The sequence below is a fragment of the Bos indicus x Bos taurus genome, chromosome 4 (assembly GCF_003369695.1).
Source record: "Bos indicus x Bos taurus breed Angus x Brahman F1 hybrid chromosome 4, Bos_hybrid_MaternalHap_v2.0, whole genome shotgun sequence".
Classification (NCBI taxonomy): Eukaryota; Metazoa; Chordata; class Mammalia; order Artiodactyla; family Bovidae; genus Bos; species Bos indicus x Bos taurus.
The window spans coordinates 88,144,087-88,288,265 of record NC_040079.1 but is presented as its reverse complement, the minus strand read 5'-3'; the positions used below and the strand labels follow the sequence as shown (position 1 = coordinate 88,288,265).

Below are 144,179 nucleotides of genomic sequence, written 5' to 3'. Positions count from 1 at the left end.
TACATGAAAATAACTACATGCTCAGCTGCAAATATCAACCGTAAAAGAAAATAATTTTGGTGTCATATGGAAAGAGAAGTCAGAAAGGAGTTTTGAAATTATTCAAGGATTCAAGCATGTAGAGAAAAAAAATGTATCACAGAGGAAGAAGCCAGGATAGAAGTGATATAAGAAGCTGTTAGATTAGGAATCTGCTATCTCTGCATATCCATAAGGGATGGAAGATGAAATGATCCTAGCTAAATGAAGCAAGAACTTTCTGACTTATAGGAGGGTTTGATTCTCACATAGTCTTCTGAGGATGGTCATAGAGCCTTCCCTCCCTGAGCGATGTTTAAGAGCAGGAGGATGCAAAAAGTTTGGGGTGGCTGAGGAGAAACACCCTAGTGACAAAGACATGTACTTTCTGACATTACCTGGGGCTTTTGGTTCTGTATGGAGAGAACCAAAAATAAGAAAAATAAGTGGAGGGAATTCCCTGGTGGTCCAGTGGTTAAGACTCCCTGCTTCTACTGCAGGGGGCACAGATTGGATCCCCAGTTGGGGAACAAAGATCCCACATGCTGCACAGCATGGCCAAAATAAATAAAAAATTTTAAAAGATACCTACATTAAAAAAAACAAGTGGAGAGACAATTATTTTTAGACTTTAAGCTAATAACTCTCTGTGTTGAGTCACACCTTACATACATCTATCACATACCTCTCCACCCTCAATACATTTTTCTTCTTCATTTTTATGCAAATAGTTTACTATTAAATTGGGGGAAAGAGAAGTTATTTAGTTAGATTACCACTAGTTGCTGCTATATCAGAAACAACTGTTTCTCCTGGCAGAATAATGACTATTAACCTGTGTGCGTGCTTCTAATGGAATTCAATAGACCATGCATATCTCCAAGGGTTGGAACTCTGTCTTCATAGCAGCCTGTGCTCTTGAGGGCTGTCTTCTGGAGAGCAAAGGGTTAGAATAATATGGAGGGAGAAAACCATTTCATAGTTTGTTTTTTTAAACAGAGTATGTATGTGTAAATATTCAGACTGAATGATAATACTTTTATATGGGTAGGGTTGAGAAAAAATTATGGAAACACAGAACTCAAGTTAAATAAATAAAGCAGAAAAGAGGTAGCACAGATCAAAAAAAAAATCTATCTTATTCTTACCACAAAATTACTTTCTCCCTCAAAACAATCTTTTATTACCCTAATAATTTTAGCAAAGTTGGTTGGTTGTTTTTGTTTCTGGGATACATGTGGTTCTATTATTTAAATGGCTGTTTGTGGGTTTTTTTTGCCAAATATGAAATGTCATCAACAGAGACATTCTCACCTGTCCCTCATCAGATACTTGTGGATTGGTTCTTCTTTTAGGGGGACAAACATCTTTCCCATGTACAATAGCCCTCAGAATCCATTTAGAAAGGCTCTATCCACTCTTACAGATCATGTAGAAAAAGACACAACCCCAAACAAAAATGAGCAAAGAACATCAGAGTGAAAACACACACATGATGCTCAACATCACAAATAATAAAAAGAGAACAAGGTCTAAGAAACTGGATAATTTCCATTTTGATCAAAGTGTGGGGATGCTGGTATTGTTAGTGGAAGTATACGCTAGTATAAATTCTCAGAAAAGAAATTTGATGCCTATCAAAACTTTAAAGTGCACATTCCCTTTGCCCAAGAAGCCCACTTCTGGATATTCATCTTGCAGATATAATATGACAAAGATCTACATTTAGAATATTCACTAAAGTGATGTCTGAAATAGCAAAAAACCAAACTCTAGTAACAACTTAAGTCTGTAAAAAAAAAAAAAAAAAGACTAATTATAGCAATTACTGTAACTTCTTATAGTGGACTATTATGCAATTCCTAAAAGATCAGATAAACAAATATTTAAAAAGGAAACTAGCCAAATAGTTTAGTTAAATTGTATTTAACAGTCATATATGCACTCATTTTAAAAGCCAAATTACAATAAAAAGCTTAAAACCAAAAACAGTAATTTCATATTCCACACCTCCCCAGTTTCCCAAGTTCCTTCCCCAGAGACAATCACTTCTCACTGTCTTAGCTGGTTCTTCTGACATTTACACATTATCTTATTTCTAAACCAGTGCTCCCCACCAGAAATACAATGCAAGTCACATGTGTCATCTTAAATTCCTGTAGCTGGGGGAACACGTGTACGCCCGTGGTGGATTCATGTTGATGTGTGGCAGAACCAATACAATATTGTAAAGTAATTAGCCTCTAATTAAAATAAATAAATTTAAATTAAAAAAATAAATAAATAAAGTGAAATAGAAACACTAAAAAAAATAAAATAAATTCCTGTAGCCACACTTTTTAAAAAGTTAATAAAAAATAAATGAAATTAATTTTAACAACATCATTTAACTCAATATATTCAAATTATATAGCTGAGCTATTTCAAATCCTAAAAGGTGGTGCTGTTAAAGTGTTACACTCAATATGTCAGCAAATTTGGAAAATTCAGCAGTGGCCACAGGACTGGAAGAGATCAGTTTTCATTCCAATCCCAAAGAAAGGCAATGCCAAAGAATGTTCAAACTACCACACAATTGCACTCATTTCACAGGCTAGCAAAATAATGCTCAAAATTCTCCAAGCTGCTTCAACAGTATGTGAACCGAGAACTTCCAGATGTTCAAGCTGGATTTAGAAAATGCAGAGGAGCCAGAGATTAAATTATCAACATCCGTTGGATCATAGAAAAAGCAAAAGAATATCAGAAAAATACCTACTTCTGCTTCATTGACTACACCAAAGCCCGTTTGACTGTGTGGATCACAACAAACTGTGGCAAATTCTTAAACAGATGGGAATACCAGACAACAATACCTGCTTCCCAAGAAACCCATACACGTCAAGAAGCAACAGTTAGAACTGGGCATGGAACAACGGACTGGTTCAAAATTGGGAAAGGAGTACATCAAGGCTGTATATTGTTACCCTGCTCATTTAACTGATTTGCAGTGTACATCATGCAAAATCCCAGGCTGGATGAAGCATAAGCTGGAATCAAGATTGCCAGGAGAAATATCAACAACCTCAGATATGCAGATGACATCACCTTAATGGCAGAAAGTGAAGAACTAAAGAGCCTCTTGATGAAAGTGAAAGAGGAGAGTGAAAAAGTTGGCTTAAAACTCAATATTCAAAAAATGAAGATCACGGCATCCAGTCCCATCACTTCATGGCAAACAGATGGGGAAACAATGGCAACAGTGACAGCCTTTATTTTCTTGAGTCCCAAAATCACTGCAGATGATGATTGCAGCCAAGAAATTAAAAGACGCTTGCTCCTTGAAAGAAAAGCTATGACAAACCTAGACAGCGAATTAAAAAGCAGAGATACCACTTTGCCGACAAAGGTCCGTCTAGTCAAAGCTATGGTTTTTCCAGTAGTCATGTACAGATGTGAGAGTTGGACCATTAAGGAGGCTGAGTGTCAAAGAATTGTTGCTTTTGGACTGTGGTGTTGGAGAAGACTCTTGAGAGTCCCTTGGACTGCAAGGAGATTAAACCAGTCAATCCTACAGGTAAACAATCCTGAATAGTCACTGGAAGGACTGACGGGGAAGTTGAAGCTCCAATATTTTGGCCACCTGATGCGAAGAGTTGACTCATTAGAAGAGACTCTGATGCTGGGAAAGATTGAGGGCAGGAGGAGAAGGGGACAACAGAGGATAAGATGGTTGGATGCCATCACCAACTCAATGGACATGAGTTTGAGCAAGCTCCAGGAGATGGTAAAGGACAGGGAGGCCTGATGTGCTGCAGTCCATGGGGTTACAAAGAGTTGAATACAACTGAGCAACTGAACAGCAACAACAGCAATTCAAAATATTATCATTGCAACATGTAATCAATATAAAAATTCTTAATGAGATATTTTACATTCCTTTTTTGTACTAAGTCTTCAGAATTCAGCCTGTAGCTCACACTAACAGTATATCTCAATTTGGATAAGTCACATTTCCAGTGCTTAATAGCCACATGTGGCTAGTGATCATCATATCAGATAGCATGGCTCTATACAATCAAAGACACTGGTGTATTTTGATCCATTAATGACTTCCTATTACGGGCAGATAAAGGTCTACATCTTCTATTACTGTGCTTTCTCTCTCACAACTTCACTCACATCATACTTTTTGACTGACTAAATATTCAATATTAATATTATATACCTATGAAAACATTAATCACAGTCAAGCACTATAATGTGCTGTGATAATGCTTCCTATCTTTTTTTTTAATCTTTTTCCTTAATAATCACCTTTTTTCTTATTATCTTGATTATCTTTATAATTACTAGACTAACTCTTCCACACTGTCCAAAAGCCTTTCAGTACAATGTTCTACTGGTCAGTCCCAGCAGGGAATCTATCAGTTCACAATGGTCTCCCATAAAGCTTTTACTTTCTCACTTTATAGTTCATTTTAGTAACTCATCTTCTCGTAGTTTTATACAGTTTAAAAAAAAAAAACTAGTACAATGTTCAGACTACCCAAAGCAATCTTCAGATTTAGTGCAATCCCTATAAAATCCCAATAGCATTTTTTGAAAAATGCAAAAATTTATCCTTAAATTCATATGGAATCTCAAGGGACCCTGAATAGCCAAAATAATGTTTTTTAAAAACAACAAATTCAGAAGACTCACACATTCTGATTTCAAAACATTATAAAGCTACAGTAAACAAAACAACATGGTGCTGACATAGATATACAGATTAATGAAATAGAACAGAGAGCCCAAAAACAAACTTCAAATGATCTTTATAATAGTACCAAGACCACTAAATGAGGAAAGGACAATTGCTTCTGCAAATGGTGCTGGGAACACTGAATATCCACATTCAAAAGAGTGAAGTTGGATCCTTATATATACACTATATGGCAAGGGACGTGAATAGACATTTTACAAAGATGATATACAAATGGTCCAGATGAAAAGATGCTCAACATCACTAATCACCAGAGAAATGTAAATAAAAAACACAATGAGATATCACTTCATACCCATTAGGATGGCTACTAGAAAGAAAAAAGAGAGAGAGAAAGGAGGGAGGGAGAAAGAAAGAGAAAAAAAGAAAAGGAGAAAGAAGGAAGGAAATAACAAGAGTCAGCAAGGATATGGAGAAATTAGAGCCTTGTGCACTCTTTGGGGCTATAAAATGGGATGGAAAGTAATATGGCACTTCCTCAAAAAATTAAAAATCTAGAACTATTATATGATCCAGAAGTCCCACTTCTAAGCATATATCACAAAGAATTGAAAGCACAGTCTCAAAGAAATATTTGTATTTCAATGTTCATAGCAAACGATTCACATTAATCAAGAAATGGAAGCCACTCAAATGTGGATCAATGAATGAATGAATAAACCAAATATGGTATAAACATACAATAGAATATTATTCAGTCTTAAGGAAGGAAATCTTGTCACATGCTACAACATGGATGAACTTTGAGAGCATTAAGCTAAATAATCAAAGCCAGGCACAGAAGAAAAATACTCCTTGGTTTCACTTACATGAGGTCCCAAAAGTAGTTGAATTAGCAGAAACAGAAAGTAGAATAGTGGGGGAAGGTGGGTAGAGGAGTTGTTGTTTAACGAGTATGGACTTTCAGTTTTGTAAGATGAAAACATTGTGGAGCTCTACTTCACAACAGTGTGAGATACTTAACATTACTGAACTGTACACTTTAAAATGGCCAAGATGGTAAATTTTGTTACATGACTTTTACCATGATAATATATATGTGTGTGTAAATATATATATTAATTATATATAATTAATATATATATTATAATATATATATATACCTATAACTTTTTTTTAAGGACTGATACAAAAGCAAAAGACTTGGTAATGGCAGCTCTCAAGCCATCTCCTGCGTCATGCTATTCCAATCTTTACTGATTGCCCTCTACATCTCATGCATAATTGTAATCCTGAGATCTCCCTTCACCACTTTCCAGGAGATTCCCTTCCCTTCTCCACAGTGATTGATCGTCTGTATCCCATATCTTCCTCTTTCTTGGCTTATTTACTAATTAATATGGAGTGATCCTTGAGAAGCTTCCTGAGAAGGGAGACTTTTTGCAGCTTTTTAACATTTGCTTCTCTGAAAGTATCTTTTTTTCACCTTTTCACTTGACTCATAGTTTGACTTGCTATAGAAACCTAGGTTGAAAACAAATGTTCTTCATATTATCACAAGTACTGTCCATGGCTTTCTAGCTTCTAGTGTTTCTGTTGAGAAGTTCAAAGCCCTTTGATTGCTGATCATTTGTATGTGACCTGATTTTTTTCTCTCTGGGAGCTTGCAGAATCTTCCAAATTCGCAAGGTAATGAAATTTCATAATTATCTTGAAGGTATTTTTTCATCCATTGCACTGGGCAATCAGTGGGTCTTTTTAATCTCAAAAATCATGTCCTTTAGTTGTGAAAACTTTTCTCCCCTCCATGGTCTCTGCTATCTCTTTCTGGAACTTTTATTGGGTTGTTGGATCTCCTGGACTCATCCTCTAGTTTTCTTCTCTTTATTTTCAACTCTTTGCTTTTTACTCTACTTTCTAGGAGTTCCCTCAACATTTTATCCACCCCTTTTTTTGAGTTTTTCATTCCTGATATGTTTCCAACATCCAGGGATATTTTCGTTTCCAAGCATTACCATCCTGTTCTTCTTTTACAGAAGGAATGTTTCCCTGAGGATATTAATGTCAGGTTTTCTTTTAACTGCACAACCTGTTTCTTACAAGTTGCTTTTCTGTTTATTTTGAACTTCTCATGTTAAATACTGTCCTCACAAGGCTGCTTGTCTGCTTATATTTAAAAGCACGTGGAGAAAGGACTGATCAAAAGCTTTAAGCTTGAGCATGGGCTTACTCAAGGACTTTGAGCTTCACTGCAAAATGATCTGGGCAATACAGTGTCTGTATCTTTAAGTCTTTCTGCTTTGCATAGATATGATTCCCATCAGTATACATATGTATTATTCTGTGTTTCATTATTATGTGTTTAATTCCAATTTTCAGTACAGCATCCAAGCCCTCACCTGTGCCTTGTGTTTCCAGCCCAAATAACCTGATCCTTACATCTCTTACTCCCCTCTTCTCATCACCCTAATACTCTTGGTTCCAGTTGTCAGATGCTGAGCCTTTTAGCACCCCAGGTTAGAATAGGTGGCTCTCAGTTTTCTCCATGGTGAGTATAACGTTCAGCTTTCCTGGGTCTCTGCATCAGTTGCCACTGTTCCACCTGTACTTCTCCCAAAATGTTGAGTTTTTGATTCCTCTTCTATTTGCTCCATCTTTATAAATTTTGCCTTAAAAGAAAATCCCTTTCCATAGTTTTAGCAGAGTTTTGGAAGGCAGAAAAATTATGTGTTCAATCTACCATACTAATTCTGATGTCTCCAAAACAAATCTACCTTTAAAAAGAAAAGGAATTTAAAACATACAGTACATCCCCATTTATATGCGAGGGGAAAAGGGTTAAGACGATATGCAGGCTGAGAGATACAGAAAAGACTTCTGAATGAGGGCACTCTTCTTTCCTCTTTATGCCCTATGCACTAGGTCCTATGCATGCAGACAGAAGTCATCAAAATAGAGATTCCTGCTCGGAGCACCACAGAAGCCTAGTAGAAATGACAGAAGTCAGCTTAAAAACAAACAAACAAAAGATACCAAAAAAACCCACAAATAATAACACATGTGATAAGGTGCATAAGGAAAAGTGTGGTAAAAGTTGCAATAGGAGACCTGTTTCATGACTAATTCTCAGCTGGGGCCAGAATTCAGTGGTTATACAACAAAAGGTACTCAGAAAAAGCTTCCTCTTTGTCAACACTTGAAAGTGTGTCATAGATACTTCTATTAGGATCGCATTTTTTTAAGTATGACAGACCATTGGAGTTTCTTAATAAACAAGTAGACAGATTCCAAAGGACCTGTCCCTTAGGGAAAAGAAGAGCTATGCATGTTATTTCTTCCCTCAAATAAAATGTAAGTGTCTATTTGTTCTCTACAAGAATGAAAGAATGGCTAACATTTACTAAAGCACTAAGTGCAGAGTGCTTATCTCAAATAATTTCAAATAATCCCTAGCTTCACAATGTCAACTTTGGCTCTTGGGGAAACTCCCAGATGCCCCAGGGAAGATCTCAGAATCGATAAGTCTCTGCCTCAAGCCAATACTTTGTTTGACCTGATGAACATATACTTGGTGAAGTGTCCTACACTCCAGAGCCCAACCATATACAAATTTTAGATCTTCTCTGGGTGTAAATAATAGTCTAAAGCAACTTGCAATCATGATTTGTAATAGTATAAGACCCTTACCCATCTGAATGCAGAGTTCCAAAGAATAGCAAAGGGAGATAAGAAAGCCTTCCTAAGTGAACAATACAAAGAAATAGAGGAAAATAATAGAATTTTTGGCATAAACGAACTAGAATAGAGGAAAAAATAAAGTGGGAAAGACTAGAGATCACTTCAAGAAAATTAAAGATATCAAGGGAACATTTCATGCAAAGATGGGCATCCTAAAGGACAGAAATGGTATGGATCTAACAGAAGCAGAAGCTATTAAGAAGAGGTGGCAAGAATACACAGAACTACACAAAAAGATCTCAATGACCCAGATAACCACAATGGTGTGACCACTCACCTAGAACCAGATATCCTGAAGTGCAAAGTCAAGTGGGCCTTAAGAAGCATCACTATGAACAAAGCAAGTGGAGGTGATAGAATTCCAGCTGAGCTATTTCAAATGCTAAAAGAGGATGCTGTTAAAGTGTTGCACTCAATATGCCAGCAAATTTGAAAAATTCAGCAGTGGCCACAGGACTAGAAAAGGTCAGTTTTCATTCCAATACCAAAGAAGGGCAATGCCAAAGAGTGTTCAAACTACCACACAATTGTACTCATATCAACGTGCTAGCAAGGTAATTCTCAAAATCCTCCAAGCTAGGCTTCAACAGTATGCGAACCAAGATGAACAGCTGGATTTAGAAAAGGCAGAGGAACCAGAGATTAAATTGCCAACATCCATAGAATCATAGAAAAAGCAAGAGAATTCCAGAAAAACATCTGCTTCATTGACTATGCAAAAGCCTCTGACTATGTGGATCACAACAAACTGCAGAAAATTCTTAGAGATAGGAATACCAAACCACCTTATCTGCCTCCCAAAAAACTTGTATACAGGTCAAGAAGCAACAGTTAGAACCAAACATGGACAACAGACTGGTTCAAAATTGGGACAGGAGTACATCAAGGCTGTATATTGTCACCCTGCTTGTTAACTTATATGTAGAGTACATCATGCAAAATGCCAGGCTGGATGAAGCACAAGCTGAAATCAAGATTGCCAGAAAAAATATAAATAACCTCAGATATGCAGATGACACTACCCTTACGACAGAAAGGAAAGAGGAATTAAAGAGCCTCTTGATGAAAGTGAAAGAGCAGAGGGAAAAAGCGGGCTTAAAACCTAACATTCAAAAAACTTAGATTGTGGCATTGGGTCCCATCACTTCATGGCAAATAGATGAGGAAACAAAGTAAACATTGACAGACTTTATCTTTCTTGGGCTCCAAAATCACTGAGAACAGTTACAGCATCCATGAAATCAAAAGAGGCTTTCTCCTTGGAAGAAAAGCTATGACAAACCTAGACAGCATATTAAAAAACAGAGACATTACTTTGTTGACAAAGTTCCATATAGTCAAAGATATGTTTTTTCCAGTTGTCATGTATGGATGTGAGAGTTGGGCAACAAAGAAGGCTGAGAGTTGAAGAATTGATGCTTTCAAACTGTGGTGTTGGAGAAGACTCTTGAGAGTCCACTGGACAGCAAGGAGGTCAAACCAGTCAATCATAAAGGACGTCAACCCTGAATATTCATTGGAAGTGTCATGCGAGTGTATGTTCCTCGGTTCTTTGTCTCCTCACAACAAAGATTTGGAGTGACAGACATTAAAGCCCCCTCAGCATGTCACAGCTCTCAGGTCTTGGATAGACCGTGTTATAGCTCTCAGGTCTCGAAAGGACCATGTTATAGCTCTTAGACAGATCAGTGTTACAGCTCAGTGTTACAGCTCTATTTTATTTAGAAGATAGCAGGAAAATTCACCTTCAAGGCGTGAGGGCACGTAGACCCAAAGACACGAGGAGAAGAGCACCCCAGCGCACGCGAGAGAGAGAGAGAGAGAGAGAGAGAGAGAGAAGGAGAGAGAGCGCGCTAGCCTTGGCTCCTCTTTTTATATGTTTATCTTTCCCTGGGCCTGTCCTATGTAAATTGGGCCAGCCAGGAGTGTTGTTTGTTTTACCTGAGGTCCTCACTCCGGTCCTCGGACCTTCTTTTGTTCTATTTTTGCGGGCTTTTCCCTTCTTTGTCTTTTAGCCATCACCATTTTGGACTCCTTTTCCCTATTCTACCTACATAACAGAAGGACTGATGCTGAAGCTGAAGCCCCAATACTTTGGCCACCTGATACACAGAGCCAACTCATTGGAAAAGACACTGATGCTGGGAAAGATTGAAGGCAGGAGGAGAAGGGTATGACAGAAGACGAGATGGTTGGATGGCATTACCAACTCAATGAACATGAGTTTGAGCAAACTCTAGGAGTTTGGTGAAGGGCAGGAAGCATAACATGCTGCAGTCCGTGGGGTTGCAGAGTCGGACATGGCTGAGGGATTGAACGACAATAAGACCCTTGATATGATCAACCAAAAAGTCTCAGAGAGCAGCTTAATATCATTATTCCCACAGGTAAAGTAATTCAGTGGACTATGAATGGTCATAGATCTCCATCTTATTTTTCTTGAGTTACCTAGGGCTCAAGCTTTAAGGCAAACCATGATAGTCTGTGGCCTCCAGTCTGATTCTGTCCCTAGCTTTCATGGTCAAAGGGACTTCCCCAGAAGCTCAGTAAAAGAAAGAGAGGAAGGGTAATTTACAAAGTACTTCCCTTCCCTACAGTCACAAGGTCCCTGTCATTTAATATTTGAGACAGATTATAAAGTATCAGTGAAGATGGCTGAGATTGAATGTATAGGCTACCTTACATTCAAGAGAACATAAAAGATACACATGTGTATATACATGTGCCCAACCTAATGTAAGTACATGAAAGATAGGCCTTTGATGACTTGAGCCAGATGAGACAAATCCAGAGGAAATTTAAGGAAAAGCTGCCTATAAGTTTCATTCACTCATTGTTGTTTAGTCACTACGTTGTGTCCTACTCTTTTGAGACCCCATGGACTGTCTCCTTGGTCCATGAGATTTCCCAGACAAGAATACTGGAGTGAGTTGCTGTGTCCTCCTCCAGGGGATCTTCCCGACCTAGGGATTGAACCCATATCTCCTGCATTGCAGGGGGATTCTTTACTGCTGAGCCATCATTCATCAAACAGATTTTTATTGAGGACCTGTTGTGCACCAGGTAATGTGCTAGACACTGGGGGAAGAATAGTGAACAAAATCAGTCGTTTTATCTTCTCACATAGACTATATAATAAGGGGGGGATTGAAATTACTCGAGCAATTCTACCAAGGAGTAGATGAATTACAGACTGATAAACATACATGGGGCGGGGGAGAAGGGAGGTGGAGGCAAGGGATGTGGAGAGGAATGGTTCAGGAGTGCCTGTAACTGGAAGTAGTTTGGAAAGGTTTTCTTGGGAAAGGGAGCCTTGAGCTAAGATCTAAAAGTTGAGTAGGAACTGACTGAACAGGAAAAGAAGAAGAAATTAAAATTATATATAATCTCTTCCAGGCAAAAGAGCAGCATGTGAAAAGGCCCTGTGGTAGGGAGGAGCTGATACATTCAGGAAACTGGAAGGAGCACAGAGAGGAGAATGGTATAAGGTAATCCTGAATAGCCAGAGCTTGCAGGGCATTGGAGGTCATGTCATGTTGTACCTCCAACCTAATAGCCCTGGAGAGTCACTGAAGGTTTTTAATGAAGTGGTAGAGAGAGAACAGAATCACATTGTGAAAAGTTGTCTGAGACCAAACAGAAAGTTATGGTCCAGGTGAATGATGGTGGAAATTTGGACTAGGGTGGTAGCAGTAGAGAAAGAGACAGTAGTAAATAAATCTGGAATTTATTTACAAAGGGAAACTGACAGGACCTCCAAAAGATTATATATGTGGGATGATGTGAAAAAGGTACCTCCATTGAACCCCAGATTTTACCTGGAGCTTGAAGAAGGGAGCAACACTGGCAAGAACTGGGAGGAAAGAGAAGCAGGTAAGGAGGTACACTTTGGAGCCAAATGGGTGGGTCTGTATTTCTGAAGAGTATCGTTTGAGTTGATTTATGACAGGAGACAACAGGAGAGGAGACCTCTCCTATCCCCTCACCCCCCATTTTATAGGCAAAATGCTAGACCAGCAGTCAGGAAACTCTGGGTCCATTTTTTACTTTGCCACCGGTTAGTCGTGTGATCTTAGGCAACTTACTCCACCTCTCCAGATTTCAGTTCCCTGGAAAGTCCTCAACCTTTCCTCCTATATCAGAATCTCTGGAAATGCTTATTAAAATGCTCATTTGTAGACACTGTTCTCTGTTGGACTATGAGCAAGCACAGAATGAAAGAGTACCCTAAGGTCCTACGGGTAGTGAGAGCCCAAATGAAAGCTAACATCAGGTCTGACTCACTCTTAAACTAAGAGATGAGTAATGAAAGAGAGAGGGAAGAAGGTCCCAAACAACAGTATCACCAGTGAAAGGGCCTAATGTAATAGGGTGAGGTTTGGGGGAAAGCTGTAACTATTCTTCCATTCCCTAGTAGGACAGTGCTGCAGTTAAGTTTCATTATTGCATCATTTCCTCTATTGACCCAGGGCAGGTACCACCGCACCCTCAACTGGAGACACACATAAGACTATGACATTTTACAAAATAATCCTTTAAAAAAGCCTAAAATTTCCCTTTGAAACCCACTGGAAGAACCAAATCTACCTCAGCTCCACCCTGAAGCAAATCTTCAACCCAGATACCAATGATAATTTTTAAAGAATTTCAGAATATTGACGCTACAAAAACCATGACAAACATATAGTTGAACTTCTGAAAAAAAAAGCTTGACATAGGATGCTGTCATATGACTTATGAGATGCTTTTAAGAGAGTCATGTGAAATTAAAGCAAATTCTTCAAAAGCATCAAACTCCCAGAAAGAAATTATTTCATTAGAACTGATTTTTTTAAAGTATCCATGTAGGACTTCTCTGGTGACCCAGTGGTTAAGAATCTGCCTGCCAGTGCAGAGGACCCAGGTTCAACTCCTGGTCCAGGAAGACCCCATACACTGTGGAGCAACTAAGTCCATGTGCCACAACTACTGAGTCTGAGCTCTAGAGCCCATGAGCTGCAACTACTGAAGCCCACATCTGTAGAGCCCATGCTCTGCTACAAAAAAAGCTACCTTTCTGAGAAGCCTCAGCTTTGCAACAAAGAGTAGCCCCCACTTGCCGCAACTAGAGAACATCACCGCAGCAACAAAGACTCAGTGTAGCCAAAAATAAATAAATAAAATTGTAAAAAATATATATATATATATTTATATATATATATATATATATATATATATATATATATATATATCTCCATGTAAATTATCCACATAAATAATTTCTAAAGTAGATCTGAGTTTCTCCAAAATCCTCTTGGAGATTTTGAAGGTCTTCATTGCTTCCTAATGGCTTCCAGGGGGCTTATTGTGCTTTGCCAACTAGTCTGGAATAAAATCTAGTGCTTTCTTTTGCATTTCCTTCAGTGCCTAGTACACGCTAAACGTTTAGCATCATGCCATTGTACCATATTCTGTGTACCATAGTTAATAAATGGCACAGCTGAAATTCCCACCAAGGGCTCTTTGATCCCCTACTTCCATAAGCCTATCCCCAATAGTGTGCTTTTCACTTAACAAATGATTCATCTCTTCCCTTCCTGTTTCTTCCTTTCTTTCTTCCAAATGTATCTCATCCTCTCTTAATCACCAACACAGTTATAGTTATAAGAGCTATAATCTAAAGAGAAAACTATGAATTTGCTATCAGTGGATAAAACTACAAAGTGCTAGATCTTTTGTAGACAATCTTATAAGCACACAGCAGTTTGTATAGCAATTCCATTGCTAGAAATATAGCCAAAGGATATACTCACACAAATATGCAAGAGAACCAAAACCATAGTGTAATGTTCACGACAGCATTATTTATATAGAAAAGACTGAAAATGACTTAAACATCCTTCAGTAAGAGACTGATTAAATAAACAGAGTTAGTTTTTTATGGAGTATTATGTAACTTTTAAAAAAGAGTAAGGTAGATGTGTGTCTGCGAATATGGAAAAGATCTTCAAGAAATATTAAATTAAAACAAAAGAAACAGCATTATATGTACTATTACCTCAACTTTGATTAAACCAAATCAAAGATGTACACGTATAACACAGTGTTGTTTTTGAAGTACTTCCCAGTGTATGCATGTTCCCTCATGGGCAAACATTTTTCTCCCTGAACTCTGTGCTGAGGCGTTTAGACTAAGGCATAGCACTGGAATTAGGACAGAGGACATGCCATGGGAGGTGTCCCCAGCAGACAGGAAGGAGACATAAAATAAAAGCCCAACCTCCGGGCTCAGTGGGCTGTGGGAAGAAGACAGTCAGGGAGGAGAGGCAGAGGGTTACACGTGTGTTATGGAAATCCTGCCTCCCAAGCCAAAATCCCATATGGTGGGATGGTGGGAATCACTTCTGGTGATAGAAAATGAAATACTCCTGTTTCCATTACATACTTCATTTCTGCACAAAAAAATTAAAGTAATACTTTGCTAGAAACCCATAATTTCTTCAATTTTATCAATCATTGATGAGGTCTCTAGTTCCACATCCAAATAAAAAAGGACTCAAACCCCTTAAGAGTTTAAATCCCATTGAAACAGTGGTATCAGATTAACTTTTACATTGTACACATCAGAAACAATTCCCTAAATAAGAGGATTATAGTTATAAAAGATTTGTCTGATTCATTCATTCAATAACAGTTGATCATATACTAAGTTCTTTTACAGGGACTGTGATACAGTGATTAATAAAAGTCCCCACCTTCCAGAAGCTTCCATTCTAGTGGGAGAGATGGTCAACAAACATGAATCAAATTGATAAACTATATTAGCTAGTGCTAAATGTTAAATTTATAAATTTTTTTTTACATGATAAAAATAAATCAGGCATTAACCATCAACCCATGAAAAGACATAGAGGAGCCTTAAGTGCGTATTACTAAGTGAAAGGAGACCACCTAAAAAGGCTACATACTATATGATTCCAATGACATGACATTCTGGAAAAAACAAATCTGTGGGAACAGTAAAAAGGATCAGTGGTTGCCAGGGGCTGAAGGAAGAAAGGGATGAACAAGTGGAATACAGAAGATTTTTAGGGCAATGAAACTGTTCTGTATACTGTAATGGCAAGTACATGTCATACATCTCAAAAACAATAGAATACATAATACCAAGAGTGAACCCTAATGTAAACTATGGATTCAGGGTGATAATAATTTGTCTCTGTAGGTTCACTGATTGTAAAAATGTATCACACTGGTGCAGGATGTTGCTAATGGGAGAGGTTGTGGGGTGGGGGGTAGGGATTATGGGAAAAGTCTGTAACTTTCACAGATTCTACTGTGACCCTACAACTGCTCTGAAAACCAAAGTCTATTTTTTTTTAAGTTTAAAAAATAATCAGGTAAGGTGAAACAGTGTAAAGGGGTGGGGATTATTTTGAATTGATTTTTCATTGGACTCTTAGCATATAATTTTAAAATGTTTTCAGAAGGTAAAAGCACTCCACTTCCACAAAATTAAAGTTCTTTGTCTTTTAACGTTTTTTTAACACCAAATATAGAAGGAATGTGAACAAAGGAGTCTTGTAGAAGATTAACAAATAGTACAAATTATCGGAGTGTCAGGAAAGGCAGGTATGATGGTTAATTTTGTGTCAACTTGATTAGGCCACAGGGTGCCCAGATATTTGGTTAAACATTATTTTGGGTGTGTCTGTGAGTTTTTCTGAATAAGACTAACATTTGAATTGGTAGACTTAATGAAGCAGATTGTCCTCCCCAATGTGGCAAGCCTCATCCAATGCATGGAAGGCCTGAATACAACAAAAAGGCTGAGTAAAGCAGAATTCACTCTCCCTTTCTGTCTGAATGCTTTAGCTGGAACACTGGTCTTCTCCTGCCCTCAGATTAGAATTTAGAACCTTTTTTAAAAGCATGAGTTCTGGAATCTGACAGACTTAGATTTGAATCAAGCTTTGCTACCTCCTGGGCTTCCCTCGTGGCTCAGTGGTAAAGACTATGCCTGTCAATGCAGGAGATGCAGGTTTGATACCTGGGTCGGGAATATCCCCTGGAAAAGGAAATGGCAACCCACTCCAGTATTGTTGTCTGGAAAATCCCACAGACAGAGGAGGCTGGAGGGCTATAGTCCATGGGGTCGAAAAGAGTCAGACATAACTTAGCAGTTGAAACAACAACAATTGCTAACTCCTAGCTGTGATCATAAGTGAGTTAACTGACCTCTCTGAACTTTACTGTCCCAGGGATATAAATATAGGTTATTGATTTATATGAATGGACTTGCCAACACATGTTTCTTGACCATTTCCTATGTGCCAGACACTGTGCCACATGCCACAGTCAGATGAACAAGATAAAATCCTCTACTCTACAGAAGTGCCCACTCTAGTGGGGAGACACACATAAACCATCATCCTATCATTCTAATACTATATAATATTTCAGACAGACATATAGAGAGTGGTGGCATCTCACTTGTAGTAGAGGCTTAGGCTTCTAGTGCTCACTTATGTTCAATTCTCCTTCCTTCCAGCCCCAGGAAAGCATTACACTCTCACCCCCTTGCACCTCACCACCTAGGTAGGGCTGTGTAACAGGGTTCACCAGTGGGCTGAGAATGGGAATAAGGTGGTTACCTCTGGGCCAATACATTTAACTGCCAATAAGATGCTCTTGGTATTCTCGTCTCCTGCTACATCAACCGGAGAAGCAAAGTGCTCTGGATGGTACAGTTATAGGATGGTGTATTCCTGATGACCTGATCACCAAAGGGAGCTCCAAAGAGAATGTTACCCAGACCTAAAGCATACTTTGACTGACCAAACACTAAACTTGTGTTAAGCCACTGAGATTGTGTGTTATAAGTCACTGTGGCATGATCTAACCTCACCAATTCATAAACCAACCTGCAAAAGGCATTCTGAGAGACCCAGAGACTGACTTGAGTGCTAACTAATGAGTGAGAGAAGAGCCAGGGGAAGAGGTGAGAAAGAATCAGCAGAACAGAGAGGAAGGCAGAGCAAAGCCTTGGACGGCTGCAGTGGCATAGGGAAGTAGGTGATAGCAAACAGTCCTGGGGTGCTAGAATGCAAAGCAAGAAGGAGAGGGCAAGAGAGAGACAGAAGAGGTAGGTAAGACCAAATTGTGGAGGGCCTCATAGGCCATGTTATTAGCTTGGCCTTAACCTGTAGGAGATGAGAGCTATGCAGGGCTTCTAAGCAAAGGAGTGACATGCTCGTCTGTGGTTATGTAGAGGAGGGATCGGGGAAGGACTATCGCCCAGAGACCAAGATGAAACTAAACAACTTATGGAAAGTACCACTGTAGTACCTGCCAGACAAAAGTACAGCACTTCCCTTTTCCCTTCCTCTGCTCATATATTAACATAGTTGTAGAAATTAATCAAGCCTGGAGCTTAGCAATCTTACTTTCAGGACATTTTAGAAATAAAGTTTCATTCTGTAAGAATACATATATAAGGATGTCTCCTGCAGCTTTGCCTGTAAAGTGTTCATCAAAATGTTCATCAAGAAGAAACTAGTTGAACCTTAGAGACTATCAGTACTGAGAAGTAAGTCAGAAAGATAAAGACAAACACCATATGATATCCCTTAAATGTAGAATCTAATATATGATACAAATCAACATATCTACAAAACAAAAACAGACTCAGATACAGAGAAAAGACTTGTGGTTGCCAAGGGGGACAGTGAGGGGGAAGGAAGGAATGCAAGTTTGGGATTAGCAGAAACAAACTATTATATTTATATAGAATGGATAAACAACAAGACTCTACTGTACAGCACAGGGAACTATATCCGGTATCCCGTGACAAACCATAATGGAAAAGAATATGAAAAAGATACATATAAATGTAACTGAGTCTCTTTGCTATACAGAAGAAATTAACATAATGTTGTTAATCAACTATACTTCAATAAAGTTTTTAAAAAGAAAAAGAAATTGGTTGAATAAATCATGAAACATTCAATAATACCTATTATTAAAAAGAATAAGAGCTATGTTAAGTGACCTGGATGTGGTATTCATGCCATAGAGCTTAGTGAAAAAAACAAGTTGCATGGTAAACATGCAATGTATGATTTCATCACTTAAAAAAAAAAAAAAAAAGAATAGGTAACCCAATTCTGTACATGTAACTTGGGTGCCTTTTGTATGCATTCATGGGAGTCTGTGGCAGGGAAGGTGACGTGGAAGGTGACACCGTGGTGAACAGCGGTCATCTCAAGAGGCGGGCAGTCTTGCTGTAGTTACAATTAATGTTTGTTACTTTCATAATTTATTTTTAACTAACAAAGAAATTAAAAGAAAGAGACTATCTCAGAGAAGTGGAACTGGTAGTGTTCTTCCTGTAGTACTACCAGTTCTGATAGTTAGCAATCGCAAAGACAGAAAAAACAATTTTTCAGCCAGAAAACCAAGCCAATCTCCTCCAGTTGAAGTTTCCTCTTCCCACTGGATGTACTGCAATTGTTTTTAAATCGAATGCCATAACTTGAGTTGTCTGTGATTACTAATTCCAATGGATTGGACCTAGACTCTCAGGGGATTTAGACGGATCCAGACCTTCAATGTTAATTACTCCATGAGAGGAAGCCCTGTTCACTAGTAGGAAATGAATGAGGCTTCCCATCAGGATAAGCAAATTACTTTGGTCTGTGGGGAAAAGGCAACCAACCTTCCAAAAGATTCACTGGCCTTAAAAAACCAATAACATGCAAATCAAGCTGAATAATTGAAAGTTCTTTGAGGGCTGAGGCTAAGGCCCTGGTAGGAGCTGATAAACCAAAGCTAAATTAAAGCAAAGCTCTAACCTCAGATATAGTATATGTGCATTCAAATGAGAAATTCTCCATGTTCTCATTTGTTAGCCTTTTCCACTGGGCACTGTGAAAAATAACATCCCCTATCTTTCCAGATACACAGTGTTAGGAGATAATGACATGCTGAAGTTAAGGTGTTTGTGGGAGATCTAAGTGGAAATGTCCACTGAACACTGAATATGTCTACCTTGTCTAGAATGCAGGAAATCCAAGTCATGGACATAAACTTGGGCATCATCTATGTACAACAGAAAGAAAGGGTCAGTAAAGCCACACAAGGAGGAAAGCGTGAGGAACAGGAGAGAGAGAAGGCACTAAGGCCAAGCAGGAAAGCAAGGAAAAGCAGGAAAGCTCCAGGAGCTTCAGCATACCAGTGGGAAAGTCAGGTTAGGACTAAAATGCTTCCACTGGATTTGGCAACAAGGAAGTCTCTAGGGGCTAAAACCGTTCAGGGTGGAAGCCAAAAGACCGTTTCTAAAGCAAAGTAGACAGCATTACAAGCATTCTCAAAGATCCAGGAAGCAAATCTTAAATGAAGTTTAAGTGAGGTAAAAGTAAATTTCATTTAGTTAATATATTTCTGAGTATCAAAGTAGTACATGATCAATGCAGAAAACCTGGAAAACAAAGTACAAAGAGGGAAAAAATACCACTCACTCCACTTTCTAGAGAGACTGACATTTTCTCTGTGTATTTATATTTATGTAAAAGGTGTGGAAAAGAATACTGCATCTTGTCATATGACAAGCATTGCCTGTATTGGCTCAATACTTTGAAAACCTATTACTTAAAGATACTAGAGAAAAATTTAGAAGGATATTCTTATGAAATTGGAGTATACTAAACCTTTTCATATATGTCATGAAATATAGACACTATAAAAGAAAAGATAAAAGTCTACTTTATATAAATCTAAATTCTCTGCATGGTGGAAAAAAAAACCCACTATAAATTAATATAAAGATGAGTGATAAAATAAAAAGACACATGAAGAACAAAAGTTTACCTTTTGAAGTGTATCAAGAGTTCCTTCAGATTGTCAACCTACATGAAGAGGTTTGATGTTTATTCCCTAGGAATCCGCCAGGGTGGGATCACAGAAAGTGGTTTCTATGCACCAACATCAGCTTTGCTGTTTTGACGAAGAGGGGTAGTTTGTAATTTCATTTAACTTTCGGCTGGCAGTATTGCACTAATGAAGCCCTGAATCTGTACTTTTCTAGCTGGTGTCTGGTATTCACAGACATTGATGGCTATTGATGGCCATCACAGCTATTGATGGCTCTAAAAAGTTGTGGGGGGAGGGCTGATTTCATAGATAACTTATGGATTAAAACCTGATCAAAGACTTTATTAAATTTGTACTTCAGCACACGCACACACACACACACACACACACACACACACACACAGAGTTCCTTCAAAGCAATATGAAAAGGATCAAAAACCATCAGAAAATAAAACAAGGACATGAACGGAGAGTTTGTGGAAAATCACATAAAAATGGTTCCGTGGTCCACCTTACTTATAATAAGAGGGATGCAAATTAAAACTACACCGAGATATGTTTTCCCCTCATCAGTCTGGTGAAGATCAAGACTGATAGCATCATGTGCTGACCAGAGTATGAGAAACAGGTGTTCCTACACCTTGCTGGAAGGAGAGTAACTGGATATAAACTCTGTCTCTAGTAGAACTGCCTGTATCCTTTGAGGAACTACCTCCATTTCTAGGAAACTATCCCACTGCTACACTCACATGTGTGAAATCACACATGAACAAAATTATTCACTGCAGTTGTATCTGTAATAACCAAAGATTGGAAACAACCTAAAATTCCATCAGTGGGGAACTGGTTAATAAATGGAATACAAGGGCTAAGAGGAAGGAGGCAGCCTGTGTCTCCCGCAAAGGAATGACTGCTAAAGCATTCAGTAAAGAAAGCAAGGTGCAGAACACTGTCATCTGTGCACCACCACTTACGTAGAAGAATAAAATTAAATTGTGGGAAATACTGGGACTTCCCTGGTGGTCCAGTGGTTAAGACTCCACCCTTCCACTGCAGGGGGTGGTGAGTCCAATCCCTGGTCTGGGAACTAAGATCCTACATACCTCAAAGTGCGGCCGAAAAAAATCATGGGAAATATAAACATACTGTTTATCAGTGTATGTTTGGAGTATTTCTAGAAGGAATCACTAGAAAAAGATGGTTGAAGTAGTTACATAATGAGGTAACAGTTTGGCTCAAGTGGCCTGAAAATAATTTCTTTTATACTGAGTGTGCCTTGGAAACTTCTGAATTTCATGCCATGGCTATATATAATGCATGCAAAAAAAATTTATATATATATATATATAATTTTTAAAAACAAGAAGAAATCTATAAGCCATTTTATTTGTATTTTCTGGTGGCCATTCCTGTTTTCTTCATTCCTGTGTTTTTATTTTGTGCTGTGTCTACCTTGACCCTTTTCTGTTCCCTTTCTCTTGCCTTCTTTCTCTTGCCCCACCTCTGCTAAATACAACTAAAAAAAAAAAAAAAAAATTAGCATCTGCTGACAATTTAGTATATACCAATAAGTCTGCTTTATGGGTGTGGTTTCATTTAATTTTCACAACCACCATGAGGAGGAAAGTTGTCTTTGCCACAATTTACAAATGAGGAAACTCAGGCACAGGGGACTGTCGCGCTTTTCCCAAAGCTACTCAAACAGTAAATGATGGGGTTGGGGTTTAAACCAAGTCTGTCTGTGAAATCCATGCTTCTTTTAGTAAACTGTACTGCCAGGAATATGGAACAAATATCCATTCGTATATATTTTTTAATTGTTGGATAAAACAGAGTACATCATGAGAAACTCTGGGCTGGAAGAAGCACAAGCTGGAATCAAGATTGCCGGGAGAATTATCAAGAACCTCAGATATGCAGATGACACCATCCTTATGGCAGAAAGTGAAGAGGAACTAAAAAGCTTCTTGATGAAAGTGAAAGAAGAGAGTGAAAAAGTTGGCTTAAAGTTCAATATTCAGAAAACTAAGATCATGGCATCTGGTCCCATCACTTTATGGGAAATAGATGGGGAAACAATGGAAACAGTGTCAGATTTTATTTTGGGGGGCTCCAAAATCACTGCAGATGGTGACTGCAGCCATGAAATTAAATGATGCTTACTCCTTGGAAGGAAAGTTATGACCAACCTAGATAGCATATTCAAAAGCAGAGACGTTACTTTGCCAACAAAGGTCCGTCTAGTCAAGGCTATGGTTTTTCCTGTGGTCACGTATGGATGTGAGAGTTGGACTGTGAAGAAAGCTGAGCACCGAAGAATTGATGCTTTTGAACTATGGTGTTGGAGAAGACTCTTGAGAGTCCCTTGGACTGCAAGGAGGTCCAACCAGTCCATCCTAAAGGAGATCAGTCCTGGGTGTTCTTTGGAAGGACTGATGCTGAAGCTGAAACTCCAATACTTTGGCCACCTCATGCAAAGAGCTGGCTCATTGGAAAAGACCCTGAGGCTGGGAGGGATTTGGGGGCAAGAGGAGAAGGGGACAACAGAGGATGAAATGGCTGGTTGGCATCACTGACTCAATGGACATGAGTTTGGGTAAACTTCGGGAGTTGGTGACGGACAGGGAGGCCTGGCGTGCTGCAGTTCATGGGGTCGCAAAGAGTAGGACACGACTGAGTGACTGAACTGAACTAAATTGAAAGTATTATAATCTTTGATTTAAAAATCAAGCAAGCATAATATTTTATATGACTTTTTAAAAGCACACATACAAAAAATTTTTCATAAATTAAGGTATTTTTTATTTTTAAACTCTTGATGACTATTTCTGACAAGTCAATTGAAAGGAGAACTCACCTTTCATTCACTTACGAGCCCTGAGCGCCTAGTGCCTAAAACCATACTATTCATTGACATAGAAAGATGGACCCCTCAAGAAATTCTCAGTCATCTCTGGTCAGGGAACTAAGATCCTGCAAGCCACACAGCATAGCCCCCCAAAAAAGAAAAAAAGAAAGAAATTCTCAGTCAGTTGCAGCGAAAGCAATAGTAATATTATTGGGTCCTTCCAATGTGGCAGGCAGGATGCTAAGCTCCTTACATAGATTCCAACAACTACATGAGAGAAGGTACAACTGATACCCCCTATTTTGTAAATGAGAAGAATGAAGACTAGATGGTCAATAACTTCCCAGTTGACCACACCTGTAGAATGCAGAATGGTAATTTGAATTGAGGCAGTCTGGCTCCAGAGCCTGTGCCATCATGACATTGTCTGGAAACTGATTAGTACAGCACACGACACTGCAGGAGAACCCAGAAGATGACCCTCACTATTCCTGGAAATGGGTCAGCAAAAGCTTCCCGGAGGATCAAGTCACGGTCTGAGTCCTAATGGAAGTTCAGAACAGAGAGACGTCATGGCATCCGCAAGATGTCATTCTACCCTGTGCTGAAACTGTTATGAAAAGACTTACATCCTTTGGACAGCAGGAGGAAATTGTAGCCTAGAGCCTAATGTGATCTGCCTGGGAGCTGTGCCATGTAGTGGAACCAAGTTTCTGTCAGGGAATTTTATGTTTTACTCAATATTCTGAAGTTTGATTATGACACAGTCAAATATCAACACATTCCTGTCATCAGGAGGGTACTATTAGGAGGCAGGGTTGAATTTAATGGCACTTAAATGTTTGTTTTCCTAATGCAATGTCCTAGAAATATGCAACAGAACTGTAACAGAGATGAATCAAAAACAAAAGGATGTAGTACAATAAGACACAATGCCAAGAATAACAGTAGAAGTGATTTTTTTGTGATTTTAGTAGTTAAGAGCAAAACTTATGACATAAGCAGCAATCTTTGGGGACCCTAAGAATGCTTCGGGGCTTTCTTCATCCTGTCCACTAAATGCCCCAAAGCTGGACTCTTGACTCATCTGTTCTGGTTGTGACAGAACGGTGACAAAGCGGAAACCCACAAGCCCATGGGCTGCTGCCTTGTTGTGTCTAATTCTCTCACCGTGACCAGTCTTATTCTCTCACCGTGACCAGTCTTCAGTCCCTGACATGGCCATAGCTCAAGAGCTGGGCTCAGTCTCTGCCCTGATCCACTAAGGCATGAGCCAGCACCTGGCTGGGGAAACTCAAGGACAGCTAACTCTGTAGAACAAAAATTCTACGCTGTGCATATCCTTACTCCCCTAAACTCAGTGTGCAGTCTGTGTCAATTTATTTATAAAAACAGCAGCCTTCATTTGGGGACATAGGAGCAGTATGTTTTGACCAGAACAATTTGTTTAAGGAAACAAACTTTTCCTTAAAAAGTTTTATGACCAATTGCCTTTGAAAAGTAAGCTTAAATAACCTTTGATTGCATGCTTTCTCTATACTCCCTAAACCACAGCTATTTAATAACCAATCTCTAGATTGCATTGATTTGGCCCTTCAAAATATCCTTCCATCTCTGTAGGCCCACAGATATGGGGGAAGACATATAATAACTAGCCTTCTGGGGGCCCTGATTCCTAGCTTTTGCCAATTTCCACCTACCCTGTCTAATATAAAGCTACAACCAGGAACCACGGAGGGCAGAGCCGGGAGGAGATGAACACAGTTGGCTCCTCTGAACGTGAACCAGCCAGCCCCAACGTACATCTGCCTGGGCTCCATCCTGTTCTCACGCTGAGATGGTTCTTCAATAGCCTCCAAACCCACCTCCTTCTCCATCCCCTGGGGACTTCTTTCTGTTCATTCAGATTAAACACTTTCATCAAACCACGCCCTCCTCAAACCATCTTCCTTGGCTCCCTATTTGCTTCACTTCCACCTAGCTTTCTAACTCACCCTCCATAGTTTTGTCTACCTAACAAAAATTGTTAGCTTTAATCAATAAAAATACAAGATGCCTAGTTAAATCTGAATTTCAAATGAACAAGGAATACATTTACAGCATAAGTACATTCCATGCAATATTTGGAAAATACTTTCCCTTAAAAATTATTTGTTGTATACCTGAAATTTAGCTGGGCATCCTATATTTTACCTGGCAACCCTACACCTAACCTATCCACCACATCTTACCTCTCCTCCCAAACACCAGCAAGCTTCTTCACAGTTACAGAAGCCTGTGTGATCTCAGGTAAGTCATCTAATGTCTCTGAGCTTCAGTTTCCTAATGCATAAAATAAAGCTAATAACTGCCACTCTATAGAGTGGAATGTAAATGAACTAATGTGTGTAAAGCATCTAGTCTAGCACTTAGCATTCAAAAAATACCTGACTGACCCTCATATCCCACATCAATCCTCAATTACTTAAAATACCTTAGCAGGAAAACTACTGTGGTTATGGAATCCAAGGGCCAGGAGTCCTAGAACATCATTCTGTATGTCCAAAGTCTCTTAAATAGGTGCTTATTGTTAAGCACTTATTTTTAAACAGATCAGCAGCAGAGGTTGGGATTAGGGGATGCTGACATATCCAGCAGTAGCCCATTCTAGCAACTCAGAGTCCTTGATCAAGAGAGGCCAGGGCTGTCTACCTCTTACCCAAACATATCTCCCAACCAACATCAAGGCCTGCAGGCATCTGCTTTGTGACAGGTCTACCTTCAGCTCCCACAGGAAATGCGGTTTTCTTGCACAAGCAACACAATCCCAACAGGTGGAAACACAACCAGAACTGGAGTTGGAAAGGAGAGAAATGTTGCAAGACTACAAACTCCTTATCAAAATGTACAATTTTTTTTCCTCTCTCTGTAGAACAGACTCCTGCAAGGAACCTCAAAGTACTAGGGGAAATGAGCTAGATGAGAAGAGGTGATGACACCATCACCTGTGGCAACTCCCCAGGCATCCTGAAACCCAGGGCAACGAGCTACAGATCGATGCCCTGCACAAGAGCCAATCGGAGCTCGGCTATGTTAAATTACCAGAACCACCTGAGAAGCAAGTATCGGTTGAACTGCAAATTTCACTTTCATGATTGTCAAACCATCAGCACGACTTACTGATTTAGAGATTATGCTGTTCCACAAACAAGTGATTAGTTATCCCCCTGGGAAACTCACTGAATGTTTTAAATGCATCTTATCCCCATTCAGATATGCCCTCTTTCTCCAGGGAACAGTGAACAGTGTGCATCTGCAACAGTAATCAATAAACCTCACTCGATGTTTCCCTTCTCAGCTCTGATGGGTTTGGCTACAGCCATTGTTTACATCATCTCTACTCAGAAAATTACCCAGAATGTTACAGATACAAAGCAGTATAAAAAAAGAAAAGCAGGTTATAATACACTATGGATGGTATTTTTCTATTTCCCATATCCTGACAGATGTGTAGCTACAGAGAAAAATGACAAGAACAATAATTACAGCATAAGCAATGATTACCACTGGGTGATAAAATTATTATGCAGTGTTTTGGCCTATCTCTATTTTCTCAATTTCTACAATACACTGAACATGTATTACTTATGTAGTTATTTCTTTAAGCTAAAAACAATTAAATTTTAAAATATTGATCAGATAACTAAGAAATCTGCTATCACCTTGCAGTGATATGTCTGGGCTTTGGCATCTTCCAAATCAGTCAGTCTGCCTGAGGCCACCAATGTCCAGAGCATGTCCAAATGGGTGACACCCTGACTAGCCACAAGAGGTCTCTTGGTGTAAACCAAGACATCAGACTTTTGGACTTTGAAGAGCTATTTCTTAATTTAGAGTCCCTTACTCTATTAAGAGTAGACTCTGGGTTATTAAGCATAACTAATGAAGATCCACAGAATGCTGGGGCAAGAAGGGAATTTAGAGAAATCTCTCTAATGGAGCCCTGAGATCACAGAGTACTTTGCCCCCAATCCTCCAGTTGGCCAAAGTATTTTTTTGGTAGCAAAAAGCCCCAAGCTCCTTCTGAATCTTGAAATCTAAGACAGGCCATGAAGGCCAGGGAGTTTTTACACGCCTGACGAACAGCATGGCCACACATATCAGATGGGAAAAGCCCAGAACCTGAATCTCTTCTGACACCTAACCTGCCTTAATGGAGTCTGGGGCCTCAGTGAACAAACTGAACACAGAGGAAGGAATATGTATTACAGCCTCTGTGTTGATTGTCCCAGGACAAGAGAATCTGAGGTAGTTAGCAGCAATTGCTTCAGTACTAAGGCTCCAAACACACCTCTGGGGATGCTATCTCTCCTTGTAAAAGTTCATCACCTCCCAGAAAAGGTATCACCAAAGACAATTCCAAATGCCAGGGAAGAAGACACCATTTCCATGCATCCTGATCACTTGCCAAGCAAACAGGCATAGTAGGGCAGGCCTTTCCTCCTGTCATGACTCTTGCCCACAGGAAAGCAGCACATGAGAAACACAGCCTCCAGAGTGAAAGTTCCAGGCCCATCATTCCACGGAGCCCTCAAGAAACTCAGACCACTGTGGAGGCCCCACAGCACAGGAGAAGCCGCAGGCCTGGCAGACCAAAGGGCCAGCAGACCACCAGCCCTGCTGCCTGGGTGCCCAGGCCTTGAAGGCCACAGTGAGGACAGCACCACCTGGAGCTGTGGCAATAGGTCTGTAAGTCAAGGATTGTGCACTACGTATCTCACACCCAGAACTCAATAGCTTGAAGAAATTACCCATGGCTCTTTGACCTGCTTACCTGGTTACCTTACCTGCTTACCTTACTACCTGCTTACCTACTTACCTTATTACTTCTTTGACCTGCTTACCTGGTTACCTTACCTGCTTACCTTATTACCTGCTTACCTACTTACCTTATTACTTCTTTGACCTGCTTACCTGATTACCTTACCTGCTTACCTTATTACCTGCTTACCTTATTACTTCTGTGATATTTTTGATCAATCCAGGTGGATCTTGCTTCGAGGAATAATAAAGAAATTACCTATGGCTCTTTGACCTGCTTACCTGGTTACCTTACCTGCTTACCTTATTACTTCTGTGATATTTTTGATCAATCCAGGTGGATCTTGCTTCGAGGAATAATAAAGAAATTACCTATGGCTCTTTGACCTGCTTACCTGGTTACCTTACCTGCTTACCTGCTTACCTTATTACTTCTGTGATATTTTTGATCAATCCAGGTGGATCTTGCTTCGAGGAATAATAAAGAAATTACCTATGGCTCTTTGACCTGCTTACCTGGTTACCTTACCTGCTTACCTTATTACTTCTGTGATATTTTTGATCAATCCAGGTGGATCTTGCTTCGAGGAATAATAAAGAAATTACCTATGGCTCTTTGACCTGCTTACCTGGTTACCTTACCTGCTTAACTTATTACCTGCTTACCTTATTACTTCAGTGATATTTTTGATCACTCAAGGTGGATCTTGCTTTGAGAAGTAATAAACCCCAATGGCTCAGTTACAGAGCATTCAACATGTCCAAAGAATATCATGGAAATTATTCCATCAAGAAGATTAGAGAGACTTTCCCTACTTTCATGGATTCAGCTTGCTAAGAAGAACACATATTAAGGTATAATTTAAAGAGACAAAGAGAGTCTCTTTTTTGCAAATAAGTAGCCAAAAGGGCAGGGAAGAGAGGTAAAATACATCATAGCAGAATCCCCTAGTCTTAACCATCACATGTGATGCTTTCAAATGGGTTACTAGTACCTTAATTTTGAGGGAAAAGAGTAGAAGGAACCAGCCAATGGTGTTACATGCTTAGTTTCTATGACACTGAACTCAAGAGAACTGAGACCTTTGGAGAAACCAAAGATGGTTCAAATAATTCATGAGAATAAATTAACTCAGTGCTCCTTGCTGATGAGTTGATTTCCTAATAGTAAAGCAGAACCAGCAGCCACAGACAAAGAAGGTCAACCCTACAGATGGAAAAGAGATAAAACACTGAAACTCAGCCCAGGGGAACCTCCCCAGCCCTGGGGTTCAGAGCAGTGGGCTCCTTCAGAAGCATCAAGTAAGATCTCCTCACCAATGCAGCTTCCTGGGCCCGCTCTTCCAGGCTCAGAGACCAGAGGGACGTGGGGAGAGGGCTCGTCCTCAAAGTGGGGGAGTCTACGTGGTTGCCCCAGGAGAAGCCACTTCCCTCCTAAAATGCCTGGGATTTCCCACTTCAGCAGGGGACGATAACTCAGCACATACCAAAACAATGAGGGCCCAGAACAGATACCCCGCCTCCTTCTGCACAGTTGTGGATCAGAAACCTGGCACTGCAGCCGTGTCTCTAACAGAGGGAGAGGCTAGATACAACCCTGCACATCTCTGCCCTCCAAAAGCTGAGGCCAGACCAAGAAGTCGCTAGGAGCTACAGCAGGACGTCAGAGCTGAGGTCGTGAGGTCCAGGACAGAAGCTGGGCTGGCCTGAGAACTGCCCAGAGCTTTGGTATCCAGGCCTGGCCCCCCATCCAAAAGCAGCCAGCCCTTTCCAAGTAGACGCACTGCATGTCCCTAATATTCTCACTCCCAGTAATAGCACCACTTTTCTCAAAGCAAAGACATTTCCCAGAGCCTTACAGTCCTGGCTGGTCTGCTCAGTAGGACTCAGCCCCGGAAGGAGCTGCTAAATAACCCACTGTTGCGGTTTACAGACTCTGAGGACTTAGTGACAAGTGAAACTGCGTTCTGACAGCAACTGCCAGTTCTCAAGCAGCCGGTGACTTCTCTTTTTTCTTGGGATACTCCCTCCTGCTAAATCACAGAACCAACCCAACCCTACCCACTAGAATAAAGACACAGGAGCACAACTCCACATTTTAACCTGTGAGATGTGGACGCCACCTCTTCTCCTGGGAGCTTAATACTGAATGGCAGTTACTTTTCCCCCTTCACTTTGAATGCATTGATGGACTCTCTGAACTGGATTCCACCAACATGTAGGAGGGCAGTCATGGGCAGTAATCCTAAGGGGCACAGAAAGGACCAGCCAGCCTAGACAAGGGTAGAGGAAGCAAAGTTCCTTGGTGTTTTCCTTCTTCCCCCCATCTGTCAGGCCTCTCTTGGTCTCAGCTGGTGGTCACTTCAAATCAGTGATGCTGCAATCCAGCAGTTGCGGCTATTACTAGTTAATAAATGCTGACAGCATGGCCTTTCCTAATCATTTGTACATATTAAAATATGAGGGATGAGCTCTCCAAGGGGAATATCCACTGACATCCAAAGCACAGAAGCTATCATGGTGGAGTTACGGATGTTGCATTAATGCTTTGGAGCAAAGAACCCTTTTCTCCAACAAGCAAACGGCAACCCAAGGCCAGGATGTTAATAAAGACCCTAGATGCTACCAGTGTGTAAGGTGGTGCCCAACAGCGTCCTCTCAGCCTCCCCATACACTTGCATTCCCACCCACACACAATTCACCCTTCCAGGGCTGCCAGAAGCACAAGGTCTGAGATTAAGTCAGACTCCTTCACAGTCGAGGGTCACTTTCGAGATTTTGAATAATAATGATGATCATGGGTGGGGAAGGCTAAAACCTTCAGTCATAAAAACACTTAGCAGAAAGCCTGGAAAACAGTGTAACAACAAGACACAAGCTAGGCTCATTACCTAAATTGAGAGACCAGGTTTGGGGAACTTAATGTTCACCATTAAGAGAGAGAGAGAGAAAGGAAATCACTTTTTTTTTTTTCTTTTCTTCATCTTCTACTTAACTTTCAAAAAACATGCATTTGATTTCTTCAGAGGAGAAAAGACTGGGAGACTAGCTGACCACTGGCACAGGAGTCTGGCTCATTCATAAGCAAGGCTCCATATGGACTGTCTGACACAGTTGGCTGGAGGACTTCTCCAAACCAGAGACCCTGAGCCAAGGAATGTTACAAAGAGCAAGTATTAATTGCAGAATTACCATGCTCCAGGGATTTTTCACACAATCTTCTCTTTCAGTCTTTACCACAGCGAACTGCTATTATCCCAGTTTTATAGATGAGCAATCAAGGGGCACAGATCCTTGGCATTTCTTAGCCAGGGTCAGACAGCAAGTGGCAGAGCTGGGCTTTAAAGCCAAGCTGTGTGAACTCAAGAGCCGGTGCCTCTACCATGTACCTGACCATAGGAAATCGCCTCAGCATCATCTAGACAATGGGAAATTATAGTGTGTATATACTTGTGTACAAGTGTGTGGGTGTACACAATATATGAACCAACAATGTAAACACAGAGATGAGTACGTAGGTCACCAAGAACACCTCACCAGATTAGAGTAACAGAGGATTTAGTTGAAAACACCACAGGTCGGGCACTATCTCTGGGAAGAGGAGCTGGGAAGGAAGGAGACCAACTTCTTCTCCCATGCTGCCCTAATGCTCTGTCCCAACATTTTATCATGCACATGTACTTCCTGTTTTTAAAACTCTTAATTGAAAAAAAAATCTGTGTGCTGTCGATTCACTGTATGAAATTTTCTGAGTCATATTTTATAAAAAATGGAAATATGAGACGAAGCAGTCCCACACTACAGAGGCCCAGCACGTGCATTGCAGGGGAGCCAGGAGTGGTGGTTTCGTTCAGTACAGGAGGCTTGGTTGGGGGCATCTGAGTAGCTCAAGACCCAAGAGCACTAAAAGCGAAACCATTCAGCTATCCTCTGCCATTTTCATTTTCAAACTCCAAACCAAGCTACCACCACTACAGGATCTGCCTCTCAATTTAGAAAGTCAGTGAAAGAATGAATGACCTCGCGTTCCCCAATAGGCAGGTCCCAACATGTTGTTCACAAAACAAAACTTAAGTAAATCAATTTGTGTTTTAAATACCCTAGCTGAGGTCCCTGTTTTAGCAATCCTGACAAGATCCTCTTTGCAAAGTAAAGAAGTTGATTGTGATGTTAACACTGTGTTTTGTAAACAAAACATACAAAAAAAGAGGGCTTTTTTTCCCTTGGTGTCATACAAGGGTCCTACTTGCAGTCTGGAACCAATCTTCTGAGCTGTCTGGATGTCTGGGAGACTGGGGGGAACGGCCTGGTATACAGATCTTCTGCATGAAACCAAGGACCCTCTTGCAAAAGATATTGTAAGAACCGAGGAAGCCTCTACTAGCTCAACCCAACATGGAAGCCTGAGGCATTGGAGGGGAAGTGTGATTCCAAACCCAGAGTCCTGTTCTATCAGTAGATTTCTTCTCAGTTGCCTCTGGATTCAAATCAAGTCATACAGCTATGAACACAAGCTCCAGAAAATGCCACAAGATCCTCCTCTGACATACTACCAAAGAGGTGAGTGGTATTCTCCCTACTTCTACCCTGAACCCAGTGGGTGTCAGTAAATTGAGGACACCAGCAGACCCAGACCCAGGGTCCTCCCAGTGGGAGCAGGATCACCCTATAGCCAGTGGTAGGGATAGCACCAGCATCACAAGACAACCTCCTTGGACAGAGATCAGGGTCTTCACGGGGAACATCCCCAAAAGGCCACTAGGGAATGAGCAGGGCTGTGACGGATCTGGCCCAAGTGAGCAGGCGCAGGTGAGGAGGAAGCTGGCAGATGCCTCGTGGCGGCATTTATGTGTGAACCCCCACTGCACCTGGAGACTCCTAGAGAACGTCCACAAGATGTGGGGGGAGTCAGGAGGTTCTGCAACAGCTGGCCACAGTGAGAGCCAGGAAATAACAGTACTGCTGAGGGCTCACAGTATCCTTTTTGAGGGAGTGGAGGGGTGGAGAGGCTCATAGTATATTATTTGTAATCCCAGGCCAGCAGGCTGTGGAGTGGTCTGAGGAAACTGAGGTCAGAACATCTTAGGTTTTTTACAAATACAAATAAACTGGAATACTAAAGCCTAACCAGTGGTAATTAAAGTATTTTTAAAATCAGTCAGCCTTAGCTTCTCCCCACCCGCTACCCCTCTAAAACTCTGTGCATGATTTCAGCTTTACTTTTTCTCAAGACATGCTAATGTGCTGAGTCACTAAAAAAAAAAAGTAAAGAAAGAGTGATCCAGCTTCTGAGGACTAGCTTTAGTAATGATCTAAGCTTCTACGCGGCACTTTTTGCCCTGGTTTGATTCCTGTGATGCTAAAGGACGTCACATTGAGCAATCTTAATAAGGTTTCCAATCAGCCCCACCCGCTCTGGCCCCACCCCCACCCTCCAACAAAGATTTATCAAATGTGGGATTTTCCCATGAGTCTCAATATTAGAGTCTCAACCCCCAATAAATATGAGACCGGGGATGTCTGAGACTCAGTCTGCCCTCGGGCCCACCAGGAACGAAAGAGAGCTCCATCTGCCCTCCAGGAACAGCTATGAACTCCCGCTTCACAAGTAAGTGAAGGAAATCCTTAGCCCAGGAACGGCCTGGCAGCCGTGCGGCGAAGGAGGGGGGTGTGTGTCCGCTGCTGTGAGGGCTGGCGGGCGGCCAGCAGCCAGAAGCACAGCTCCCCCAGCGGCGCAGTCTGCTCACTGGCTGCTCTCCCTCTGCTCTGTCACAGGCGCCTTCACTCCATTCGCTGTCTCCCTGGGGCTGCTCCTGGTGATGACTTCTGCTTTCCCTACCCCGGGTCCCCTGGGAGAAGATTTCAAAAATGACACCACCCCAGGCAGACTACTTCTGACCACTCCAGAGAAAACCGAAGCTCTCATTAAGCGCATGGTCGACAAAATCTCTGCAATGAGAAAGGAGGTGGGTAGGCTCGCTCCAGGGTGATGAGCACCCATGTGGGCATCTATTTCCTTGCTCTTGGATGTGAATGGGGGCTTCTGCATTGGGAGGTCTTTGCTGGGTTTGGAGGCAGTTCAGACTTGAAGCCAAAGGGGCAGACTATGTCCTGTAATTTCTCCTCTGCTCCTGGTCTCAGATGGTTCCTTTTCATCCTGAAAAATATACAGTGATGCTGGGATCCCTGCCCCCTGGCCCATTCTCAGCTCCATTCCTGGCATGAGCTGTGGATCACACTGCCTCTCAGGATTTCCTTTTCCATAACCAAAAACTAAGGTCTGTCAATTTTTTTGTGTGATTTGGACTTTAGGAGGATTAAAAAGCACCACCTGAAATGACTGTTCAGCTTCTCAGGACAGTCACAGTACTTTTAGGTTATGCCAGCCCAGAGGTTAGGGATTCCCCAAAGTCATTCTGGCACGTAAGACGCATACCTGATAGTCCACCAAAGTGGCAAAATCATCCATAGGCTACAGCAGCTCCCAAGCTTTAAATGTAAGGTAGTTTGGCTCTGCTTTGGTAGAAAGAAAATAATACAGGAGAGGCAACTGGGAGTCCCAAATCTAACTCTGATTCTGCTGGACAAGCTTTGTGATCTTGGGCAAATTCTTCAGCACCTCTGGGCTCCATCTGTAAAATCATGGAATTGGACTAGATGATCTGAAAGATCCTTCCAGCTGGGACATATAATTCTGGCTCAACTTATAGTCATCCAATTATTATCAAAATTCCTATCATTTATTATGTTACCTACTATGTGCTGACACTTTATAAAATATTGTTTTGTCCTCACAATAAACTTAATGGGCAGGTTTTTCATTATCCCCAACTTGCAGATATAGGGACACTGAGACTGGGAATACATAACAACCATGAAGTCACGGGTGAGGCTAGAACTGAACCCATGTGCCCATCTTCTGTAGAGCTCACTTGCCTGGGTGCTAATGGACTGTGACTTCACTTTTCTTAGAGAACTTCCTGGCCATGATAGATCATGCATCAGCCCTCTAGTGGTGTGAGTTTTAGGGGCATTTATAAGATAACGGTTCTGATATTCTTTCCCAGATATGTGAGAAGAATGATGAGTGTGAAAGCAGCAAGGAGACACTGGCAGAAAATAAGCTGAATCTTCCAAAAATGGAGGAAAAGGACGGATGCTTCCAATCTGGGTTCAATCAGGTACAAATGCATTACGTTCACTTTTCAGTACTCCCTAGTCAAAAGTTCTCCCTCTTGCATGAAGCATCTGTATATATAAAGACCAGGCAGGCAATGAAGAAGGGGATTAATATAAAGAATACCATGTAGATTTCATGAGGAGGCCAACTTAAATGATATTAAAGGCAACTTATTTTTTAACAACTTCGTCAAATATAGCCCCTCTGGGCTGGGATTTTTACCACTGTCAAGTGTTAGGAAACCCCAGAGGTTTAGCTAGTTCATCATGGGTAAGGTGGTCCAGGAACCTTTCTCCTCTTTGGCTGCCCTTAGCAGGATCTAGGCCTGCCCTCCCTGCCGAGATCATTCTCTACACCCTTCTCCTTCAGACAGTGCAGTAACCTCCACTGACTTCTGCTTATTTCATAAAAGGAGGTTTCACCCTGACATTGACAAGGGCAGGAGTGCAGCCAGCGGGAAGAGCATTATGGGGTGTAACAGAGGATGGCCCCTTGCCATAATCTAGCATCTACTGGGCTTTGGGAAACATTTAAGTGGTGCCTCTCGTTGTGCAGGTATTTTAAATGGGGCAGCTAATGCTGTCCAATGTCTCAAAACATGATGCTTAAGAAGTACTTGAAGTTCCCTGGAGGGGAACAGGCAGAAGTTGTTGAATTATAGCAATTTACATTTCTAAAATCAATTATGCCTTGCTGGCAATAACCAGTTTTCCCACTGTCTTTTCTCTTAGGCGATTTGCTTGATCAGAACCACTGCTGGTCTTCTGGAGTATCAGATATACCTGGACTACCTCCAGAACGAGTATGAGGGAAATCAGGAAAATGTCAGGGATTTGAGGAAAAATATCAGAACACTGATCCAGATCCTGAAGCAAAAGGTGAGTGTCCCCTCGCCTGACTCAAAGAAGGCGGCCTAGACAACTCGGCAGTGCAAAGCCAATTCAAAAGAGATGGCTGTGTGTAAAGGAAAAGATCTGACAAATATTTCCTCAAGTTAAAGCTTTTTCTTTTTCCTGTCTTCTGCAAATGACATCAATAACTATATTTAAAACTCAGTTAAGGGGGAGAGTTTTAACATTAACTTCTAAAAGTTTAAGAAATAAGGGGAAAAAGTATCTGTAGAGGCAGAAGGAAGCATATCCAACCTCAAGTAACAATCCATAATAACAAAGAACAGAGAGCACAAAAACTATTTAAGATTGCCAAATGACATTCTTGTTATTATGGTAGTTTCAACTACTTTCCCATACTCTTTTGCCAAGGAGTTAATGCAGAGAAAAGGCTAAAGGCTGGAAGAGCATGTACCAAGGGCTTTTTGGTCACTACCAGCTAGCCATTCAAATGCCACATGGTATAAGCTTGATGGCACAGTTTGCAGATGAACCATAGCACAAAGAGAAGGAGAAGCAGGCACATTGGTGCTAATCCTGCCTCCCTTTCCTAGCTGAGTCCCTTGTACCAGGGCTTCTCCCCGTTGAAGGTGCAGACACCTTCACCTAGAGGATCTTGTTACAGTGCAGAGTCTGACTCAACAGGTCTGGGGTGAGACCTGAGACTCACATTTCTAACAAGCGCCTGGCAATGCTGAGGTTGCAGTGCTCCAGGATCACAGGTGGAGGTGCGAGGCCTTCCACCATGACTTAGCTCCAAGTCAGTGGGTCTATGGAAAAATCTTCCCCAATTCTGTTTATGCCGCCAGAGCAGCTGACTCTTAATAGATGTCAGATGGATGGGTGAGAGCAAAGCCAAAGAAAAGTATTAGAGTTAGAGGCCCCCGAAGAACCCATTAAAATGCCTTTAACTAAAAGTTCTTCATACATCTACTGAATTCTAACTTTGTGCCAGGCACTGTTTAGGATGACATAAGACAAGTAAGATACGATGGCTACTTATGAGATGCTTATGGTCCAACAGAGACAGAGCAGCAAAAAGTATCAGAGCTCAGTTGCTGTGAGAGGGTCTCATGCTGGGTGGGCTCAGAGCAGAGGACCTCCCCCCATCTGGGCGAGTCAAGGCCAGTGGCCCACATCTGCTCCTTCGCTCCAAATTTGTTTGAATATCTTCCCACAGGCCACAGCGCCTCTCCACTGCAAAAGACTTCTTCAATATTTAAACAATTCCTTTTGTTTTGTGTTTCCTTCATGTAAAGATCGCAGATCTAATAACCACTCCAGCCACAAACACTGACCTGCTGGAGAAGATGCAGTCTTCAAACGAGTGGGTAAAGAACGCAAAGATTATCCTCATCCTGAGAAACCTTGAGAATTTCCTGCAGTTCAGCCTGAGAGCTATTCGGATGAAGTAGCTGGGGCTCCCATGATTGTGGTAGTTCCTGGGCATTCCCTCCTCTGGTCAGAAACCTGTCCACTGGGCACACAACTTATGTTGTTCTCTATGAAGAACTAAAAGTATGAGCGTTAGGACACTATTTTATCTTTAATTTATTGATATTTAAATATGTGATTTTGAGTTAATTTATATACATGATAAGTATTTATATTTTTATGAAGTGCCACTTGAAATATTTTATGTATTTGGTTTGAAAAAGTAACGTAAAAATGGCTATGCGGCTTGAATGTCCTTATTGTTTTGGAGACAAATCATTTCTTGAAATGTGTAGGCTTACCTCAAAAAATTTGCTAACTTATGCATATTTTTAAAGGCATATTTATATTGTATTTATATAATGTTTAGGCTGTTTTTATAACAATAAACTTCTTTTTTAAAGAAAAAAAAGCAACTAAACCTCTGTGTGTGTCCCATGAAGCTTAGTATAAACAAGTTTCTGTCACTACCACCACCACTAAAACAAAAAGCTGCAGTCACCTGGAGGAAGATATAATTGAGCACCTATTGCATGCCAGGCACCAAGCACAATGAATTGCATGCATCATATTTAATCCTTGCATTTGCACACTTTTCTCTGGAGGTGGGAGAATAAGTGATTCCCTTAGTTACCCAGCTGAAAAGTAAACCACAGGCCCAGTCTTCCTGCCTCCAGGCTCCCTACTCTTAACCTTTAGGTCCTCCGCCTCACAGGGAACTGACAGATGAGGTAGAAAATCCCAAAAAAATACAGGGAATACATTTTAAAGATGCAATCACACACCTTTAAGATGGTATAACCACTTACAGAAGACATAGCAATATGCAAGCTTCTGAATAATAACTAGAAGTTTTTATTCCTGGGTTCCTCAAACTGCACAGATCTGTCCATCACATCAATGACCATACTGTATCACATCTTAAAATGGGTGGATTTTTCTTTCCAGTCAGCATATGGGTTCCACAAGAAGGAAGACTCTATTTATTCATCTTTGCATCCTGAGCCCACAGCCCAGAACATGAATATTCAATTCAGTTCAGTCACTCAGTCGTGTCTGACTATTTGTGACCGCATGGACTGCAGCACGCCAGGCCTCCCTGTCCATCACCAACTCCTGGTGTTTACTCAAACTCATGTCCACTGAGTCAGTGATGCCATCCAACCATCTCATCCTCTGTCATCCCTTTCTCCCACCTTCAATCTTTCCCTGCATCAGGGTCTTTTCCAATGAGTAAGCTCTTCGCATCAGGTGGCCAAAATATTGGAGTTTCAGTTTCAGCATCAGTCTTTCCAATGAATATTCAGGACTATTATCCTTTAGTATGGACCGGTTGGATTTCCTTGCAGTCCAAGGGATTCTCAAGAGTCTTCTCCAACACCACAGTTCCAAAGCAACAATTCTTCAACACTCAGCTTTCTTTATAGTCCAACTCTCACATCCATGCATGACTACTGGAAAAACCACAGCTTTGACTAGATGGAACTTTGTTGGCAAAGCAATGTCTCTGTTTTTTAATATGCAGCCTAGGTTAGTCATAGTTTCTCTTCCAAGGAGCAAGCATCTTTTAATTTCATGGCTGTAATCACCATCTACAGTGATTTTGAAGCCCAAAAAAAGTCTCTCATTGTTTCCCCATCTATTTGCCATGAAGTGATGGGACCAGATGCCATGATCTTAGTTTGTTGAGCTTTAAGCCAACTTTTTCACTCTCCTCTTTCACTTTCATCAAGAAGCTCTTTAGTTCTTTGCTTTCTGCCATAAGGGCGGTGTCATCTGCATATCTGAGGTTATTGATATTTCTTCCAGCAATCTTAATTCCAGCTTGTGCTTCTTCCAGCCCAGCATTTCTCATGATGTATTCTGCATATAAGTTAAATAAACAGGGTGACAATATACAGCACTGATGTACTCCTTTCCCAATGTGGAACCAGTCTGCTGTTCCATGTCCAGTTCTAACTTTTGCTTCTTGACCTGCATACAGATTTCTTAAGAGGCAGGTAAAGTGGTCTGGTATTCCCATCTCTTTAAGAATTTTCCAGTTTGTTGTGATCCACACAGTCAAAGCAGGCCCCAGTTAACATTTACTGAATGAAGAAACCACACATAGATAATCAAACCTGCTGCTGCTGCTAAGTCGCTTCAGTCATGTCCGACTCTGTGCGACCCCATAGACGGCAGCCCACCAGGCCCCGCTGTCCCTGGGATTCTCCAGGCAAGAATACTGGAGTGGGTTGCCATTTCCTCCTCCAATGCATGAAAGTGAAAAGTGAAAGTGAAGCCGCTCAGTCGTGTCCGACTCTTAGCGACCCCATGGACTGCAGCCTACCAGGCTCCTCCGTCCATGGGATTTTCCAGGCAAGAGTACTGGAGTGGGGTGCCATTGCCTTCTCCCAGATAATCAAACCTAAGATACTTCAATTCTTAGGGATATATGCTGTTGGTCAATGAGTGGGGAAGTTACTAGTGCTGTGTGCTTATGAGTCTTTATCTTAAGGGAAAAAACAGTAAGACTTAGGAAGAAACATTCTAAGACCTTCTAGAGGAGACAGTGGCTAGTCAGTGCATGTATATCTGCCTCCATTTTCTTTCCCACCAGCGATATTCTCCATCCGCCTTCTCCTCTTACCCCAGCCGAGAGTGGTGGTAAGAGAGACAATCTGGGGAAGTGCACATGGTCCCTACATCTCATATCAATATTATGTTGGGAATTTGGCATAGATTTCCCCTTTTAAGTCCCAGCCATATAAAGTCTGTCTTCTTAGTAAAGCTTTTCCCACCCTAACCACCACAGATGTCTTCCTCTGGGGGAGGAGTTCTGCTCAGCAAGGGAAAGTCCACAGGAGTCAAGAACCGAGAGGAGTTAAGCAAAAGAAGAGCCACATACTCTGCTTTCTAGAAACCATGCATCACAAGCAGGTTTCTGAAAATCAGAACTAAATTCAAAGAGCAAGAGAAAAAGCAGTTAACAAACACCTCCACTCTTCAAAAAAGAGTGTGTGAGCATCATATATGTTAGGTGATGCTGGGGATGCAAAGGTGAACAAGTAAACATGTTTGTTCATGTGGTTTACACTACGGCAGGAAGGCAGACATGGAACAAAGGATGTAAATGTGAGGAGGTTTACAAAAGAGAAATGCGAGGCATACCAAGAACCCTATTACGCACCCCAGTAGTGGAGGCATCTAACTATGTCTGGGGAGGGCAGTAATGGAGATCTAATTGAGGAAGAGGGGTTCGGGCTGAGATGTGGAAGATAATATAGGAGTTAGCCAGGCCAAGATGGGTGGGAAGAGCATTCCAGCCTGAGGGAACAGCATGTGCAGTGGTTTGAATCCACAAAGTGCACACTATGGTTGAGACCATGAAAAATACATGATGTCCAGGGCATAAAGAATGAGAAAAAGGATAGCTGAGAGTGGATGGAGAGGAAGGCTGAGACCAGACTGAGAGCATCAGAAGCCATATTAATATAAAAATATAATTTACAAAAGCCATAAAAATTGGGAATTTATCCCATATGTGATGAGAAGGCATTGACAGTATTTAAGGAGTAGAATGACATCTGTGATTTACATTTTAATGTGCTCACTCAAGTTGCAGTGTGGGAAATGGATGGAAAAGAAGCAGGAAGAGATTGCTGGAGGAATATATCAGAGGCCTTCATTGTAGTCCAGGCAAGACATGGATTAGGATGGTGAGAATGACTGAAAGGAGAGAAGGCAATGGCAGTCATCAGCAAAAGATACGTAGCGGCTAGTTCAGTAGGATGTGGTGATTGTTGACCAAGATTCAGGAATTCTAAAGGACACTGAGGCTTTGGGAGAGGGAAGAAGTAGTTGAGTGGAAAACCCAGAGAATTTTGAATTTGAGGGTTTTTATTTATTCAAATATTCTCTGAGCTTCTGCAATGGGCCAGATTCTCTGCTGGGCCCAGGACATATAATGATAAATAAAACAGACTAGGTCTCCGCTCTCAGGAGACCTAGTCTAGGGAAAACAATCTAAAGAAATAACTACTGTGCTATGTATGTATGCTACTGTTACAAGTAGGTAGCCCACCCACCCCAAAAGAGGCATTGAAGTCCTAATCCTTGTACCTGTGAATGTGACCTTACTCAGAAATAAGATCTTTGCAGAGGTAACGAAGACAAGAGGAAGTCATGAGACACATAAAGACACCCAGGGGAGACATCCATGTGAAGAGAGAGGCAGACAGTGGAGAGATACATCTACAAACCAAGCGCTAAGGATTGTTGACAACCACCAGAAGAGGCAAGGAAGGATCCTCCTCTAGAGCCTGTAGAGAGAGGACAGCCCTGTTCACACCTTGACAGCAGACATCCATCTTCCAAAACTGTGAGAGAATAAATCTGTGTTGTGTTAAGCCACAGTTGGTGGTAATTTGTTATAGAAGCTCTAGAAAACTAATACAGTTATTATGACAACACAAAGTAGGAGAATCTAATCTAAAATAGAGTTCAGAAAAAACTCACCAGAATAAATGACATTTAAACTTATACCAGCAAATTTGGAAAACTCAGCACTAGCCACAGGACTGGAAAAGGTCAGTTTTCATTCCAATCTCAAAGAAAGGCAATGCCAAAAATCGCTTAAACTACCGCACAATTGCACTCATCTCACACGCTAGTAAAGTAATGCTCAAAATTCTCTAAGCCAGGCTTCAGCAATACGTGAACTGTGAACTTCCAGATGTTCAAGCTGGTTTTAGAAAAGGCAGAGGAACCAGAGATCAAATTGGCAACATCCGCTGGATCATGGAAAAAGGAAGAGAGTTCCAGAAAAACATCTATTTCTGCTTGATTGACTATGCCAAAGCCTTTGCCTGTGTGGATCACAATAAACTGCAGAAAATTCTTGAAGAGATGGGAATACCAGACCACCTGATCTGCCTCTTGAGAAACCTGTATGCAGGTCAGGAAGCAACAGTTAGAACTGGACATGGAACAACAGACTGGTTCCAAATAGGAAAAGGAGTATGTCAAGGCTGTATATTGTCACCCTGCTTATTTAACTTTTATGCAGAGTACATCATGAGAAATGCTGGGCTGGAAGAAGCACCAGCTGGAATCAAGATTGCCGGGAGAAGTATCAAGAACCTCAGATATGCAGATGACACCACCCTTATGGCAGAAAGTGAAGAGGAACTAAAAAGCCTCTTGATGAAAGTGAAAGAGGAGAGTGAAAAAGTTGGCTTAAAGCTCAAATTCAGAAAACGAAGATCATGGCATCTGGTCCCATCACTTCATGGGAAATAGATGGGGAAACAGTGAAAACAGTGTCAGACTTTATTTTTTGGGGCTCCAAAATCACTGCAGATGGTGACTGCAGCCATGAAATTAAAAGACGCTTACTCCTTGGAAGGAAAGTTATGACCAACCTAGATAGCATATTCAAAAGCAGAGACATTACTTTGCCAACAAAGGTCCATCTAGTCAAGGCTATGGTTTTTCCAGTAGACATGTGTGGATGTGAGGGTTGGACTGTCAAGAAAGCTGAGCACCAAAGAATTGATGCTTTTGAACTGTGGTGTTGGAGAAGACTCTTGAGAGTCCGTTGGACTGCAAGGAGATCCAACCAGTCCTTCCTAAAGGAGATCAGTCCTAGGTGTTCTTTGGAAGGAATGATGCTAAAGCTGAAACTCCAGTACTTTGGCCACCTCATGCAAAGAGTTGACTCATTGGAAAAGACTCTGATGCTGGGAGGGATTGGGGGCAGGAGGAGAAGGGGACGACAGAGGATGAGATGGCTGGATGGCATCACTGACTCAATGGACATGGGTTTGGGTGGACTCTGGGAGTTGGTGATGGACAGGGAGGCCTGGCATGCTGCAATTCATGGGGTCACAAAGAGTCAGACACAACTGAGCGACTGAACTGAACTGAACTGAAACTTATACTAAAAGAATGTATAGAGATGGAGAGGGACAAGGAAATCTGGCATGCTGTAGTCCATGGGGTTGCAAAGAGTCAGACATGACTTGGCACTGAACAACAACAACAAAAGAATGTACAGGATTCAGCCAGTTGCAGAGGTAGGAAAGGTGTTTCCAGCAGTGAGCACAGCATGTGCAAAGGCTCAGAGGCTGGACAGAACATGTGGAGGAACTGAAATAACTGAAGCACAAAGAAGAAAGTAGTACAAATAGACCTGAAGGAATAGGTTCAAGTTATGAAAAATCATGAAGGTGGATTAACTAAAAATGTTGATATAACAGAAAGATAAAGAGCAATTTTCTTAAAATTTTTATTTCGAGGTTTTTTGTTTGCTTTCTCTATTTTTTTTTTTAATGTTGCGGGACTTTTCATCATCTGGTGGCATGGGTTGAGGAGATTTGGATCTAAACCTCTATACCAGGTAGTATAGAGAATATCTGTAAGAGATCTACTTTTCTGTAGTGGGTTCCAGCAACAGGGCAGACCGTACTAGAGAGGTGAAAGGCAAGAACAAGAGAAGATGAGAAGGAGCACGTCAGGGTGTGTCTTAAAAAGAACTTCAGACATTGTGATGTCAGGTATCAAATTTTCATTTATCTTCTCCCTTACTCATAAATCTTCCATGACTTTTATTCACTGACATAAAGCAAACATATGGCAGCCTTGTGCAAGCCCAGCTCTAAAGAATGAAGGGAGGCTCCTGTGCACCTTTGAGGGTAAAATGGATAATGGAAGGTTGAAAACACAGGGAGATCAGGGAAATGATCAAAGAGAAACCAAAGAGTTCATAGCAAGAGTGACAGGCAGCAATCAGGACATGTAACACCCCACCAAGAAAATCAAGAATAAAAAATAATAATTTTTTTTTAAATCAAAAAGACTCAGGAAAATCTGGGAGAAGTTTGAATTCCCTGTAGTTGGGTTGGGATGGAGATACTGACTATAATATTTGTATGCTAAAGGAAAGGATGATCTCCAAAGGCTAGGGACTTGAGAACATGTAGGTTATTCTATGAAAATGACCCCAAAATCTGCAAGAGAGAAAGCTGGTAGGAAAGTAACAGTCCAGAATCCACTTCTGGTAAAATTCTGTTTCTGGTGGCTTAAGAATAGAAAGGAAAAGATAAATGAACCCATATAAATAGACTAATAATAAGACTGAGAATAGACTGGGAATTTCCTGGTGGTCCAGTGGTTAGGACTTGGCACTTTCACTGTAGGGGCCTGTATTCAATCCCTGGGTGGGGAAATAAGATCCCACAGGCTGCAGAGCATGGCCAAAAAAACAGAGAAACAAAAAAGACTAAGAATAGACTAATAATAATGATGATAATAATCTGTTATTGAGCACTTACTGTGCACCAAGCACAGTGCAATGTATGTGTTATTTCAGATGCACATGTAGTAACCAAAGGAGCAGAGAGTCTAAGCAATGCGTGCAAAATCACAAAGTGTACTTAATTCCGTAAGACACGGCTAGCTGTCCTTTCAAATCCACTCTTGTGTTTGATTAGCCATGTGGCTACCTATCTAGAGGCTACATTTCCCATTGTCCTTTGCAAGTAGGTGTGGCTGTGCTGAAAAAAAGAACAGAGCAGGCTCAAGAAAAGTCTTTGGAAAAGCCTGCTTACAAGTATGACCCCTGGCTGGCATCTGAGACCTTAACTAGTAAACAGTTCCTCACGCTGATACAAAACTTTCCCTAAAGGATTAGAGTACCTAACCTGTACAGTCTATACAGTTTATACAAACCACCTGCTTTTCTTTTAAGAATGTAAAATCTCAATATGTGCTAAGCAGAGAGGACCCCACTAAAAACTTGGGGAGCTGAGTTTCTAAAGAATTTCCCTGGTAGACACATACTGTCACAACTCACTGTGGGAAGAATTAAGCACATTCCATGTGACTCCACTGGGACAGGACTATTGGAAGCTCATGTTTAATTTCTCCAAAATCTGCCTCAGGTCTTTGCCCTTTGCTGAGTTTGCTTTGTATCCTTTGGCTATAATAAATCACAGCCATATGAGTCCTGTGACTCATGTATACTAAGTCCTGGGAGCCCACCTAGTAAATATCACCAAACCTCAGGGTAATGTTGGGAACCCTCGACACAGTGGCTGAGTTCTCACCAATGAAACGTGAGTAAATTGAGGTTGTAATTTTACCTTCACTTGCCTAAAAAGATATTACTTGCCTTCCATTGTCTTTCACCTTTTTGTGGATTAGGGAAAAAAATGCTATGGTGAATCAGCTTTAATCACACAGAACAAAGCAATATCCACAGCTGCAATGTCCAATAGGGTACACAGTAGTCACTTGCACGCATTTAATTTTAAACCTAAATTCATTAGGATTAAAAAAAATTAAAACGTAAGGCCCCCAATTTCATTCATGCTAGTGGCCATCGTATTGGGCAGTGCAGATACAACACATTTCCATCACTGAAGAAATTTCTACTGGACAGTCTGGCCCTAGAAGTTAGTGGAGCAGAGATGAATGGAACTTTGATTGCTAAATGACCTCATGGAGATGAACAGACTCACTACACTGGACCATCAACAGTCAATGGATCATTACATGATAAATCTACTTCTATCTTATTCAACTATATTTGGGGATATGTTCATTACAGAAGTTTGCCCTATATTCTAACATAACTCCCAATTTATTCTTAATCAAGGATTTTTTAAAAATACAGAAAGCAAGCAATCATGTAGAACAGGAGCAAAGTCAGAATGTCTAACAAGCACAGCTACTCTTGATGCCCAGGTCTTTAATCAGAGAACATGTGAGTTGGTGACTTTGTCCATATGGGGTAGGGTCTCTCAGAATCGCAAAAGCTCAATTCTCATTCTACCATTGTGCCGGGGTCCAGCCCGGGCAGATCCAGGGAATTCGAAGCGGGGACGGCGTCGGCGAGGATCAGGAAACAACTGCTTAATTAAACGTTAATTAAGGATATAAAGAGTAATAGAAGAAGGATAGCTCAGTAGGAAAATTCAGTGAAGAAAAGAGGCTGAAATAAGGATAGCTCAGTGAGGAAATTCAGTGGAGAAAAGAGGCTGAATAATTCAGCCAGAAGGTGAGAGAAAGAACAACATGGGGAGACCAAGTTTCGGTGAACAAGGCCCGCACTTTATTTTCCAAAGTAGTTTTTATACCTTAAGTTATGCATAGAGGATAATGGGGGAAGGGGTAGAGTCATGCAGTAAGCCAGGCTTTCTTCCTGCAAACTTATCATACGCAAAAGTTTAGGTGATTTACATCATCTTCTGGCCCGGAGGCCTGTTAACATTTTAAGAAACTTATTTTTCTCTAAAGGTGATTATTCTAAAGTCAGGCGCCAGCCTCCAAAAAGCACTGGATAGAGTTGCATTCCTATAGGGCAAAGGTGAGGTGGGTTCAATCAAGAAAAGAATTAACTCAAGGGTCCCAGGTTACAAACATTAAAGCTACTACTTACACCAATTATATTAATCAATACACTGCCAGGGACATAGCAGGTAAGGGATATGGAGACTTTGCAGCAAACATTGGCCCAACAAGTGAAAAACCCTTCACCAATACAATTTCTAATCAATCTTTTAACTGCTCAAAGGACTCTGTATTTAGACGGTTTAGAACATCTCATGCCTCTCACAGTTGGGAGGCTCTGAGCAATCACATGTGGCCGGAAAAACCTATTCAGGCAGGCTAGAGGACTTCCAAAGGAGTTTGTAGGTTGAAACACTGTCACACCCAGGAATTATTAACTGGAGCTGTAAGTTAACTCTTTTTTTTCAGAGAGAGGTAGTGGGGGACAGCCCCCCATAAAGTCAGAGGTGTGGGTGAGAGCACAAAGCAGAAAGTAGGCAGACTCTGGTTTTGGGGGTAGATGCTCAAGAATTTCCAGGGGGACTCCTGAGGCTCGATCCCACCTTTGCCTATGCCGAGCCTCCTTCCTCATGACCTTTGCCATGGGCGGAGTTCCTCACGCTGGCTCCTGGCAGTGTTAGAATTCCAGCTGAGCTATTCCAGATCCTGAAAGATGATGCTGTGGAAAGTGCTGCACTCAATATGCAATATGCACTCAATATGCAATATGCTGGCTCCCGGCACCATTGCTCTTTTGTATCGCCATTCAGGAAGAATTTCCACAAACAATCTATGTACTTCTTTTTAATGTAAGCATTACTATAAATTTCCCCCTCAGTACTGCTTTAGCTTGTCCCACAAAGTTTCAGATGCTGCATTTTCATTTTCATTCAGTTCAATGTATTTGTCAATTTCTCTTGAGACTTCTTTGACCCATGGATTATTTAGAAGTATGTTGTTTGGTTTCCCAGAGTTGGAGACATATCCATTATCTTTCTGGTATCTATTTCTAGTGTGATACTATTGTGGTCAGAGAACATATGATTTCAGTTCTTTAAAATTTGTTGAGATTTGTTTTATGACCAAGAAATGGTCTGTTTTGGTATATGTTCCATGAGTTCTTGGGAAGAATATGTTTTCTGTTGTTGTCAGGTAAAGTGTTTTATATGTCAATTAGATCCTTTTGGTCCAAATCAACAAATATGACTGGGGTTTTCTAAATCCTTGATGATTTTTCTCTCTAGTTGATCTGTTGGTTGTTGAGAGAGGGGTGTTTAAGTTGCCAACCTGAATCATAATTTTTTTTTTCTTTTCAGTTCCACTAGTTTTTGCTTCTTATACTTTGCAATTCTGTAACATGGTGAACACACACTTGGGATTACATGATTTCTTGGAGGCCTGGCCCTTTTATTTATTTTTGACCCTTTATTTATTTATGTCCCTGTCTGTCTGTGGTGATTTTCTTTGTTCTAAGTCTACTTTGCACATGTGCATGCATGCTAAGTCACTTCAGTTGTGTCCAACTCTTTGCAACCCTATGGACTGTAGCTCACCAGGCTCCTATGTCTATGGGATTCTCCAGGCAAGAATACTGGAATGGGTTGCCATGCCCTCCTCCAGGGGATCTTTCCAACCCAGGAACCAAACCTGCGTCTCCTACATTGCAAGTGGATTCTTTACCCACTGAGCCACCTGGGAAGCCACCTTCCTGGGGAGAACAAGAGCCACTTTCTTTTATTAGGTGAGAGTGGAAGTCCAGGTTCCCAATGTGGTCCACTGACACCACAAGGGCTGGGATGATGGGAGTAGGGAAGGCAACTCATTACTGCCTAGCAGAGATGGAAGTCCCAGATCCCCATTTAGTTCTCTCTGACCCCACTCCACTAGGGGGTTTGGGGTGCCTCATTTCCATGAGGGTGGAAGTCTAGCTTCCTTACTTGGTCTTAGCTAGAGAAGGAGGAGTAGGATGTTATTTTTCTCCATGACATTTGATTGGCATCTAGTGTTTATTATCTACAAGTTTTCTGCCTTACAAGACAGTCCCTTCCCTAGTCCTTTGTCTAGAAAGACCAAGTTTTTCTTGGGACCTTTTTTTTTTTAATCTTCACTCACTGGCATTTTCTGAGTTGCTGTCTTATCCAGTGTTGAGTATGACACATACAAGGCAAAAAGAAAATCCAGGGAACTCACCACTGTGTCATCCCTCACATCCTCAGGTCTTAACTGGTCAGCTTCTTCTCTCTGCAGAGTCTTCTTATGTTTGTTTTATACAAAATATCCAGGGTCTTAATTGCATTCAGTAGAAGGAATAGGGGAAAGTACCTCTATTCCATCTTCCTGGAAGTAGAATATGTGTACTAATATCACGTACTCCCAGTTTTAAACCCCAAGTCAAACTTGCAAGGTCACATCTCCATCATGCAGAGTCCATGTGAGTGAACCATCTCTCACTGCCACCAGCTTTCCATTTCCCCACAGGGACACATAGAAATAATATTAATAAAGAAAAAATAGAATATCAAACTAAGACTTTAGAATCCACAATAGATATTAATCATATATTCCAGGTCCCAATGTAATTGTTGTGGATAACACTTTCATATATTAAACTTGCATTCTTTTCATTTCTAATAATTACTTTTTGCCCCATGACCCTGCCCCCACTCAACGGAACATTAAGTCATCTGTTACCTCCGAAGAGGGATGCATCTAGAAAAGCAGACCATTTTTTCATCTGTAATAGCCTGATCTTTTGAGTATATGGCAAAAAGTGTATATTACCAAATAGACTAGAGAGAATACATGATTATATAAAATCTAGTTTTTCCTACCCTAGAGGAAATACAAATTCTCTTAGCTGTGAAAGATAAGCAGTCATAAGACGGGAAAACTTGTAAGAATTACTTGTTAACAAATATCTCTGAGAAAAGCATCCAAACGTTATAGGCATGTCCAAAAGTTACAAGTAAGAATAACCCGGAGAAGCCTTAGGAAAGGACAGGGCAGACAAAAGAGCAATAATGTTTCTGATGAATGGAGACCTGATTTATATCCAATACCTTGGGAATAGACGGCAACCACTTCAGGGCAGTCAGCTGACGGCCCTCTCAAGCCCACCCTTAGGAAGTCTTAGCATTCCTGGACTGACTCTCAATCATGAATGTGTAGACAGTAGGGAAAAACTAGAGTCTGAACTGACTGAAGAAACCCTGATTTGGCTGAGGTTAAATATCTATGAAATGAGGGCTTGACATAAAACTTATGTTCAATTTTTTAAAAAATAAATAGACACGGTTTACATACTTCTGTTGAGAGCCTAAGTTTCATGCCACTACACAAGTAATGAAACACAAAGAAATGTTGGCAAATGACCAGAGATAATCAAACAAGAGAGCCTGGTTTTCCAGTACAATTGGTAGACTAAATAATTTTGACAATTAAGCTAACTAAAGTTTTGCTTAACATATCCACAAACTTTAAATGTTTAAATCAAGTACTATTCCAGTACAATAATAATTAACAGGCCACTGAAGACTAAGAGCTATAATAGGTAGTTCTGTATGTGGCAGATTAATTCAGGTTTTAGAAATTGCCACTCTGTGAAAAACAGCCACAAAGAAAAGTGAAAATTGAGTTTCCGGTAAGAATAAAATATTCTGTTTGGAAAGCAGAAGTAGTTGTTAAGCGCCCAAGACACAATTCATTTTTGTCCTTAAAGCATTTGTTCAGTTTAATTAGACTGGACCATTGAAGATAAAGTGGTCACAGGAATCTTTACATTTCTTGGAAATACAACAGGACTAGAAATGGAACTACATGCACCTCTACATGCGAAAAGCCACACAGTGGTTTCCTTCCCCTTCTTTCACCAGCTAGGCTTCCCTGATGGCTCAGATGGTAAAGGATCTGCCTGCAATGCAGGAAACATGGGTTTGATCCCTGGATTGGGAAGATCCACTGGAGAAGGGAATGGCAAACCACTCCAGGATTCTTGCCTGGAGAATTCCATCGAGAGAGGAGGACAGCAGGCTACAGTCCATGGGGTTGCAGACAGTCGGACACTACTGAGCAACTAACACACTATCTTTCACTAGCCAGCATGAAAGGTGTCAGAAATTTGCTTTTTCTTATGTTCCTAGACAATTCTAAGATTCAAAAGATAGAAAACAAGAGAGTGTTATAAACAGACCCTGAATCAGGCCCAGTTCAATCAGATTGATAGTCACAGCACCTGCTGTTTCCAGAATGCCTCTCTCTGCCTCTAATTCACCCCAGCCTCACAGCCTCTCTTTCCACAGAAGTCTCTGGGACTAAAGCAAACTTCTCAACCTGTAAAATTCCAGCTAACTTTGAGTTTACCTTCCTCAAAGACCTCTGTGCCTGGGGGACTTCTCGGTAAAGACAGTGGAGTAATATTAATATATCCTACTCCACTGCCCTCGCTCAAAGTTTCCCAAAAACCTTTTCCTGAAAATGGAAATCTGAGCAGGGGAAAAAGCAATGATAACATTAGTGAAACAAGGAAACAAACATGGCTGCAGTCCACAAGTACACTGCCCCAAATCCAGGGAGTCTGGATGGAGATGTGGGAGGAATGCACGGTACACACCTACTTCCCCTAAAGAACTGTCAGTGTGTGGAGGAGAGGTCTATGCAAAGATCTTTAAGTTTGACAAACAAGTCCTGGAGGCAGAAATGCCCACAGAACTGAAATGGTCAGTCTTTTCAGATATAACACATGTTTTGTTTTGTTTTTTTTAATGTTTTTATTATTTTTTCTTTTGGCCACACCCTGTGGCATGCACAATCTTAGTTCCCCCAAACAGGGATGGAACCTACACCCCTTGCAGTAGAAGCACGAAGTCTTAACCACTGAACCACCAGGGAAGTGCCCATATGTTTTTTTAATGAGAACTAACTCAAACATGGTTTGAACTAAGGGGATGATATTTTAATTCAGAAAGTGTGTAAGTTCATAAACAACCTTTCTCAGTCATTTTGAAGCTACCAGATTTCTTACAATTAAAGAGAAAGCTTTAACAGTATATAAAATCCTAGGAAAAAATAATCTCTCTTAGAAGCAAATGCTCTTTAGGACCAATATACCTCAGTGTTAAGGCTGAATGATTCTGGATGTAAATACACATGGAGATTTAATTGTGCTACTGTCTTTTTTATCATTCAGTTTTGCATTGTACTGACTACAAAAGTACAACGTTTTGAATAGTGTTCTAACTCTTTTTTCCCCTTATTTTCAGAGCATGACTTTTGCAGAACACAAGGTTTTTCAGAAATGTATAAACAGTGTGACAGCAGAAATGTCTTTAAGTCTATTGATAGGCCCAATTCCACTCCACTGAACAGCAGAGGAGAAAGGGCTAAGGGAGAAACCATGTAGATTGTTGAGCATAGGCATCCCAGACAAGGGAACTAGGGGTTGAGGACCTCCAAATAAGGCAACGTGGATGAGAAGCTGTATTGTAGGTCCCTCATCCTCACTCATGTTCCAGAATACTGGGAAGCAGGCAGAATGCTGAAAGAGTCTTCTCTGGGGAATTTGATAAGAGTAAAGATGTGAAAATACTAATATCAAGAACTCTCCAACAAATGTGATCCACCCATTCATTATTTTGTGAAACTCAAGAATGAAAAGCCCTACAGACACATGCTTAGAGCTTCCAATTAGCTTTTTTGTTAACTCTGATATGAGCAAACAACAAAGTCAGATATCTAAGGAAACTTCTGCTGACCTTACATAGCCAGCCACATATTACTCAAACAAAGATGGGTTTCTAGATCACAAGGACCTACTGTATAGCACAGTGAACTTGACTCAATATTCTGTAATAACCTATAGCAGAAAAGAATCTGAAAAAGATATAACTGAATCACTTTGCTGTATACCTGAAACCTGTATACCTTTACAGTTGATTGTAAATCAACTGTAGCCCAATATAAAATAAAAATTGTTTTAAGAAAAAATTGAAAGAAAAAAATAGGTTTCTTTGGAATCAGCAAAGAATTGCAATGTGGGGTTTGCAATTGTGGTGAGTCATGTGCAAGTTCCTGCAAGGCAAAGGAAAGAAAACACTTTTATAGAGGTGAAAAGGTGGTTGAGAGGACTACGGTAAACAAAGAGTCTATGGCTTTTCATTGGCTGAATCCTTTTTAGGAAAGGAGACTTTCTTCTTCCTGCTGGACTCCACTACCATTGCAGGGCATGAGAGCTCCCTCTTCTGGTCTCCTAACTCTATTTGATTGAGTTTTCTGTTAATTAGTTTTTTTAACCTCTAATATAGAAGAGGGGCTTCCCTGGTGGCTCAGATGGTAAAGAATCTGCCTGCAATGCAGAAGACTTGGGTTCAATCCCTGAGTTGGGAAGATCTCCTAGAAAAGGAAATGGCAACCCATTCCAGTACTCTTTCCCTGAGAATTCCATGGACAGAGGAGCCTGGCAGGTTCCATGGGGTTGCAAAGAGTTGGACTCAACTGAGCAACTTTCATTTTAATCACTTCAATACAGAAGACAGAGACCTCGCCCCACCACCACAAAAAAAAAAAAAAAGCAATTTTCAGGAAATAGTAACTTTGCAGTGAAGAAATCTTCAAAAATATCAACAATATCCTCAGAGAGATAAAAGAGGACATTACATCGATGAAACAAGAATGTAAAGCTATCAAAAAGGAGAACAGTCTAAGAACAACAGGAACTAAAACACGAGGGGGTACAACATTCAAGACAACATAAATGAACAAAAAGACAAATGAATTACAGAAAGAGAGGATGGAGAAGATGAAGAGATGGAAATCAACAAAATAATTCAAGAAAATTTCCCAGGATTAAAAGATACACATTCGTTACAGAGTCTAAGGTCACTCTGCTCGCCATATGACAGGCCAATGAATACAAGAGAGGAGGGGTTGAGGCATAGGAAGAGACTATTCAGGGAGCCAGCTGATCGAGGAGATAGCAGGCTAAGGCCTCAAAACAACCATCTTATGGGGTCTGGACACTAGGCTCTTTTATAGTTCAGAGATGGTGGGGGTGGGGATTTGGGGAAGAGGGAGGAGGTGAGGAAGCAAAGTAAAAAGGCCATTAGTCTTGCAAACGTGTCCCAGAATGGCAAGCCTGGGGCAAGGGATGTGTCAATTTCTTCCTTTCTGCCCTCTACAGGTGGACAGGGTTCTGAAGAAATGTACTTTAGTTTAACAGTCAGGCAGAGGGGCAGGATTCTCTGAGACAGGCCATTCTGTATGATTATAACAAAAGCAATGAAAAGCAAGTCAAAGAAACAGTTCTAACATGGAGTCTGAATTGGCTTCCTCCCTGCAACACATTTCCAAAGTGAAAGGGTCACAACACAATTTTTAAAATGCCGTACATCAACAAAACAAAAACATGCGTGAGGGCATTTTCTTGGGAAATTAGCTCTGGGGACAAAGAGAAGATTCTGCATGCTTTGAAGAGGAAAAATCAAGTCACATACAAAAAAAAAAAAACAAAAGAGAAGAGAAGAAAAATAGGAATCAGATGGCTTTAGATTTCTCAGCAGCAATACTAGAAGCAAGATGACCAAAGAACAAGAAGCAGTGGAGCCATGTCTTCAACATTCCTCTAAATTCAGCCAAACAATTAACCAAGCATGAAAAAAGAATGAAGATATTTTGGGAAACTCCAGGACTCCAAAATTTACATTTCATTCACTTGGAAGAAACTACTGAATGTTTTTTTACCAAAGCAAGAGAGTAAACCAAGAAAAGGAAAGACATGGAGTAGAAGAAAGAGGAGAAAATTGAAGGTAATCTTAAAGTGGGATGATAGAAGAAGATCCTGGGGAAATGGCTGTCATCAGGGTCAAAGGACAACAGTCCAGGTTGATGCAGTGTCACCAAAAGACAGCCATGTTGAGAGCTGCCATCTCTCAGATACTACCCGGTCCCATGTACTGCCATTTTAGTGGAAGAATAAACACCTAGTGAGCCTGCTTTATATTGTCATCTGTACTCAGCCTGTTTTGACCAAATGCTGATTAATTAAGCTCACGCTTTTCCCTCCATGCTACAACTATCACCAAGAAGATAAACAGAATATGTGCTTTATCCAGTGTATCTCAGTCTTTAGCATGCAGCACAATCACTTTTTATTTTTCCTTATGGTCTTTTCAATGTACTCTTAACATCTTTTGTTTAAATTTATTTATTTTTAATTGAAGGAGAATTGCTTTACAGTATTGAACTGGTTTCTAACAATCACTTCTTAAAACACAGACCACTGGGCCCCAACCCCAGAGAAGTCTATTTAGTAGGTCTGGACTGGGAACTAGGGATGTCTAACAACTTCCTAGATGATACTAATACTGCTGGCCTAGGAACCACACTTTGAGAACCATTGCTTTTCACCTACATTTTTAGCTCTGGGGTTGGTCATGATGAGCTGAGAATCAACAAACAGAGAGTCCTATTCTCTTCAACCATTTTTCCTCTGGATATCTCTGGCCCACACTCCTGGCTTGTCAGATGTTTTGATTTTCTCAGGACCCATTCACACTTTTGCTCAAAGACTTCTGCAAAGTCTCTGTAAACCATTTCCAAGAGTCTGCTCAGCTTATTTTCTTCTGGGAGACTCCTTCTAACAATGGCAATGTAGCTCTCTTTTCCTACTTAGCCAGGTTTGTACTAACTAATCGTGTTTTTAAGTATTCTTAGGCATACATACATACATAGGTGGTTTTAAAAACTGATTTTAAGTGAGGAAATTATGAACACAAAAGTCAGCAAATGATTACCACCACCAGGGGGGGAATGGTATACTCTGTGCAAGACTCACAGAGTGTATCTAAGACCCTGGAATGACTATTTATATATGAACATCCTTTTTATGATTAGTCTTTAATGTCTAATAATAAAGATATCTTATTTATTCTTCAATATGAATTATATAGTTCATAATTTTTAAGAAAGAGAAAATAACACCTTCTTCTTGAATATTTCCTCTCAAAAAAAACAAAGATCCTGGGGGAGAGATGACAACTGAGAAGAAAGCTCTCAGGACAAAGGCAATAGCAGATTTGATGAAAAGATGTTTGAGACAATAACCCCAAGTCAGGTTTCAGATTGCCTTAGTTCAGTACCCCACCCACTCCCTTCACCTGATGGGCCAGGCCATTCAAAGATGTGTAATAATCGGATGGCAATTAATGAAGAACCTATACATAAGAACTGCAAAAAAAAAAAAAAAACAGCAAGAAAAGAAGAGAGAAATGTAAGCAAAGAACTGGTTAAGAACAGATATCACCAGAGGAACTACCCAAAGACTGCTGCTATTAGACTGACTAAGCAGAATTGCTGACATAGAACTTCTCAAAAATCATTGAACAAGTGTCCAGGAATGGGAGCAGGAATTTATTTAATTCCCCAGGGGGAAAAAAAAAAAAACGTGAAGTAAAAAATTCACCTAGTTCTTTAAGGGCAGGAGAAAAAAGAAGGTAGCTCAAAGGTAAAATACTCTATGGCAGAAACCCCCTGGGTGGCAGCTTGCCTTACCTCTTCCAGGAGCTGCCAGGGTCACGTGTGTTGAGTACTCAGCTGTGTTGTCTGAACTAGGACATGCCACTGGCCATAGGTGGTTGGTCCAAGGATAAACTCAAACATGGGCTCAAGACAGGCCTACCCATTTCTCTGGAAATGAAACTGACTAGTGCTTGCTGAAGCAGAGGCACTGATAGCAGAGTTCTACAAACTTCCTGCTGCTGAACCCTCAAGTTTCTGTGCTTTCCAAGATTGGGCTGGTTAGCGATTTCTTGAATGAATAAGACCATCTTATGTCCATCCAATACACTTCTTTTTTACTTAAGCTAGTCAGAGTCTATTTCTGTTACTTATGAACAAAAGAATCTTAATTATTGTAGGCTTGTAATTATTTTCAGGAAAAACCTCCCAGAGCCTGACTTCCTAATACGTGTGTTTATTTATTTTCAAAAATACCTTAAGCCAAACACTTGAGATTCCTGGAAACTGTATGACACACATTGTTCTCTTTATAATGAACTCATTTTCTCCTGAAGAGAAAGCAAGTCAGCTGTACAGCAGGCCTCAGGAGAATGGCCTGGACAACCTTGCTAGTGTCTGACCACCTGAATCACTCAGAAGGGAAAATATTACCAGAAACTCGGTGAACCACCCAATCTAACCTGCTTGTTTTTATCAATTTTATCTTTCCTATTAATATTTTGTTTTCACTATAGGAGTAGAATGGATTAAATCATATATAGTAGTGTTCATAAGTAGTGGAATACTCAGTTTTTAAAAATTATACTGTATTAATATATTCACATAACTCACAAATTAACCATATCTGAATAAGAAGTAGCAATTCAATAATTGATAAAGTAGCCCTCAATAATTCAGCATTTTAGGCTAAATTAAACAATATTCTCTTGAAACCCCAAAGTACCCCGCTTCATAAACCAGGGGTTAAGGAATTAGTGTATACAGACTGGTTTCAAATAGGAAAAGGAGTACGTCAAGGCTGTATATTGTCGCCCTGCTTCTTTAACTTATATGCAGAGTACATTATGAGAAACGCTGGGCTGGAAGAAGCACAAGCTGGAATCAAGATTGCCGGGAGAAATATCAATAACCTCAGATATGCAGATGACACCACTCTTATGGCAGAAAGTGAAGAGGAACTAAAAAGCCTCTTGATGAAAGTGAAAGTGGAGAGTGAAAAAGTTGGCTTCAAGCTCAACATTCAGAAAATGAAGATCATGGCATCCGGTCCCATCACTTCATGGGAAATAGATGGGGAATCAGTGTCAGACTTTATTTTTTGGGGCTCCAAAATCATTGCAGATGGTGACTGCAGCCATGAAATTAAAAGACGCTTACTCCTTGGAAGGAAAGTTATGACCAACCTAGATAGCATATTCAAAAGCAGAGACATTACTTTGCCAACAAAGGTCTGTCTAGTCAAGGCTATGGTTTTTCCTGTGGTCATGTATGGATGTGAGAGTTGGACGGTGAAGAAGGCTGAGTGCCGAAGAATTGATGCTTTTGAACTGTTGTGTTGGAGAAGACTCTTGAGAGTCCCTTGGACTGCAAGGAGATCCAACCAGTCCATTCTGAAGGAGATCAGCCCTGGGATTTCTTTGGAAGGAATGATGCTGAAGCTGAAACTCCAGTACTTTGGCCACCTCATGCAAAGAGTTGACTCATTGGAAAAGACTCTGATGCTGGGAGGGATTGGGGGTAGGAGGAGAAAGGGACGACAGAGGATGAGATGGCTGGATGGCATCACTGACTCGATGGACGTGAGTCTGAGTGAACTCCGGGAGTTGGTGAGGGACAGGGAGGCCTGGTGTGCTGCAATTCATGGAGTCGCAAAGAGTCGGACACGACCGAGCGACTGAAATGAACTGAACTGAACTGAAAGCCTACCTTCCTCTTTCTCTGTGTCTCTCTTTCTTACACACACATACACACACCCCTTACCCTACTAGACTTTGAGGGCACTTCAAATGTAGATCAGGCTTAGAAATGAAACATAACTGAAAAAAAAATTTTTTTACACATGTAAGCCACTTTAGCAACTCACTCTAGCAACTCACTCTTTTCAGTGTTAGACCTCTCAAAATGGGAGACCATAAGCGGAAGCTGAAGACAATATAGGCTCTAACAATGATAATCATGATGCCCCGTGAGTGTTCATTCTAAATTCTAGCACCAAGCTACACATTCCTCATGTGCTACTTTAATCCTTCTAACACTCTATGAGGAATATATTATTATAATACTAACATTTCATGGGCAAGAAAAACTGAAACTTAAAGAAGATTAGTAAATTGCCCAAGGCCATCTGATTTGTCAGTGGTGAAGGTGGACCTCCAAGTCCAGGCCCCAATGCTAGTAAGTCTCAGAGATGGAATCTGTCTGACTTTGTCTGGTTTTAAAGTCCCCTCTTTCCCTGCCATAGGACTAACCACTCCTAGGATGACTGAGAGAGAACCAGAGCAGCCTTCAGAGAAAATGCCACCCCCTCACTTAAAAAAACCACCCAAATCCCTGTCTCGTCTTTAAAGTTAAAAATCCTCAGGCTTGATGTTAGAAAATTATAATGTCATTGTTCAAAAAGAATTAGAAAGGCCTACATTCTCTTAAAGAAGATAAAGAGTTTACACAAGCAAAGGCTTCTGCCAGTTTTTCCAATTTCCTATGTCCTGTGCAGCCAGCTCAGCCCCCCCTGGGGGCTGGTTCATGGCTCTGACACCCAGAACATCTGGAGAGACAGTAAACAGGTGTGAAGACCTAACATGCTGTTTATTTCAGGTGGAGGCACAACTCTCACCTAATAGTCCCATCCTACAACTTTTCATGAGAGTTGATAAAAATATGAATCTTATCATTTATATTACATATACACAAACCATATAATTGTTTTACATATACATAATACAAATAAATGGAGAAAGAAAGAGGTTGATTTAGTGCATCCTTCTACCATCTCAGCAGGGGCACTTGCACTTGATGTTTAACATCACCTGGGATCTGGGAGACTTGGATCATTCCTGTTGCCCTGTCTAGGAAATAGAGCATAAATCAGAATGGCTGGAATAACCTACACTCTCACTACCATCATGATCCAAAGCTACATTAAGTCTGACTCAGAAACTTACATGAAATATGCATGACTAAAAATAAATACATACAATAGCTCCAGCATTCACCAGGCATTTAAATCCAGGAATGTCAGTATCTCTGCCTAGGTCCGTAAGTTTACCCAATGAATCTGTCTTCTCTACTCACTTATACCTCCACTCAAGCTACAGCTCTGCCTGTATCATTCTAGTATGACCCTAAAGGTATCAAGCCAAGAGGGTAAGTAGATGCTAAAATCAAGCTCATGTCTGCTTGCCAAACCATATACCTGGTCCAAGGTGTGTCTTTCTGGCAAAAAGAGACCCTTTTTTTCCTAATTCACAAGAAGACAGGTATATCAAGGACTGGCCCTTGGAAGAAATGGGTCAGAGTGTGAAGATTTTTGAGCAAAGGAAAGACATCTAACTTATGGTTTAAGAGGATCACTATAGCTTTGTGTTAAGAATAAACTGTGAGAGTTGATAGGGGTGGCAAGGGTGAAAGTAGGAAGACCAGTGTGGAGGTTAATCTAATTTACCAAGGGAAAGATGGTGGTAGCTTGGAACACAGTGATAGCAGTGGAGGAGGTAAGAAGCTCCTGTATTCTTGATATGTTTTTAAAGAAGAGTCTTCAGTATTTGCTGACAAACATATGTAGGATAAAGAGAGAAGTCAAGGATGACTCCAAAGTTTTGGGTGTTAGCAATTGGAACAATGAGGCTGCCATTGAATGAGAGAGGGAACCAACAGGACAAGGAGTTTTCAGGAAAAGATGAGGAACTCAGTCTTGAACGTGACAAATTTGAGACTCCCATTAGATATCTATGTGGATAACTTAGCAATAATGATAAGCTAACTGATATACATGTCTGTAGTTGAGTGTAGAAAACTAGAGTGAAGAAGTAAATGTAGGCATTGTAAGTGCCATAGATGGTATCCAAAGCCATGAGGCTGAGAGAAGTCATCAATGGAACAAACAAGCAAAAAGAACCAAGAACTGGGCTCTGGGGCTCCCCCAACACTACGAGATAGAGAAAAGAAGAAACAGCAAAGGAGACTGAGATGAAGTAGCTCGCGTGACAGAATGAAAACTTCGTGGCACCCAGAAGCCAAAAGAGGAAAACGTTTCAAGGAGGAAGAGTGATCAGCTGTGCCAGAAGCTGCTGGAAGTTTCAGCAGGACAGTCTGAGAAATGATACCACACTGAGTTAGCAATGGACAGGTTTGGGAGCATTCTAAGAGAAATAGTCATAACCTAAAAACTTTTATTTCAAAGAAAAATTAAAAACAAACATCCAGCTTAAGAAGCTAAAAAGATATATATCCTATAATGTTAGAATAGATGAATTTCAAGATTGGTTCTGTAAAAAGACCAATAAACGAGGACATAAATCTCTGTTGAGCTTCCCCAGTATCTCAGTGGTAAAGAATACACCTGCAGTGCAGGAGACATAGGAGTTGCAGGTTTGATCCCTGGGTCAGGAAGATCCCCTGGAGGAGGGCATGGCAACCCACTCCAGTATTCTTGCCTGGAGAATCTCATGGACAGAGGAGCCTGGCAGACTACAGTCCATGGGATCGCCAAGAGTCGGACATGACTGATGTAACTGAGCATGCATGCAAGTCTCTGTCAAGACAGAACAAGAAATAGAAAACACACACAATCAGTGTTGAGAAAGTGAATATCACTTTAGTTCCAAAGATTTAAAAACTGTAAGAAAATATGTCATGTACAACTTCAGGTCAATAATATTTTTACTAATAAAACTGATTATATTTTAGGAAATTATGTAGTACCAAAATTAAGGAAAGGGAAAAAAAGGAATGGTTCAACAATCATTGAATGGCTATTAAATGGTTATCACATGTATATCTAAGTGAAAAACTTAAATTGCAGAATAACATCCATTGCACAATGCCGCTTTTGCTTAAATTGTATATGTTCTTATATATATCCATATATATATATGTACAGATATGAGAGCTGGACAGTAAAAAAGGCTGAGTGTCAAAGAATTGAAGCCTTTGAACTGTGGTACTGGATAAGACTCTTGAGAGTCTCTTGGACTGCAAGGAGATCAAGCCAGTCAATCCTAAAGGAAATCAACCTTGAACATTCATTGGAAGGACTGATGCTGAAGCTGAAGCTCCAGTACTTTGGCCACCTGATTCAAAGAGCTGACTCACTAGAAAAGACCCTGATGCTGGGAAAGATTGAGGGCAGGAGGAGAAGGGGAGACAGAGGATGAGATGGTTGTATGGTGTCATCGACTCAATAGACATGAGTTTGAGCAAGCTCTGGGGGATGGTGAAGGACAGGGAAGCCTGGCGTGCTGCAGTTCATGGGGTTGCAAAGAGTTGGACACAACTGAGCAACTGAAAAACAACAACAACAACAATTTTAGGGCTGGGGGAAGGTGTTTTACTTAATTCATTTGGGGGAATAATTAATAGATGCACATGGTACAAAATTCAAGGCACAAGAGAGTAAAGGATAAAAAATCTCCCTCTCATCAAGGCCCCAACGCACAGGCATCCACTGCTGCCACCTTCTTATACATTCCCCCAGAGACACTTCACATATACAGGAGCACACATGGATTGACAAAAGCGTTCCCCTTTGTTGGGACATATTTGTCTTTTTCCTCTATGCTAGTAGATAAGGGTCTCGCTCAGGTGCTGAGCCAAAAGCACCAGGCTGCAGTGGAATCATTTACAGGAACACACCTATTTATTGTCCCATTAGTCAGTCTCAGCCACACACCATCATCACTGTGAACTCATCAACAAAAGTGATGCTTCTGCAGACCCACCCTGTAACTCCTAACCTCCTGCTGGGATAGGATAGGGCTGTGGCCCAGCAGAATGGAGTGAGAGAGAAAGTCCAACTTCTCAGACAGCTCTCCGCCATTCCTCCTCCACAATTCACCCCAGGATCCAGAGGCATCTTGTTGTTGCCGGCAACCACCCAGTACCTCAGGGATCTCAGCAGCTTTCCTCACTACCAGCTCGTAACACCAGTCTCGGGTTCCTCACTCAGTTACCACTCACCTGCTCACATGGCAGCTTCTAAACTGTGATCATTGTTTTCTCTTTCCCTGTTCTTCCTGACCTGTGGGCCTATGACTATTTTTAATCCATTTATAGTAGGTTTGGTAAGGTTTTAGGCAGGAGAAAAATTAAATAGATGTATTAAAGCTGTCATCTTAACCCTGAAATGCTCATTCCTTTTTTTTTAATATATAATAAAGCTATTATTAAATGATGCAAAGAACTCCTACAACAACAAAAGCAAACAATTCAATTCAAAAACGGACAAAGGACCAGAATAGACATTTCTCTAAAGAAAATACATAAATGATCAGTAAGTACATGAAAATATGCTCAACACCACCAGTGTTTAGGGAAATGCAAATCAACCCACATTGAGATATCACTTCATATTCATTAAGATAGCTATCATCAAGAAAGGTAAAACAACAAGTATTGGTGAGGATGTGGAAAAAGTGAAACCCTTGCACACTGTTTGCAGAAATGTAAAATGGCACAATCATTGTGGAAAGTTTTGTCAGCTCCTCAAAAAATTAAACATAGAATTACCATATGATCCAGTAATTCCACTCCTAGGTACATACTTGAAAGAATTGAAAGCAGAGACTCCAATAGATACTTGTCATTCATTGCAGTATTATTCACAGTGGCCAAAAAGTGGAAACAACTCATGTCCATCAACAGATCAATAGCTAAGCAAAATATGGTATATATGTATGCATTTATAAAATACATATATATGTGTGTATGTATGTACATATCACCTACACACATACATACAATGGAGTATTATTTTGCCTTAAAAAGGAATCAAATTCTGATATATGCTACAACATGGATGAACCTTTTTAAAAACATGCCAAGTAAAATAAGCCAGACACAAAGGACAACTATCGTACAATTCCACTTAAATGACACCCAGGGTCTTCCCAGGAGGAACATGGAAGAGAATCTGCCTGCCAATGCAGGAGACATAGGTTTGATTCCTAGACCAGGAAGAATCCACATGCCGTGAAGCAACTAAGCCCATGCACCACAACTATTGAACCTGTGCTCTACAGCCTGTGCTCTGCAAGAGGAGAAGCCACCGAAATGAGGAGCCTGCACACGCCAACCGGAGAGTAGCTCCTGCTCACCACAACTAGAGAAAAAGCTCACACAGCAACAAAGACCCAGCATGACCAAAAGTAATTTAAACTTTTTTAAAATTACATACACAGAATAGGAAAATTGGTACAGACAGAAAGCAGAATAGAGGTTACAAGAGGCTGGGGTAAGAGAATGGAGAGTTAGTGTTTAATAAATAACAGAGTTTCCAGCAGGGATGATGAAAAGTTCTAGAAAATGGAGGGCTACACATTTTGAAAATACTTAATGTTACTGAATAGTACACTTAAAAAATGGTTAAAGTGATAAATTTTTTAAAATATTTATTTATTTGTCTGCCCTGGGTCTTAGTTGCAGCAAGAAGGATTTTTAGTTGCAGCATATAGGACCTAGTTCCCTCCTGACCAGGGATCCAACCCGGACCCCCTGGATTGGGAGTGCAGAGTCTTACCCTCCGGACCACCAGGGAAGTCCAAAGTGATAAGTTTTATATTATATATATTCGACCACAATGCAAAAAATTTAACTGAATACATGCTAGAGTAATCAGCACGAGAGTGCTCTGTTGACTATATTTTCTGGCAGTTAGAATTAAGCAGAAGAACTTTGTTTCACCTCTTGCTGAATATCTTTTTTAAACCCATGACCTCACTTTCCTCCTTAAAGACCCTGAGTGGCTGAGTACTTTCAGCTGAACACCAATCATCTCTGCACAAGCCAGCAATAAATAATAAGCTGGCAGTATGCCTATGAGTTGGGCTTCACTGGGCTGCATAGTGTTCCAAAATACTTTAATTCGCTGCCAACTTTTAAAATTAAAAAAAGGAACTAATAAAAATCTAGATACTCAACTCTTCTTAAAAATTAGAAGAGCCAATGACCCTGGGCTCACAGTCGTGCGTGGTCACAATGAACTGAAACTAACAGCCAGCAGCTGCCCTATTAAAAACACAGTACCCTAGCAAATTCACCTACTTCTCTCCTATTTTACTTGCCTGGCCCTGCAGGCATTTTAAAGAGTTGTCAACCTCTTTAATAAGAAGGGGTCAAAAAATAGAAATGAAGAAGTTAATCTATAAAGTTACTGGAAATATAGTAATCTGAGGATACCTGTTTTTAACTCCCTATTTTTCATTCATTCAAATGATGGGGGTGGAATATATTACATTTAAGGTATATTGAGAAAGGTTAGTAAAAATTTTTACTTTTTATAAAGTGATATTTTATAAATGTGATAGTGAATTTACTTTCATACTTGTATCTTAGGATAATAATAAATTTAGAGAACAAAACTGGCTCCTAAGACTTTTTACAGGATCACAAAATCAATTCAAATCTATTTGAAAAACAAGTCATCAAAAGAGACTACTTATCCGCTCAGAACTGAGTTGTCACAGCAAATAGCTGGGGAGAAGAAATAATAAGTACACATAATTTAGGTACCTTGGTATTGTGTAGATATATTTGGGAATTGTAGATGAGAGTGCATATTGGACTTGGGGTGGCAAATGCCTCCTGCCACTTCCTAGCCATGGGAGATTTGACAGCTGAATGAAAATAATATTACTCATTTTGAGGAACAGATAAGGAGACAGAGCATGTGACAATGTTTGTAGACTATAATGAATATTCAAATGCAAGTTTTTACTTGTCTGCAGTGCTCTGTATATCTTAGTTCATATCAGCTCAATACTACTCAAAGTAGGGTCGATAAACCGACACTTGGCCCATGAACTCTTTGCCTACAATAAGATAAATATCAAAGTTGACTGAGTAAACCTTTGGAAAGAGCAATGTGATGTTGCTGTATCAGATAAGCCTGTGATCAGCGACTCCTCTGACCATGGTACAGACTAGTCAGTATTAGTGACCTCACAAGATGAGGTGCAGGTGACATGAGCTATATACAGGTCAGGAGAAGTAGGACCATTTATTTTAAGGTTAGTTTGTCAATGGAAACCCCAAGGTATATAAAAATCTGAAAATGTAAGCACTTTAGGAACTTACTTTTACAATTAATTCAAATGTTACTTAAGCCTCTTAAAAAATATGGTGGCTAAAGGAGCTTTACTGGATAGTTTTGCCAAAAACAAAAACAAAACCCAAACATACTTTTCCTGAATGTAGCAACAGTAGTTAACCAAATGATGACAATAGGAGTGATTCCAAAGAAAGAAAGGTTAAAAGAGCTTGTACTTTTATTCAGAGTACGATCCCTTGGTTTTGTAGCTATAAGTGATAGTCAAGTGCTAAACCATAGTGTTACTTGCAGAAAGGTATAGCTAATGCAGCAATGAGGCCACCTAAACTCCTAAATTTAAGTGATAAATTTTTGCATAAAAAGAAAAGTTTAAAACAAAAAATGTTTGGAAGAAAAAATACTGGATTAAAAAGTTGACAAAAATTTAATATTTCTTTAACAAACATCTGTTTTTTGAAAGCATCTCATAATAATGGCACTTCAAGTTGCTAAAACTAACAAACCATATACAGTTCACATTAGTCAAAGACGTTAGTGAAAGACCAAATCAAAAAGATTTGAGAGAATAGCACTGAAACATGTATATTACCATATGTGAAATAGATGACCAGTCCAAGTTCGATGCATGAAGCAGGGCACTCAAAGCTGGTGCACTGGGACAACCCAGAGGGATGGGATGGGGAAGGAGGTGGGAGGGGGGTTCAGGATGGGGAACACATGTACACTCGTGCCTGATTCATGTTAATGTATGGCAAAAACCACCACAATATTGTAAAATGATTAGCCTCCAATTAAAATAAATTAATTAATTAAAAAAAAAAAGAAATTGTAACTCACCTTAACAAAAAAAAAAGATTTGCTTCAAATTGATGAATCTAGAACAAAAAATGTAGCTCAGGTACCATTTTTTATAGTGGTTTTATAACTGATGTTTTCAGAAATGGTTAATGATATAAATGACTAACTTAATGAATAAATAAAGCTAGGAAAGTATTTTTCATTGCAAATTGATATGCACAGACATAGTTAACACATAAAGTTATTAAAACAAAACATAGACACAACTTACACATTATCTCCTACAAGTAACATTATAAGCAATCCATCCTGGATTTGTCAATCAAAATCTTTAATGACAATAAATGTGTACATTCAGATACAAATGAACTTATTTACAAAAACAGAAACAGTTTCAGAGACATAGAAAACAAATTTATGGTGACCAAAAGGAAAGACGGGGGAGGGATACATTAGAAGTTTGGGATTAACAGATACAAACCAAGCTAAAACAGATAAAAAACAAAGTCCTACTGTATAGCACAGGAAACTATACTCAATAGCTTGTAATAAAGGATAATGAAAAAGGATATGAAGAAGAATATATATATATTTGTGTGTGTATATATAAATATAGATAGATACATAGAGACAGAGATGTAAAACTGAATCACTTTGTTGCACGTCAGAAACTAACACACCACTATTAATTATATATCAATAAAAATTTCTTAAAAACATGTGCACAGGGAATTCCCCAGTAGTCCAGTGGTAAGGACCCTGTGCTTCCACTGCTGGTGACACGGGTTCAATCCCTGGTCAGGCAACTAAGGTCCACATGCCACAACATGGCCTAAATAAGTACCGTGTACATTCAAAGTATTCACATAGGCACTTAATATAAGAATCATTATTTTCCTCATAACTGTGTTTAGTTATGACTGCAGAAGACAGAAAGTGCAGCAATTGAGTGTGCAGCAATTACAATACTAACCACCTGTATATATACATCCAGTGAGTGTGTACAATTTTTGTATCTTTTTTCTTGTCATACACACATCTCAGGAAGTAAAATCACAGAGTGTAGAGACTCGATGAAAGAGGAAAAGAGCTAAGAATGATTTCCAAGGTTTTGACTTAAGCAAATGAAAAGATGGTAGAGGCATTTACTGACATTTTGAAGAACTAGGATTAGGGAGAAAAATGTTTGATTTTTGACATGTTTTTAAGATATACTTAGGAGATATCAAAATAAACGTATTCAAAGTAGATATGATTTTTCTTATTCAAGAAAGAAATAGAAACTTGAGGAGTGTTCAGAATTTCAATGTTTCACAGCTCACTTCTAAATTATTTTTATGTAATTGAAAGAGCTGGAATTCACATATGGTGTATTTTACCACCACTGAATTCATATATCCCATATTTTACTACCAAATATGCTACAAACTTGGAGAAGGAAATGGCAACCCACTCTAGTATTCTTGCCTGGAGAATTCCACAGATGGGCTACCGTCCATGGAGTCACAAAGAGTCAGGCACAACTGAGCAACTAACACACATGCTACAAACTAGCTGTGTAAATCCAGGTATCAACCAACTTTTCTTAGCTTCCATTTCCTCATGGAGACAGAAATTTTACCCCATTCATAGAGCAGGTAAGGAAACTATGAACACTTTGAAAATGGAAAAGGCAAGTCAACATCTGGAGTTACTATTGTCTCTTATACTTTTGGATAACAAATTAAACAAGCCATTTATTTTCTTTGTTTCCATAAAAATATCAGTCCTAAAATTGAAGGAGTCAAGTTTAGGAGAATTTTTCATTTTTAAAACAAAGTTTTAAAAGAGCAATTCTATTTCAGTTATTTGTATAGGAGGCAGTATCAATTTTAGAAATCCAATGAAGCATAGAATTTAAATGAAATGAATAAATTCTCATAATTTCATATTTTATTAAAGTTCTTTACTTTTTAAGAATTAAATCACTTACAGATCTTCTGTTACTATTTTGCAAGATGTTGGAAGTATTAAATACATAAAGACTATCATCATTAAAGAAAATACTTTGTAACCCTCAAACAAGAATAGCATTAGAGTTACTGCATGCGATTTTAAGTCAGAAGGTCTGGGTTGTAATTCTGTCTCCACTTAATAGCTGCTTGAATTTAGACACATTATTACTTTTTTTTTTTTTTTTGGCCATTCATCCACAGCCTACAGGTTCTTTGTTCCCTGACTAGGGATTGAACCCACGCCCCCCTGAAATAGAAACACAAAATCCTAACCACTGGACCACTAGCCAATTCCCCTAGACACATTAATGAACCCTAGTTTCCAATCAGTAAAATGTAAATATTAATAGTATCATCCTAAGGGAATCGTTAGGAGGATTAAATGAGATGATATATATAAAGCACTTAGCACTGTGTAAAAAGGCTTGAGAGCAATTAGATAGCTCATGAAGTCAGAATCTTTAAAATTAGAATATTCATAAAAAATTGACCAGCTTCAACAGTAATCTAATCAACAATGAGCTTTTTTTAAAAATGTGTTGTTAATAGCATCTGGTGCTGGCGAGAACAGAAAAGGAAGGATTCTATTATTACTAACACAAGAGTAAATGGATAGAGGGAGGTAGCCAACATGGCAGAGTATGAGGACCCTGAACTCATCTCCCCCTACAGACATACCAAAATTATAACTACTTACGGTGGGACTATCTATGAGACTAACCTGAAGACCAGAAGGAAAAAGTTCCACAATTAAAGAGGTAAAGAAGACACCACCATGAGAAAGGTAGAGGGGATGAAAACAGTATGGTCAGAACCCATACCCCTAGGTTTGGAAACCCACAAAAGGAAGAATAGCACAATTGTAGAGGTCCTCCCCAGGGAGTCCAGGAGTGCTACACCAGGAAGATGAGTTCCCAGAGTGTCTGTCTTTGAAAAATAGCAGGTTTTATGTTCAGGAGAGTCAGAGGGCTGTAGAAAGCAGAGATTCTACATATAAACGCCACACACGTGCTCTGAGTCCCAGAACAGAAGTAGCAGTTTGAAAGGGACCAGTATCACCCCAAATGCTGATCTTGGAGAGCCTACTGGAGAGGCAGGAGGAAACTGAGCCTCCCGTGGGGATGGAGACACTGGTGGCAGCCATCCGGGGAACTCATTCTCCTGCAGTAACACTAGTACTGTCAAGTGCCACTGTGGAATCCTCCTGCTAGTCTATCAGCGCAGGAGACCCAGTCATGCCCACCAGTGCATCAGCACAAATGCCAAGCACTTCTGGGCCATGCAGCCAACTATGCAGAGCTTTCCAACAGCTCACAACCACCACACAAGGCAAAGTCTCACAGAGGTCAGCCCTGCCCACAAGCATGCCCACAGAAGTTGACCCCCATCATAAAAGAAGGGTCCATAGAGCCCAAACAGAGGCATTCCTAGACCATATGGCTCTGGTGACCAGAGAGGAGCACACAGCCAAGTCTCATAGGAGGTTACCTACTGAGGCCATTTCTCCAAGACTAGGAAACAAAACTGACATCCTAACACAAAGAAATCAAAACAAAGATTTGGGCAAAATGACAATATGGAGGAATATGTTCCAAACTAAGGAATAAGACATACCCATAGAAAGAGGAGGAAACAAAGTGGAGATAAGCATTCTACCTATAAAGTTGCTGCCACTGCTAAGTTGCCTCAGTCATGTCCGACTCTGTGCCACCCCACAGACGGCAGCCCACCAGGCTCCTCCATCCATGGGATTTTCCAGGCAAGAGTACTGGAGTGGGTTGCCATTGCCTTCTCCGACCTATAAAGAGTTCAAGGTAAATGAATATCAGAAAGATACTCATAAAACTACAAAAAAAGAAAAAACCAAAAGGATGAATACAGTAAGAATTTCAACAAAGAGAATATATAAAGAAGAATCAAAGAGAGCTAAATAATACAATAATTGAAAGTAAAAATTCACTGGAAGGAATAAACAGTAGATTAGATAATACAGAGGAACCTATCACAGCCTGGAAGACAGAAAAGAGGAAATCACACAAGAAAAAAAAATTTTTAAGAGGATAGATTTAGAGACCTCTGGGACAACATCAAGCTTACTAACATTCACATTATAGGGGTAACAGAAGGAGAAGAAAGAGATAAGTGGGTACAGAACTTACCTGAAGAAATAATAACTGAAAACTCCCCTAACATGGGAGAGGAAACTGACATTCAGGCCCAATAAGCACACAGTCCTGAACAAGATAAACCCTAAAGAGTTCCATACCAAGACACATTATAATTTAAATGGCAAAACTTAAAGAGAGACTCCTTAAAGCAGCAAGAGAAAAGCAATTTAGTTATGTATCAGGGAACTCCATAAGATAGTCAGCTGACTGTGGTATATATACACAATGGAATATTACTCAGCTATTAAAAAGAATGCATTTGAATCAGTTCTAATGAGGTAGATGAAACTGGAGCCTATTATACAGAGTGAAGTAAGTCAGAAAGAAAAACACCAACACAGTATATTAACACATAAATATGGAATTTAGAAACATGGTAACGATGACCCTATATGTGAGACAGCAAAAGAGACACAGATGTAAAGAACAGACTTTTGGACTCTGTAGGAGAAGGCGAGGGTGGGATGATCTGAGAGAATAGCATTGAAACATGTATATTACCATATGTGAAATAGATCACCAGTCCAGGTTCGATGCATGAGACAGGGTGCTCAGGGCCGGTGCACTGGGATGACTCTGAGGGATGGGATGCGGAGGGAGGTGGGAGGAGGAGTTCAGGATGGGGAACACATGTACACCCATGGCTGATTCATGTTAATGTATGGCAAAAACCACTACAATATTGTAAATAATTAGCCTCCAATTAAAATAAATTAATTAATTAAAAAACAAAAATAAACCAAAAAAAAGATATTCAGCTGACTTTTCAGAATAAACTTTGCAGACCAGAAGAGAGTGGCACAATATATTCAAAATGATGAAAAGGGAAAGCCTGCAAGCAAGAATGCTTTACTCTGTAAGGCTACCATTCAGATTTGAAGAAGAGAGAGTTTTACAGACAAGCAAAGGCTAAAAGAGTTCAGTATCACTGAATCAGCTTTATAAGAAACGCTAAAGGAATTTCTCTAGGTGGAAAAGAAAAGCCCACAATTAGAAATGTGAAAATTATGAAAGGACAAATCTCACTGTGAAGGTAAACACCTAGGAAAGGTGGTGGGTCCACCACTTACAGTTAGTAGGAAGGCTGAGAGATAAAACTAGTAAAGGCACACACGTCCACAATAACTAGTTACTGCTGCTGCTAAGTCGCTTCGGTCATGTCCGACTCTGTGTGACCCCATAGACGGCAGCCCACCAGGCTCCCCCATCCCTGGGATTCTCCAGGCAAGAACACTGGAGTGGGTTTCCATGGCCTTCTCCAAAAGTTAAAGGGCATACAAAATATGTAAAATATGACATTAAAAGCATTAAATACTGATAAAAGAGTAAAAATGTAGGATGATTAGAATATGCTTCAACTTAAAAGATTATCAACCTAAAATAACCACATGAAGTGAAGTAAAGTGAAGTCGCTCAGTCGTGTCCGACTCTTTGTAACCCAATGGTCTGTAGCCTACCAGGCTCCGCCGTCCATGGGATTTTCCAGGCAAGGATACTGGAGTGGGCTGCCATTTCCTTCTCCAGGGGATCTTTCCAACCCAGGGATCGAACCCGGGTCTCCTGCATTGCAGACAGATCCTTTACCATCTGAGCAACCACGGAAGCATAATCACATAGATACATATAAACACACACATATATAGGTTTAGATACAGATATAGATATAAAAATCTCATGATAACCATAAACCAAAAACCTAATAGATACACTCAGAAAAAAGAGAAAACAATCTAAGCATAACAATAGAGTCATCAAATCACAAGAGAAGAGGGCAAAAGAACAAAAGAGAATTACAAAAAAACAGAAAACAACAAAATGGCAAATGACAATTTCAATAATTACTTTAAAAGTAAATAGAGTAAGTGCTCCAATCAAAAGACATAAGAGTGGCTGAATGGATTGAAAAACAAGCCCCATACATCTTCTTCCTATAAGAGACTCACTTCAGATCTGAAAACACAGAGAACAAAACTGAGGGGAGAAAAAAAGGTACTCCATGAATGACTTATAAATTATGAGTTATCACCTTCTGAACTGATGTACACATCATCACATCTGAACTGATGTACACAGGACACAACATCACTTCTGTGGTATTCTTATTCAAAATGCATAACCTGAATTTAAACATGAGAAAATATCAGGGAAACCCAAATTGAAAGATATTCTACAAGATAAGTCAGGATAATGAAAGGCAAAGAAAGATGGAGGAACTATCCCAAATTGGAAGAGACACTACAACTATAAGCAATGATCCTGTGCATTTGCAAAACAGTTGGTGAAATTTGGATAAGGTTTGGAGGTTAGTTAATAGTACTGTACATAGTTATGTATGATGTTAACATTCATAAAAGCTTGATGAAAGTTATATTGAAAATCTTTGTACTATTTTTATAACTTTTGATAAAACAAGTTATTTCAAGACAAAAAGTTTAAAATGCTTTAAAATAATAGAACATTCATACAGTAATTATGCAGCCATTAAATATGTTTATAAAAATCTTAGTGATGTTGGAAAATGCTCACCATATAACTGTGGAAAACAAAAACAAAAGCCAGATTATGAATTTGAGTACAAATTTGACTATGTCAATTATACAGTACATGGACTGAAAACTAAGGCTCAGAAAGAATCCACTAAAGTATTAAAGAGTAGTCATCTCTAAGTAGAAGATTACAGGTGATACTTTCTTTATTCTTTTTTTTGTACTTTTACATTTCCCAATTTTTTCCTTCAATGAACATCTACCATTCTTAGAATTAGAAAAGTTTTGTTTTTTAAAACACACCATAATTTTGTATCACCAAAAATCACTTATACATATTTCCTCAGCTGTGTTTTAATAAAAAAGTATTTTTGAAACTTTGAATTTTCAAAGTTATGATTTTGATAAGCCAACAGTGCTAAGTCTTGGCTTATGTTAGTTTTTTAATTTAGTATCGGTATATAACCAAAAATGATTACTGATTTTACCAGCGATTGGGAAATAAAATCTTGGCACTATGCTTGAAACAACTGCTTCATTTCCACTAAATAACTAGAACCATCTGCCAGAGGTCATCAGGGAAGCTTGAACCCCTGCCTGAATCTCCATCAAGAATAGAAGCAGGGGCTTCGCTCGTGGTCCAGTGGCTAAGACTCTGGCTCCCAATGCAAGGGGCCCAGGTTCAATCCCTGGTCAGGGAACTAGATCCCACATGCCACAACTAACAGTTCATATGCTGCAACTAAGACAAATAAATAAATAAAATAAAAGATATTAAAAAAAAAAAAAGAATAGAAGCAGAAACCTAATCATTTCTTTTTAGCCTGACACAAGTCAAGAGAAGAATATTTTTGTGCCAAACACTGGGAAATAAAAAAGAAATCAGATCTTGCTGGGAGACAATTCAAGATGGCCACCAGGTGTCCTGAACTCTTTTTGCTTCATATGACAGTCTTCTGAGTAATATGATATTCAGCAATCCATGGGCTATAAAGCATGTCTCCCTTCCCCAAAATACCCTGTCTATGAGACAATGTATATGATTATTATAGATGTGTCCACCCTGGCACTGCCCAGATAAGGATCAATAAATTTCCCATAATATTCCCCTAAATATATTCCATAAATATTCCCCCATTCCTACTCTGACGAGCTTAAGACCAGGCCCTCATTCGTATCTCCAGAATTCCCACTTCCTGCCTCGTTAGAGCAAACTCCAGTCATAATTTGGAGCTTCGTTCACTTTTTACCCAATTAGTCTTAGCTTTCAGTCATAACTGCATCCCTACCAGTTCTGTTCCAATCTCATCTCTGCAGATCAAACCTGATCTACAAAGCTCCCCAGGCATGCAGTACCAACTGCTTAGTTAAAACACTCATTGTTAACCCTCCTGGACCACAATGGCCACATCTGCCCGCCTCCACTCTTCAGTACAGCTCCTCTAGACCATCTCTACCATCTGCTTTTACACTCTTCCTCCTGGGGGGCCCCCCCAACATGTAATATGTTAGGAAAAGACTGATTTACACTGTACCCTATTTTAGTTTCCTTTTTTTAATCACTGCTCTTTTTCCAGAAAGGACTTAATATAACATATATTCTGATTCTATATTTATTGAAACATAGATGATGTATAATATTATGCTAGTTTCAGGTGTACTACCATAGTGATTTGACATTGGCATACATTAAGAAATGATTACCACAATGTCTAGTAACCATCTGTCCCCATAAAAAGTTAACTACAATGTTATTGACCATATTCCTTATGCTTTGTATTATATCCCCATGAAAACTGCACTCACCTCACATGCTAGTAAAGTAATGCTAAAAATTCTCCAAGCCAGGCTTCAGCAATACATGAACCGTGAACTTTCAGATGTTCAAGCTGGTTTTAGAAAAGGCAGAGGAACCAGAGATCAAATTGCCATCATCCAATGGATCATCGAAAAAGCAAGAGTTCCAGAAAAAAACATCTATTTCTGCTTTATTGTCTATGCCAAAGCCTTTGACTGTGTGGATCACAATAAACTGTGGAAAATTCTTTAAGAGATGGGAATACCAGACCACCTGACCTGCCTCTTGAGAAATCTGTATGCACGTCAGGAAGCAACAGTTAAAACTGGACATGGAACAGACTGGTTCCAAATAGGAAAAGGAGTATGTCAAGGCTGTATATTGTCACCCTGCTTATTTAACTTATGTGCAGAGGACATCATGAGAAACGTTGGGCTGGAAGCACAAGCTGGAATCAAGATTGCCAGGAAAAATATCAATAACCTCAGATATGCAGATGACACCACCCTTATGGCAGAAAGTGAAGAGGCACTAAAAAGCCTCTTGATGAAAGTGAAAGAGGAGAGTGAAAAAGTTGGCTTAAAGCTCAACATTCAGAAAACTAAGATTACGGCCTCTGGTCCCATCACTTCATGGGAAATACATGGGGAAACAGTGGAAACAGTTTGACCATATTCCATGGGGATATAATACAAACAGAAAATAAAGTCAGACTTTATTTTTCTGGGCTCCAAAATCACTGCAGATGGTGACTGCAGCCATGAAATTGAAAGATGCTTGCTCCTTGGAAGGAAAGTTATGACCAACCTAGATAGCATATTCAAAAGCAGAGACATTACTTTGCCAACAAAGGTACATCTAGTCAAGGTTACAGTTTTTCCAGTGGTCATGTATGGATGTGAGAGTTGGACTGTGAAGAAGGCTGAGCGCTGAAGAATTGATGCTTTTGAACTATGGTGTTGGAGAAGACTCTTGAGAGTCCCTTGGACTGCAAGGAGATCCAACCAGTCCATTCTGAAGGAGATCAGCCCTGGGATTTCTTTGGAGGGAATGATGCTGAAGCTGAAGCTCCAGTACTTTGGCCACCTCATGCAAAGAGTTGACTCATTGGAAAAGACTCTGATGCTGGGAGGGATTGGGGGCAGGAGAAGGGGACGACAGAGGATGAGATGGCTGGATGGCATCATAGACTCGATGGACATGAGTCTGGGTGAACTCCAGGAGTTGGTGATGGACAGGGAGGCCTGGTGTGCTGCAGTTCATGGGGTTGCAAAGAGTCGGACACAACTGAGCAACTGAACTGAACTGACTTATTATATAACTGGAGTTTTGTATTTCTTGATCTTCTGCACCTATTTCACCCAGTCTCCCAACTCCCCTCCCATCTGGCAACCACCCGTTTGCTCTCTGCATCCATGAGTCTATTTTCACTTCATTTTATTTATTTCATTTATTGTTTTTTTAGATTTCACATATACATGAGGTCACAAGGTATTCATCTTCCCCTTTTGACTTATTTCACTTAGCATAATACCCTCTAGATCAAGCCATGTTGTCCCAAGTGGCAAGATTTCATTTAATGGCTGAGTAATTTTTCATTATATATATATATACCTGTGTGTGTGTGTGTGTGTGTGTGTGTGTATACCACATCTCACATCTTCTTTATCCATTCATCTATCTATGGACATTTAGGTTGCTTTCATATCTTGGCTATTATAAATAACACTGCAATGAACATTGACATGCATGTATCTTTTTGAATTGTGCTTTTGCTTTCACTGGGTAAATACCAAGAGGTGCAATTGCTAAATAATATGGCAGTTCTAGTTTTAATTTTTTGAGGAACATCCATACTGTTTTCCCTAGTGGCTGCACCTATTTACAGTTATAACAACAGCATATGAGGGTTCCCTTTTCCCCACATCCTTGACAACACGTTTTTTGTTGTCTTTTTGATGTCAGTCACTCTGACAGATGTGAGGTGGTATCTCATTGTGGCTTTTAGTTGCATTTCCCAATTACTGATATGAGCATATTTTCATGTATCTTTTAGCCATCTGGGTGTCTTCTTTAGAAAAATGTCTATTCAGGCCTTCTGCCCATTTTTAAGTCATTTGCTTGTTTTTTTAATGTGAGTTGTATGAGTTCTTTGTACATTTTGGATATTAACCTCTTATCATATATGTTTGAAAAATCTCCCATCCAGTAGGCTGCCCTTTTGTTGAGTTTCCTTCCCTTTGCAAAAGCTTTTTAGTTTGATGCAGTCCTATTCATTCATTTTTGCTTTTCTTTCTGAGGCAACAAGATAAAAAAAAATGCATATATATATATTGCTGAGATCAATGTCTAAGAATTTATTGACTGTGTTTTCTTCTGAAGTTTAACAGCTTCAGATTTTACAAATAAGCCGATTTTGAGTTTATTTTTTATATGGCATGAGAAAGTGGTCCAGTTTTTTCAGCACCATTTATTGAAGAGGTTGTCTTTCCTCCATTGTATATTCTTACCTCCTTTATCATAGATTTATGGACCAAATAAGCATGGGCTTATTTCTGGGCTATTTCTATTTTATTGATCTGTGTCTGTTTTTGTGCCCACACCATACTGTTTTAATGACTGTGCTTTGTAATATAATTTGAAATCAAGGAATGTGATGCCTTCAGCTTTGTTCTTCTTTCTCAAAATTCCTTTGGCTATTCAGGGTCTTTGGTGTTTCCATAGAAATTTTAGAATTATTTGTTCTAGTTCTGTGAAATATGTCACTGGTAAAAATGGGCATTGCATTGAATCTATAGATTGCACTAGGTAATATGGTTACTTTGACAATGTTAATTCTTTCAATCCATGAGCATGGCATAGCTTTCCATTTGTTTGTGTTGTATTCAATTTCTTTCATCAATGTCTTATAGTTTTTAGAGAACAAATCTTTTACCTTTTTCATTAGGTTTATTCCTAGGTATCTTATTCTTTTTGCTGCAATGCAACTATAAATGGACTATTTCTTAATTTATCTTTCTGATGGTTTGTGGTTAGTATATAAAAACAAAACAGATTTCTGTATATTCATTTTGTATCTTGCAATTGTACTGAATTCATTAGTTTTAATAGTTTTTGGTGGCATCTAGAATTTTCTATATATAGTATCATGTTGTCTGCAAAAATGAGTTTTACTTCTTCCTTTCCAATTTGGATTCCTTTCTTTTTCTTGTCTGATTGCTGTAGTGAGGATTTCCAATACAATGTTGAATAAGAGTAGGGAGAGTGGGCATCCTTGTCTTTTTCCTGGGCTTAGAGGAAATGCATTCAGTTTTTTCTCATTGGGTATTCATGTTGGTTGTGGGTTTGTCATATATGACCTTTATTATGTTGAGGTATGTTTCTCTACACCTACTTTGTTCAGAGTTTTTATCACCAATGGATGCTGAATTTTGACCAAAGCTTTTTCTACTTTGGACATCTATTGAGATGATCATAGTATATCTATTCTTAAGTTGTGGATGTGTCACACTGATTTGTGGATTTGAATCACCCTTATATACACAAGATAAGTCCCACTTACTTATGACCCATTTAATGTACTGTTGAATCCAGTTTGCTAATATTTTGTTGAGGATTTTTTGCATCTGTTTACTAGGGGCTTCCCTGATAGCTCAGCTGGTAAAGAATCCACGTGCAATGCAGGAGAAACCAGTTCAACTCCTGGGTCAGGAAGATCTGGTGGAGAAGGAATAGGCTACTCACTCCAGTATTCTTGGGCTTCCCTGGTAGCTCAGCTGGTAAAGAATCCACCCGCAATGTGGGAGACCTGGGTTCGATCCCTGGGTTGGGAAGATCCCCTGGAGAAGGGAAAGGATACCCACTCCAGTATTCTGGCCTGGAGAATTCCACGGACTGTATAATCCACGGGGTTGCAAAGAGTCGGACACAACTGGGTGACTTTCAAAAAACAAATCAGTGATATTGGCCTATATTTTTTGGTAGTATCTTTGTTTGGTTTTGGTATTGGGTGATGCTGGCCTCAAAAACTGAAATCATTTCTTCCTTTTTAATTTTTTGGAACAGTTTGAGGACAGATGTCAATTCTTCTTTAAATGTGTGGTAAAACTCACATGTGTAGTCATCTAGTCCTGAACATTTGTTTATTGGGAGTTTTTTTATTATTGATTGAATTTCATTACTAGTAATTGATCTGTTCATATTTCCTCTTTCTTCCTGAGTCAGCATTTAAAGATTGTATTTTTCCAGGAATTTATCCCACTATTACTTATGGCTATAGATGATTTTACTACTTTTGTTTTTAATCTTCCTACTAGCTGAAAGTGAAGAAGGACTAGAGTCTCTTGATGAAAGTGAAAGAGGAGAGTGAAAAAGTTGGCTTCAAGCTCAACATTCAGAAAACTAAGGTCATGGCATCTGGTCTCATCACTTCATGGCAAATAGATGGGGAAACAATGGAAATAGTGGCTGACTATTTTTCTGGGCTCCAAAATCACTGCAGATGGTGACTACAGCCATGAAATTAAAAGATGCTTACTCCTTGGAAGGAAAGTTATGACCAACCTAGATAGCATATTCAAAAGCAGAGACATTACTTTGTCAACAAAGGTCCGTCTAGTCAAGGCTATGGTTTTTCCAGTGGTCATGTATGGATGTGAGAGTTGGACTATAAAAAAGCTGAGTGCCGAAGAATTGATGCTTTTGAACTGTGGTATTGGAGAAGATTCTTGAGTCCCTTGGACTGCAAGGAGATCCAACCAGTCCATCCTAAAGGAGATCATTCCCGGTGTTCAATGGAGGGACTGATGTTGAAGCTGAAACTCCAATACTTTGGCCACCTGACTCATTGGAAAAGACCCTGATGCTGGGAAAATTTGAGGGCAGGAGGAGAAGGGAATGACACAGGATGAGATGGTTGGATGGCATCACTGACTCGATGGACATGGGTTTGGGTGGACTCTGGGAGTTGGTGACGGACAGGGAGGCCTGGAGTGCTGCAATTCATGGGGTTGCAAAGAGTTGGACACAACTGAACAACTGAACTGAACTAGCTGTATTAGTGATTGATCTACTATCTTTACTGCACAAATGACTTTTACCAGTCAGATTTTCCTTTCATAAATTTTATATTTCTAGTTGTGTCTTTTTTTTTTTCCCACTTAAAAAAGTCCTTTTTAACATTTCTTGTCAAGCTGATTTAGTGGATCTGAACTCTTGGCATTTGCTTGTCTGTAAAACTCTTTATCTCTCTTTCAGAGCTGAATGATAGCCTCGTTGGGTACACTATTCTTGGTTGTAGGTTTTTTCATCACTTTGAATGTATGGTGCCAATCCCTTCTAGCCTGCAGTTTCTGCTGAAGTCAGCTGAGTATCTCACAGAAGTTCCCTTGCACATATCTAGTTTATTTTATCTTGCTGCTTTTAAGAGTATCTCTTCATCTTAAATTTTGGTCATTTCAGTTATAAAGTGTCTTCAGTATAAACCTCTTTGAACTCATCTTGTTCAGGACCCTGTGCTTCTTGAAACTGGATGTCTGTTTCCTTTCCTGGGTTAGGGCTGTTTTAAGCTATTATTTCTTCAGATTAGCTCTCTACCCCTTTTCCTCACTCTTCTCCCTCTGTGACCCCTATAATGAAATCTTAGTATGCTTGATGCTATCTCAGAAATCTTTTAAACTATCCTCATTTTAAAACATTTTTCATTTTTCCTGTTCTGCTTGATTTTCACTACTCTGTCTTCTAGTTCACTAATCCATTCCTCTATATAAAGTAATCTCATTTATTCATTCATTTATTTTTTATTGCCATTATTGTATTCTCCAGCTGTTTGATTTCTCTTTGTATTTTCTAACTTTAGGTTAAAATTCACACTGCTCGTCTGTTCTTTCCCTGAGTTCACTGAGCACCTTTATGATGTAGACTGCTTTTTCCACTTTCATTCTTTTTCTGAAGTTTTGTTCTTTTTCTTCATTTGGAACATATTCTTCTCTCTCCTCATTTTACCTAATTCTCTGTGTTTATTTCTATGTATTAGGTATACCATCACATTTCCTAAACTTCAAGTGTTCCTACATTGGAGTTGTCGTAGGGGACCCAGTAGCACAGTCCCTCTGGTTACCACAGGCATATACTCACAGTATCCACTATGTGGGCTGTATGGGTCCTTCTGCTGTGTAAGTACCATGGGTGTACTGGAAGGCACGGCTGACCCTAGCCCTGTTGGCTACCAGGTCCTGCATCATGTGGTGGTTGCTTGCCCACTGCTGGGTAATATAAATCCCAATATGGCTGTCTGTACTGCCTAGAGTGTCCTAGGATGGTGCCAGCCTACTGTTTTGGGCAGGTAAACTCCCATTACTAAGAGGTTACAGGGAAGACTCCAAAATGACTCTTGCCAGCACCAGTGTCCTTGTGATAGAATGAGCTACCAAAAGTTGCTATCACTAATGTCTATGTCCCAGGAGGAATCCCAGTTGTCTCCCGCATCTCTGAGAGGCTCTCAAAGATCAGCAAATTGATCTGACCCAGGCTTCTTTCAAATTACCGCCTCTGTGCTGGGACTTAGAGCATGTTAACTTTTGCATGTACCCTTTAAGGGCTACTCTACACATGGACATCACCAGATGGTCAACACCGAAATCAGATTGATTACATTCTTTGCAGCCAAACATGGAGAAGCTCTATACAGTCAGCAAAAACAAGACCGGGAGCTGACTGTGGCTCAGATCAAGAACTCCTTATTGCCAAATTCAGACTGCAATTGAAGAAAGTAGGGAAAACCACTAGACCATACAGGTATGACCTACATCAAATCCCTTATGATTATACAGTGGAACTGAGAAATAGATTTAAGGGACTAGATCTGATAGATAGAGTGACTGAAGAACTATGGACGGAGGTTCGTGACATTGTACAGGAGACAGGGATCAAGACCATCCCCATGGAAAAGAAATGCAAAAAAGCAAAATGGCTGTCTGAGGAGGCCTTATAAATAGCTGTGAAAAGAAGAGAAGCGAAAAGCAAAGGAGAAAAGCAACGATATAAGCATCTGAATGCAGAGTTCCAAAGAATAGCAAGGAGAGATAAGAAAGCCTTCCTCAGCAATCAACGCAAAGAAATAGAGGAAAACAATAGAATGAGAACGACTAGAGATCTCTTCAAGAAAATTAGAGATACCAAGGGAACATTTCATGCAAAGATGGGCTCGATAAAGGACAGAAATGGTATGGACCTAACAGAAGAAGAGGATATTAAGAAGAGGTGGCAAGAATGCACAGAAGAACCGTACAAAAAAGATCTTCACGACCCAGATAATCACGATGGTGTGATCACTGACCTAGAGCCAGACATCCTGGAATGTGAAGTCAAGTGGGCCTTAGAAAGCATCACTACGAAAAAAGCTAGTGGAGGTGATGAAATTCCAGTTAAGCTATTACAAATCCTGAAAGATGATGCTGTGAAAGTGCTGCACTCAATATGCCAGCACATTTGGAAAACTCAGCAGTGGCCACAGGACTGGAAAAGGTCAGTTTTCATTCCAAGCCCAAAGAAAGGCAATGCCAAAGAATGCTCAAACTACCACGCAATTGCACTCATCTCACACGCTAGTCAAGTAATGTTCAAAATTCTCCAAGCCAGGCTTCAGCAATATGTGAACCGTGAACTTCCTGATATTCAACCTGGCTTTAGAAAAGGCAGAGGAACCAGAGATCAAATTGCCAACATCCGCTGGATCACTGAAAAAGCAAGAGACTTCCAGAAAAACATCTATTTCTGCTTTACTGACTATGCCAAAGCCTTTGACTGTGTGGATCACAATAAACTGTGGAAAATTCTGAAAGAGATGGGAATACCAGACCACCTGACCTGCCTCTTGAGAAATCTGTATGCATGTCAGGAAGCAACAGTTAGAACTGGACATGGAACAACAGACTAGTTCCAAATAGGAAAAGGAGTACGTCAAGGCTGTATTTGTCACCCTGCTTATTTAACTTATATGCAGAGTACATCATGAGAAACACTGGGCTGGAAGAAGCACAAGCTGGAATCAAGATTGCCAGGAGAAATATCAATAACCTCAGATATGCGGATGACACTACACTTAACGGCAGAAAGCGAAGAGGAACTAAAAAGCCTCTTGATGAAAGTAAAAGAGGAGAGTGAAAAAGTTGGCTTAAAGCTCAACATTCAGAAAACGAAGATCATGGCATCTGGTCCCATCACTTCATGGGAAATAGATGGGAAACAGTGGCTGACTTTATTTTTTGGGGCTCCAAAATCACTGTAGATGGTGATTGCAGCCATGAAATTAAAAGATGCTTACTCCTTGGAAGGAAAGTTATGACCAACCTAGATAGCATATTCAAAAGCAGAGACATTATTTTGCCAACAAAGGTCCATTTAGTCAAGGCTATGGTTTTTCCAGTGGTCTTGTATGGATGTGAGAGTTGGACTGTGAAGAAAGCTGAGCACTGAAGAATTGATGCTTTTGAACTGTGGTGTTGGAGAAGACTCTTGAGAGTCCCTTGGACTGCAAGGAGATCCAACCAGTCCATTCTAAAGGAGATCAGTTCTGGGTGTTCATTGGATGGACTGATGGTAAAGCTGAAACTCCAATACTCTGGCCACCTCATGCGAATAGTTGACTCATTGGAAAAGACTCTGATGCTGGGAGGGATTGGAGACAGGAGGAGAAGGGGACGACAGAGGATGAGATGGCTGGTGGCATCACCGACTCGATGGACATGAGTTTGAGTAAACTCCAGGAGTTGGTGATGGACAGGGAGGCTTGGCGTGCTGCAGTTCATGGGGTCGCAAAGAGTCAGACACGACTGAGCGACTGAACTGAACTGATGTTTCCTTCAGCCCTCTTGCTCTCCTGTACACAAGTCTGGCTTCCAAAGTCAGACACTCTGGGGGCTTCTCATCTTGGTACAGGACTCCCAAGCTGGGGAAGCTAATATAGGGCTCCAACCCCTCACTTCTGGGGAGAACCTCTGCAATTATGATTTTACCCTCAATCATGGTTCCCATTTTTGGCAGTGAAAGTCCTGAACATACTACATTTCTGCCCTTCCTACCCATCTTGTTATGGTTCTTTTTTTATATCTTTATTTGTAGAAAATCTTTTCTGCTAGTCTTCAGATCATTCTCATAGATAGCTGTACTGTAAGGAGTTGTGATTTTGATGTACCTCTGGGAGGAGGTGAGCTCAGAGTCTTCCTACTCTGCCATCTTGGCCAGGGCTTTTATGATGGGATCCTTAACCCATGTGACTTTTCATAGAGCTTCTACAGGCCCTATGAAGTATAATGGGATCCAAAACTAGTGTTTCTCTATGACATCAACTCCTGCTCCTTCTAAGATAACAGTGCCTAAGGCAATTCTTTTCCCAAAAGGAAAACAAAGATAAGGCACTGACCTTGAAATACAAGCTAGAAGACAAGTAAAATACCAAGACAGCAAGGCTAAAATACTGATCTTGCCATGTCTGTAGCTCAGACCTTTTTACCAGCCAAGTGCTGCTCTCCCACACCCCCTGCTGGATATCTAGGTGATTCTTCCAAAGTCCACAGCTCCATTTATACCTCAAAACATTAAAGAGACTAAACTTTAACAGGCCACACTTGCTAATCACATTTCATTAACTTCAATGCTATACTCCAGAAAGAGAACACTCCTCAGTGTAAAAAGTTATTTGATATTAGGAAAAGTGTACAGAGTGTCCCTGGGCTTCAGTTTCCTCATCTATAGGATGTGATCATTCAATCCCATATGGTTGCCATAGGATTATATGAGCTTGTACCTGCAACAGTGCCAGACCCTGGAAGGCATCCAACAATTTTATCTCTCCAGTGCTCTCCAAATGGCATCTAACCTCATGGCATGAAACTTCATTTCACACTCTGCTATTACCATCTTGAAATTCCTAACAATTTTTAAACAAGAAGTCCCATATTTTTGCTTTTCACAGGGCCACACACACTTTCATGGAGCCCGTGGGTTCAAATCCCCACTTATCACTCTTTATGAGTATGACCTAGAACATATTATCAAACCCATTTTAAATCTATTTTCTTTTCTGTAAACTGAAGATAAAAACAGGCTGTTGTGAGAATTAAAGTAAATAATACATGGAAATAAACAGCACTGTACTACACATAGTCTATAAGTGGTAACTATTATTTGTTCTCAACAACGGCAAAATGAGAATATATTAGCTACCCTCACTTTATATAGAATTTATAGAGAGTACATCTATTGCTGTTAGAAATTATCTCCAAAACTCAGTGGCTTAAAACATTTATTATCTCACAGTTTCTAAAGGTCAGAAATCTAGATGCAGCGTAAGTGGACCTTTGGCTCAGTCTCTCACCAGATTGTAGTCCACGTAGCAGCTGAGACTGCAGTCATCTTAAGATTCAAGTGGAAAAGAATCTGCTTTGAATCTCACTCATGTGGCCATTGGCAGGACTCAGTTCCTACTGGGTTGTTGGACAGAGAACCTCAGTTCCTTGGAGCTGCAGGCTGCAAGACCCTGTTTCTTGCCAAGTGGGCCTCTCTCCACAGGGTACTCCCAACATGACAGCTTGCTTCCATCAGAACAAGCAAGCAAGAAGAACCAGAGAGAAAGATTGAACAAGACAGAAATCATAGTCTTTTTAGCCCAATATCAAAAGCAAGCTATTGCCATTTGTGCCATATTTAAATCATTAGAAGCCAGTCACTAGGTCCATCCCACACTCAAGGGGAAAGGATTACACAAGGGCATTGTTGAGTCACCATAAAATCCATATCTTTAAGTTCCAATTTCATTATCTTAGAATGTGACTGTATTAGGAGATAGGGACTTTAAAGAGGTAATAAGATTAAATTAGGTCCTGAGAGTAGCCCTAATCCAATGACTAGAATCATTATGAAAAGAGGAAGAGATACCAGGGACTCGCAGGCAGAGGAAAGGCCCTGTGAAGATGGAGTAAGAAGACAGACATCTATAAGGCAAGAAGAAAGCCATATGAGAGATATCAAATCTGTCAACACCTTGATCTTGACTTCCACCCTCCAACCGTGAAAAAAAACATTTCTGTGTTTAAGTTGCCTAGTCTGTGGTATTTTGTTATGGCAGCTCTAAGTGAACTAATACAGGCATGACTACTAGGAGGCTGGAAATCACTGGAAGCCACTTTAGAAGCTGCCACAGAGGACACTGTACTAGCTTACTGTGAAGGCCCTATCATCCAATGACCTTTAAGAGGAACCTTTGCTTTTGCAGAAAGGAATACAGTTGGCATTCTCCACCATGTGAAAGTAGCTTGATAGTCATGGAGCAATTTTAAGTAAATCTGTATCCAGGAAATTTTAAGCTCTGTGATTTACACTGTCACCTGCAAAGATGTCAATTGCTAGAATTAAACCTTCAAAACATAGTAATCTCAGATTACAGAATGTTAAAAAAGACTTTTAGATTTAACCTAATGTGTCCTAGTTTGTTGTACATCAGAAACTTATTTTGAGATTAGATCTATTTCATTTGTCATCTTTTTTAGATCTACAAATACTCTAGGCATTTCCTGATCTAATCAGAAAGAAAGGCCAATCAAAAGGCAAAGCCACAGTAATTATACTTTTTTTCCAACCAAGTTCTTTAGAAAGGATTAACATATGCTGAATTTCCTACAGCTATAGCCTTTCAGAGAGGAGTCTTTCTCTTTAAGAAAAAAGTAAACTAATAGTTCTATGAAGACCTTTTCAAGTAAAATAATTCATGGGAGCTTTCTTCAAAGCATTTGAAAATTCTTATAATCTAGCTATCCACTCACATCAAAACTGTTAATTAGAGCCCCTTTTTATTTAAAGAAAGAAAAGGAAAAAATAAAATAAAATTAAGCCAAGAATATCTGCTAACTCCAGCTCTCATTGACCACTGTGTCAATTAAGCAATCAAAGTCTGGGACTCACAGTTCATCCATGACAGAATAGCTGATACTAGGCTTAGACTTATTGACATATTCAGGACAAAATGCATAAAATAACAATTTTCAGGATTGGACAGCAATTAAAACAGAACTAGTACTTGAAAGAAGGAAAGCAAAAGGAGCTTCACATTTACGCTGCTCAGGAAGTTGAGTTCAAGAAGAAAATTGCATTACAAAGGACAGAGGAAACAGAGGTTGCCATGGTGGTCAGGATTCAGAGGTCAGGGGCTGGGTGGGGGAAGTGACAGGAGAGAACTTCAGAACAAGAACTGGAAATTTTATAGAAATTCTTCCCACATCCTTGGCTCCAAGCTGTATGAGCAAAAGGTGAGACTTTCAAGTCCTAGAAGAGAATAACTGTTGAGATACTGGACAGCTGGGAAGAAGTTTAAGAGGCAGCACAGTGCTGGGAAGATGGAGTTCCAGCCACCTAAGAGCTACAGTAGAAGGATATTGGATCCCAAACTTTCAGATGAGTCACCAAAAAAGATCATGCTCTAGGTATAAAGGCTACACCCTGGGAGAAAGGTCAAAACTGAAATAAACCAACCATAATAATCTAAATCCAATCCTCATCAGAATGAAGGTGATTTGCCAGTAACTTGACAGCTAGAACAAAACTCTAGTCAGTCCTAAAAAGAAAATCAATCCTGAGTATTTATTGGAAGGACTGATGCTAAAGCTGAAAGCTTCGATACTCTGGCCACCTCATCCCAAGAGCCGACTCACTGGAAAAAGACCCTGATGCTGGGAAAGATAGAAAGCAGAAGGAGATGACAGAGGATGAGATGGTTGGATGGCATCACTGACTCAATGGACATGAGTTTGAGCAAGCTCCAGGAGATGGTGAAGGACAGGGAAGCCTGGCATGCTGCAGTCCATGGGGTCACAGTCAGACACAACTGAGCGACTGAACAAGAAGAATAAAATTCAACACTTTTTAGAAGATAATACAATCTAGAGCTTCTACAAATACTATCCACAATATCTAGCTTATGTTAAAAAAACAAAAAAACACAGCCAGTTGGAAAATGAGCTTATTCGGGAAGAGCAGAATTGCAGCTCAGAACATGCAAAACTACAGGGTGCACCACAGGCAAGTCTGTAGGGAAAGGTGGGCCTTTACTAGGCTTTTAGGAAAAACTAGTGAGGGCTGTGGAAGTTCTTTATTGGCTGTAGGCAGTGGACAGCTTGTTGTTGATGGGTCAGAAGGAATTCTTTCTTCCAACTGGGGTCTGTAAGCTGTGGGGAGTGATATGTGGGTGAGAGCTTCCCCCTTCAAGTCTTCCTGATTCCATTTTAAATGAGGTTTCCTTTATTTTCACACATGAAATAAAAAATTACCAGGGGAAAAGAATCAAGGTAAAGAGACTAACAGCCAAGCGTTAGAGTGATGAGATGCTCCAGATACTGAAGTTAGCAGAAATGACTTCAAAATAACTATAATTAACATGTAAAGTAAAACAGAAATTGAAGATAACAAGAGGGAGTACATCAACAGAGAACTGGAATCTTTATTTTTAAAGAAATCAAGTTGACATCTAATAAGGAAAAGTTCAATATCAGAAACTAATAATTTATCAGCACAATAGAAAACACAAATTAATGAATTTGAAGACAGATCAATAAAATAAATCCCCACTGACTCATGGAAAGAGAAAAAAAATAGAAGAAAATGAGTCATCTAAAATCTTTTTGGAAAGATACTCTGTTATTTACCTTTTTATTCTCCTTTACCCTAAACAAATTATTTTTCTAATAAGGGAAACAGCTGGATAAGAGTGAGATTTAACTAAAACTTACCTGGTAATAAACATCTACATAATAAAATTAGACAGTCTCCGACTTAACAATGGTTCAACTTGAGTTTTTGACATTATAATGGTGTGAAAGCGAGACACCTTCAGTGGAAACCATATCTAGCTAGAATTTTTATTTTTTCTTGGGCTAGTGAAATGTGGTACAATGTTCTCTCGTCATGCTGGACAGCAAGGGAGCCTCAGCTCCCAGCCACCTGATAGTGACAACAAACAACTAATACACTTACAACCATTCCATACCCACACAACTGTTCTGGTTTTCACTTTCAATACCATACTCAACAAATTACATCAGATATTCAACACTTTGTGTTAGATGATTTTTGTCCAACCGTAAGTGTTCTGAACACATTTAAGGCAGGCTAGGCTAAGCTATGACGCTTGGTAGGTTAGGCATATTAAATGCATTTTTTTTCTTATTTTCAACTTACAATGGGTGTATTAGGATGTTGAAGACAGTCCATAACTAAGAATTAGGTTTAAAATTAAGCGGAAGAATGTCTGGACAATTTAAATCTCCTCCTTTCAAAGCCTCCACCCTCTCCATATCCAGAGTCCAGAAGCCAAACCATTGCACTCTTCTTCAAGTTCAGGACCCCTACTGGACTGACCACTCTCCCAAAATTTGGTCTCAGACCCTCCATCAAAAAGGTGCTCACCTGTATGGATGAGTCCCTTTGCTGTCCATCTGAAACTATCAAAAACATAATCAGCTAACTCCAATACAAAATAAAAAGTTAAAAAAAATTTTTTTTAAGGTGCTCACCCTGTGTCTCAGTCCCTCAAAGTCTGGACACTGAGCAAATGGATATGCAAATTAACATAATGCAATTCAACTGTTAGCCCTTACAGATTACCATTCAACATGATATGGAAATACAATACATAATGCAGAGAAGCAAATTACTGAGGTTCGAAATTGGTACTCTAAGACATACAAGTGAAGAACAGTGGTGTTTTAAAATAGAGACTTTATTTTAAATAACAGTAATGAGGAAGGGAAAGATGATAATAAAAATGACAATAGTTCCACTATTTGCTCTAATTGCATGTAAGTTGATCCACAGGCCACTTAAACAACTCATCAATATGAGAAATAATGTAAATGCATAATCTTAGGTATTTTATTTACTTTCCTTCAATCTATTACTTAAAGACCCAAAAAAGCAAAAGAAAAAAATTAAATTTTGGAGAATGGTCCTGTTAAAAGATACTCAGCATTAAATATATCACAGAGGAGGGAGTTCTTCAAGACAGTAAACACATACTATTACAAAACTTTTTTCCTCACATCAGAGCAGTATCTGCTTCTTGCATATACATCTCATTAAAAATGCATCCAATAGTGAATCTATAGAAACTTCTCAGATCCTTGGTCCTGAGTTGTATGAACACAGGGCAAGTTAGACTCCAGGAAACTGGAGAACAGAGCTGAGCAGAAATTCAGAGGTTACACAGAAATGGATTTTGGGTAGGCAATTAACATTCTATGCATTTCTACTTCTTCAGTTCAGTTCAGTTCAGTCGCTCAGTCGTGTCCGATTCTTTGCGACCCCATGAATCGAAGCACACCAGGCCTCCCTGTCCATTACCAACTCCCAGAGTTCACTCAGACTCACGTCCATCAAGTCAGTGATGCCATCCAGCCGTCTCATCCTCTGTCGTCCCCTCCTCCTCCTGCCCCCAATCCCTCCCAGCATCAGAGTCTTTTCCAGAGTCAACTCTTCGCATGAGGTGGCCAAAGTACTGGAGTTTCAGCTTTAGCGTCATTCCTTCCAAAGAAATCCCAGGGCTGATCTCCTTCAGAATGGACTGGTTGGATCTCCTTGCAGTCCAAGGGACTCTCAAGAGTCTTCTCCAACACCACAGTTCAAAAGCATCAATTCTTCAGTGCTCAGCTTTCTTCACAGTCCAACTCTCACATTCATACATGACCACAGGAAAAACCATAGCCTTGACTAGACGTACCTTTGTTGGCAAAGTAACGTCTCTGCTTTTGAATATGCTGTCTAGGTTGGTCATAACTTTTCTTCCAAGGAGTAAGCGTCTTTTAATTTCATGGCTGCAGTCACCATCTGCAGTGATTTTGGAGCCCCCAAAAATAAAGTCTGACACTGTTTCCACTGTTTCCCCATCTATTTGCCATGAAGTGATGGGACCAGAGGCCATGATCTTCGTTTTCTGAATGCTGAGCTTTAAGCCAACTTTTTCACTCTCCTCTTTCTACTTCTTAGCTTACCAAATATTGAGACCTCACTATGTACCATGTACTAGTCCAGGTGTTAGGGATATAACACCAAACAAATCAACCAGGCCCTTGCCCTTATGGTAAGAAAGTCAGGAAAATGGGGAGGATTGGGAGGGAGCAGGAACAGAGAGGGAGAATTAACAAGCATTTGCTGAGGTCCAAAGGCAAGAGGGTATGACTCCAAGGAACGAATGTGATCCTTTCGGGATTTGTTACAAAAACCTCTTCTTGTTTCATTTCACCTTCTATGTCTCCAGTTGATCCTAACTATTTTAGGTAAGATCTACTTGATCTTATCTCCTCCCTGGAACCTGAAGTCAGGGTAGTAATAAAATCATTAAGAGAAGTTGTGGTGAAGTAAAATGAGAAACCATTTTAGTTATTAATTACAAATGGAATAAAATATAAAATGTAAACCAAAATATACCAAAACATAAAGATATGGTATATATACATATAAACAAACACAAAGACACACACACACACAGTGGAACACTACTCAACCATAAAAAAAGAAATCTTGCCATCTGCAGCAACATGGACAGACTTGGAGGGCATTATTCTAAGTGAAATAAGTCAGAGAAAGCCAAATACAATATGATATCACTTATATGTGGACTCTAAAAAATACAGCAAAATAGTGAATGTAAGCAAAAAAATGCAGACTCACAGACAGAGTGAACAATCTAGTGGTTGCCTGTTGAGGGAAGGGGTAATTCAGGGGTTGAGACTTGGAAGTACAAATTGTTGACTACAAGGATGTTACAATACATAGTATATAACAGCAATATTCTGTAAAAACTATAAATGCAGTATAACCTTTTAAAGTTGTATAAAAATAATATTTTTAATTAAAAAGTAAAAATGATGTTTCCTAACAAATAAGAATCAAAAAACATATACCAAGGAAACCTTAGGAAAATATTTTTTTCCAACCTCAAGAGAGAAAAAGACTTTGTGAGTATGAAATAATACCCAAATGGCATTTTTATAAGTCAATGATCTAATTAATGTAATTCAAAACTTCTACATGGCAAGGATGGTCATTAAGCTAAATCAAATGACAAATGAAAACTTGAGAGAAAATATCTACAACTAATATCACAGATAAAACGTCCCTAAAATATAAAGTGCCTGTAAATCAGTATGGAAAAGATCAATACTCCAACAGAAAAATGGGCTAAAGGAAACATAAATGATTCTTTAAAATATGAAAAGGTGCTTACCTCACTCATTTAAAAAAAAAATGCTAACATAAAGAACAATACCTTATCTGTTTAGAAAGACCAGAAAATTTGATAATACATGAGTCAATGAAAGTGTGAGCAAGCAGGGTCTCTTCATTAGTCACAGAGACCTGCTAGACTCCGAAGAGTATACCACTCAATCATTCCTCGGGCATGGCCTTTAACCTTATGGTCAGCTGTAATCCAGTGATTTCAGATCCAAGAAACAAACTTCCCTTTTACGGAGACTTCCCAGAAGTACCACACAACACTTCTGCTTCTATCTCAATTATCAGATTGTTAGTCAGAGTTACACCTAACTGCCAAGAAGTATGGGAGCCTTTTAGATTGATTGCAACAAGCAGCTACATATCACAATTTGAGAAACAGAAAATGAATTTTTGATTCTCTGACATGTCCGCTTTTGCTGACCAAATATTCATATATACTAATTCTCAAGCCTCATCTAGATATTGCAACCAAGTTATAGGTCGGGAATTCTGGGAAATGTGCACCTCCCACCTGGACTGAAGTGCCCTCCAGGGGCCAGCAACCTAAGAGCTTAAAGACAAGTTAACCACCCCCAACTTATCCAATATACAAAGGCAGAATAGGCGCAAGAAAATAGCATTAAAATTGCCATTCAAAAAAGGGAGAGAGGAAAACCTAGTGGTCACTGGACTGTAGCAATATAGGATCATATGGGGGCAGAAACAGACTTCCCTTCCTGGCAGTATCTGGGGCTTTCAGTTCTACTTCCACGGAAACCCTGGGACCTCTAATTTTGCTCTCTAGGAGCTTCTTTCTTGTTCATAGTCTCCTCCTCAGTAGACATTAGGGAACATGAAGGAGTTGCTGACATTTCTTAGCTCACTTCCTGTTAGTGGCAGTTTTTTTTTTCCCAGAAAAAAATGTATTTCTTCCTCTGTCTCCATGCCCTTTTCCTTATCTTCTGGACTCTGCTTGATGTAACAGAATGTGTTGCAGGACCTTTTATTCATCATCCCAGTTTTGAGTAAAATTCTAAGACTGTCACTGCTGTTTCTCAGACATGTCCGACTCTTCGTGGGTCACCCCATGGACTATACACACATCTCTGCTTCTTACAGGAAAGAAAGAGAACGTCAATTCAAACTTCCCTATACAGTTTCTTGGAGAAGGTAATGGCACCCCACTCCAGTACTCTTGCCTGGAAAATCCCATGGATGGAGGAGCCTGGTAGGCTACCCGTCCATGGGGTCGATAAGAATCGGACACGACTGAGCGACTTCACTTTCACGCATTAGAGAAGCAAACGGCAACCCACTCCAGTGTTCTTGCCTGGAGAACCCCAGGGATGGCGGAGCCTGGTGGGCTGCTGTCTATGGGGTCGCACAGAGTCGGACACGACTGAAGCAACTTAACAGCAGCAGCAGCATACAGTTTCTAGATCAACCTTAAAAAAGTTTATCATTTAATTCAAAAGCATTTGCTGAGCACCTACCATGTGTGAAACACTAAGGATCCCAGGTTCAAGGAGATCCTGGGCCCCACCTTGGCATGGTGGTTACAGGGTATACAAAACTGGCAGCACTCACCAAACTGTACACTTAAGATATGCTCGTTTTATTGTATGTAAAATATCTCAATAGAAACACAGGCTATTCAAGGAAAGATAACAAAAATAAACATTTAGTTTACTACAGCTGGCATAATAATTTCAAGTAAATTACATTTGTGATGTGAATTTGACTACTCTATGTCCTATTGTGAATACAGCCCTGGATACTGGATGAAGTAGATGGGCCCTCTTTATGGAACTTGGAATGTTAATATTTTGTAGTTGCTGTAAATGTCTATTATACCATTTCATTAGTTGTATAAATTACTTTTAATGGTGGCACATATCAATAACAACATCATAAGCTTTTAGTTAGCAGACATGGTTTCAAAAACAAGTTTTTTCTGTGATTCGGGGAAAATGACCCAAACCTGTTTCATCTGTAAAATGGAGTTAATGTCCTACTTCATAGCATTGTTGTGGCGACTAAATGAAAAAAGTGCAAAGTCATAGTAAACGATCCCTCTCTCATATCATCTCCCCGCAACATCTTTTGATGTCATCTTTCATGAAGGCTTTTTTACCAATTATGAATAACACAGAATAATACTGGCCCTTTATGATGATTTGTAAGTTTCCAGTTCTCAAAGCATTTTACACTTAACACATATAATGTTATTCACCCATTCATTCTTATCGAACATCTACTACATGTCAGGACCTGTGCTAGCCTCTAAAAATACATAAAAATATCCTGTGTTTATGTAGTTTGCATTTTCGAAGTGAGATAAGACTATACACATACATATACAGAAAATCAGGTGGATAAAATTTCTTTGAAGACAAGGTAAAAGGTGAGAATGGGCCAATGAGACATGCAGGTGGCCACATGAAGAAACTCAATATCACTACTTAACAGGGAGATGTAAATCAAAACTACATACAATGAAGGTATCAACTCACACCAGTCAGAATGGCCAACATCTATAAACAATAAATGCTGGAGAGGGTGTGGAGAAAAGGGATGCCTCCTACACTGTTGATGGGAATGTAAACTGGCATAGCTACTATGGAGAACAGTATGGAGGTTCCTTATGTAATAAAAATAGAGCTAAATATGATCCAGTACTCTCACTCCTGAGCATAGATCTGAAAAAAATAAAAACTCTAATTCAAAAAGATACACACACCCCAACGTTCACAGCAGCACTATTTACACTAGCCAAGATAGGGAAGCAACCTAACTGTCCACTGGCAGATGAATGGGCACGTACACACACGAATACCATTCAGCCATAAAAAAATGAAATACCATTTGCAGCAATGTGAGTGGAACCAGAGATTATCATACTAATAATGAGAATCAAAGTCAAATATCATGATATCACTTACTCATAGAATCAAAAAAATGATATATATTATTTACAAAACAGAAAGACTTACATAGAAAATAAACTTACGGTCACCAAAGAGGGATAAATTAGGAGTTTGGTATTAATAGATACACACTACTATATATAAAATAGATAAACAAAGACATACTACATAGCACAGATAACTATATTCAATATCTTATATCCTATAATGGAGAAGAATCATGTGTGTGTGTGTGTGTGTGTGTGTGTGTATGAACACTGAATCACTTTGTGGTACACCTGAAACTAACACTTTAATTATTAATTAATATTAATTTAATATTGTAAATCAACTATACTTCAATTTTTAAAAAATAAAATTTAAAAAAGACAGTGAGTGACAAGACTGGTGTGGAGCTTGCCATTTTACATAAGGATCAGAGAAGTCGTCTCTATCAAAATGGCATTTGGGCAGAGAATAGAATAAAGCCACACACATGGAAATCTAGGAAACAGAATTCTAGGAGAGAGAATAGCTAACTCAAATTCCAAAGTGAGAACATGCCTGGCCTTTTTGAAGGACAATAAATCAAAATAGCAAGAGTGCAAGTGAACATGAAGAATCCTAGGTGAGTAACAGATCAAAGGCTCAGTCGTGTCCGACTCTGTGACCCCGTGGACTGTAGGCTACCAGGCTCCTGCGTACATGGGATTTCCCAGGCAAGAATACTGGAGTGGGTTGCCATTTCCTTCTCCAGGGGATCTTCCCGACCCAGGGATCGAACTCCGGGTTTGTCTCCGGGTTCGTCTGCAGGCAGACGCTTTAACCTCTAAGCCACCAGGGAAGCCCCAGGAAAAAGAATTCCAGGAGAATAGCTAACTCATATTCCAAAGTGAGAACATGCCTGGCCTTTTTGAAGGACAAGAAATCAAAATAGCAAGAGTGCAAGTGAACATGAAGGATCCTAGGTGAGTAACAGATCAAAGGCACATAAAACCAGCTGTTTCGTAGTCACAGAAAGGATTTGGGCATTTATTCTCAGTGAGACAGGAAACCACTGGAGAGTTTTGATCAGGATGTGATGTGATCTTACTTTTAAAAGGATCACTCTGGATATGATAGGGAAGACTTTAATGCCTATTGGGAAGCAAGAAGGTTACTGCAAGCCTAGGACAGTATTCACAAATCTGAGTTGTACAGTCATGACAGGGCTTTTTAAAATACAGATTGATCGCACAAACATGTTCACATGTTCATTTGAGATGTTCACAAATGCTCATAGCAGCTTTATTCATAATAGTTAAAAATTGGGAACAACTCAAATGTCCTCTACATATATCCACACCATGGACTACTTGGCAATAAAAAGGAATAAACTGAATAAACACAAAACCTCAACCCATCTACAAAGAATTACAGTGAGTGGAAAAAAGCCAATCCCAAAAGGTTACTTACTGTATAATTCCATTTATGTAACTTTCTTACATACAAAAATGAAATGAGAAAAACCATAGAAATGGACAATAGATTACTAGTTGCCAAGGGTGTGAGGGAGGGAGGTTAGCTATTAAAAAGGTAACCTGAGGGATGCCTGTGGTAATGGAAAGGTTCTGACTGTATCAACATCAATATCTTGAAATCATAGTCTTACAAGATGCTACCACTTGAGGAAACTAGGTAAGGCGTACAGGGATCTTTCTATATGGGTTCTTACACTGTATTGAATTCTACATCTCAGATAACAAGTTTAATTTAAAACAATGCTGCTGCTGCTGCTGCTGGTGCTAAGTTGCTTCAGTCGTGTCCGACTCTGTGCAACCCCATAGACAGCAGCCCAACAGGCTCCCCAGTCCCTGGGATTCTCCAGGGAAGAACACTGGAGTGGGTTGCCATTTCCTTCTCCAACGCATGAAAGTGAGAAGTGAAAGTGAAGTCGCTCACTCGTGTCCGACTCCTAGCGACCCCATGGACTGCTAATTAAAACACACAGATCATGGGAGGTCATCCCATTTCTGATCCAGGAAGAGCTGAAAATGTGCTTTGCTAACAAGCTTCTATGACTAGGATTACTAGTCTAGGATCAGCTATGCCAACCAGAGAAGGAAACAGCTACTCACTCAAGTATTCTTGTGGTTTAGGGACTAACGCCGGAGAAGGCAATGGCACCCCACTCCAGTACTCTTGCCTGGAAAATCCCATGGATGGAGGAGCCGGTGGGCTGCAGTCCATGGGGTCGCTAAGAGTCGGACATGATTGAGCAACTTCACTTTCACTTTTCACTTTCATGCATTGGAGAAGGAACGGCAACCCACTCCAGTGTTCTTGCCTGGAGAATCCCAGGGATGGGGGAGCCTGGTGGGCTGCCGTCTATGGGGTCACACAGAGTCGGACACGACTGAAGCGACTTAGCAGCAGCAGCAGCAGGGACTAACGCATTGAGACAAGTATTATCCCTATTTTGTGGAAGAAACTCCAGTCTAAAGAGTAAGTGATCTCTGTATGAAGGGCAGTAGGAACTAAGTAGCAGGACCAGGACTCAAATCAGGTCCTGTCAGCTCAGGGTTTGTCTAAGCAAAATTAAGGTCAGAAATAATCTATTGCACAGCAAAAATTTAACACCACATTGCAACTATATTCCAACTTTTAAAATTTTTTAAAAATAATAAAAAGAAACCATCATATTTGTAAGGACTCTCTAGTGTTTAACACAGAACAGACTCATGTTTGCTCAACAGGACTGCACTGTCCTAAAATCTAAAGTTCAATAAAATGTAGGAGCTTAATTATAAACATTTCACAAACCTTCAGAAATAAACTTTAAAGTGTAGACTTAGTCTCAGTTCTTACCCTGTGCCTTGAACAAATGCTTAAATTCTGTTCCTTAGCTTCATCAGATATGAGAACTAGGAACTAGTCCCTTTCTCCTTAATTCCCAATTTCTTACTTCAAAAATATTTGCAGGCTTTATAAACAGCTACAAGTTAGCTCCTAAAGTACAAAACCACTTATGTTTCTTATCCATGTAAGTATTTTATCAAATGGGGCACTTGCCATAGCTTTATTTTCTCAAGTTCTAGAAAGTCTGAGTGAAAAAGAAAAATGTGTACCAAAATACTAACAAAAATTCACTGACAACCCATTTAGTAGAAAGAATGGGGGTGTAGAAGGCGGCAGCCACAATTGTAAGCAATTCTAGGGGATTTAAAAGCTAGTCAGAGCTCTTAGCAAAAGCATACGTGCTCAGATTCATGAAATATTAAAGCAATTACATTAAGTACATACCAGAAATGATTTCCCTGCAGTTAGCTCTCAAGAATTCCACTTTAAAATTCCCTCATGCAGTAAGCTTCCAAAATAGTCCACATCTCCATGGCAAAGATAACAAAACTTGAGAAAATAGGTTTAAATCACCAAGAGGGCTTTACATTAGAAATAAGGAGGAAATTTCTGGTAATGATTGCTCCAGTTACCTGAGATTACATTCATGATCCTTCTCTGACCCAGACGTTTAAAACATTCAATCCAATGTGTCATCTCTTGTTTCAAGCCTACTTTCCTGTAATTACAATTCCCCAAAATAAATAAATAGATCTATTTTGTTAGAATTACAGAAGCTAAGTTTAAGAAAAAGGGAGGTGAGGGGTGCCTTCAAATACAGATAAAGTCCCAGGAAACCACAACACAGAACTGAACTAGTTCCCATAAACGCCTTTATCAGAAAATAGGAAGTACTACTGTTCTGCGTAGCTCTCCATGGGCTCCTGCTCAGCCACCTCCAGCTTCCTAGTGAAGGAAATCTTAAGACTCACATTTAACTCACAAATCAGACATATAAGCCTCCAATGCCATTCTCATGCCCTGCCAACACAGCCAAAGAATCCTATTTCATCAGAACGTCATCCCTGGAAGTTAGGGCCCAGTATGTCACAGAGAGCTCTCTCTCCTTTTACTACCTCAGAACATCTCAAAAGGAGTTATTAATTCACTGCAAAGGGAAACTAGAATCCATTTGTTAAGTGAACGGACATGAATTAACTTGGAAATGTGCTTCTTTTTCAAAGTATCATCTAGACACATAGATCCCTGTTTTGAAAAAGTACCAAATGGCTAAATTTTTACCTGACAGTCCTATTAGGTTCAATTCAAAAAGGACTCAAGACATAACATTGTTAAAAACATTTATTTTAATACAGTCTATCATAAATAAGTCAGTAGAGGTTCCACTCTGCAACAGATGCATCTGAGAAGTAAGAGCCCTGTGCCATCCAACTGGTGACCGTCTGAACGATGTCCCATCTCTTATCCCAGCCAGAGAGCACACCTTCCATGTTGTTCCTCTGCATTGACTGCTTCCAAAACCAGATGACCAAACAGTCCTTTATCCCCAAAGTAAGCTAAAATGTTTGTGAAGAGGAGAAACAAATTAAACCCCAAAGTAAAAACTTCTCAAACACAGCTTAAGAACTAGAAGATTTTATACATTTATGCTCACGTTTACTCAACCACCAAATTCAGAATTAGCAGAAGCATCAATCTCACTGAGTAAAAAAATCAGAGACCTATTTAAAGAAATACAATTTTATTACTTTTAATTGTAGTTACCTATTATAAACAAAAAGGAAAACATATATTGAGGTCAATCAAAAGAGTGACATGAAGGATTGATGAAACCAGAAAATAAAGGTATATCCTTGTTAGATACAGGAAGGAGACAAGATGTGTTTTATTTCTCAGCCCTGTTGATTAAAAATGTAGTTTCTAGTAAGTCAACTTAAATAAAATTGCATTACGAAATGACAATAGAGCATTCTGTTAAGTTTGTATTTAGAAAGTATTTTCCTTTTGTGTATAAAGCAAACCAACATGCACTTATTTTCAATTTTCAAAAGTGTATTAAAATCTCCCATTAAATCCCAAGTATATTTGCATACAGTTAAGATATGAAAACAAAATATTCATTTATCAAGGTCTCTTCCTCATTGGTAATGAGCATCTAAGATAAACAGAAAAGAAAATCTTCCTTGGTCTTATACAGATAATGGGAACAATCATTCTCCCAGTTAGTTAATATTCATGTATTTTGCCTAAATAATGTTTTGCCCCTTATTCACTAAATACTGCATTTTGAATAAGGCATTTACATCAAACAACCTAATACACAGAACCATCCTGTGTGAAAGAGGATGGACACCAATGAATGGGGACCTAATCCCAAGGAATCCAACAACTTAACAAGGAAAATACACCAGTAAATCTTGAACTACATTATTTTCATAAATACTATATAAATCAATTTATATATAAACAATAAACTTTATATTCCTGAGTTTTACATTAATAAAACATTTACATTACTGAAAACCCTGACAAATACAAGTCTATTCCTTTCAGGGTACAGATGAGGCAACCCAGGAAGACCTCTTTAGTCAGTCTTCCCAGTATAAGCAGCATAGTATATGAAATTCTGTAACAGGATAACCCTTTTCAGCACTCATTTCCTTCCTATATCACAAATACCCCGGGAAAGAAATCAGAAAATGTTCCTAATGACAGAAAAGAATGATTACCACCACCAGAAAGGAGAGGAGCACTGAGATGATGATAAGGACATGAAAAAGCGGGGGGTGGGGTGGCGCCTCACTCTGAAGGGCCAACTCTTGGTGGGATATTTGAAGCCAATACAACAGAAGGGCACATGTATCCCCATTTCTGGGTTCTGTATCACCTGGGGCACGAAATGCTGTTTCCCAGCATGCAGGTCCAGTCTAAAAACTGTACAAGAAGAAACGCTATTATCAATTCCTGTCCCAATACCACAAAGAAGTTAGGATCCTTTAATTAAGTTAATTCAGCACTTTCAAAGTGTTCCCCAAGTATCTGGCAGCTACTTCAGGTACTCACAGGACAAAACAAATGAAAACAAGCAACAAGCATAATACAAAGCAGAGAATGAGACACAGAACACAAAAAATGGAGCAGTTTCTGCTAGGAAAAGGTGGAAGAGTTAAGGAAGAGGTGATAAATTTGAGACTGAGGGGAAAAAAAAAAAATTTGAGATTGAGCTTTTCTAAAGGTAGGTTTTCATCTAGTGGAAACTGAAGGAAGAAGCATTCCAGGCAGACAGAGAACAAGCATACAGACAAAGGCATGAAAAAAATACAGTTTATTCTGAGATTCACACACAGTATCATGTAGCTAGAGCCTAGTTTTCACAGAAGAAAAGTGGGGTGAAGGACATGACAGAGAAAGGCTAAAAATTATTAAGTTTATTGCTCATACATTATGTGTCAAGCACTGTTAATACTTTACATACAATAATCTTTTTCAATTCTCAGGACAATCTTATAAATCAGATATTATAAACTTATAAAAAACGAAACTTCATCTTAGGTTAACAGCCTCTTGGAAAGAAGTATTTGATGATAATTTTCAGTCCTTGAAAAATGTTCACACAGCTTGACCAGGTAGTCCCATCTCTGATAGTATTTCCTAAGGTACTGTTTCCCTTAGGAAGTAACTGGTCTAAGGTCAATCAGCTACTCAGTAGCAGACACATTACCTGAGTCCCCATTTTACAAAAAGGAAAACTGATAGTTCAAAGAGTAAAAACTAAAAACAAAAAGCTTGATGGGGACCTCTGAAAGCAGTTTTAAGAGGCTGTACCACAAAAGATTCAGAAAAGAGGGAAGTGAAGAAAGGAAGCAGGGAGTGAAGACCATTCATTGAAGAATTTTATCAGTAAAGAATAACAGCATAAATGGACATGTAGATGGCACGTTTGGCAGTACCCTAAAGAAGAAAAAAACCTTGCTTTGAGAAAAGGAGAGACTGGCAAGGCAGAGAAGGTGGAGGAAATTCATATCAGATGGCATTGTGCTAAGTAAAGTAGCAGATCATATTATCTGCGGGAGGCCACATGACCCAGTGGAAAGTGTACAGGCCTTCAAGACAGACATACACGACCACGCACTGACTGTATGATCAGCTCTGAAGGACTGAAGTAACAACTAGAGATGCTGTATATAAAGCACTTAACACAGTGGCTGACACACTACAAATGACTGTTAGTGATATGACCATTCTAGAAAGTAGTAGCTTAGATTAGGAGTGTGAAGAAACAGATCTAGAATAGCAGTAAAAAGTCTGTTAGGACAATCCACAAGAAATGTCTGGAAGACAGAAGGTCAAGGTGGTATTCCACAGCACCCGTGCAGGGGCGCTACTCATCCCAGTGCTATGAGTACCAGTCCTTTCTACAGAGCAATTCTTCCTGTTCCAGATTCTGCCTTCACACACACACACACACACACACGTGGTTTTCACAAGTATGTACACACACATGCATATGAGTATATGAATACACATACTCCGTGTAGCTGCGTGTGTGTATGTATTCACCAGTATTTATCCAACACCATCAAGGCTGTTTTGGAGAAAGGAAATTTGAAAGGAATGCATTTTCAGAGCCACAAATGTCCATACTCTGACTTATTAATCCCATGAGAATTTATCACAAGGAAATAAATCTAAACCTATAAAACCTATGCACATAAAAATGTTTGTTATATTGTTAATTAAAATACTAAAAAAAAAACTGAAAACCTAAGTGATCAACAACTGGAAAATACATGGGCTATCAATTCTAACTGTACTGTTGTTAGAATCAATTCTAACTGTACTGTTGTTAGAATGATACAAAGTTTCACATATTTTAATAAGGATAGGACAGGAATATGGGAATTAAGAACATTCAGCTTTTAAAGTAGCAGGATACATTAGTTCTTTTCCTTTTAAAACATACTTCATTATGGTTATAACACAGCACAGTAAACAAAAATTAGGAAGAGGAGAGAAAGCAGTTACCTGATAATGAAAGTTAGACTGGTCTGCAAATTGCTGCAATTTTCCAATAGCCCAAAACTACACCTGACTGATAAAGCTCCATTACAATACCTAGCACTACTTCTCTTCTGCTTGCCATGATTTAGTACTTATATATAAACATTTGCCCTGCAATGCTTATTTGTAAGAGCAGTACCTCAAAACAGTTGGTTCAGGCATTCCAGGATCTGCACCCCTCTTAAATCCTGGGGGAAAGGGAGAGGGAAGAAAGAGAATAAAGACCAATTAAAACTCTAGCAGACAAAAAATTTACAATGTTTTCTTTCTAAATCAGTATTTGGTAGCTAGAATGACATCCACATCTACCAGAATTACCTAGATTTACCTGTGCAACAGATTAGTTTTGAATCTTCACTAGAATATGTGATCATGTGCAGAACTAATCAGTAGGGAAGACAAACTAACTTACTCCTATAATAGTAGCCCTTAGCACACACGATCTTTCATTCTTAGTCATTACCCACAAAAAAGACAAACTACCAAATCAAACTGAATGAAGAACTACAAACAGTACTAAGACTTTTTTTTTAAAGCTTTTTTTTTTTTTTTTTAACTTACTTATTTTCTGTTGGAATACAGCTGATTAAAAATGCTGTGCTGATTAATAATGCTGTGCTGGTTTCAGGTGGAGAGTAGAGGGACTCAGCCATACATATACATGTGTCCATTCTCCCCCAAACTCCCTCCCATCCAGGCTTCCACATAACACTAAGCAGAGTTCCCTGTGCTGTACAGTAGGTTATCCATTTTAAATACAGCAGTGTATACCTGTCCATCCCAAACTCCCTATCCCTTCCCCTCATTCTTCCCCACCCCGCACGAGGTTGTTCTGTGACTCTTGAGTCTATTTCTGTAAAAAATTATACTTTTTTAAAGAAAAAAATTGAAGACATTTTATCCCCATGAACCTCTCTTTACAAAGCAACCAAAGGCTGGAGATAGAGGGAAAAAAACTTCAAGCTATTGTTAATTAAATCAATGCTCTTATTACAAGCAATAGCTGTAATCAGACTAATCAGCATTTAAAGATGATCCCTGACCCTGTGTTTGGGGAACCAGAATCTTTTATAATGGGCAGGGACAGCATGCCTCCCCTTTACCCTGGTACTATTTTCCAAAGCTATCCACCCTACAAACATCCTTAAAAACATGAACAAAGGGTGGTCACTGCCTCTGCTCACAAGATTTGTAGAAATTCAAGACACTATGGAGAATTGTCTTCCAACAGGTAACTCACTAAAATCTTTTTGTTGGTAAATGTCCAAACAGATGCTTTATCGGGTCACTGTCCTATTTTATAGCACTATATTCCCACTGTACTTCCAGAAGCCCTAAAAGGTTATGTTTGGAATTAAACTACAAAAAAAAAAAAAGAAAGAAACTAAACTACACAAGAAATTCAATATGCACTTGCAAAGTTTTACTGAGAGCTGATGGAGAAGTAAAGCATGGGAACTAGGTCGGACCTAAAATTAAGCTTAGATACAGTATAAGGAAAAAACAATGGTTAATAAGGAAAGATAAAAAGATAGCCTTAACGTCAGTCTCCACCCGAGCCAGACACAAGGGTACCAGCACTAAACTGTAGGATTACTGGTAGTCCTAGTAAAAAGAAAATAGCCAGTGTGCACAAAAAGGAAAATAATTCTAGAGTGGAAAAGAAAAGCACTGTCTACTCTTCAGACCAAAACCCTCCTTATACAGATTTTAACAACCAGCTGCAGCTTTCTGGCAACAGAAAAGGAATTTCAAAAAGGAGAGGAGAAAAGGTACCTGAAAAAGACATAGAAGAGCAAAGAATCCACACGGACAAAGAAAGCAGGAGCAGACTAAAATGGGACCCAACATACACAACAATGGAAAAACGACACAGAACAAAGAAGGGGAAGAATTAAAAACCCCTTAACTTCCTTAGCTAGAAGGACAGCTCCTCCCAGTTTTGCTGGGCCCTTTTACAGTTAAGCGAAGGCTGGGGAAGAGGACAGTTTGGGAGAAAGGGGAATAACAGCCTGTAAGAGCAGACTAATTACTTGCTCTAATTTTCAATACCTACACAGAGTTACTAAAATCTGGGGAACTAATGCTTCTTTTAAAATTGCAGTACTTCCCTGGTGGTGCAGTGGCTGACTCTCTGCTCCCAAAGCAGGGGGCCAGGGATCCATCCCTGGTCAAGGAACTAGATCCTACAAGCTGCGACTAAGAACTGGCACAGCCAAATAGGTAAGTCGTTTTCAAAACATGTGTAGTAGGGACTTCCCGGGTAGTCCGGGAAGCGGTGAAGAATCCGCTCTCCCACTGCAGGGAGTGCAGGTTCAGTATCTGGTAGCGGAAGTTTCACATGACCACGGTGCAGCCAAACCCCGCCCCCCACCCCCCCAAAAATGCGTTCAAAATAAGGGAGGAAAAGGGTCTTTTTAAGCCCTGCATTCTGAAGTATCTCCAGGTTATTAGTTGGCTTGCAAGTCATGGGGAAATGGGAGCCACAACTGCCTACGGAATATCCAGCATAATCAAACGCTCCGTCAAGGCTGAGCGAATGCACCGCGTCTTACAAGACATGACACCTAAAAAACATAAAACCAAAAACAAGAAGCAGCATCTAATTAAAAATCAAAGGATTGTGAAATGTGAACCGGAGTTTTACACAATGTCAAACTCTATGCTCAAACTGACAAAGGCGGAACGCTATCCACTCCATCCTACTGCCTGAACTGGGCAATCAGTTTAAAAATACAAAACTACCCCAGGCGAGAAACGGTGTAAAGTCTCAGTGTGCGGCCCTAGGCAAAAATATGAGCCTTACCACTTTCAAATTTCCGCAATACAGCATAGTGGTTAAGAGGATGGGCCTTGGAGGCCCACTGCTTGAGTTCATAGCTCCCCCATTTGACAGCTGTGTGGCGTTCAGCGAAGAACAAAACTGTTCTATGCCTCGGTTTCCCCGCGCGTAAAACCTTGACCTGCACGTGAGGACGCAGAAGCATCCACCAACTATTGTCATAATCATGCCTCGAGGCAGTGGCATACCCATGAGGCTTAGAACCTCTTTCCACTTAGGCCCACCACGACAGGTGACAATAACCTTCCCGAAAACACACCTAGTGTCCAAATGTGAACTAATCACTTTCACACACATTAGGCCCTCAGGTCCACGCACATGAGGACTTTTCAGGTCCCCCAAATCCAGAAAAGTAGGTCACCTCTTGCTTACAGACAGCACGGGAAATATTACGTGACTTGTTAAAGACCAGAAAGAAAAAAAAAGGAGGCGGGGTGGGGGGAGGATAAAACAAGAACTCGAACTCAGCTTAGACGGACCACACTTGACCAGAGCGCCTCGAGAGCCGTGCTCGGCGTGGTCGCGTTTCTCCCTCACGCCTCAGGCCAAAATGGAGTCTCAGCCTCCGCACCCTCTTCCCTCCCGTCTCCTACCAGGTTCTTCTCCCACTGACCCAGGTAAATCACGAGAGGAATAAAACCCCAGCGGATGGCAAATTGTCCTCCCTTGAAAAGCTGCTGCAGCCTCTGCTTGGCCTCTTTGCTCAGCTTCACCATTGCGACAGCGCTGGCGACACCCGTGAGAAAACAGCAGCAAACGCGTCAGGAATCTGCACGAAAGGAGACGCGCACGCGCCACACCGGCCTTTACGGCAGGAGTCGTGAGCGTCGCCAAACGAAGGTCGCAATTCATCGTCCTTCACCTGCCTCGCCCCTCCGCGGCCCCGCCTGTGGAAAGCGCAGGAGTTGTTGATTCTCCTCGTTAGGAGGTCCAAATTCCCTTTGCACTATTTAGGAATCGCCAGGTTTCCTTGATTGCTGGATGCCTGGGGCAATGTTCAGGAGATTCCTTCTGCCCGGAACGTCCTTTCTTTTCCTACAGCCGCACCCACTCTTCAAAGTTTATCTCCAAATGTTTTTTAATCTAACAGAGAAGGAACACTGAATATTAGTCCCAACTTTTATTCTCACTTGCCGTGTATTCTTGGTCAAGTTATTTAACTTCCCTCTTTATCAGTTTGTTTCTTCAAACTGAAGGTTGATCTGCAAGGAAGATCACAAACTGACACCCAACAGAGCGTCTATCCATGTCTTCGTTGACTCCCAAAGTATTTGGTTGTTTATTTTTACATTTTAAATTACTTGTCAGCATTTTAAAGTTTGGGAAAGTTCGCATGAAAATCAGGACGTTTTCAGAGAAGTTGGTGAATTTCATTGCAGTCAGCACCCTTCTTGTCCTCGTTCGTTTAGAATTGCAGTGATCCTCACTCCTGGCTGCACAATAGAATCAGTGAGATTAAAAGGCTCACTCCTACTGGGGGCCAACTCCTACCAATTATGATTAATTGGGAGTGGGGCCTGGCCTTTGCTTACCATTGAAGTTCCCAACTTCTGATTCAGTAACTGCTCCTGTGCAGTTGGCATTTGGGCTTTTACCTCAAGGTTAGGATTTTTTTTTTTCTGTATTTATTTTTAATTGAAGGATAATTGCTTTACAATATTATGTTGGTTTCTGCCATGCATCAACAGGAATCAGGAATAGGTATACATATGCCCCCTTCTTCTTGAACGTTGCTCCCAGCTCCTACCCCATCCTACTCCTCTAGCTTATCAAGGAAGGCTAGGAATTCTTGATTACTAAGGGTGTAAGAGATTTTTACCTCTTTGACCTTGGTGCCTTTCTTGACTCACCTTCAAGATATATTTTGTTTTAAATTCTCTTTTTTTTAAAAGACTTTATTTGAGTGAAAATTTGTTTAAAACAAGAAGTTCCAAACCAGAAGTGGTTAGAAATGCTCACTCTTTTAAATTCATAAGGTGCTCATGGCTCCTCTAAAATTTCCCCCTGGCTTTGTGGACATTCCTGTGCCTAGCTCATTATCGTGATAATAACAACCAGTCTATTCTGTGTTAAGTGTTTTAAATACAAAATTAGTCTTAATCTTTAAAAGAATTTAAAACATTAAAGCTTATTTTACTAATTATATTTTTTAATATTTATTTTATTATTTGGCTGTGCCAAGTCTTAGTTGCTGCATTCAGTTCAGTTCAGTCACTCAGTCGTGTCTGACTCTACAACCCCATGGACTGCAGCATGCTAGGCTTCCTTGTCCATCACCAACTCCCAGAGCTTGCTCAAACCCACGTCCATCGAGTCGGTGATACCATCCAACCATCTCATCCTCTGTCGTCTCCTTCTTCTCCTGCCTTCAATCTTTCCCAGCATCAGGGTCTTTTCCAGTGAGTCGGTTCTTCGTATCAGGTAGCAAAAGTATTCGAGTTTCACCTTCAGCATCAGTCCTTCCAATGAATATTCAGGACTGATTTCCTTTAGGGTGGACAGGTTGGATCTCCTTGCAGTCCAAGGGACTCTCAAGAGTCTTCTCCAACACCACAGTTCAAAAGCATCAATTCTTCGTCACTCAGCTTTCTTTATAGTCCAACTCTCACATCCATACACGACTACTGGAAAAACCATAGCCTTGACTAGATGGACCTTTGTTGGCAAAGTAATGTCTCTGCTTTTTAATATGCTGTCTACGTTGGTCATAACTTTTCTTCCAAGGAGCAAGCGTCTTTTAATTTCATGGCTGCACTCACCATCTGCAGTGATTTTGGAGCCCAAGAAAATAAAGGCTGTCACTGTTTCCATTGTTTCGCCATCTATTTGCCATGAAGTGATGGGGCCGGATGCCATGATCTCAGTTTTTTGAATGTTGAGTTTTAAGCCAACTTTTTCACTCTCCTCTCACTTTCATCAAGAGTCTCTTTAGTTCTTCTTCACTTTCTGCTATCATCTGCGTGTCTGAGGTTATTGATATTCCTCCCAGCAATCCTGATTCCAGTTTGTGCTTCATCCAGCCTGGCATTTCACATGATGTACTGTGCATATAAGTTAAATAACTGGGGTGACAATATACAGCCTTGACTTACTCCTTTCCCAATTTGGAACCTGTCTGTTGTTCCATGCCATAGTTGCTGCATACAGACAGGATCATTTTTTTTAAGGTGCAACACATGGGATCTAGTTCCCTGAGCAGAGATCAAACCCAGGCCCCCTGCATTGGGAGCAGAGTCTTAGCCACTAGACCTCCAAGGGAGTCCTTTACTTTACTAAATCTTATAAGACGTAAACTATATATATTATAGGCCACGAACAGAGGAGCCTGATAGGCTACAGTCCATGAGGTCCCTAGGAGTCGGACATGACTGAGCAACTTCACTTTCATTTTCATGCATTGGAGAAGGAAATGGCAACCCACTCCAATATTCTTGCCTGGAAAATCCCATGGACGGAGGAGCCTGGTAGGCTGCAGTCCATGGGGTTGCAAAGAGTCAGCCAGGGCTGAGCGACTTCACTTTCACTCTTCACATTCATGCATTGGAGAAGGAAATGGCAACCCACTCCAGTGTTCTTGCCTGGAGAATCCCAGGGTCAGGGGAGCCTGGTGGGCTGCTGTCTATGGGGTTACACAGAGTCGAACACAACTGAAGTGACTTAGCAGAGGCAAAGAGGAAATAAATTTGAATTGTTGAGGTAAAATCAACAGGTCTTTTTGGCCAAATGAATGTGGAGGGCAGAGTTGAAAGAGGTGGTCAAGATGCCTGCCCAGTTTTGAATTTGCACAACTTACTAAGTAAGCCGTCTTACTCCTTGGTCTCCACAAAGTCTAGAGTATATAGATTCACCTTCACAGTGATTCCTACAGATAGGAATGGGGATTCAGGTAACATTGTAATGGCTGGAAGTGCTGCAAAACTTCAGTACTAAATTATTAATATATATATATATATAATGTACACACACGAGATTCTATTATAATAATAATCACCATGCACTTGTTACTATATGCCTAGAAAGAAATGTAGAGAAATATACTTCAAACACTTTGTAATAGTAATTATCTCGGGGATGAGGGAGGAAATTAATGGAAATCTTTACTTTTCATGTATTTCTCTGTAATATGTTGCTTGTTTTTCATAATGAGCATATATGACTTCTACAAAAAAAAAAGGTATAATATTTTAAAATAAAATTAAACCCTCTAAGGACTCCCCTTTGCCTTTAGGATAAAAGGTTAAAGAGTTATTGCACAACCTACATGTTCCTTGAAGGCACCATATTATCTTTCATCTCTGCTCCTACCACTGCCAGAAAGGCCCTCCCAAATTCTTCTTTAAGGTCCATTCAAATATTTTCTCCAGTATGTAATTCCCCTGACTTTCAGCACAAGCTAAACACTTCCTCCTGGTGCCCATACTCTCAAGTTGACTTATCATTATTTATTTACATGACTATTTCCCCAAATAGACTACAGGCAGAGACCCTCACAAATCTGACATCCTCAATTACTGTATATATACCACTTGTGGGCTTGTTGAATGAATTTCATTGGGAACTAACAGCCTTGGTTAATTATGTTACTCAGTCAGCCATAGAACAGGTATCTAAAATGCTTATTTGTAAATTTATGATTAGAGATATCCTTGGCAAAAGAATGGACATTTTCCCTCCTGGTGGACAATCCATTCAGTTCAGTTCAGTTCAGTTCAGTCACTCAGTCGTGTCCGACTCTTGGCGACCACATGAACCGCAGCACGCCAGACCTCCCTGTCCATCACCAACTCTCAGAGTCCACCCAAACCCACGTACATCGAATCGGTGATGCCAGCCAACCATCTCATCCTCTGTCGTCCCCTTCTCCTCCTGCCCTGAATCTTTCCCAGTATCAGGGTCTTTTCAAATGAGTCAGCTCTTCGCATCAGGTGGCCAAAGTATTGGAGTTTCACCTTCAACATCAGTGCTTCTAATGAACACCCAGGACTGATCTTGTTTAGGATGGACAGGTTGGATCTCCTTGCAGTCCAAGGGACTCCCAAGAGTCTTCTCTAACACTACAGTTCAAAAGCATCAACTCTTCGGTGCTCAGCTTTCTTTATAGGACAACTCTCACATCCATATATGACCACCAGAAAAACCATAGCCTTGACTAGACAAACCTTTGTTGGCGAAGCAATGTCTCTGCTTTTTAATATGCTGTCTAGGTTAGTCATAACTTTCCTTCCAAGGAGTAGGCATCTTTTAATTTCATGGCTGCAGTCACCATCTGCAGTGATTTTGGAGCCCAGAAAAATAAAGCCAGCCACTGTTTCCACTGTTTCCCCATCTATTTGCCATGAAGTGATGGGACTGGATGCCATGATCTTAATTTTCTGAATGTTGAGCATTAAGCCAACTTTTTCACTCTCCCCTTTCATTTTCATCAAGAGGCTCTTTAGTTCTTCTTCACTTTCTGCCATAAGGGTGGTGTCATCTGCACATCTGAGGTTATTGATATTTCTCCCAGCAATCTTGATTCCAGCTTGTGCTTCCTCCAGCCCAGCGTTTCTCATGATGTACTCTGCATAGCAGTTAGAAATAACTAATACGTACTGGGCACTTACTATAATGCATGCACTGTGGTTGTTCGAATGCCTTAACTTGAATCCTCACAATTCTGTGAGCTGGGGACTGTATTAACAACCTCATTTGGAGGAAATTAAGGCACAGGAAAGTGAAGTAAATTTGCCCAGCTTCATAGAACTGATAAGTAGTGGGAGTAGGGTCTTAATCCAGATGCTCTTACACCAGAATTTGAATGTTAACCACGTTGCTACAGTGCCTTATAGGAGAGAAGTAAACACAGGACAAAAGAAAAGAAGTCATATATTCGCAAAAAAATATTTTCCTCATGCTGTGATAGGTAAAAGAACTCTTTACATTGTACTGAAGCAACACTTAAAATTAGACCAAACGCTGGCCATTGACCCAGAGGGATGCTGACTGACTGAACCAATCAGACCCTCTCTAAATGAGATTTGAACTCAAGATAGAAAGAAAGAAAACTCTGACCAAAGCTGGTAAAACAGAGAGAATAGAAGACATGAAGCAGCAGAGGGCGCAAGTCAGCAGAAACCATCAAGTAGAGAATATTGAGGTATTATGATATTCAAGACCTCAGATAAAGAATAACATGCTTTCTGGTTTCTGGTAGGAAAATAAGAGAGTCCCATTGAGAGTTTGCTGTGGACTGAACAACCTTCCGGTCCCCAGCTTTATTCCAAAGTTTGTAAGCCTGGCAATGCCATGGTTCCTCTTCCGTAATGTACAGGAAAGTGGAATTAATCAGTCCCTTTATAAGTAACTGGTCTCAGCTAATTATAAAATAACAGAAAAGAGGTGAAGCCATGAAGGTGAGAAGTTCAAGGGGAAAAATCAACTGTCAGGATTTTACCAGCAACATCCAGAGAAAAGATAATATTGTTTTCTTAGTGCAGGGGTGGGGAGGCGGGGGCAGTGGCGGGGAAACAACTCTAGAGAGGATTAGATGGTTGAGCTCTTTAAGGCTGCAAGGAGGAGAGAAACCTTCAGAACTATGGGTGCTGTACACTTCTGGCAGCACAGCCAGACTTTACGGAAGGACGGGAACGACTCCTTCGGATGTCTATTTACACATCTGAAAAATGGAAGGGGAGTAACTACTAGTTATGAGCTGAATTCTGTGCCCTACCACCCCCAGGCCACCCCAAATTCAAATGTTGAAGGCTCAACCCCCTGTGGAGGGGTTTGGAGAAAGAGCTTTTAAGAAGGTAATTAAGATTAAATGATGAGTTAAGAGTGGGACCCTAATCTTCCAGGGCCAGTCCTTAGAAGAGAAAGAGACAGCAGAGCTCTCTGGCCACGGGCACACAGAGGAAAGGCCCTCTGAGGACACAGTGAGGGTGCACACTATCAGAGCTCCAGAAGGACTGGATGCAGACGAATGGCTTAGAAAAGTGGGTGAACGAAACAATGATGTTCACATTCAAAATTCAACAACCACATACCAAGAAGTGTGAGGGGTGTGAAGAACATGACGTTTTGGAGGACTGGAGATGATGTCCAGGAAGGACCGGCCACCTCCCTGCACCGCGATCTAGGACTCTGAGCCTCTAGAACTGTGAGAAAACACACTTCTGTTGTGTAAGCCACCCAGTCTGTGGTGTTGTGTTATGGCAGCCTGAGCAGACTACTGAGCCTAACTCTGTTAGGCTACCTAACAGAGCTGTGTATAAGAAAAATTAAATCAGATCATGCTGATGTGTTAATAAAAGTACCATGTGTTGGGCACCTCCCTTCCTGGACATCATCTCCAGTCCTCCAAAACGTCATGTTCTTCGCACCCCTCACACTGCTTGGTATGTGGTTGTTGAATTTTGAATCTGAACATCATTGTTTCGTTCACCCACATTTATAAGCCATTTTTTATGCATTCATTTATTCTGGAGTATTGAGTCCTAATAATGCGCAGTTCCTTGTGCTATATGGATCACAATGTGTGGAGACCCATAAGAAAATAAAGTGCAATCTTCCACTTAGAGACTCTGTAATCTGGTTAGAGAGAGTAAGACAAATACATTGAGAAGTTACTTGTCCATGTGACTGGTCTTTGGAAAAACAATAACATCACGTCAAGATTAAACACAGGGACTCAGCAGCAGGCTCTGCCTTTGAATCCTGGCTCTGTTACTTAGCTGTGTCGACTTATTTAACCTCTCTAAGTTTCTGTTCCCATCTGCAAAAGAAGGTAACAATAATAGCCACCTCAGTTACTCTAAAGATAAAGATTTAACACACCTGAAATATGGGGCCTAACTAAAAGACTTAAGCAAAGATAAGCTATTTTTAAACATTGTTTGCCTCTTTGTTCTTAATGGTTTCTGTTTCAAAGATTGACCTTTGTCAGTTTTTTCTCTAGTTCTAATTTCATGAGTGTATCAACAGCCTTCCAGGAACTGGCTGCACCTACTAAATATAGAGCCACAGACTGGGTGAGGGACAGACTAATGCAACGTGAGATACAGTGTAAGCTCTTCAAGGAATATAGTTTATAGTTTGTGTCTATTGAACCTGAATTCAATGCTGTGCCATGGAAGGAACCTAACTATATCCATTGCTATAAAGAAAAGAACACAGAGTTAGAAGTCACGTGGATCTGAAAGCAGACTTGCTAAGGTTTGAATCCAACTCTGCTATTTGCCCCAGAGAAGGCAATGGCTTCCCACTCCAGTCCTCTTGCCTGGAAAATCCCCTGGATGGAGGAGCCTGGTAGGCTACAGTTCATGGGGTCGCTATGAGTCAGACTCAACTGAGCGACTTCACTTTCACTTTTCACTTTCATGCACTGGAGAAGGAAATGGCAACCAACCCACTCCAGTGTTCTTGCCTGGAGAATCCCAGGGACCGGGAAGCCTGGTGGGCTGCCGTCTATGGGGTCGCACAGAGTCGGACAAGACTGAAGCGACTTAGCAGCAGCTGCTGTTTGTCCAACACAAGAACCTCAAGAACTAGTTGATAATATATCAGAAAAACTAATTAATTCACCATGGATACCAGGAAAACAGGGCCTATTTTCCAATATGCAGCCACATATATGCACCAAAATGAAAGAGGAAAAAATATTTTACCATGCATCTTGTTTTCTAGAGATGGTACATTAAAAAATATATCAATATTCAGACACCATGTGATTTCTTGAGTTTTTAACTCTTACTTTGTCCTCTTTTTTTTCTGCTAGGGTGTTGTGAGTGGATAGATAATTTCTTATTGCCATGGTACAGGTTGGGATTCATGTGTATATCAAGCAAGCATATATGTGGAATACAATTTCCACAAAGAATAGATTAGTCACAGAATATCACTGGGACATCAATCAAGGGTAAGCTTCTGCCAGGAAGAGGGAGTTTCAGAAAAATTGTCCTTCAAGGATTTGGGAATCTTATTTGGGAATACAATGCATATATCCTTGAAAGATAAGGGTGTGGGGTGAAGGCCCAATGTGTAGAGCAGACAATACAATGTTATAGACATTTGGATGAGAGCCAAGTCACAGAGGGCTGGATTCTTTGAGGGTACATCACAGAAGAGAGCCTGAGCGGACTTCTGATGGCTGGAGACGAGGGAGACTAGAATAAAAAAATGTCAGAAAAAGCAGGATTAGGAGGAGAGAGAGTGAAATGTTTAAGGTGGAACACAAAGCTCCAGGCAAGAAATACACACCAAGTTATAAAGAGAACCTAAAGGTCATGTTAAGAAACTTGGATTTTAGCCAAAGAGTAGCTGGAAAGCTGCTGAATATTTTAGAGAAAAAAAATTTACAAGGTGAAAGCACTTTATTTTTAGGGTTTAAATTTTTTTTTTTTTTTTTTAGTTTTCTTGATTTTGTTGAAAAGGGAATAAATTCACATAGTTTAAATTTAAAAGGTACAAAGGGTATCTGGTAAAAGGTCTCCCTCTGCTTCTGTCCCCTGCTCCCCATTTTTATCCCTGGAAGCAAATCAATGTTACTGATTTCTTATATATTCTTCCAAAGATCTCTATGTTTAGGCAAGCAAAGACACACATTCCTCCCCACCCTTGTTTTACAAATGGGATACAGTCAGAATTACTTACCTTAAAAATGTAATTTAGAGACTATTTTATATGAATATGTAAAAAGATTTCTCATTACCTTTTTTAAAAATAGATGGATTGGCACAAAAGAGTGTAATTCTATTTCTTTCACACTTTGTTGGGCTTCCCAGGTGGCTTAGTGGTAAAGAATCCATCTGCCAAGGCAGGAGACACAAGAGATCCCTGGGTCAGGAAGATCCCCTGGAGGGAGGAACAGCAGCCCACTCCAGTATTCTTACCTGGGAAATCCCACGGACAGAGGAGCCTGGCAGGCTACAGTCCATGGGGTCGCAGAGAGTTGGACACAACTGAGAGACTGAGCACAGCACAGCATTGCACTTTCTTGCCCACTTCTTCTTCTTGTAGGCAACCCAATGTGTCTAGTTTTGTATACATCCTTCCAGAGATATTCTAGGCATATGGAAACAAATAAACACAAACTCACACATTCCCTCACCCCCTTCAAAAATACACAAATACGATGCAAACTGTACACTATCTCACCCTTTTTATTTTAAAGTATTTCTTAGAAACACAAATAAAGTCTTTATTTGAATTAATGGCATTTTACCAGTCTCAACTTCCCCAGTCTATCAATTTATCAAGGTCATATGTAACTTATTACTGGGGGAAGATAGGTGAAGAGAGATTTCCTGGCCCACAGAAAATCTCTGTATGATTTCTGGAACTTCTTGGAAGTCTTAAAATATGTCAAAATAAAAAACATTAAGAATACTTCCTGGGCTTCCGTGGTGGCTCAGTGATGAAGAATCCACGTGCCTGTGCAGGAGACATGGGTTCCATCCCTGGTCCAGGAAGATCCCACATGCCTTGGAGCAGCGAAGCCCTTGTGCCACAACTTTTGAGCCTACGCGCTGGAGCCCGGGAGCTGCAACTAGTGAAGCCTGAGTGCCCTAGTGCCTGAGCTCTACAACAACAGTAGCCACTGCAGTGAAAAGCCCGTGCACCGCAACCAGAGAGTAGCCCCAGTCCCACAACTAAAGAAAAACCCACGCGGCAACAAAGACCCAGCACAGCCAAAAATAAATAAATAAAATTTTGTAAAAAATAATATTTCTTAACAATTATTCCAGATCAGTACATAAATAGCTTCCCTTTTAATGAATGCATAGTCGTACTTTTCATAAAAATATTTATTAATAACTTAATATTTAACTTGTCCTCTCTGAAGGCTAGTATTTAACAGATTTCCTTTAAATTCCTGAAAATTAATATGTCCATACCTGTGTCCTCAGTCTTTGACTCCATGGTTAAGAGTGGTCCAGGTACCAAACTACGTAACCATGATACAGATTCCAGCAGGAAGTCAGGGGCTGGAGAAGCAGGAACACCCAGTGCTCATCCTAGTCTTCTGCTCACTCAAACCCTCCTGTTTCGGCTCTCATCTGCAACACTGGGATTACCTGACTTGGTTACCTTTCAAGTGTCTGGAGGCTTAGATGGGATGACAGATAGAACACTATTTACTTAAGTTGAATCTACTGTAAAAATAAAAGGTTCGGCAAGTGTGACTACCACCTATATCAGAATCGCCTACCTACAATCAAAAACAGGAATTGTCTCCACAGACATAAAGAACAGATTTGTGGTTGCTAAAGGGCAGCGTGGATAGGGGCACGATGGGGTGGGAGTCTGGGGTTAGTAGATGAACTATTACATAAAGAATGGATAAACAACAAAGTATAGCACAGAGAGCTGTACTCGATATTTTGTAATAACATATGTGGGAAAAGAAACTGAAGAAGAATAAATATATATATAAATACTATATATAATGCTATATATAATAGTATGTGTGTATATATATATATATAAAGCTGAATCACTTTGTTGTACACTTGAAACTAAACAACATTGTAAATCAACTATATTTCAATAAAAATATATTCATTAATTTTTAAAAGACAAGAAAATTAAAAAGAATGATATAATGGTATAACTGAATCACTTTGCTGTACAGCAGAAATTAACACAATACTGTATATCAACTACACTTCAATAAAGAAAAAAAAAGAAAAAAGGAGTTATAGCAGGCACAATCTCTGAGTGTCAAAGAAAGCTGCAACTTACCCCATATTATTTTTGATTCAAAATAAAATTATTTTCTGAGCCCTCTGTTTTCTAATCCAGTCACTAATGACTTTCGGAAAGGGTGCCACACAGCAATAAAGATTTTAAAAATTTGCATTTAATAGCTATTCTGCCTCACTTCAGTGCATAGTTTAATAACCCATCTAACCTGGAGTAGGAAATGGCACCCCACTCCAGTATTCTTGCCTGGAAAATCCCATGGACAGAGGAGCCTGGTGGGCTACAGTCCATGGGGTCACAGAGTTGGACACGACTGAGCGCACACATAACAGATTGACAACTTGGCATTAGCACATTTTGTAGGTAAATCATCCTGTTGGACACATCAAGAAGCAATTTTAGTTAAAACACAGACATTCTAAAGGGGTTTCACTCAAGGGGATATTCCAAATGTTGGCCTCCCCCAAGCAGAATGGCACCTAAAGGCCACATTGGTTCATCTGGGCTGGGAAAGCAGAGTGCAGCTTTTATTTTTGTTTCTTGTTTTCCCTGAAAGGGAACTTCATGTTGAATTTCTCCAAGAACAAGACAAGGTAGCCAACACCTACCTTTAAATTTCTTCAAGCTAAACATTTTCCCCTCAGCATTCTATGGTGCAGAACTTGGAAAGATTCAACACCTTTTTTCTAAGGAAATGCATGGCTTCTTGTGCAAAGTTGCTTGCTGCACACAGCTTGCTCAAAGTAGGCGCCCATTATCCCAGCAGATTAACACCAGGTTATTCAAATCTTCATGGCCTGCTGGTCACTGGGCCCACACTGATGGTATTCACCAGGTAAATGGCGATGCCCCAGGATCCAGGAGTTCTACAGGGCTCCCTGCCTGGAACGTTCTCCCCTTGACTCAGCCCCTCATTGCCTTCAGGTATCTTCAGAAATACAGTCTCTCAGAAGGGCATCCCCAGTCACCTGTCTAACAGAGAACTCCCCTTCCCCATTTCTCTCTGAGTTTATTTCCCTGATTTTACTTACTTTTCTAACACAGATTACAGGTCAGGGGATGCAAGGCCACCAGAGGTCCTAAGATCCTGTTTTCTAATAAAAAGGATAAGGGGAAGGAACAAAAATATAAAAGGTTCTGTGATACCACTTTAATAACTCTCTCTCTTCTAATGCATATCTGCTACGGGGTAACATTTTTATTGAGAGGTAGACAGTAGACATCCCCGTTTCAGGACCCCAAGTGGGAAACCAAAGGTTGAAATCAGATGTCAACACAATCGGCAATTTCAGTTTTATGTTTTTGTTGTTGTTGTTGTTTTGGCTGTGTCTCACAGCACGTGAGATCTTAGTTCTCTGAATAGGGATTAAACCCACTCCCCTTGCAGTGAAAGTGCAGAGTAGTGACCACTGGACTGCCAGGGAAGTCCCAGCAATTTGGTTGAGTCACTGTATTCCTTAGGAGGCAGAGGCCAGGTCACATCCACAGAGCTCCATCATGGAAGACCCTCTCTTTGCTCCTCCTAAGACAGGGCTCTGATGGAGAGCAGGGATCCTCTACCACTCTGACTTTTCAAACATAAGTGACCTCAGCAAAGAGCTAAGAAGCTGGCAAAAGTAACATCTTATTAAACAACTCTGTCCTCTAATAAAAATCTCTTACAGTTGCAAGCACGCATAATCCCTCAGAAGAGAAAATGTTTTTTTAATGGCAGAAACTTTTATGTATCTATCTCCCAGAGAGAATCTCTCTCACACTGCCTTAAAAAGAACTAATAAAATAATAATATAAAACTCTGGCAAGGAGAAGAGGGGGTCTCTCTCCAGCTTAGGACACAGGCTCTCCAGCAGGCCAACATCTGCAAACTAGTTTATGCCCTTGGGATCACACGGATGGAAAAGTTGATTTAACTATTCCTTTCTTTGTTGTGGGGTGAAGGCCTCTCTCAGAGGGCACTTGTATGATGCCTGTGGTTTTTCCAGTGAAAGAAAACCCACTCACAAACTAAGCCTTTGCTGAGCTATTCTGAACTATCCTGTGTGACTCATCTTTGGTGCCCCAGGACACCCCTTAACAGAATTGGGACCCTTAATACTCCAGAATATAGGGCACCAACACTTAACTACAGTGTGACCAGACAGTGGTCAGACCCTCCCTTACTACAGATGGGGCTCACTTTCATGACCCATGGGCTGATTACAAGCCCCTAGTTTAAAAATTAAGTAGCCAAGTCATCTTGAACCCAGACCTGCAAAGGGGTGTGTCTTGCCAAGGTAAAGAGAGGAAAGTCAGCAGAAAAAAAGAAAGATGAGAGCAGAATTCATCACAATTCAAATTCAGTTGGATTCTGAGCCTCTTATATTAACCAAAGCTCATTTCCATCAGTGGTAACTCCCACGACTAATGGAGTGAACTGGGGCTTAGTAATGCAGATCTAGGGCATCAGGAGAGCTAAGTGGTTAATGCCACAGGGTCCTGGGGAGAACTGGCTCCAATTCTCTCTCAAGCCAGCCAGACAAGGTAAGGCCAGAAACTAGACAGATACCATCGCCCTGGGAAGAAGAAAGGCACGGTGGGAAAATGGGGCTTTTGAACTGTTGTGTTGGAAAAGACTCTTGAGAGTCCCTTGGACTGCAAGGAGATCCAACCAGTCCATTCTAAAGGAGATCAGTCCTGGGTGTTCATTGGAAGGACTGATGTTGAAGCTGAAACTCCAATACTTTGGCCACCTGATGCGAAGAGCTGACTCATTTGAAAAGACCCTGATGCTGGGAAAGATTGAGGGCAGGAGGAAAAGGGGACGACAGAGGATGAGATGGTTGGATGGCATCACCAACTTAATGGACATGTGTTTGGGTGGACTCCGGGAGTTGGTGATGGACAGGGAGGCCTGGCGTGCTGCGGTTCATGGGGTCTCAAAGAGTTGGACACGACTGAACAACTGAACTGAACTGAAACTGTGAGAGCTGCTTATTATCTGCCTTCCTCCACTAACACACGCACACACACACCGCCCTCCCCCCCAAGACGTGATACTCTGAGTATCGCCTCTCCACTTTGAGCAGGAAAGAATAGTGTTAGTGTCAATGTGAGAAGGGAGACAAACCTTTGTGGAGAGAGGAACCTCTGAGGATCAAGAGGGGAGATTTCTCCCAGGATCAAGTTACCCAGTAAGCTTGGCGGCCCTGGGATAAGATAGTCTGGAGATAGAAAGTGTCATTGAAGACTAAAACCCAGTTCTCAGCTTCCTAGGGGATGCAGGCATGTGCATGCTAAGTCACTTCAGTCGTGTTCGACTCTGCACGTGACCCAGTGGACTGTAGCCCACCGCGGTCCTCTGTCCTTTGGGATTCTCCAGGCAAGAATCTCATTGTCATGCCCTCCTCCAGGGGATCTTCCCCACCGAGGGACTCAAACCTGCAGCTCTGATGTCTCCTTCATTGGCAGGCAAGTTCTTTACCACTAGCGCCACCTGGGAAGCTTCTCCTCAAGGAAGGAGAACTCTAAAGAGGAGGAAATCATCTTGAGAGGGACATCAACTTTTACTAGAGGGAGTGTGAAGACTAAGTTGCTTCAGCCGTGTCCGATTCTTTGCGATCCTATGGACTGTAGCCCACCAGGGTCCTCTGTCCATGGAATTTTCCAAACAAGAATACTGGAGTGGATTGCATGTCCTTCTCCAGGGGATCTTCCTGACCCAGGGATTGATCCCGCATCTCTTATGTCTCCTTCATTGGCCGGCAGGTTCACCACTAGTGCCACTTGGGAAGCCCGAGGGAGTGTGAAAGGGTGGTGATATTTTTTTAAATAGATTTTGTTGCTCTCTTGTTTCTCCAGACATTCATTTATTCATTCAGCCAACAAATAGTTATGAAGTGCCTGCTGTGGGTCATATGTTGCTGAAGGCTAAGGATACATAACAGTAAAAAAGACAGACAAAGATTCTGCCTTCATGGACTTTATATTCTGGTAGAGAACACTGTCAATAATTTTTAAAAAGCAGCAAATACTTAGGTGATGCTTTCCACATGTCAGACCCATTTCTAAACCCTCTCCATATAGTAACTCATTTTTATCTTTATCACAACCTACACCGTAGGTGCTATTATTATCCCATTTTCACAAATAAAGAAACCAAGGCATAGGCAGGCTAAGTAATTTGTCCAGGTTCCCCCAACTAGTAAATAACAGAACAAGAATCTGAACCCAGTAAGTTAAATTTTAGACCCACATTTTTAATCGATACAGATTGGTATCAGTATGGGTGTGGGTTTGAGGGTGGAGACAGAGAAGGAGATGAAAATAGAGGTAGAGAAGCGGACAGGAGACCTCTAGGTAAATCATCTTGAAAGGGATTTAAGTTTCAGTAGAGGAGGCTAGATGAAAGAGAAAGATGGATAGATACATAGATATGTCTTATAAAGAAAATAGGCTTTAAAAAAAGGGGGGGGGGAATGGAGAAGGAGTGGGAGTTTGGATAGGGTAGCCAGGGAAGGTGCCGCTGGAGCTGCTCACAGCAGATTCCCAAGGCTTGACCAAGCCACAGGTAAGTGTGATCATGAGTGACAGGTCCCAGGTCTTCAACGACAAACCTCAGAGAAGACCCACGGCTGGAAACACTTCCATTACAGCAGTCACTGTCCAAGGGCAGCACCTACTGTAGCAAAGGCCAGCTGAAATGCAGAAGACCTGTCCTTGTCATCTGCCTCCCTTCCTGGACCCAAAGTACCTCCCGAAATGTGAACACCAGATGCCATGGAGAGAAGGGAAGGGGAGTGGAAACCAGAAAGATGGGGCCTTTCTACAAAAACAGACTCAACGTTCTCCCCGAATGCCTGTTTAAATTTTTGAATCTGAGTAAACTTACCTGACTCAACTAAAGTGTAAAGCCCCCTGGGCACCTCGAGTTCCATCTAGCAGAGCGCAAGCTCGTTAAGGGCATGCAGATCAGTAATGAAAAAATGTAGACTAATTGTGCTCTCAACAGAGCATCTATGATGCTGCTGCCCCTACTGGAAGGCTACCCCTTTGGGAATGAGAGGAGAGAGGACACAGGATGAACAGCAGGAGAGGCTAAATGGGTCTGATGCTTTCCTTTAAGCTGGAACAGTCATGGTTGCACAGATGTTTAGTCACGGCAAGGGGAAGGAAGGAAACATTCCTGTTTAAGTGCATCACTGAAGACACCAGAAGGATTATGCACCACTTCATCATAATCTTTCTAAAGCTTAAACGTAATTTAGAAGAAGCTGTGGCATTGCTGCATTCAGTTCCCAGCACAGATCTGGATGGGCCTGGAAGTAATTTCCAGCCTTCTGAATGTGGGTTATAAATATGTGTTTACTAGAAAGGGCATTCCAATCAAGTGGCTTCACATATTTATCATCATTTCTATGAAAGGCATTTATTAGCAACCTTTTGCACGAGGTTCAGGCAGCCTAGACTTACATGCAGAAATTAAGGAGTCACAATTCCTACCCTCTTGAAATTTAAATTTGACAATGTTCATCTGAACAATCAAAAGTAGGTCAAGAGATACCTGGAGTGACAGGAAAGTTTGGCCATGAAGTACAAAATGAACTGGGGCGAAGGCTAACAGAGTTTTGCCAAGATAATGCACTGGTCATAGCAAACACTCTCTTCCAACAACACAAGAGACTTCTCTACACATGGACATCACCAGATAATCAGTACCAAAGTCAGATTGATTATATTCTTTGCAGCTGAAGATGGAGAAGCTCTATACAGTCAGGAAAAACAAGAACAGGAGCTGACTGTGGCTCAGATCATGAACTTTTTATTGCCAAATTCATACTTAAATTGAAGAAAGTACGGAAAACCACTATGCCATTCAAGTATGACTTAAATCAAATCCCTTATGATTATACAGTGGAAGTGACAAATAGATTCAAGGGATTAGATCTGATAGATAGAGTGCCTGAAGAACCATGAAGAGAGATTCATGACATTGTGCAGAAGGCAGTAATCAAAACCATCCCCGAAAAAAGAAATGAAAAAAGGCAAAATGAAAAAAAAAAAAAAACAAAAAAAAAAGAAAAAAGGCAAAATGGCTGTCTGAGAAGGCCTTAGAAGCAGCTGAGAAAAGAAGAGAAGTGAAAGGAAAAGGAGAAAAGGAAAGATATATCCATCTGAATGCTGAGTTCCAGAGAATAGCAAGGAGAGATAAGAAAGCCTTCCTAAGTGATCAATGCAAAGAAATAAAGGAAAACAATAGAATGGGAAAGATGAGATCTTTTCCAGAAAATTGAAGACACCAAGGGAATATTTCATGCAAAGATGGGCACAATAAAGGACAGAAATTATATGGACCTAACAGAAGCAGAAGATACTAAGAAGAGGTGGCAGGAATACACAGAGGAACTATACAAAAACAGTCTTAATGACCTGGATAACCAGGATGGTGTGATCACTCAAGTAGAGCCAGACATCCTGGAGTGCGAAGCCAAGTGGGCCTTAGGAAGCATTACTACAAACAAAGCTGGTGGAGGTAATGGAATTCCAGCTGAGCTATTTCAAATCCTAAAATATGATGTAGTTAAAGTGCTGCACTCAATATGCCAGCAAATTTGGAAAACTCAGCAGTGGCCACAGGACTGGAAAAGGTCAGTTTTCATTCCAATCCCAAATAAGGGCAATGCCAAAGAATGTTCAAACTAATTGCACTCGTTGCACATGCTAGCAAGGTCATGCTTAAAATCCTTCAAGCTAGGTTTCAATAGTACATGAGCCAAGAACTTCCAGATGTACAAGCTGGATTTAGAAAAGGCAGCAGAACCAGAGAGCAAATTGCCAACATCCACTGGATCACAGAAAAAGCAAGGGAATTTCAGAAAAACATCTACTTCATTGACTATGCTAAAGCCTTTGTGTGGATCTCAACAAACTGTGGAAAATTCTTAAAGAGATAGGGATACCAGACCACCTGACCTGTCTTCTGAGAAACCTGTATGCAGGTCAAGAAGCAACAGTTAGAACTGGACATGGAAAATGGGCTGGTTCCAAATTGGGAAAGGAGTACGTCATGGCTGTATACTGTCACCCTGCTTATTTAACTTATATTCAGAGGACATCATGTGAAATGCCGGGTTGGATGAAGCTCAAGTGGAATCAAGATTGCCAGGAGAAATATCAATAACTTCAGATATGCAGATGACACCACCCTTATGGCAGAAAGTGAAGAGGAACTAAAGAGGAGGGAGAAAAAGCCAGCTTAAAACTCAACATTAAAAAGACAAAGATCATGGCATCTGGTACCATCACTTCCTGGCAAATAGATGGGAAAAAATGGAAACAGTGACAGATTTTATTTTCTTGGGCTCCAAAATCACTGTAGACGGAGACTGCAGTTATAAAATTAAGATGCTTGCTCCTTGGAAGAAAAGCTATGACCAACCTAGTGAAAGAAAGTGAAGTCACTCAGTCATGTCCAACTCTTTGTGACCCCGTGGACTGTAGCCTACCAGGCTCCTCTGTCCATGAGATTCTCCAGGCAAGGGTACTGGAGTGGGTTGCCATTTCCTTCTCCAGGGGATCTTCCCAACCCAGGGATGAAACCCAGGCCTCCCGCATTGTAGGCTGACGCTTTACCGTCTGAGCCACCAGGAAAGTTAGACAACCTAGACAGCATATTAAAAGCAGGAATATCACTTTGCTGACAAAGGTCTGCATAGTCAAAGCTATGGTTTTTCCAGTAGTCACATTCCAGTATGAATGTGAGAGTTGGACCATAAAAAAGGCCGAGCATGGAAGAATTGATGCTTCTGAACTGTGGTGCTGGAGAAGACTCTTGAGAGTCTGTTGGACAGCAAAGAGATCAAACCAGTCCATCCTAAAGGAAATCAATCCTGAATATTCATTGGAAGGACTGATGCTAAAGCTGAAGCTCTAATACTTTGCCCACCTGATGTGAAGAGCTGACTCATCGGAAAAGACCCTGATGCTGGGAAAGATAGAAGGCAGGAGGAGAAGGGGACGACAGAGGAGGAGATGGTTGGATGGCATCACAGATTCACTGGGCTTGAGTTTGAGCGAACTCCAGGAGATGCTAAAGGACAGGGAAGCCTGGCATGCTGCAGTGCATGGGGTTGCAAATGGTCACGCATGACTTAGCGACTGAAAAACGGAATTTGAACAATCATATAAATGTACAACTGAACAAAGCTCATCTTCAATTATTCTCTATCCCACATGCCTCCACTAAGACACAGCCATGGAAGAGCTCTTTCTTATGTCCATCTAGCAATTCTGTACAGGATGTTCTCACTACTACTGACCTAAAAATCCCCTGTGTGCCACCTATTCATTCTCCCTCTCCCCAAACCTCTGGCAACTATTGATCTTTTTTTTTGTTCCCATAGTTTTACCTTTTCCAAAATGCCATATAGTTGGAATCAAACAGTAGGTAAACTTTTCAGGTTGGCTTCTTTCACTTAGTAATATGTGATTATGTAATTGCATATTATGTAAACTTATGTAATTAAGTTTCCTTCATGTTTTTTCATGGCTTCACAACTCACTTCTTTTTAGTATAGAGTAGTATTCCATAGTTTCGATGTACCACAATTTACTTATTTTTCACCTACTGAAGTCTGGTGGTTTCCAAGCTTTGGCAATGATGAATACATAAAACCACAGTAAACATCCGTGTGCAAGTGTTTGTGTGGGTGCAAGTTTTCAGCTCATTTGGGTAAATACCAAGGAGCTTGACTGCTGGATTATGTGGTAAGAACACATTTACTTTGGTAAGGAATGGCCAAACTGTCTTCCAAGTGGCTGTGCCATTTCGCATGCCTGCCAGCAACGAAGAGAGTTGCTAGTTATTAATACATCCGGACTAGCATTTGGTGTTGTCAGTGTTTTGAAAGTTAGCTATTCCAATAGATATATAATGGCATGTCACTGTGGTTTTAATTTGCAGTTTCCTAACGACATATGATAGGGAGCATCTTGTCATACGCCATCCCATTGCTTTTGCTGTACTTTATTCATTGGAAGAAATTCAACAGGTCCAGCCCACACTCAAGAGGAGCGAACTACACAAGGGCATGAATAGCAGGAGATGGGGCCACTGGGATCATCTCCGAGGCTGCCCAACATAATTAGATTCAGAAGAGTAGAGGAGAGCAATTAGAAACAGTGCTTTTGAGGAGACTTGCTATCAAGAGAGGGCATTCCAGGTGGCCCTAGTGGTAAAGAATCCACCTGCCAATGCAGGAGACATAAGAAATACTAGTTCAGTCCCTGGGTCAGGAAAATAGGAAAATCCCCTGGAGCATGGCATGGCAACCCACTCCAGCATTCTTGCCTGGGTAATCCCATGGACAGAGGAGACTGGCAGGCTACGGTCCACGGGACTGCAGAGAGTCAGACACGACTAAAGCGACTCAGCATGAGGCACGCACACTATCAAGAGAAAAAGAAATAAGTAGTTAGTTGCAGAAGGATGTGGAGTTGAAGGATGTTTTTATTTTATTTGTTTTACAACTAGAGCATGCTTATCAATAAGGTGATATATTTGATATATTGAATATAAAACATGAAATAGAAATCTATTTTATACCTTTATTCCTAAATTTTCCAGAGGTCTTGTGAACAACTATGTTTGAGCAACAAACCCGAGGGGGCATTTTTTAAATAGTCTGTTTTGTATCCATTCTGGAGGTCAGAAACAAGTACAGTTGTATCCCAGTGCTTCCAGCATGCTTACCTGTACAACCTCTAATCGCTGAAATCAGCTGCATTGCAGCCATCATCTGCTTCTACTGAGGCAAGTGGAACCAATAGGCCTCCATGAGAGCAAACATTCTCTCCTGGCTTGAAAACAAGCCTACAGCTGCTTGGAAGAGGCAGGCTGCTGGGTAGAGAACAGCATGTGGCAAATGGCCCACTGACGCCAATTAAAATGTTACCCAACTGCTATGATCATTTGAATCATAAATAATGTCTTCAGTTGCTTTATCTCCTGGCTCTACACTACAGCAACACAACAAAATGTGCACTAAACAGAGACAAAAGGAAATGAATGGGCCAATTAATTGGCGAAAGCAAATGTCCCAGATCTGTATCTGATGTTGGTCCACTGGAAACAAATAAGGATCAGACAACTGCAGGGTTAGGGGAGGAAGATAAAAAATGTGCTTTTTTGCCCTTCCACCTTCAGAACCAATGCAAAACAAGACACAGAAGGGAAATGAAAGTGTTAGCTTTACTGCTGATAAGATTGTGATTTTAGAGCTGAGTCTGTTCTGCTGCCTATCCTAACCTTGGGTCACTGTTATTTTATATTGATGCTGGGCAATGAGGGAAGAAAAAGAACAGAAACCTTCACAGCTTACAGCCTCCTAATGGATTTGCTCTTCTTTGAGAAAGAGGAGCCATTGGACATCTATGGGGGCTATAACATATATGGGGGCCAAAAATTTAAAGTGAGTAAAATGCAAGATCTTGTTTTTGCAGGATTAGTAAGATATACTATCTTTTATTCAGTTTGGACTACTGAAAATCACAAAGGATAAGGGAGTGACACTTATACCCAGATAACTGTACACTGAACCAAGAAAACCCTCAATGGCTTCCAAATGGTCATGTCTCAACCCTTGTCTAGGGGGAGACATCAGAGAAGATTACAATCTTGAAAACAGGGAACAGGTGGAGGATGGACGCCAACAAGCTTACCCCAGTTTGTTCTCAAAGTTCATGTTAGAACAGGATTTTATTGAAATTCCTTCTTTTCTGGAAGGGAATGAGGAAAGGGTGGACAGAAGCTTAGGGCATTTGCCTGCAGAAGTTCCTTCACAAAGCGACATGGCATGGTGAGTGGGGGTGGGGGTGGAGGGTTCCTCTCTAGCAGCAGGGCAAATACACACCAAGAAAGGAAATCAAGCAGGTTTTTATCAAGCATTCACAGTGCACCAAGCTCTAGGCCATGTCCTGAGAATGCAGGAATAAACTCATACTCATGGAAACCCAAAGAGCTACATTCTGGGATAAGACCCCCACCACGATCATCACTATGAGCCTTGAAGAGTTTCATAGCATGAATACTCAACTACTATAGGGGTTCAGTGGTGAATCCCTTTCCCTGGAGTCATTTCCCATTTACTCAAATATGTTCCAGGCACTATGTTGAATTCAGAGGATCCAACAGAGCGAGAAGCTGAGTCCCCATTAGGCTTACATTCCATTGTGGCAACAAGTCTCCTTTTGGAGAGCATCCTAATGTGTGCTCTACTCCACCAGAAATTCTGTATGGTCTAAAAGTCCCTCTAGTCTATGACTCTTCTTTAACTCTCTTGGTTTCGCCTGTATCATGAAGCAAGCTTCCTGCTAGTATGCTAGATTCAGCCTAGACACCCTCTCCTCCAGGAAGGGTACCCTTATGTCCTTAGGAGACTGGGCTTGGTGGCTTGATCCTGTGGCACACTGCATTGGCTTCTATCGTTTTATGTTCCTTAAAAGCAGGGGCAGTTTCTCATTCAACACCATTCCCCCTCCTGCCCCCTAGCTTGATTGCAAGCTGGAATCAAGATTCCTGGGAGAAATATCAACAACCTCAGATATGCAGATGATACCACTCTAAGAGCAGAAAGTGAAGACCTAAAGAGCCTCTTGATGAAGGTGAGAGAGGACAGTGAAAAAGCCGACTTAAAACTCAACATTCAAAACACTAAGATCATGGCATCCGGTACATCATGGCATCCGGTACATCATGGCATGTCGACCTTTGCCGACAAAGGTCCCTATAGTCAAAGCTATGGTTTTTCCAGTAGTCATGTATGGATGTGAGTCAGACCATAAAGAAGGCTGAGCATGGAAGAATTGATGCTTTCTAACTGTGGTGCTGGAGAAGACTCTTGGACTGCAAGGAGATCAAACCAGTCAATTCTAAAAGAAATCAATCCTGAATATCCACTGGAAGGACTGATGCTGAAGCTGAAGCTCCAATACTTTGGCCGCCTGATGGGAAGAGCCAGCCGACTCATTGGAAAAGACCTTGATAGTGGGAAAGATTGAAGGCAGGAGGAGAAGGGGACCACAAAGGATGAGATGGTTGGATGGCATCACCGACTCAATGGACATGGGTTTGAGCTAACTCTGGGAGATAGTGAAGGACAGGGAAGCCTGCCATGTTGCAGTCCATGGGGTCCAAAAGTGTCCGACTGGACCTAGAGACTGACAACAACAACCCACCCACCAGCATAAATCAGGGTGCCTACTGCTGAGTGTATACTTGTTGCCCTAAACAGTCTCTCCAACCAAAATGATCTAAAGTGCTCCAGTACCTAGGAAGTCTCAATTCTAAAAATTCCAGGGACAGATTAAGGATAGCTGCTGCTGCCGCTAAGTCACTTCAGTCGTGTCCAACTCTGTGTGACCCCATAGACGGCAGTCCACCAGGCTACCCCGTCCCTGGGATTCTCTAGGCAAGAACACTGGAGTGGGTTGCCATTTCCTTCTCCAGTGCATGAAAGTGAAAAGTGAAAGTGAACTTGCTCAGTCGTGACCGACCCTCAGCGACGCCATGGACTACAGCCTACCAGTCTCCTCTGTCCATGGGATTTTCCAGGCAGGAGTACTCGAGTGGGGTGCCATTGCCTTCTCCAGATTAAGGATAGAACCAAGTATAAAAGCAAAGCTGGGGACTTCTGATAGCTTGCAGACTATCCTGGGGAAAGGCAAAGGATACTTGAGGTGGGGAGAGGGGAGACAGGCAGAAATACCTAACATTATTAGAGTGCCAGAAGCTCCCCTGAATCTGCCTCAAGGTAAATGGACCCCACTCTTAGGAAGAGGTTTGGGGCAGATGGTCGGTGGGTCAGCTTTGAGGCCCTAGCCGCGCGAGGCCGGGGCAGCCGTCCGCCCCGCTCGCCCCAGGCCGCCGACAGGAGGCGCGCGAGGGCCTCAGGGTGCCGCTGGCTGGGAGGAGCGGGTGCTGGGCTGGGTCCCGGGCCGGGCGGGGCTCTAGGGCAACTTTTTGGTTGGTTGCCGCCGGGTGCTGATCGCCCAGGCCCCTTTTAAACTGGGTGTCTCCCTGTCTCTCTCCCCTTTCTGCCTCCGCGCGTGACTCGGTAAGTGGCTTTTCACCAGCTCGACGCTAAAGCCCTCCGCGTGGCCCGAGGTTCTCTCCAGTGGCACTTACCAGGAGCGCCCCTCCTGTCCGCGCGTCCGCCCCATGTGGGCGGCTAGGGCTCATGTTAGACCTCAGCTCTGCTCCCCCTCAGAGAGGCCTCCCAGGCCCCACGGGAGCCGCTGTGAGAGCTCTTCTGCGGCGAGGACATCCTCAGGGTACCGGGGACCCTTCCTCCCCAGAAATAACGCTCTTGGCGCCTAAGGTCCCTCTTTCCCCCAGGGGTCGAGGCGCCCGTCACTTGTGCCTGGGACCCCGATGCTCAAGGGATCCGGGCCACATGGAGCTTCAAGCTCCTTTTGCAATAAAAAGAGAAAAAACAAACGACTCTTGGAGGAGCCGACCCGGGGCGGAGGCGCAGAGCCCTGGACGGTGTGCGAGTTGAGACGCACGCGGGGCCCCCGCCGGGGGCTCTGAGGACTCTGACACGGTCTATTTAGGAAGCGGATGAGATCATGGGCCTGAAACACTTTAGCCTTCAAGGCAGAGCAGTGTTAATTCCGGTATTAGCAAGTAACGGAGGTAATTTCGCCCACACAGGCATTCCCCCTCCGCAAATGCCTCTCAGTTGCCACTTCGCTCTGTGGTTGGGCTCTTTAAAAGGTCTACGTGACTCTTGTGGGAGCGGTTAACTACTGTGAGCCTTGATGAGGGAGCAGTTTTTCTCCCCCACATTCCCTTTTCAGCATTGACAGTGCGTTATGCAGCATAGGACCCTCTTTCCTAACGTGTGTGGGTCTCATGAGCGGGAGGCCCGTCATCGTTTTCTGGCCTGAGAAGAAGTCGGAACCTTTGGGGTTCTGACTTGTGTTCGCCAAGATAAACAGGAAAAGTGGCCCTAGAGAAAGTTTGTCTCGAGGAAGCGTTTCCAAGTTCCACTCTGGTCCTCAGCATTAGAGGGCATTTTAAGTGTTTTACCGGTATACATTCCTATCGAAAGCGTTACTCCCCGGATTTAATAAAATTTGTAAAGATCTCAATTTATAAGCTGACTGATGAAGGAATCGTTATCACTGGTACCGCTTAGTGATCTCTTGAAATGGGAGGCTTGTGGGATGTTTACATGTTTGCCTCAGTGGTGAAAGACCTTTTTACTGATCAGAAAGTATCTGATTTTACTGATGCGAGCTGTGTCCTAAGCACGGCGCCCCCCCCCCCCCCCGCTTTTTTTTTTTTTTTCAACAATTCGCTTTAGGAGAGGGACATGGCTGAGAGCCAGTGTCTATTTAAAGACTGTGGGAAGTGAGCAAGTGTTGACAGGACTGTTCTCAATTCGATGGCCTCCGCCTCCGCCTCTGTACACTAGTTTCAGGCTTCCTTTGCTTTTTTTTTTTTTAATGTGAAGAGTTTGTTTCCATCTTTCATAGGCAGATACTGTTACCAGTAATGTTTATAGTTTTTCCCCAAGTTGATATTGTTCCATGCTAGTGTAACAAGGAGATAAAGTTAGAAAGATGGTGACTACTGACATTCTATAAAATGGAGACGCCCAGGGTGTCTCCTGGCTGGGAATTTCAGGAGATTCCCAGTGTCAGGAAATTAGGAAAATATTGCTGTTTTACAGGAATTCTACTCAGTTAGCTCTTTAGTCAACAAAGGTAAATAGCCCAATAAGATACTCTTTACCAAAAAGAGAAAAAAAAAAAAAAGACACAAAATGCCCAAAACAATATTGTAATTATCCTCCAATTAAAATAAATAATTTTTAAAAACTTAGTGATATTTTTAACATTGTTTTTCTCTCTTTCCTACCAGGCTGACAAGATGCTGACAAGCTTAAGGTATGGACCTAATGGAGAAAATCTGGCCTGAGTTATTAGTTGGATAGAATTCTTGGCCAAGGATGAGAACCCTAATCTGATTGGATACCCTCTGCTCTGATGGGTTAAAGGATTTACCTGAGGCCAATTTGATGGGCAGGAATGTATTAAGTGCAATCACATCCTCCCCCTTTAAACATTATGTTTTAAATAAAATGGGGGGGGGGGCTCTAGTAAATAAATAACATTTTATTATGCCAAGAAAAATGTTATTTTACAAAAGTATTTTTAAGTGATTGGCATCTAATCTTTAAAGATGTTTATCTTTGGCAATGGTGGCCATTTTGAGTTAATTTTTTTTTTTTAATGTCAGAATATTGCTATGCCTGATTTGACAATATGTAGTTCATTGGGGAATTCATTTTCCTTACCTGCACTGCTTTTATAAACATGGTTTAGTCACTATATTTTCTTAAATCTAATTTAGTAATTGCTGCTCTAATTACCTACTGTGATACTTCTCTTACAGGGCTGGTGCTTGAAAGAAGCTTTTCCAGGAGATAAGGTGTATTTGAACATGTGATGATTGATATATACAGAATAGAGTTTTTTGCTATTTGTCCTTTTCATGGTGGTAGCAGGGGTGAATTTTAGGAAAAAACTGCCAAGTATCTGTAAAAATATATATCTGCCCTGTAGAGAATTTTTGGCAGAATTCACTTCCATTATTTAAAAGTTTTTCTGCCATCCAGCCTGAATCTTGACACAGTAGCTAGACTAGCTATTCTACAACTATCTTAAAAGAGAATTTGGTTAGCTGCTTTAATTTACAAAGGTTATTTTTAAATCCCATTCTTTTGACTATGCTAAACCTCTGGGTTTTGTGCTTGCAGTTTTGTTTATCATTTTGATGGTTAAATTTGACCCATTGTATACAGGACAGATAAGTGGAGGAGTTTGTTGCATAGCATTTTGAGGGTAGGGCCTGAGGAACTGTTCTACACTTTGATTATAGTGGTAATTACATCTGTCAGAAATTTGGAGTGAGTTTTACTGAATGTAAATTCAATTTCAATAAATATGACTTAAAAACTTTCCCTTTCTGGCATCTTAAATGAGATTTCCAATGAAATCTGTGGGAAGACTTGGGTCAGTGATAAAACAGCTGAGAATAAAGTGGGCAAAAACATCAAAATCACCTTGGGATCATGTAAGTGTGTAAATGCTTGAGAAATAGTCAAAGGATGTGTTACCTTACCCATCAAGGATATACAAGTTTTCTTTATAGATGTTTCAGACAACAGCTTTTGGCAGGTTGTGTGTGAGTGGTATGACACTTCCCTGTCTCTTGACAATGTATACTAGTAGCCACATCGTAGCAGAAAATGAAGTGTGAAAATTACACAACAAAATTTAGAATGGCTTTGGCAGATTCTGGCTAAACCAGGGAATTAAGTGAGGCGTGAGTGAAAGTTGCTCAGTCTGACTCTGCGACCCCATGGACTGTATAGCCTGCCAGGCTCCTCTGTCCAGGGAATTCTCCATGCTAGAATATTGGAGCTGTTCCCCTGGGATCTTCCAAACCCAGGTCTCCCACATTGCAGGCAGATTTTTTACCAGCCGAGCCACCAGGGAGAATGCTGAATAACTGGGTTAATGGCTAAGCTTGGTGCATAAGTTATGTGGATACTTGCCATGGGGATGTGCAAGGGTTCTTTTGAAAAGGGATGGGCCAGTTCATTCCTGTGGATAACAGGTCTAGCCACAGCCTGTTGAGCCCTACTCACCGTGATCAGGAACCCTGGCAGCTGTGTTGTGCCATCTTGCCTGTAGGAGGAAGTGGGGCTTTCAGGTGCCTTCTTGTGCCTCCAGGGATGATGCATAATCGCTCCATCTCCCCCAACCCGTTTCCCTGTACCCTGACAATGGAGCGTTCCAATACCTTGCTTAAGTAAAATCTAGGACCACCAAAGTGAGTTGCAGCCAGTTCAGCAGTCAGCTTGCCCTCCTTGGCATCATACATGCCTACATGTTGCGCTAAAAGCAAGAGTGACTAAGCATGACTAAAACTACCAGGCCCTGAAGAGCAGCAGATCTGGAGCTGAAATGTTTTCAGAGGACTTGTTATTCCAAGGGAGGAGCTTTGGGCATGAAGAGAATCTTTATATCTTTTATACCCAAACCACGTTCCCGGAATGATCTGGGGGTGGCTTATAAACAAATTGGGGGCTTTCCTGGTGGCTCAGACAGTAAGAATCCACCTGCAATGTGGGAGACATGGTTTCAATCCCTTGGCTGGGAAGATCGCCTGGATTGGACATGACTAAACAAATAGCAACATGATAATTAGAGGGGAGAACTGGTGCTGAATTTCCAATACTTTGGACACCTCATGCAAAGAGCCAACTCATTGGAAAAGATCCTGATGCTGGGAAAGACTGAGGGCAAGAGAAAGGATGAGGATGAGATGGTTGGATGGCATCATTAACTCAATGGACATGAGCTTGAGCAAACTCTGGGAGATAGTGAAGGACAGGGAAGCCTGGAGTGCTGCAGTTCATGGGGTCTCAAAGAGTCAGATGAGACATAGCAACTGAAATACAAAAGCTCAGCAACTAGAGTGCAGGATATAAAACCAAGCCACTAGACCTGATGCTTTAAGGCTCCCACCAGTATGACTGAGCTTCCTAGGAGTCAGGAAATCCAGTTGGCAAATCGGTCATTTTGCACCTGAATGTAAATTTTAAATGGACAAGGTGGAGGAGGCAGGGTTATTTGTATTCTAGGCTCCCTGGAACCCAAATAAGATTCTCATTTCTCCCTCATGATATGAAATAGAATAGAGAAAGTGGATAACTAAATGGGGATCTAGAGATAGTAAAGAATGATAAGATCAGTCAGCCAGTGACCCCTGTGAGCCAAAGTTGGGGATGAAACCTCAAGAGGAAAGCCATGTTGAGACTGAATAAGTAAACAGATGTGTATGGAAAACTTATTTTAATTTTGTACTCATAAAAATTGCCTTTCCAAAATTTTCCTTGTGTTTGTAAACTGAAAAGTTTATAAACTGATTCTGGTATTTTATAAAATTCTCTGACTTGGGACTGTGCAACCACAGCTAGCAAGCCCCCTGGTGGAGTTTATCTGTACTGCAAAGGCCAAGTATCTTAAGGTACCCTCCACAGTTGCCATCTGCATTTCTGGAATAGCTCCACATCAATCTGGTTCAGTTCAGTTCAGTCATGAGATAAAACCTAGTTAATTCAGGATGATGTAGGTCACCATGATTTGTTTCTGGGAATGTTGTAGTTGATGGAATGATTTTCCAGTTGGGCAAATGCTCTGACATGTTACTCCCACTATCTATGGCAGAATAGAGCCCATTGTATTATTTACAGGCCTTCTGTAGTGGAGAAAAATGTGGAACTTTGAGAATTATCATAGAGTTCAAACTACTCCAGTACAGTAGCCACTAGCTACATGTGGCTATTGAACACTTGACATGTGGCTAGTGCAAATAGGTAATAAGCTGAGGTATAAAAAACATAAGCTTTGGAAGAATTATTTTTAAAAGTACATTTACAACCTTTTGTATTTTTTAGATTCCACTGATACAGAAAACAAATTTGTGGTTACCAAAGGGGAGAAGGAAGTGGGGAGGGACAAACTAGGGGTATGGGATTAACACATACAAGTTGCTATAGTACATAAAATAGATAAGCAATAAGGATATACCCACTATCTTGTAATAACTTTCTTGTAATCTGCAAAAATACTGACTCACTATGTTGTACACCTGGAACTAACACAATACTATATTATAATAGTAATACTATAATACACAATACTTAATAATACTTAATACACAATACTATAAAAAAGCAAAATGGCTGTCTGGGGAGGCCTTACAAATAGCTGTGAAAAGAAGAGAAGCGAAAAGCAAAAGAGAAAAAGAACTATATAAGCATCTGAATGCAGAGTTCCAAAGAATAGCAAGAAGAGATAAGAAAGCCTTCCTCAGCAATCAATGCAAAGAAATAGAGGAAAACAACAGAATGGGAAGGACTAGAGATCTCTTCAAGAAAATTAGAGATACCAAGGGAACATTTCATGCAAAGATGGGCTCAATAAAGGACAGAAATGGTAGGGACCCAACAGAAGCAGAAGATATTAAGAGGTGGCAAGAATACACAGAAGAACTGTACAAAAAAGATCTTCACAACCCAGATAATCACGATGGTGTGATCACTCACCTAGAGCCAAACATCCTGGAATGTGAAGTCAAGTGGGCCTTAGAAAGCATCACTACGAACAAAGCTAGTGGAGGTGATGGAATTCCAGTTGAGCTATTCCAAATCCTGAAAGATGATGCTGTGAAAGTGCTGCACTCAATATACCAGCACATTTGGAAAACTCAGCAGTGGCCACAGGACTGGAAAAGGTCAGTTTTCATTCCAAGCCCAAAGAAAGGCAATGCCAAAGAATGCTCAAACTACCACACAATTGCACTCATCTCACATGCTAGTAAAGTAATGCTCAAAATTCTCCAAGCCAGGCTTCAGCAATACGTGAACCGTGAACTTCCTGACATTCAAGCTGGTTTTAGAAAAGGCAGAGGAACCAGAGATCAAATTGCCAACATCCTCTGGATCATGGAAAAAGCAAGAGAGTTCCAGAAAAACATCTATTTCTGCTTTATTGACTATGCCAAAGCCTTTGACTGTGTGGATCACAATAAACTGGAAAATTCTGAAAGAGATGGGAATACCAGAACACCTGACCTGCCTCTTGAGAAACCTGTATGCAGGTCAGGAAGCAACAGTTAGAACTGGACATGGAAAAACAGACTGGTTCCAAATAGGAAAAGGAGTACGTCAAGGCTGTATATTGTCACCCTGCTTATTTAAGTTATATGCAGAGTACATCATGGGAAATGCTGGGCTGGAAGAAGCACAAGCTGGAATCAAGATTGCCGAGAGAAATATCAATAACCTCAGATATGTAGATGACACCACCCTTATGGCAGAAAGTAAAGAGGAACTAAAAAGCCTCTTGATGAAAGTGAAAGAGGAGAGTAAAAAAGATGGCTTAAAGCTCAACATTCAGAAAACGAAGATCATGGCATCTGGTCCCATCACTTCATGGGAAGTAGATGGGGAAACAGTGGAAACAGTGTCAGACTTTATTTTTCTGGGCTCCAAAATCCCTGTAGATGGTGATTGCAGCCATGAAATTAAAAGATGCTTACTCCTTGGAAGGAAAGTTATGACCAACCTAGATAGCATATTCAAAAGCAGAGACATTACTTTGCCAACAAAGGTCCATCTAGTCAAGACTATGGTTTTTCCAGTGGTCATGTATGGATGTGAGTTGGACTGTCAAGAAAGCTGAGCACCAAAGAATTGATGCTTTTGAACTGGTGTTGGAGAAGACTCTTGAGAGTCCCTTGGCCTGCAAGGAGATCCAACCAGTCCATTCTGAAGGAGATCAGTCCTGGGTGTTCCTTGGAAGGACTGATGCTAAAGCTGAAACTCCAGTACTTTGGCCACTTCATGCGGAGAGTTGACTCATTGGAAAAGACTCTGATGCTGGGAGGGATTGAGGGCAGGAGGAGGAGGGGACGACAGAGGATGAGATGGTTGGATGGCATCACCAACTCGATGGACATGAGTTTGGGTGAACTCCGGGAGTTGGTGATGGACAGGGAGGCCTGGCGTGCTGCAGTTCATGGGGTTGCAAAGTCAGACACGACTGAGCAACTGAACTAAACTGAACTGATAATACACTTAATACTATAATACACAATACCATAAATCAACTATACATCAATAAAAAATATAAAATCTTAATTTTATATTGATTACAAGTTAAATGATAGTATTTTGGAAATATTAAAATTATATATAAATGTGACTTGCATTATATTTCTGTTAGGCAGTACTGATCTAAAACATGAAATATTCATGGAAACATGAAGATAGTGGCCCCCTAATCCAAGAGAGAGATGTTGGTGTCCTACTACACAGGGAGGGCCTGGAGGACAAGCAAAAGTAAAATTAAGTAATTCTGGACGTAAAATGCAGAGTTCACAGGTAAGAAGACAATTTTCAAGGACAGGAGGTGCAGGTGTGGGGAGCCAGTGGTACAGACTTGACATAAATTATACACTCAAGCTGCTAGCGCTTCTGGAGCTTTTAAATAAAAGACCAGAATGGATTCATTAAATACTTGTTCGGAGACTCCCCTGTGCAAGTACTTGTATTCACTAGGATAATCAAAGGTCAGGGGACAGGATGTACTATATCCCCTCAAAACACAGCCTCCTTAGTGAAGAATCCGTGTGAAGAGTGCTTCTGGTTTCCTGACCCAGTTGGTTGCATCTGTGTGTGTAGGAACATGGTCTTTCAGGTTTTTCGTGGAAGGAGAAAAATTATGGGAGGTGGCACCTTAAATAGTACCAGAACTTACGTACAGTATAATTTTTCAAAATACCATATGTTAAGCAAAATATTCACGAAATTTTCTCTGTGCCATGTTTTCACTCAACTCAGCTCTAAGAAGCAGGTCTGTGTAAAATCCCTTTTTGTAATTTTCTTATTAATGGATGAATTTTAGCCATTTTGTCTTTTAACAATAGGTGGACATTTTTTCCTTTAGTTTTCTTGTTTGCCTTAAGCAGTGATTCTTAAGAGGGGCTTTGGGGGTGGGGGGACTCTTTGACCCTCCTTGGGGACATTTGGTCATGTCTGAAGACATCTGTGATTCTCACAAGTGGGTAGGCAGGGCCTGCTCCCGGCATCTAGTGTGGTGTGGAGGCCAACATCTCTACTGGGCAGAGGCTGAAAAACCCTGTCTTAGAAAATATTCCCAACAGCATGAGCCTCTAAGGTACTGAGTATGCTGCACGGTACTCCCCAAATTCTCCTCCCTCCTCCAAAGGTTCTCTGTACCTTGAGGCCAGAGGGGCCTGCATTGCCAGCTTCATTGTTCTCACTTCTAAGTGAATTTTCATTTCATAGTATTTACAAAATAGCAATTTGTTATTTTAAGCAAAGAACTATTGGGATTTTCTTCTAGGTTCCCCAAAATTAGTTTGAGTGTTGACTGTTATAAGCATCCAGAAACTCGACAATTGCTCATCACAAACTAGTGGTTTTCTTAATCAGAGTTAACTGGTCAAACTGGATGTTTCAGCTTGATCACTGAGACAAAGCTTACCCAAGTCAGCTGAGGGACCATCAGATTCCTGGCCTGGACCTAGACTCCAGAAACCACCCAAAGGTTGTTACCATGATCTACTTCAACAAATAGCTTCAGTCCTTACAAAAGAACATTCACAAACCAGCTGTGGAACAAAAACTCAAGGAACTGAGACCAAACATCATTGATCATGATCCAGCTCCAATTTTAACCGAAGATCCTGCCTAATTTTAGAACCAAAAGAACAACAAAGACCTGAAAACACTGAATTATGCTGGGAAAATTAAAACAAGCCCCTCTGAGTTGGCTGGAGTGGAATCTGAGTTGTTAATGGCTGTGCCACCAGTCAGACCCCTTTCAAACTCTGGGAAGTCACTGTCACCCCAAAATGCATTTAAAGCAGTTGATGCTGTTGGCAGAGGTGATGGATGACATAATTGCTCTCAAATGTAGCAGTGGAACAAGATAGGCATCCACAGCAACTCGGGGAAGTCACTGGAAACAGTGAGATTTGGGGCCAGTATTAGTGGGGCTCTGCCTACCTCTCAGGTTGAAGTGCCCTTCCTTGCTGTCTTCTGAGAATGGGCATTTGTAATCATACACTTTCTTGCATAAAAATATATAGCACATGGCCTGTGGTTACAGGCTAGCATGCCAAACTTCTGCGGCCCCAGGGCCAGCATGACCAGGATGAAGTGGATGAGGTCCCTGAGGTCGTTCAGGGAGCACTGTATGCCGTTCACAGCGCTTCGCTCTGCTTCCAGAATGATCTGAAGAAGCTGGATTATGGTGATGTCAAAGGACCAAAGGCCTACAGGGCAGCGATGTTAGGGGAGAAGAAATGGAAAGAAATATCAGACACTTCAGTGAGAATTCCAGCTGTAGCACTGACTTGCATGGTCAGGTTGGATAAATGAAGCTTTCGGTGGCTGTTTCCTCCTCTGTGAGATGGGAATCTCAAGATCCCATCTCAGTGGAGGATTACATGAGACAATACTATGATGTGTACACTATCATGCCTGGTATGGTAATTACAATCAATAATTTGTCGTAGGATAAATTATATTTTTGAATCACCATCACCACCAGTATCACTGGGTAGCAATATAATTTCATTTTGGATGTATTTATTTACGTCTCCATTTTACGCCCCAAACAGAACAAAGAACCAAGTCTGGGCTTCACATTCAGCTCCAATTCCATGCTTTTCCCCTTCCCTCCTGGTTTGTCAGAGGAGAAATTAGCTTCCTCTCCCCTCCCTACCTTCAACCACATTTGTTGTGATTGGCTATCCACTCCAACATTCTTGCCTGGAGAATCCCATGGACTGAAGCTACAGTCCAGGGGGTCACAAAGAGTCAGACACAACTGAGTGACTAACCCTTTCAGTAGTCATTAAGTCATGTCCGACTCTTCCGACCGTTTGATTATACTTGGAAAGCAGGCTCAGGACCTGCCATGCAGGCACCAAATAAGTGAGAAACCAGGTGGCAATGCTGTCCTTGAGTGACAGTCCTGGAGGCTCCGGCGCCTGCTCCAGATTCTGCCAACAGCCACTTTCCTGGATTCTCCCTGAAATCCAGCTCTGGCCCTGCACAGGCGTCTTGTTTGCCTTGTCCTGATCTCTGGACTCAGCCCTGAGCTCAAGAATAATTTGGATTGAACATGCTGTGTCCTCCAGTATCTGTCACTGAAGAGCACTGGCCAGGCCTTCTGTCCTCATAGGCTGCCCTTGTCACCATGCGGCGGCTTTCTCCTGGGACTCTGGCCCGGGCTCCCCCTCCTTCCGGGCCATCCCAACCACTCGGCACACAACCTCGAAGCCCCAGAGCTTGGCCTGCCAAAGGACTCGGACCTGGAGCTCACCTGTAAACTGGCACGTGGCCCCTAAGACCCGGTGCTGACAGGTTGGAGATATTTATAAAATGCTGCAGCCGCACAAGGTGAGAGCTGATTCTGCACTGACAGAACTGTTTGTAAACTGAGGACAGAAAGAATCGTGGCTCTTAGATTTTAGAAAGCAAAGGGACTGTGGAGCAATGTGTCAAATCATGCTGTAGCCAAAGTTCTGTAACTTAGTTTCCACCCGGAATGGAAACAAGTATTTGCTGAGCAGATGCCTACGGTGCACTCTGTGCCTGGGGATTCATGGTGGACAGCCAGGCGGCCACAGGCCACTGGTCCCATGACCAAGACAGCCACCAGGCCTGGCCACGCTAAACACGCTAACCAGGGCTCGACACTATATCCTTTGGGGCACTGGTGCTTTTACCATGTGCAGTTTTGACCACGCCGCCAGCCCTGAGGTTGTTTGCAATTCTGCTGGGAATACAAGTGAGTGCCATTTGCTGGTGGTGGCCATGCATGTGGGAGTCATCCAGTATCTTGGCTCTCCATCTCACTGCCCAGCCCGCTCTCTGCACTTACACAACAGTGCTCGTGAACGCACCACAGTCACAGCCAAAATATACAAATGATGATGACGACTGAAGACGAGAGTTAATATTCATTTTCAGTAAATAGCTCTGATACCTGTGAAGGTTCTGCACTAAGCACATCCCCTGCAGGAATTGTTTCAAGGCATCCTCAGCATTTCTCTGATAGGAAGATACTATCATTACTATCCCATCTTACAGATAAGGAAACAGGGGCATAGGGAGCTTAGGTAACATGTCAACATCCTTGGGCAGCCTGGCTCCACATCCTGAGCTGGCTCCCTCATGAGTATCAAGCATGTTCTGGTGTTTCTGGTATCCTTATCAAGAGTCAACAAGAAGAACTGCTATTGCCATGGAGAAAAACCCCAAGTTCCTCTCAGGCTCCTCTAGATTGTAGGCATTGCCAACAAAATTCCACATTCTCTAAACGTGATGTTTCTTTTGTCAGGAAGAGTCGTTTGGACTTCTTTTTCCCTTTAGAACTAGTTTATTCTCATAATATAATGTGAATTGCGTAATCTTAAATTGCCAACCCGCATTCAATCATTTGTTCAATCAAAGACTGGGAAATACAAACCAAATAGCCTAATAAAAGGTAACTCACCCATCAGGTCCTTCACTTAAAATATTTTAGAGGTTAGGTCATCTCCAGATGAAAGGACAGGTTTCTAAATCATCTATTTGGAATTAGGAACGATTCCTTTCTCAAACATGCACATCACATCAGAGGAATGCAGTTCCCAGGCGAGCCCATGGCTTTATAAACCCTGGAACTAGATCTACAAACCTCTCATTTTCGCTCTCCCCATATCCCCAAGATTCTGTGGACCAAGACATGACAGAAATCAGGAAACCCGAACCCCATGCCCCCACCCCACTGTGGCTGGCCTCGGAGGTTAGGAGGGGAAGCTCTGAGCCACAGGAAGGCCGGGGGCCTTGCTGAAGCCCAGCGCCAGCTGAGATTCACAGCAGAAGCAGGCTGGGAGATGCTGAGTAAAGGAGGAAGTCAGCTTTCGATCCTTCCACCACCCACCAGGACCCTCCATTCCATCACTTTGGCCCTGGGGGTGGAGGATTACCTGGCTTAGAGCTGTGGCCTCAGGGAGGAGTTCTGGAAACGATGACTGTGGATTGGGGATAGGGGTCAGGGATTGGGCACAAAAGTGATGCTCCCTGGGTGGAAACTGGATTACAGGCAGTTCATGTCTAAGAACAAAGTCCAGACTCCTTGCAGGTTGAGCGTCTGCAGGTTGAATCACTCAGGGCCAACAGGCTGTTAAATCCATCACTGCTGATACCCAACATGTCACTGATGAATTCATCAGGCATAAAATGACCAAAACTTTTTTAAACACCCTTACCAAACACCCTTACCAAATCATTAATGTCCTCATTGCCAGGGGTGAATGACATATGGTTGGTGACAGAGCTCTGAGACCAAGTTCTCAGGGTGACAAGCTTGTAGATGCTCAGTCAGGCACCTTGTCTCTGGGACAGGATTTCCCTCCTCTTCCCCAGGCAACTAAAGATAACTTTGGCCTCACCAAGCTGTCTTCTTTCCCCTCTCCCCATCCCAGTTCCACAGAGAAAAGATCCAGGTCAAAATACTCCTTCAGTGTAGATGCCATCTGAAGCATTTACATGCTTGAAAGTGAAAGTGTTAATTGCTCAATTGTGTCCGACTCTTTGCAACCCCATGGACTGCAGCCCACCAGGCTCCTGTGTCCATGGAATTTTTCAGGAAAAAATACTGAACTAGGTGACCATTCCCTTCTCCAGGGGATCTTCCTGACCCGTGGATTCAACCCCAGTCTTCTGCATTGCAGGCAGATTCTTTACCATCTGAGCTACACCCTGGAAATAACTATTTTCACTTTCCCAGATCTCCACATTTTCACATTTTGGCCTTTGCACAACTGTCCGCTTTGCCTGGAGCATTCTTCACTCTTCATGTCACCCACCTAGCTTGCCCTTCAGTTCAGTTCAGTTCAGTTGCTCAGTCATGTCTGACTCTGCAACCCCATGAATCACAGCACGCCAGGCCTCCCTGTCCATCACCAACTCCCGGAGTTCACTCAAACTCACGTCCATTGAGTCAGTGATGCCATCCAGCCATCTCATCCTCTGTTGATCCCTTCTCCTCCTGCCCCCAATCCCTCCCAGCATCAGAGTCTTCTCCAATGAATCAACTCTTCGCATGAGGTGGCCAAAGTACTGGAGTTTCAGCTTTAGCATCAGTCCTTCCAAAGAATACCCAGGGTTGATCTCCTTTA

General features: G+C 40.9%; 2 protein-coding genes, 1 long non-coding RNA gene and 1 other non-coding gene across 5 annotated transcripts; 3 read left to right on the top strand and 1 right to left on the bottom strand.

The window, feature by feature from the left end:
* Positions 1-33,439: 33,439 nt before the first annotated feature.
* On the top strand, positions 33,440-37,857 carry IL6 (interleukin 6). The gene is made up of 5 exons (XM_027539945.1): positions 33,440-33,549; positions 33,717-33,907; positions 35,009-35,122; positions 35,853-35,999; positions 37,271-37,857. Exons 1-5 carry the CDS (start codon positions 33,531-33,533, stop codon positions 37,424-37,426), a joined length of 627 nt encoding a protein of 208 aa, XP_027395746.1. The 5' UTR covers positions 33,440-33,530; the 3' UTR covers positions 37,427-37,857.
* A 52,802-nt stretch (positions 37,858-90,659) lies between these two features.
* On the bottom strand, positions 90,660-106,538 carry TOMM7 (translocase of outer mitochondrial membrane 7). Of its 2 annotated transcripts, none has more exons than XM_027539942.1 (3): positions 106,293-106,477; positions 102,977-103,025; positions 90,660-91,127 (listed from the first exon to the last, which is right to left on the bottom strand). In XM_027539942.1, the coding sequence occupies exons 1-3, from the start codon at positions 106,393-106,395 to the stop codon at positions 91,100-91,102; spliced, it is 180 nt and encodes a 59-aa protein (XP_027395743.1). In that variant the 5' UTR covers positions 106,396-106,477; the 3' UTR covers positions 90,660-91,099. The 2 variants fall into 2 exon arrangements, with proteins under 2 accessions (XP_027395743.1, XP_027395744.1); XM_027539943.1 differs by lacking the exon at positions 90,660-91,127 and adding an exon at positions 99,100-99,332 and having other exon boundaries at positions 106,293-106,538.
* A 23,811-nt stretch (positions 106,539-130,349) lies between these two features.
* Positions 130,350-133,365, top strand: LOC113891632. Its single transcript, XR_003510828.1, has 3 exons — positions 130,350-130,449; positions 132,264-132,289; positions 132,798-133,365. It is a non-coding gene; the product is annotated as an uncharacterized LOC113891632 (long non-coding RNA).
* LOC113891941 lies at positions 132,343-132,415 on the top strand. Its single transcript, XR_003510920.1, has one exon. It is a non-coding gene; the product is annotated as a small nucleolar RNA SNORD93 (small nucleolar RNA).
* Positions 133,366-144,179: the final 10,814 nt, after the last annotated feature.

Bases quoted from the DNA above. Each gene is read 5' to 3' on its own strand.
- IL6 (XM_027539945.1), top strand. The intron at 33,908-35,008 runs GTGGGTAGGCTC...ATTCTTTCCCAG, and splicing joins TCTCTGCAATGAGAAAGGAG to ATATGTGAGAAGAATGATGA. The intron at 36,000-37,270 runs GTGAGTGTCCCC...CTTCATGTAAAG, and splicing joins TCCAGATCCTGAAGCAAAAG to ATCGCAGATCTAATAACCAC.
- TOMM7 (XM_027539942.1), bottom strand. From the start codon at position 106,395: ATGGTGAAGCTGAGCAAAGAGGCCAAGCAGAGGCTGCAGCAGCTTTTC. The intron at 103,026-106,292 runs GTCAGTGGGAGA...CCTTTCCCCCAG, and splicing joins TCCTCTCGTGATTTACCTGG to GATTTAAGAGGGGTGCAGAT. The intron at 91,128-102,976 runs GTACTGCTCTTA...CCCTGACTTCAG, and splicing joins CCTGAACCAACTGTTTTGAG to GTTCCAGGGAGGAGATAAGA.